Here is a 144179-nt window from a genome sequence, read left to right on the forward strand (position 1 = left end):
CTCCTAGCATGCAAGTCCCTTCTCTGATTCCTCATTGGCTGAGTACTACAGAGGTTACAGCCTTACCCAGAAGTCACCTATGCCCATGTAAGGCAAAAAGTAGTCTGATTGAAACAAGTGTACGTTCCCTGAAGTGACGCAGAGACTTTCAGTAGTTCCTCCCTTTATTCTTTGGCACATGCTCATTGCAAAGCCCCTGAAAATAAGCCCGTGATAAAAATAAGCCCTCGAAAGGGAGAGGGGAAGAAGAAGCAGGAAGTGGAAGTGAACTGTCTATGAGTTTGGGACTCCATTGGTGTCTGTGTGTGTGTGTGGGGGGGGGGGGGGGTTAATACATATTTCCAAAATGTTGTAAACCTATTGTTAATTAGACAGTACAGCTTTTATTTGGTATTTCTGAAAATGAATCATCTCACTTACTTCTTAGATAGTCTTCTCCTGGAGAGCAGAAGAGCTAGTCTCTCTCTTTATTTCAAATCTACAGAATTGACGACTATTAACGTTGTATCGGTGTGTTTTTCATTACACATGACACCTCTGTTAGTTCCCAGTATATAATATTTTTCTATTCCTGTTGCTTAAAAGACTTTTAAGGAATCTTGGGTCTTCTGTCTTTGCTATTTCTTCACAACCTTTGGTATACTACAGTATACACATAATCATAAAAATTTCAAACACTATAGATGTGTAAAACATGGAAGTCTCTGCATGACCCCTCCCACACAGACACACATTTCCCAGAAATAACTATTGTTAATACATTGATATGCATCCCTCTGTATATTTTCATATCATTGTTCTTTCAAAATATGCTCAGTTTTTATTCTGTTGTTAGAGTTTATTCATCTTATAATATCTAGGTTGATTAAGCTGGTTAATTATGCATCTGTGTATGATCTTAATTAAGCTTTTGTTTGGGTTTTTCTTTTATACTAAATACTCCTTTCTCAGCAGCACATCACTCCTTTCACTTTTCTGTAACCTACTCTTCCCTCTCCTCCAACTCTCTGACTCACACAGAAGTTACTACGTTGTTACAAATGCTATTCCTTCCCCAGGCAGAGTTGACCGTCCAAAAGGAGTATATAACTTAAGTCAGGCCAGATATAACATCCCACCCTTGCTGGACTTCATTGATTGGTCTAGATGTAGGTATCTGACTTAGAACTAACTCTTCCTTCCCTGGGATTACTTTAGCATAGGACCATGGGAGTCAGTACCATTCTGGTGGCAAGTCCTATAGTATGACAGTGAGGTGTGGAGTTTTCGGCAGCCATGTTTCCTACAATTTGGAGACACTTCGCAGTGAGAAGAGAAGGCAGACATGCAGAGCACAAATCAGACACAGAGAAAGTTTTGAAGTCATTCAAATTCCCTGTTCCTGAGACTTAGTTTCATTCTAGGCTTCTCTAAGTTCTTCCAACTAAAAGAGATTCTCAAGTAATTTCCCTCTTTTTGCTTATGCTAGGTCCCTAAAAAACAGATTCTCTTTAGTTTAAGGATACTCCCATTTCATCCCTACCATCTCTGAAACATTGTTTCAACAAAACAAAACATTTTGAAGTATGTCATTAAGGTTACACAGGGTGTTCTGAACCTTATCTTCACTAATGGGATCCTCAAAAGTTGTAAATATGGGATGTTATTTCTTCAGGTAACACTCATGAAGCATCGACTGGATCAGACTATCAGTACTTTCTCCTTGTTACCAGTGCATGGATGAAAACATGCAGTGAGCAGAAACACAATCAGGATCACACCATGTTCCTTGAGTTATAAATCACCAAGACTGGAGGCACCTGTGTGGCTCAGTTGGTTGAGCTTCTGATTTCAGCTCAGGTCATGATATCACGGTTTGTGAGTTTGAGCCCCACATTGGGCTTGCTGCTGTTAGTGCAGAGCCTGCTTCCGATCCTCTACCCCTCCCTCTGTTTCCCCCCCCACTTCCCACCCCCCAACTTGTGCTCTCTCAAAAACAAGTAAACATTTTTTTAAAAAAGGAAATCACCAAGACTGGCTGGCTTAGTTGGTGGAGCATGCAACTCTTGATCTTGGGGTTGTAAGTACAAGCCCCACGTTGGGTGTAGAGACTGCTTAAAAATAAAATCTTTAAAAAAGAAAAAAGAAGGGCACCTGAGTGGCTCAGTCAGTTAAGCGTCTGACTCGATTTCGGCTCAGGTTGTGACCTCACAGTTTGTCAGTTCAAGTCCCGCATGGGGCTCTGCACTGACAGTGTGGAGCCTGCTTGGGATCCTCTCTCTCTCTCTCTCTCTCTCTCTCTCTCTCTCTCTCTGTCTCTTCCCCTCTCCTCTCTTTCTCTCTTTCTCAAAATAAATAAAATAAGCATTAAAAAATTTTTTTAAAAAGAAAAAAAATCACCAAGACTGATTTAAGTAAGAGCCATGCAAAGATAGTCCCTCATCTTATACAACTGTAACGTTCATAGTTTAAAGCACATTTTTTATCAATATTATTCACAATCTCTTGATAAATTACTCGTCTATTAATTACTAGTATTAAAGCTAGAAATTCCATTTGGCGGGTTCTGACAAAGTTCCTTAACATTAATTTCTTGAAAATTTTCTTGAAGCTGGCAAACAGCCATCATTTTAAATCAGAAAAGATTACTAACTGTTATTACTTACATATGACCAACAATATATAAAAGGATTTTTAGAGGTTCAGTCTTTAGGAATGATGTTCAAGGACTGTGGGGGAGGGTTGGAGAGAAGTGTGATCTAGGAGGAATACAAAAGGGGTTGTAACAATATCTACAACACTTAAAAGTTTTTTTATTAAGCAATCTCTATGCCCAATGTAGGGCTTGAACTCACGACCTCAAGACCAAGAGTCACACGCTCTACTAACTGAGCCACCAGGTGCCCCTATGACACTTTATTTTAAAAATAAAACATCTGGTTAATGTTGGAAGATGCTGGTTATTAAGAACCCAACTCGAAGTTGGTGAGTCCCAGATATTATTTTTAGCTATTCAAATATCACGGTGCTTGTTAATTTTATGTGTCAACTTGACTGGCCTGAGGGATGCCCCAATAACTGGTAAGTCATTTTTTTCTGTGTGTATCTGTGAGGCTGTTTCTGGAAGAGACTAGTGGTTGACTGGTTGACTGAGTAAGATTGCCCTCGCCAATGTGGTTGGGCATCATCCAATCAACTGAGGATCTGAATAGAACAAAAAGATGGAGGAAGGGTGATTTTTTTCTCTACTTTCTCTATCTTCTGTCCTTGGACCTCAGTGTTCCTGGCTCTGCAGCCTTTGTACTTGCACTAGGGCTTACACCATTGGCTCTCCTGGTTCTCAGACCTTAAGACTCAGAGTAATCATACCACTGGCTTTCCTGATTCTCCAGCCTGCAGACAATAGATTGTGAGTCTTCCTGGCCTCCATAATTGCATAAGCCAATTTCTTTTCCTATAAGTCTTGTATATAGGATATGTATACATACACATATACATATCCCATAGTAGGATATTATTCTGTTTTGTTTTGTTTCTCTGGAGAACCCTAATATAGTCATGTAAGGTCACTTAGTGGGAAGGTCTTGTCCTAGCAGCCAGAGCTAGGATTGAGTCATGGGGTTTGGAGACTATGGGGTCAGTTTGTTTAAATGATGAATTTTTATCTAGTCTCAATCCAAAAAATAGCAGCAACATTATAAGTAATATAAAGTATAATTTCAGGATTTTAGCATTTCCAAATATAGAAATGAGTAAGCCACCTGTATAAGTATAATAAGAAGACACATTATTATCCTAAAAAGCAATAGTAATCCTGTGGTTCAGGAGATATGAATTCTTTATATAGCAATTTAGAAAAAAAATGTGGTCACAGTTTACGTTGCCAGATATATCACATTGTAATTTAATATTTTTCACCCTTTGATTTACATATTTAGCTTAATACATTTCCTCAGGGTTTTATGACAAATTATGCCATTATATATTTTCCAATTTATTCATTAATTATGATTCAATCATGAATTTCTCCGGGCCTATTCAAATGCTGGTACGTATTTGAAAAAAAAAAAAATTTCATTTAAAATGTACTAAATATAGGTGTTCCACTTATATGTCAAATTACACCTGCTCAAAATTTTAAATTATTATCTATGTATATAGATTGTTGCTTGTTGTACATTCTGGGCAGTACATTCTGACACAGAGCTGGGGGCAATGAGCCGTTCATTAAAGGCAAATCTTGGTGGGTCACCATTGTATTGACAGTAGTTTATCCCCTGTGCTGCTTGGATCCACTACTTTTTCTTTTAAGCAACTTTTTTTCTAATTAAAATGTAGTTGACACACAACATTACATTCGTTTCAGGTGTACAGACCTACTTCTTCACATATGTTTTGGAACACCTTCTCCCAGATCCCAGTGGTCCTGTTTTCCAAGGGAAATTTGGAAGTAGAAGGTGAGTGGAAGGAATCACAGATACCACCACAGCAGCTGATGTCAGGGCTGTAGCTGAGCCTCACTGTCTCCCTTCCTCACTATCCACTTAAGATTCTCCTCACCCTCAGAGAGCACCTGTGGTGGTCTCAGTAGTTTGCCCCATGGCTTGGCCCAGGTCCTTATTCAAGGGGTCTGATTCCCAGGGTACCATGCCCTTCTTTGTCCACGTGCCTTCAAAATTAGTCAAGACAGCACTAGGAGGCACCCATGTGGATCTCCTGGGCACCAAGCATCTCCTCCCTGCCTCCACTGCTTAATAGCAGTTCTGCCTCTTCCTGATTGGCAGGGTCAATGACTTCTGACAGAATGATGAGTCCTCTTTTTGTCTGCCAAGTTGCAGCTTGATGGTGGCAGGAGCTAGAACAGCCTCGGTGAGTAAATTCATCTTTTGGTGGCCGTGTACAGCCTCCATTCACTCTCACCTGGGTATTCTGTTCATGCACCCATTGTGCAAGCACTGAGGTGCTGATGACGGAGGCTGGCTAACATCAAGTGGCCAAGCCATTTTGTTTTCTTGGTTGTTTAGAGTCTCTTCCATGGTGAATGTTCTTTGGGGGACATTAACATGTGACACAGGGACCCTAATACTTGTATTCACAAATGCTTATGTACATGTTCCCCAGATCTACTTGGCTCTAATCTTCTAATATTTCTTTTTTCAGGCCCCTATCTATCAGGCTGAGCCATTGACCACTGACATGGGTTTTTAGACATTCTAACCCTGGGCCACTTATCTTTCCACACAAAGTGGAGGATCCAGTACCAGTGTGCTCATTGGAGGAATTTCATTCACCAGTGACTTTTATTTTTAAATTTTTATTTTATAGTTCTTTTAATATTTATTTTTGAGAGAGAGAGGGAATGCTCGAGTAGGGGAGGGGCTGAGAGAGAGGGAGACAGAGGATCCGAAGCTGGCTCTGTGCTAACACCAGAGAGTCTGATGGGAGGCTCAAACTCAGAAACAGTGAGATCATGACCTGAGCTGAAGTGGAATGCTTCATCGATGGACACTTGGGCTGCTTCCATATCTTAGCTATCGTAAATAATGCTGCTATAAACATGGGGATGCATGTATCCCTTTAAACTGGTGTTTTTGTATTCTTTCTTTTTTCTTTTTTTTAAGTGGGCTCCACGCCCAACATGGTGCTTGAACTCACAACCCTGAGATCAAGAGTTATATGCTCTACCAACTGAACTGGTGTTTTTGTACTCTTTAGGTAAATATTCCAGGAGTGTGATTGCTGGATCATAGGATAATTCTATTTTTAACTTTTTTAGTAACCTACATACTGTCTTCCACAGTGGCTGCACCAGTTTGCATTCCCACCAACAGTGCAAGAGGGTTCCTCTTTTTCCACATCCTCACCAACATCTGTTGTTTCCTGTGTTTTTCTATTTTAGCCATTCCAACAGGTGTGAGGTAATATCTCACTGTAATTTTGATGTGCATTTACCTGGTGATAGGTAATGATGAGCATCTTTTCATGTGTCTATTGGCCATCTGTATGTCTTTGGAGAAATGTTTATTCATGTCTTCTTCCCATTGTTTAATTGGATTATTTGTTTTTTAGGTGTTGAATTGTACCAGTTTTTTATATATTTTGGATATTAACCCTTTATCGAATATGTCATTTGCAAATATCTTCTCCCATTCCATAGGTTGCCTTTTAGTTTTGTGGATGGTTTTCCCTGCTGTGCAGAAGCTTTTTATTCTGATGTCGTCCCAAAAGTTTATTTTTGCTTTTGTTCCCCTTGCTTTTGGGGGACCTATTTGGAAAAAAAGTTGCTACAGCTGATGTCAGAGAAATTACTGCCTGTGCTCTCTTCTAGAATTTTTATGGATTCAGGTCTCACATTTAGGCCTTTAATCCATTTTGAATTTATTTTTGTGTTTGGTGTAAGGAAGTAGTACAGTTTCATTCTTTTGCCTGTTGCTGTCCAGTTTTCCCAACATCATTTGTTGGAGAAACTGTCTTTTGCCCATTAGATATTCTCTCCAGCTTTGTTGAAGATTACTTGACCATATAATTGTGGGTTCATTTCTGGATTTTCTATTCTGTTCTATTGACCTATGTGTGTCTATTTTTGTGCCAGTACCCAACTGTTTTGATTACTATAGTTTTATAATACGACTCGAAGTCAGGAATTGTGATACCTCCAGTTTTGTTTTTTCCTCAAGATTGCTTTGTCTATTTAGTTCTTTTGTGGTTCCATACAAATTATAGCATTGTTTATTCTAGTTCTGTGAAAAATGCTGTCAGTATTTTTATTGCATTAAATGTGTAGATTGTTTCGGGTAGGATAGACATTTTAACAGTATTTGTTCTTCCAATCTATGAGCATGGAATGTCTTTTCATTTCTTTGTGTCATCTTCAATTTCTTCCATCAGTGTTTTATAGTTTCCAGAGTACAGGTCTTTCACCTGTTTGGTTAGGTTTATTCCTAGGTATCTTACTATTTTTGGCATTCACCAGTGTTTTCTAAGGCCATACCCATGTGGGGCTGCAGTGAACTTCTATTTTCAGCTTGCACCCACTTATTGAGTGGACCCAGCCATGATTCAAATTTGAGCTTTCCTCCTCCATCAGGTGATCTTGAGTAATTCTCCATATAGCCACAGTGTAAGGTGAAGGAGATGTGCTAATGCAAACTACTTGGGCCCTCTGGTTCTATGTATGCTAGATTCCAGGTGTACAACTTTCATCTCATTATGAATCATTGCTAGGCTACCTAACCTTGTGACTTGGTGGAATAGATCTGACAGAACTCAGCTCATCATGGGTAGTTGCAACCATATGGTCACTTGATGTCCCATGGGCAAGTACTCCCCTTGTATCAGGGATTAATCATGCCAGAAATTGTTTTTCAAAAGGAGTAAAATTCTCTGCTGCAAAAGTCGTGGCCTTTCTCTGAAACCCCAGAAGCTTACATTGTGATTATCCTACTGCAGCTTGCCAAAAATTCCACATGGCATCTTTTACCACCATTGATACCTCTAACATCATAGTTCTTCTGGTTCAGTGGCCCAAAGAGTGGGGCTGTTTGCACCATAATCTGGTCCTGCTCTAGAACTCTCTCCTCTGGGCGCTACTTAAAGGTAGCAGCCTTTATCGCTTCATCCCAGGAGTAGAATATGTTGCTTTCAGAATCTGAAGAAGCATGTATCTGATGTTATGCTTCCTTTTTCATTGGAGATAGTGTGAGATGCAATAATTAGTCCTTTAGTTTGGATGAGATATCCTGGCGTGCCTCTGACCATTAGACCCCTAAAAATTATGTTGATGTGTCAGGCTCCTGAATCTTAGTAGAGTTTATCTTCTACCATCTGGTGCATATATGTCCTATCAAAATCTCCAATGTGCTAACCCATTTGCTCATGCAGTTTGATTAGAATGATGTCACTGATACAGCAGGTAAATGTGAGGTTCTGCAGGATGTCCATTGAAGCTTCATGGAACTACATTATGTCAGAGGCATATAATATACTGTATAATAACATAGCCTGAGGGCAAAATTATAAACATATATGTCCTGTCCATGTAAATGCAGTCTTTCTAATCCACATTTTGGATAAGGATGGAAAAGGAATTTCACCAAATTAGTGGATATATATGATGTGCCGTGGCCATATTAATCTGCTATAACAAAGATATTATGTTTGGTACAGCAGCAGCAATTGGGGCTTCCACTTAGTTGAGTTTAAAAGGTCTAATGTGATTTTGGGGGGAACTATCTAGCTTTTATATGAGCAAGACTTGCAGATTAAATCAAGATATAGTGGGGGGGGTCACCATCCGTGCATCTTTTTGAGTTTTAGGAGTGGTATTATCATTGTTCCCAGAAATATACTGCTTTTGGTTTATTATCTTAACTGGAGTCAGTGGGGAAAGAGGAGCAGTTTCAGAGGTCTTCACTTGGCCTTTACCATTATGAAATCTTTTCTCCCAAGGGCCAAAATTCTAACTACCAAGTATGACTATTCCAGTTACACATTCAGGGAATGGTAAAATAACCACCAGGTGGCTTTCTTGATACAGTGGATTTACTGTGAGCTAGACCCTAACCCGGATTCGACTTATTACTTGAATTCCATATGCTCTGATTCTAAGAAAGGAGCCAAGATGATTTTTCAGGGCTCTGGATATCAATGCAAAGTCAGACATGAGACTAACAACATTAGAAATATTTAGGTATTACCTTTTCCAAGGTGTACAGTTACCCAAGTGGCCATAGATCCATTTGAGGAAGGACTGGGAAAATCATTTCCCCATTACTGGCCATCGTTCCTTTCTCTTGGGCATCCACCTTCTTCAGTCAATGGATTTGGGGTCTGAAAACTGGCACAGGCCCAGGAATTGGGCAAAAGATTGAGATGAGTATATTTATCTTGGTAAGCACTGAGAAATGTACAGAATTCGTTAAATCATATTGTACAACTGAAACTAATATAATACTGTATGTTAATCATAATTGGATTAAAAAATTGTGATGTTTTATTGATACAACTGCCTTTGGCTTTCCTTTTATCCATCATAATTTTTTGACTGTACAAATCAAATAGTGCCCTTGTTGCCTGCCCATCAGTTTTACACCTAGACACTTCATGTCTTATTAACGGTTTCCATAATTCTGAGGGACAGGCCCCATTGGCTGCTATACACTTTTTTTTAAAGAAATTAGGTCTTTTTTTTTTTTTTTTTTGGTTTATTTATTTTGACAGAGACAGAGAGAGAGACAGAGAGACAGAGAGAGCACAAGCAGAGGAGGGGCAGAGAGAAGGGGAGTCAGAATCTCAAGCAGGGTCCACACCATCAGTGCACAGCCCAATGTGGGGCTTGAACTCACAAACCACCAGACCATGACCTGAGTTGAGATCCAGAGTCGGACGCTTAACCGACTGTGCCACCCAGGCACCCCCACACACTCTTCAATTATCACAAATATTCTTGTCAATCCTATTGATTCAAAGATCATCTAGATGAAGAACTTACAGTTGTTTATTACACTGTTTCAACATTTTGTAGATTTAAAGATTTTCTCCCTCTCTGTACCCCTCCCCCACTCGTACTCTCTATCTCTCAAAAAATAAAATAAAACATTAAAAAAAATTTAAAGAGTTTCTAAAATAAAAGGTAGGGTAGAAACCAGTGATAAAAATTATTAACAATATATTCTCTTAATTCTTTTTAGCACTCATTGCTGATGAGTTTGTGTGACCTGTCATGTCAACCTAACACTTTTGGAGAGCAATGTGAATTCCAATATGTATAAAGAGTGAACATTTTGTTTATCTTATATAAATTGTTTAATTCCATTGCTTAAAATTCATCCTGAAAGAATCATCTAAAATATGAAAAAAAATTCTCATGAATGTATGTATTATTCATAATAGTATTATTCATAATAGGAGGAAAGTGGAAATAACCTGAAATATAACTGTGGGGAATTGGGCAAGAGAATTGTAATATACCTACTCAGTGGAATATTCTGAAGCCACTAATGTTACCAGTGTTGTGATGCACTAGGGATGACACAGTATTACTTATGCAGTATTTCTTCCAGAAATGCACAAACCCAAAAATGTTGTATCCACATAATAATAACCTTATCAGCACCGAGTGTCAAACTGTGGTAAGAAAACAATCCAATAAACCAAGGTAAGGGATATTGTTCAAAACTACTGTCCTTTATTTCTCACAGTGTCAATATCTCAAAAGGCAAAGAAAAACTGAGACATTGTTCCAAATTAAAGAAAACTGAAAGGACATCACAACTCATGTGATGCATGATCCTGGACTGGGAAAAAAAACAAAAACAAAAAACAAAACCCAGTTCTATGAAAGTAATTATTGGAACAACTGGCAAAATTCAATATTGATTATATGTTTTAGATAAAAGTATTGAATCAGTATTATATATCTTGATTACATTAATTATATGGCTCTGTAAGAACATGTCTTTATACTTAGGAGGGGTATGCTGAACTATTTAGAGGTCATTATGTCTGCAACTTGCTCTTGAATGGCTCAGGAATAATGAAAGATTGAGAAAAAGAGCAACGTATTAATTACTGGTGAAGTTAGAAAGATTTGTGGGAGTTTACTGTTGCAACGATTCTGTAAATTTGATAATTTTTCAAAATAAAATGTTTAAAAATGTTCTCCAGTCTGTAACCAATGTTCAATTTGCAATGTTTGCAATAAAATATCATGTGAAAAAATGCCCAATTCAAAATTGTATGTGCCCTATAATTGTCAAAGCATAAAATGTTGGCATGTTGGATATACTGGAGTAGTAGAAGAGATTTTCTTAAATTTTTTTTCTTTTATATTGTTTGTTATATTGTACTTAAAATGAAACCACTATGTAAGATTAAATGCATTTCAAAAATCACCAAGGGGAAAAACAATAATAAATAATAAGAATAACAAAATAATTTTTAAAAAGTTCCACTTCTGCTCCAGGGTTCCTTAACTATTTTGAAAAACAGAAGTTTAGTTTATAGATTAAAAGTAATTTAAGCTGTTGTTCCAATCCCAAAGTGAATTTAAAGTCCAGTTCTAAATTAAAAAACAAACAAACAATAATAAAACAAATTTAGCTTTGGTGTGGGTGTGATTTTTTTTTTTTTAATGAGCTAAGCACCAGCCTTTTAAGTAATGTTATCTTCTATCAGGTATCTGATTTAATCTCCCAAAACAGCAGCATAATTCCAAGTTTCTTTGTCAACACTTTAAATACCTTTAGCCCCTAGGCAGGTTCAGAAAATAGCATGAATTTCCTATATTAAACATTCTCTTTTGAGCTTAAAAAACAAAACAAAGAGCTTTATTGTGGTATAGTTGACTTAGAATGTAACATTGCTTCTTAAGATAAAAAAATAAACAAAAGTAATAAGCTAAAATATTTTAAAACTTTCACTCAAATATTTTCAGTCAAGTACTGTTGATTGCTCTGCCTTTCAAGTATTACATTTAGCCATTTCTTTTTGTAATTAACAAAACACAATAATTTCCCCTTGACTTTTTATTTATTTATTTACATTTTTTATTTATTTTTGAGAGAGACAAAGCACAAGTGGGGGAGGGGCAGAGAGAGAGAGAGAGAGACAGAGACAGAGACAGAGACAGAGACAGAATCCAAAGCAGGCTCCAGGCTCTGAGCTGCTAGCACAGAGCCCCATGCGGGGCTCAAACTCACAAACCGTGAGATCATGACCTGAGCCAAAGTTGGGTGCTCAACCGACTAAGCCACCCAGGTGCACCCCGCCCCCCTTGGCTTTTTAATTTTAATAATGGCTATTGACATTTTCCTATATATTTCCAAAAATCTCTTTCAGAATGTAAAAATTAAGCTCTATTAGGATATTAAGACGGTGTTTACCCATCTTGCCATCTTACTTTATTATAAAATGAAATAGTTACCACATTTAACTTTCATCTGAATAAATTCTCTCTACTTATCAGGGGTGGGTAGGAGGAAGCATATAGGCATATAAAGATATAAGAAAGAATATTTAAACAAAGTCAGATTATTTTTTAAGGTGCCATTTCCATAAATTGTCTGGCAATTAAATTAACAGTTTATTTCATAAGTCTGCTCAGAAATGGTATTTTGTCATTTCCCAGAAGTCAGTTTTTACAAGGTAAATATATCCAGTCTGCTAACATGCATATCTGGATTAAATCCTTCCCCCCTTCTTAAAACCTGATAATCTCAGGTACTGATATGATAAAGTACAGACTCTTGTTTCCTAATTTTTCATTTAAGAGCTCTGAATGCTGTTGGTTAATTTGTACTAAATGCATCCATAGAGCTGGTAAAAGTTCTTCCCAAATAGCATGTCCTTAATAGTAATTTCTCATTTTTTTCCAGAGACTAATGGCTCCCTGAGTATTATTAGCATTATATTATAATTTATATTAATAAAACAATAATCATGGTTTTCCATTAGCTACTTGAAACACACAGGATCATATCAGAATTTTTAGTACATCTCATGTTTTTAAGCAACATCCTAACTGAGAACTGGTATCTCTCAAACTTTGAAATTAAAGAGTTTAGATGTAGGTAAATCAAAAATTCCTAATTCGTAGCTGTCTAAAGATGCAGTTGGAATAGAAAGGCACATGGCAAGTCCTGAAGAAGGGTAATTAGCCATCCATACAATTCCTACAGATTGACATTTCCTCAGAGAATCATTACAGTCCAAAGACACAGAGAAAATCCAGCCCACAGGGGTAGTTTTCCACTTGCCAAGCTCAGAGAGCATAAGTATAAAAAACTAAAAAACTAAGTACTGTTTAAAAAAAAAAAAAAAAAGGGACTGTGGGATGCCTGGCTGGCCCCGTTGGTACAGCAAGTGATTCTTGATCTTGGGGTCATGGGTTCAAGTCCCATGTTGGATTTAGAGCTTACTTTAAAAATATTTTTTAAAAACTGGACTCTGAGCTGGAGCACCTGGGTGGCTCAGTCAGTTAAGATTCCAACTCTTATTTCAGCTCAGGTCACGATCTCACAGTTCATGAGTTTGGTTCGGAAGTTCAAGCCCTGAGTTGGGCTCTGCACTGACAGCATGGAGCCTACTTGGGATTCTCTCTCTCTCTCTCTCTCTCTCTCTCTCTTTCTCTTCCCCCTTCCCTGACTCTCTCTCTCTCTCAAAAATAAACATTTTTTTTTTAAATGGACTCTGAGTGATATAGCTATTATGGATCATGTTTCCATATCAGTCCTGCATACATACAAATCAATATGGGAACATATGTTTCATAGGACTATGAACCTGGAATCAAAGCAAGATGAATTTGTTGTATGGTTGGTGTCCTCAAGAAACCATTTCCAATGAGGAACAATGGACCAGAGATCCATGTTTTTGCACCAGAGCACCAGTCCACAGAACAATGCTAGGGACAGATCACCAAATATAGTCATTTTAGATTTCTCTTTTACAGATGGCAAGCAGGCCATCTGCCACCCATTAATACATTTCTGTCTTTAGACAAATTCAGTGCAGGCATTTATTCACAATGAAAATTCAGTCATGCCTCCCTGGGAGTTCCACTTAAATCTCTGAATTTTGAGTGTTTACAATCCTGTAGGTTATTTCTAAATACTATGGATCTTATCCCATATGTTTAATTTTTTTCCCAATTTGTTTTAAAAGGTAAAGTAAATTCATTTGGGAACTACCTTATTTTTGCCCAACATACTGCTTACATGAATTTTTCACATACTCTTTGCAGATGATTTCTTTCTCATTGTTTCAGAAAATGATTTTACTTACTAGGTGGTCCAATCACAATCTAGTCAATATTACACAGTGTTAAGAGTCCTGGAGACCAAACTGTGTTCTTGGAAAAGTTATTTAACCTTAGTTTATCTATCTCAGAACATTGTTTTGAAGATATGAGGTTATTATCATGGCAAGTAAACTGCATAATGTGGTGCTTGGCATATCATAATTTTTCTATTACATTATTAGTTTTCAGGCTAGAATTTTATGTAGTTTTAAAAATTAGATTTGAATTTTCCCAAATATTTGTTAGCAATCTACCTACAAATCACAAGAAGCTACTCTTTTACCAGTGGAGACAACCTGCAATTAATTAAATAACGTTTAATATGATACTGGGTTTAGAGCTAGGGTAATGACGTAGTCTGAAGAAAAAGAAAGAAAGGTAAGGAGATAAAGAGTAATGAGTATGCTAACTTAGGGTGGTCAAGGAAGTGTTTTGTCAGGAAATGGCTTTAAAACATAGACCTGAGTGAAATGAGGGAAGGAACTAGGTGATGGGCTCAATTCATTAGATGAATGAGTGCTTGTTATGATGCTTGTTAGCTGCATCCTTTTGGTTCTTAGTCACGCTTCTTTATACGGGTACTGAACTATTTATATTTCTATGACTTAGCAGGCCACGCAGATTTTACAGTCCAGGAAGGAAGTGCCTGGGCTTCCCATGTGCTTTAAATATCTGCCAGTGATTACACATTTCCCATGACTGACTTAGTACTTCTTGAGTGGTTTGTCAGTTCTGTAAACGAACTTAGTATCAGAAGTCCTTTGAAGAGGAGCAAGCATTTGGAAGAACCTACCAGAGGAGAGCAGCTATGGTATGGAGGAAAGAATGTTGAGTCAAGAGAATTGGGTTTGAATGCCAGCTCACCACTGACTGTGTGGACTTGTATATGTCCCCTAAATTTACTGCATTTGTTTCTTTATCTCTAAAATGGGGTTGATAACGTTTAATTCACCTAATTGTTGTAAAGGTCAAATGAAATAATTGATATGAAAAATACTTGGTTATGCAATAGGAAATCAGTAAATGTTACTTGACTTTGAAAACTCGGAGTATCCTTAAAGATAATGGGCTGTGGTTGTTTCTCTGCATAAAATAATTCTTAAGCATATTACACTAAACTAAAAAGTAGAAATAAGAAATTTATGTAACTATAAAATTGTAGTTAACATTGAATTCTTACCATGTTCTAAGAACTATTCTAAGCATGTTACATGGGTTAATTCAATTATTTCTCACACTGATCAAACAAGATAAGTACTATTATTCTGCACATTTAACTCATGACAAAAATAAGGCACAAAGATGGGGATCCTGGCTAATTCAGTTGGTAGAGCATGCAACTCTCAATCTCAGGTCATGAGTTCAAGCCCCACATTGGGTGTGGAGCCCACTTAAAAAATGAGGCACAAAGAGACTAAATAATCTGCATACTGTCATACAGTAAGTGGTGGAATTGGGATAATAAATTAATAAATGCGATAATTAAAAGATTACTTATCCTGTCCCAAGCCATCACCTAGGTCTTTCCTTTTTAAAAAAAATAAACTTTTTTTATTTTTTAAAGTTTATTTATCTTGAGAGACAGAGAGAGGGAGGGAGAGAGACAGGGGGCGTGCAGAGGGAGAGAGAGAATCCCCATGCTAATGGTGCAGAGCCTAAACCCAGGAACTGGGAGATCATGCCCTGAGCCCAAATACAGGAATTGCGAGATCGTGACCTGAGTTGAAATCAAGAGTCAGACGCTTAACCAACTGAACCACCCAGGCATCCCACCTAGGTCTTTCCTAAAGGAACATACCTGTAGAAAGTGACAGTAACAAAAAAAATAGAACTTAAGGCACGATCAAGTTTAAAGAGGGTGAATAAGGTTAAAAAAAAAAAAAACACCTCACTGTTAATGTTAATTAAAGGTTGCTTTAGATTATATCTAAAGCTAATAAATAGCCAACCCTGTAATATTAAGGATCATTTATTATGCAATTTCATATCTTCTTTCATCTTCTGAAGATCTACTCATTTTAAGAAAAACGGTTGCTTAATATTGATCAGAGACTAAGAAAGACTAAAAAAGGTACCTAATAAGAACAGATTATCTAAAATTCCAAGGCTTTTAGAAAAAAATCCTAGAGAGTGCAGCAATAATATTTTTGAGGGATTGATTGTAACAGATGTGATCAGTTTGAACCATAGTTGAACAATGCCCAGCAAAACAATGACTCTTGTTATCTAGAAACTGAAAATTACAATGACAAAGAGGTAAATAAATGATAAAAACAACCTATGTATTCTATCAAATTATTTAAAATCTTTTACCATGAGTTAAATCTATAAAGGCTAGTAGTAATATGCCAGCTTGAGAAATATATTATGTAGGGAAAAGATCATGACTATACATGCTAAATGATAACCAATCATCCCAGGCTTACAAATAATAATTACCATGATATTATACTGAACCATTAGTTATATATTAACTTATTAACTAACTAAATGAAGTAGAATATATTTCAATACCATATCCCATTTCATATAACTTTTTATTGCCCTTTTCCTTAAGAATAAGCATGAATATGGCAGTAAGATGACAAATGGAATTTTCTGTAGATTAACAGAAAAATAAAGTATAACATTTCTTCTCTGCATATTTCAAGCTGGAAAAAACAAAACCACATAAACACATGGATAAAAACTTAACCACCAAATCAGAATCTAATGGAGATGTATTAGGTGGAGACCCATCAATGTGCCATAAAAACACATGCAACAAAGTGTATACAAAAAGGAGAGAAATTAAGCTACAAAGAATAGAAGCATATACAAGTATTATAGAAGTATTAGGTTGACTGACAAAAGTGGGTAGTTTTTTAATCAAGGGAAAAGTTAATAAAACAGAAGCTATCATTAAAAAAAGTTTTAAGAACATCACTGGATTTCAGTCCCATATGGGGACTGAAATTTCCTTAATTCTTTGTTGTTTTCTAGCAGCACTGTGAAAATACATCTATGTTATCTCCTCAAAGAAGATAACCAGACACTACAAGAAGATACCCTGAGATCAACTGTAATTACTTTGGATAGTTTAACAGTAGATCGTCTTTGTAAGTAGAAATTCATTTACCCTGTTTTTGTTTTGTTTTGTTTGTTTTAGAATTCCATCTACTTTTAAGCCTACTAGAACTAAGCTGACTGGAAAAAAGCTTTCATTAATCACCTCTGACATCCAGGGAAACCAAAACATATGAACAGGCAATGGTTTTGAGTTCTTATACAGTCTCAATTATGTGTTAGTCAACTCAAGCAACCATTATGTACTCAATAATAGGCATGACACAGGTCTGGACATCAGCAACACAATAAGCGGGCAGGCACAGGCAGCCTACTTATACTGATCTTTTAGTATTAACATTCTTAAGAAGTATGGAAGATAGTAATGATATGTCTTCCTAACTAGAACTTTATAGTAGTGCTCTACTAGATTTATCTCTATTTTATTAACATCAAGACTGCAGAATAACACCGTCTTAAGAAATAACAGCGTAGTGTCACAGAGGGAAAGGAAATGTAGGATGCCAATGTGGGGATAAATTTCTAATTGCCAATGATTGTTGTGAATATAGTGATATTTTCCTGAACATTAAAGCTTCTGTTGTAGGTAGCTACAGTAATAAAGAAAAAAGTTGTCTTGAAACTTTAAAATGTCATTGTTGTACACGATAATACGACAAAGTAAACAAAAGAAAAATTTTAAATATTGTTTTAAAAAACATTAAGGGAGAGGCACGAGGTTGCTTATTATTAAGTGCTTACAGAGTCGGATGCATTTTCAAAGCTGGTTACAATCATTACCACAGCACACCCTTGTGAGGTAAGTGTATTATCATCTGTGGTTCATAAATGAAAATGCCAGGCACTGAATCACTTGCCTAAGGAGAATGAGTCAACGTCAAGAGTCATAGTTGACCGACCTAACTTCTGACGGTCAGTCCAGGGCTTAGTCAGCGGGGCCCGGAGTGGCTTCCCTGGCTGGCACCTGGACTTAGGCTATTTCCGTTCACGTTAAAGCAGAATAGTGGAACTGAGAAGACAGAACTTTCCAATAATTTTTTACTTCTACTCAAGATTTAGCCCTGTGCTCTTAATCTCAGGATTTAGGGCAGGAAAAGCTGTCGGGTGCACTCCCCCTCCCCCAACCTGTGGCAACTGGGAACTGTGGACGGTTCTGCCACCCCCTTTCGCAGTGATGGCAATGAGTGACCACCAGCGTTAGCAGAGCCGGGGGACGGGGGAGGGTGGATTGCTTTAAACAACGACTCTCCATCGCCGCCTCTTTCGGAAAGCAAGAGAAAATGGTGGGAAGTCAAACAAAATTTAAATAAACAGACAACTTGTCCTAGGACCTCAACTAAGCAGATGAAACCTCATTGTGCGCGCTGAGCCTGCAGTTCCCAACTTTCGGGGGAAAATGGGAGGACAGGGCAACAAAGGACACGGCAGCAATGTCTGGCAGTAAACGCTACAGCACCTATCCAGGCGGAAGAGCACAGGACTAAAAACCACGCACCGACTCGCTAGGGTCCGCAGCCGAGAACCGCGCACCCAGCTCACCAACCACGTGACAAGTCCTTTTTTTTTTTTTTTTAAACTTCTTTTCCCTTAAAAAAAAGAGAGGGAGGGTGAGTGAGCGAGAGACTCCACTTCCCAGAAGCCTCTTGTTACCCACGCAGCCGCAGTCTTGCGCAGGCGCCGCCAGGGCCAAACGGACACGTCGGTCACGTGAACACTAGCCGGCCAATCCGGTTTGAATCTCATTTTTTTCTTCTCACCCCCCCCTTCAGGAGCGGTTGTGCGATCAGATCGATCTAAGATGGCGACTGTGGAACCGGTGAGTATTGCCTTTGGCCCCCACCCCCACCGGTCCCCGCGCTCCGTCTCCCTTCGGACTAGGGGACCCCGCGGGACGGCGTTCCCGGCGCGCACGCTGCCTCTTGCTGCCCCCTCCCCCTCTTCTTGGGTCTGACCTCTCCGCGGGCAACTGGGGGCGCCCCGGCGGCTGGCCGCGGCGGCGTGTAGCGCACACGTTCTGGTGGGGGCCCAAGAGCTGGGGGAGAGAGGTGGGGGAGGGGCGGCACGGCGCCTCCTGTGAAGCCGCGAGGTGGTCTACAAGGGTGGAGGGTGATCGGGGCCCTGGGCTAGGTGTGTGGGGCTTGTGTCTTCGGGATAGAAGGGTGCAGGACTCGCTCCGAGCGGGCGCCGGGATCCGCAGGGAGGGTGGGCGGCAAGACGGCCTGGAATGAGATGGAGGAGGGAGCCCCGGAGTAGAATTTCCCTCCCTCTTTCCCTCCCGAGCTCCAGCCTGGGGGTTCGGGTGCCAGACGTGCGCGGGTCTTCCTTAGACCGGTGGGCCAGGGAGCCGGTGGGCGCGCGTTGCCGAAGGGTGGGTTGGGCGGGAGTGGTGCCGCCGCACGCGCGGAGAAGCTTCGACCTCGCCGAGGGGAGCCGAGAGGGGCAAGCGCATGTTACTCCAGCGCGCTCAAGAGTTGCCGGGGTTGGCGGCTGGGGAGGCGAGAAAGGTTTGGGGCGGGAAGGAGAACCTCGTGTAGCGCGGTAAAGCTCTCAGAGTAGGATGAAGGGAGGTGGTGGTGAGAAACGGGGATCACATTGTCCTCTCCCCTCCATGCTTGATACTGGGCTGTCATGGAGGAGGGAAGGGGGAGGAGCGAGGCCTACTGATCGCTGCTGCTGGTCTAGTTGCCGGCCGGACCTGCTGCGTTTCACACGCGCCTGTCTTCCATTCATTCATCCTTTTCGCTCTGCGCACGTCTCCAAGAATGCGGATGGGTCTTGATCCGTCTGTCCTAACGAGCCTTTGTCGTCTGAAAGATTTCTAAGGCACAGTTTATTGGAAATAGGAACTTAACTTTAAAAATTGGTTTTCCATACTTTTTTTTTTTTTTTTTTTTTTTTTACCCGTTCTACCGGCTTTCCTTTCAGCTTAGGCACCATCTTAAACTTAGTTGAAGCAAGCCGATCCCAGTACTTTGGTAGTTACCGCCCAAAGAAGAGAGGATATCTTTGTCGTAGTTTGGTTTGCCGGCACTGGCTCATTTACAGGCCTGGGTTGCTGTTTTAGGAATGTCACATCTAAGTGAAATTGTTTTAGAGGCATAATATGGAGTATTTTAACAACTAGAAGACCTGTGACACTCGAACCAGTTCTAGACCTTGGTTGCCAGATATTTGTGTGTATCTTTCATGGTAGTTTGTGATTTTTGATAATGACTTACCAGTTTGCTTTGACTTTTTACAGACTTTCATAGCTAGGTCAAAAATTAGCCATGGAAAGGCTTATAGAATACGAAAAGACTTATTTTTCATTACATTGATGTAAACTATCCTTAGCTTGTTGTCAGAATTTAAGGCAGTTCTTCTGTTTGGTTACTTGTTTTTTATTGGTACCAGTTTTCATTTATGTTTCTGAAAATTAGGTTGGCTGCAAAACTGTCTCTTAATTTTCTGATACAGTTAACTGACTTTGGAACATTCATGTTCCAAATAAAGGTATAGGATGAATATGAAAATACTCCCTTTTAACAAGTTTCCATATTCGCTTTTTACTGGATCTGCTTTCCTACCTACGGTAGTAGCATCATTAAAAAACATTACAGCTGATAATAGAAACAAGGCTAACATATCTGAGCTGTTAAATAATGTATTCTATGAAGTTTATCAGTAACTTTTAAGTCTTTTGGATTTTGCAGAGCTATGCAGTTTTGTTTCAACAGCACAGAACAGAACTACAGAGTGTTGAAGGACTATTTTGAGTCAGTAAATATTTATAGCCTCTGTTATGTTTAGGAGGTTATACCAAATGTTCTTTAGGATACAGAGTTATACAAAATGTGATTCTATACCTTGTTCAGTGTAAACTCTTAAGGAACTTAATTCCCAGTGATGTGGTCAATGATAACAGTATAGTATTCATTCTGGTGCTGACCCAGGGAAATTTAGATACTGCATTTAAATTTGGGGAGTAGGGAACCTAAAAACCTAAAGTGTGTGAAAAGTGGAGAAAGCCAGTAGTAGTTTGAGGATGTTTGTAACGTAGACTGATATATTCATTTTTAGTGAGAATGGCAAATTTTTAGTACTTTATTTTTTGTTAAAAAATTTTTTTAATGTTTATTTTTGAGAAAGAGACCATGGGGCGAGGGGGAGAGGGGCAGAGAGAGGGAGACACAGAATCTGAAGTAGGCTCCAGGCTCTGAGCTGTCAGAACAGAGACCAACGCAGAGCTTGAACCCACAAACCGCGAGATCATGACCTGAGTTGAAGTCAGTTGCTTAACCGACTGAGCTACCCAGGCACCCCAAATTTTTAGTACTTCTAATGCACCCTTTTCACAGGTTAGTCTCTTAGAATTCTTTGACAATTTTGAATAGTGGGTGGTTTTTTTTTTTTAAAGCAGCCTATTAGTATCGATTACGATTGAGGTATTCCTGCTGAAGCCTGCAGAAACCGTATTTGTTCACTGCTACTTTAACTAGCTTGTGAGTTTCGTTATTGCTTTTCATTTGGGCATAATCATAAGCACTTAAAGAGCTATGGGCTTTTCTTGGTTGTCCCACCTTTCATAGGCATTTGGGGAATTTTTATCTGTGGAAATTAACACAAAATATCAGTCATTTTCAGTTTGCTATTACTTGATTTTAATCAAGTGTGTGTAAGAGATCTTTTACATTAAGATGTAGCTTACAAATATTAAATTTGTTGAGAAGGTTGATAGGGCAAATTAATGGAAGCATTTTACCTCTTTACAGGTAATATGGCAAAATTTTGAACATTGGGATCAATAGTGCATTCCTGTTATTCTGTTGGCACTTGAATTGTGACTAGGTCAAAATTAGACTCAATATTAGTCATGAACATGGCAAGCAATTTCCCCGGGCCATTTTGCTTCCAGTGGGTCATGTTTCTTTGTAGCTTTATCTTCATTCTGCATTCTTAATTATTGGGCTGTTTTTTGACTTGTTCTTTTTAAGGTAAGAGGTTGTTTTGTTTTTGTTTTAGTTGAAAGGGTATATAGTTTTACATGGTTTTTACATTTTTTAGATTTTTAAAACTACATTAATTTCATTAGTGGAATTAGCTTGAACAGCTAATCCAATGTTTCCATTTTATCCTTCAGAAACATGTATTGTACTGCGAAGAGTTTATTAAAAATAAATAAGGCTTACACATGTATTGACAAATATGTTGTATATAATTCAGTGTTTTTGGTTAATCAGAGACTGATTGACAAGCAGACCTTGCAAATTAATATACTTTTAAAAAATGTTCATTTTTGAGAGAGTGCTTGATTGTGAGGGAGAGGCCGAGAGAAGAGACAGAAGCAGGTTCCAGGCCCTCAGTGCAGACAGAGCCCCATGTGGGGCTTGAGCTCATGAATTATGACCTCAGCCAAAGTTGGTCACTTAACCAACTGAGCTGCCCAGGTACCCCCCATACATATTTTTGCCTTAATCAAAAAACCCACTACATGTATCAAAGTTCATTCATGAACCAAATAAATTTGGTTCTGTTCATGTTTCAAATTTCACTTTATTTTATACTTTGAATTAATACTGTGCATAATTATTTGACTTAGAGAAATCCAATTTAGAAGGCAGACATAGTCTATATACTGAAGTTGCAGAGAATACAATGTTAAATGAATTAGGTAAGCCTAATCCAATTTGGACAGCAAATTCTAGGCAAAATTTAAAAATATGTAGTTTAACTAAGGTAAAGAATGTACAAGTACCTGGATGTAACAAGGACCTTGTGAAGTGGTTATTCTAGCAATGGTAATTTCTACTTTTCGTTCTCTGCTACTACTACTGGAAATTTCCTAGCCCTTCTGGTACCTGTGAGTTTTTCCATCTTTGTAATAGAGGCTTTCTGGAGAAATGGAAATGAGCATGGGTTATAGTCTAATTTTAATATCTGTGTGACCTTGACTGGGATTTCTAAGTCTAGTTGAAAGAATGGGAATACGAAGATATCTTCCAATGATTTTGATTTTCAAGTGCAGTATTCAGAGGTTATGAAGTTATGTCAAGTTCATAATGTCAGTTATGAAGAACTGGATAAAGTTAATATTCCATGAATGTGTTGCATGCAAGTGTATCCATGCATAATGTATATACTCACCTTTTTCTTTGTGTGCTAAGAAATTCACATAGCTCCCTTTTGATTAGCAATCCTTGGCCAATAGCAAGAAATGCAAAGCTTATGATCTACAACCCTCAGATACTCTTCCTACTCCTATCTCTATCGTAAAAATCACTAGTGTTCCTTCAAAAGTTCTATTTGTCTGGAGAAAAAAGAAAGGATCACTTTTGACTTTCAGGTATGTGGGAATGTGGTTGGAAAATAAGTTTTTTTTCCCAGTTGGAACGTTTGATACATTATTCCATAGAAACAGTGGGAAGCTGTAATTTAGTCACATTGTTCAGTAAATTTCTGTGGAATTAGGACAAACGTGACTAACGTTGAATTTCCAGGGATACGGATTTAGAGTTCTAAGCAACTGACCATAAAAATGACCTATAAACACAACCTATTTGTGTGATTTTTAATGCAGGCAGATTTTTATTTCTTAATAATAGCTAACATACAGCACTAATATATATCAGGCACCACACTATGTGCTTTGCATATATTAATTCATTTAATCCTACAGCAACCCTATGAGCTAGATATTATTCTTAATTCAGATGAGGAAACCAAGGCACAAAGACATTGGGTAACTTTGTGTGACTAACTTGGTGAAGATCACACAGCTAATAAATGGTGGGGTGGAGTTCAAACTAAAGCAGCCGGATTCCAGAGTATGCATTCTTAACCATGACACTGTCTCTCCGTGTTATGTCTTTTCCTTATTTGACCTGGGAAAATTAATTTGAGAAACTTACTAGATATTTTGCTGCAGCTGTAAAAGAAGATGTGCGGATATTTTAGGCCCTTTCCTGCAGTGTTTGGTAACTGATGACCGAAGTACAGAATCATAAGGAAATAGCACTGTGGTTTCTGAATGCAAGGACTAAACAAGTAGTTATACATAAGGTTATATTTTAGTAACTGGTCCAGAACATTTTGGATAGATTTCTGAAGAAAGCAAATGGACATTTCCCTCCTCCCCCTTTTCATTTGATTTCTGGATCTTGTCAATTCAAATGATTTGCCAGTTAAAATATTTTGCTAGTGAAAACAGTATTAGTAAGTTTTTAAAAATTTGTGAATATGGAATTTACTCTTCTTTTGTACTGTTAGTAATTTTGGTGAATGGTCTGGCCAAGAGTTAAGCGGTTGTTATGAAAAACTTTGAGTGTATGTTGCTAGTCTTAAAAGCTAAATTGTTTGAGGAAGGTAGTAGGAAGACCATAAGATTTCTCTGAAACTCATGGCTTTGCAGTAATTGTTAAAGACTTCATTTTATTAAAAAGTTTTTTTTTTTTTAATTTTTTTTTTAACGTTTATTTTTGAGACAGAGAGAGACAGAGCATGAACAGGGGAGGGTCAGAGAGAGGGAGACACAGAATCTGAAACAGGCTCCAGGCTCTGAGCTGTCAGCACAGAGCCCAACGCGGGGCTCGAACTCACGGACCGCGAGATCATGACCTGAGCCGAAGTCGGCCGCTTACCGACTGAGCCACCCAGGCGCCCCAAAAAACTTTTTTTTTTAAATGTTTATTCATTTTTGAGAGAGCATGAATGGGGGGAGGGACAAAGAGAGGGAGACAGAATCCAAAGCAGGCTCCAGGCTCTGAGCTATCAGCGCAGAGCCCGATGTGGGGCTCAAACTCACGGACTGAGAGATCATGATCCAAGCCCAAGTCCGATGCTTAACCTACTGAGCCACCCAGGTGCCCCTATTTTAATTTTTTTTTTTAAGAGAGCAGGGGAGGTATGGGGGGGGGGGGCAGAATCTCAAACAGGCTCCACACTGAATGTGGACTGGGGACTTTATCTCACAACCTTGAGATCAGGACCTGAGCCAAAATCCAGAGTCGGACAGACGGACACTCCATCAATTGAGCCACCCAGGTGCCCCTGCAGTAATTGTTAGAGCTAAAACATGTATTTGCATGTTTTTAGCTATTTTAAACTGGTTACTGTAAAGTGCTATACAGAAATTAAGTATAATCTTTCTGTGCTCTTATTATAGTGACAGTCAATAAGATTTTTATATTTATGTGAATTAATGTTAGTATTGCTGTGAAGAATTTTTGTGAGGTTTTACATGGTCATCTTAGGGCAGCACCTTATGCAGCCACAAAGTCCGATAACTTCCAACTATTAACTAAGGGAAGAAAATTTGATATTTTAATGGAAAGATGAAATGTACATCTTTTTCTTGTAGTTTTTTTCCTAATGCTCTCAATATTTTGGGATAAATAATAGGTGGGAAATTCATATTTCAAGTAATATTTGTTTGTTTTTCTGCCAAGGTCACATAGTTCCTAAGTGAGGGAACTTGAACTCAAACCCAGGTCCTGGCCCCAAGCTGTATTACTTTCCTGTTCAAAAAAAGAAACAAATTCAACCAAGACTAGAAAGTCCCAACTCTTTACCTTCAGTAAAACTCCTACCTTAAGCATAAAATAGCTGCATAGATCATCCTTATGCACAAATAAATGTAAAATCCTGTTTTTGAAACGATGTACCAGATGATTCATGGGCTATGGCATGGAGTAATGTGGTTTTGTTTTGTTTTTCATTTGAATTGGTACATTGTATTTTTAAATAACATTTAGGACTGTAAAATCTCTTTTGGATGTTGGTTTATAGATAATTGCATTTAGTTTTATTTTTTTACAACTTTTTTCTTGAATTAGTAATACATGCTCATGGTCCAAAATTCAGATGGGTCCCTTTAGCAGTGAAGCCTATGACCTCATTGTCAGAATAATGTTTTTAAATGCCTTAAAGAAAATATGTAGAATTATAGGGGAAACTGATTATATTGAATTACAGTAAGGATTAAGTGAGTTAAAATGAAACATTAAGGATGATGCCTGGCACAAGCTAAGTCCTGTCTTTTTTATTGCAGAAAACTTATCTTCTACCTAATTTCTCCAGCCACCTAGTTTCCCTTCCCAAAGCATTCACACTGTTGGTTGGTTTTTATTTTATTTATTTTTTTAACTTAATTTTTTTTTTTTTTACATTTTATTTATTTTTGAGAGAGAGAGAGAGACTGAGCACAAGTGGGGGAGGGGCAGAGAAAGAGAGACACGCACATACACAGAATCCGAAGCAGGCTCCAGGCTCTGAGCTATCAGCACAGAGCCCGACGTAGGGCTCAAACTCACAAACCATGAGATCAAGACCTGAGCTGAAGTCGGACACTTAACCGACTGAGCCCCCCACGGGCCCCAATCAGTTTTTATTTTTTGAGGATTCTTCTAGATATGGGCTGTCCAAGAGAACTTTCCATGATGTTGGAAATGTTCTCTCTCTCTGAGCTGTTCAGTACGGTAGCCACTAGCCCCACATGCCTGTTGAGCACTTGAAATGTGACTAATTCAACCAAGGAAGTGAATTTTATGTTATGTTATTTTTTAAATGTTTATTGAGAGAGAGAGAGATAGCATGAGCCAGGGGAGGTGCAGAGAGAGGGTGGGGAAGAGCATCCCAAGCAGGCTATGCAGTGTCAGCATAGAGCCCGATGTGGGCTAGATTCCATGAACTGTGAGATCATGACCTGAGCCAAAAGCAAGAGTTAGACGCTTGACCTACTGAGCCACCCAGACACCCCTAAACCAAGGAAGTGAATTTTAAACTTCATTCAACTTTAAATGTAATTTTAATTACTTGAAATTTAATTTCATATATAGCTAGTGGCTACCAAATTGGACAGTATAGCTCTAGTCTAGATACACCTGATGTATACATACACATATGCATATTGTAATTGGGTTAACTTTGTAAGGTTCAACTGGATATGACTAGTTTGGTTAAAGAGATTATTTAATTTTATCCTAGGGAAACTTCTGTCTGTATTTAAACTTTCAAAGGCAATTATTTGCTCTTGTATAGATAATTAAAATTGTCCCGTAGCCTTTTTTTGCTGTTTAAAAAAATGTGTGTGAGTAGACAGTACTTTATGTTCAAAATTCACATTTTGTACAAAAGAGTATATGATGAAGTCTGTTTTCTCTAGTTGATCCCATCCAGGTGAATCACCTCTAGAGGCAGCCAGCATTGTCATTTCCTGACTTTCCGTAGAGATTGTGTGTGTGTGTGTGTGTGTGTGTGTGTGTGTGTGTGTGTGTATATATATGTATGTAAGTAAACAGGATGTATATATATATATATATTTTAAATAACAGTAGTCAACTATATACGCTATTCTGGCACATTATGTTTTTCACATAATAACTGGTGTTTTAGAGTGTTGTATATCAGCACATAAAGCTTTCACTTTTTTTTTTCTGATGGTGTGTATTGCATAATTTGGTCTTAAACATAGTTATTTCTTTATTGATCAATATTTGGGTTGTTTCCAGCAATTTGTGAAATTTCCAACAGTCCGTGGTGAATAGCCTTTTATCTGTATCATTTCCATGCATGAGATAGTATAGTTGCAAGGTAAATGTTTTGGCAATAAATTGAAATTTTAAAAACTCTACTGGTTAGGGGTGCCTGGATGGCTCAATCAGTAGAGTGTTTGACTTCTGCTCAGGTCATGATCTCAACGGTTTGTGGGTTCAAGCCCTGTGTCTGTGCTGACAGCTCAGAGCCTGGAGCCTGCTTCGGATTCTGTGTCTCCCTCCCTCTCTGCCCCTCCCCGCCGCTCTTGCTTTGCCTTTCTGTCTCAAAAATAAATGAACATTAAAAAAAACAAAACTGGTTAGATAAAACAGTTTGTGACTATAGTTGGGATATATATATATATATACACACATACATATATATTTAGAGATACCCTCCCTTTCTATTTGTGAACAGTTTATTTGTAGAAAACAAAAGATACACATCTGTATAAGTTTTAGAGTAATAAACTGAAGACCTATATACTCATCACCTAAGGCATCATCATGTCTTTATGATGGCTTCAGCTTCCTGGAATCTCTACAAAAGCCTCTCTTGGGGAAACCAGTGGTCCAGGCAGAGAACTCTCAGTTAGGAGAGTGGTTGTATGTTGTTTTAAAAGTAGATTAAAGGTGAACTCCTGGTGTGAAATTTGTAGCTGTTCTAAGGAGCAGTGCACAAAGGAGGGAAAAGGAGCTTTGTTAACACATGGTTAAGGTGAGTTAAGTATAGATAAAAGTCTGGGCCAGACAAACCATGGCAATCAGTGTTTTGTTTGTTGTTTTTTTTTTTAAGGGTAGAATAATAAGCATTTTTATCATTATAACCATCAAATGAAGAATGTAGCCTGAATTGCATTGCTCCAATCTGGATGTTGCTCTCTATATCTGGTGCACACCTGTTTTTGACTATGCTCGTGACTCCTCTCATCTGACTTCCTTGGTGTGCCTCTCCATTTGCTATGTTCCTTGTTGTCTTATTTGGATTCTTATTCCATTTTGGTAGATCAAATCTCCACTAATTTTTTGAGAAAAGATACATGAGAAAGATTTTTGAGACCTTGCATACTAAGCAATATCATGTCTGTAGTTTTTTTGTTCAGAATTTTAGTCATTCCAGGTCATCTGTTGTGACTGTTAAGTCAGAAATTATTCTGATGACTACTTTTTTTTCTTTTTTCTTTTGTTTTGTACGTGTGTGTCTGTGACCATTTCCCCTACTCTTTTTTTTTGTCCCCATTTCACAATGACATGCTTTATTAGCATGAGTGTTTTCATCCATTGTGCTAGGTACGCATTGTACTTTTTTAATGTGGCAACTCCTGTCCATCACTTCAAATTTATCTGTGATTCTCCTCTTCCCAGTTTCTCTTTGAAACAGTTATTCATTCAGATATTGGATCTCCTAGCCTGGTTCTCTGACTTTTTTTTTTTTTTTTTTTTTTTTTTTTCAGTTTAAATCCTGCTTTCATTTTCTCTTTGTATTTTCTGGGAAGTTTATTTTCCAACATTTTCTGTGTCATAATTTTAATTTCTAGATGTTCTTTCTGGTTTTCTGAATGTTCACTTTTATAGCTTCCTGTAATTGTGATGCAACATTTTAACCTTTTGAGGATATAATAGGTACGTATTTTTAAAGACATTTTCTTTTCTCTGCCTGCTTCCTCCAAGTTGCTTAATTTTCTTTTTTGTTTTTGAACTCATGGCAGCAGTCCTAGTAAGGTAGAGGGAGGGAATTGAGAGATCTAGTTATTTTTCAAATAGCTTTCACCAAATAGTTTTCATCTAGCTGTGTACGTTGATAAGTAATCACTTGTCCATTCTGTGTTCCAGTTCTTTTCTTTTTTTCCTTGCACTTTCTATAGTTGTGGACTTAGAAAAAAATCTGTCATCATTTTAGTGAGATTTTGAAAAGGAACAAAATTCAAATCCTATAGATGGATTACTGAATAGTGACAGATCACTGGAATAGACTGAACAGTCTAGAAGTAGATTCAAGTATATATTTGGTTGTAGTAAATTTGGAAAATTTAGATCTGGGGGGGGGTGGGGAATAAAAGTCATCTGTAATGGCAACTAGGATTTCTTTGGTATTGTTTTGGTTTACTTGTTTGTGGATTCTTTTCTTCTCACTACATCTCTTTGTACCTCTTTCTTCCTTTTTTAAAAAAAAAATGTTGATTTACTTTTGAGAGAGTGCATACATGAGAGGGGCAGAGAGAGGGGTAGCCTGAGGATTCCAAGGGGGCTTTGCACAGACAGCAGCAACCCCAATGCTGGCTTGAACCCACAAACTGCGAGATCATAACCTGAGCTGACGTTGGACACTCAACCGAGCCACCCAGGAGCCCCTTTTCTTTTCCTTTTAAACAGAGTATTTTTAGAGCAGTTTTTAGGTTCACCACAAAATTGAGAAGAAGGTATAGAGAGTTCTGGTGTATCTCCTGCTTCCATATGCACAGCCTCCCCCACTATCAACATCCCACACCAGAGCAGCACATTTGTTACACCAGATGACCTGTGTGGACACATCATTGCCCCCTCAAGTCTTTAGTTTACATTAGGGTTCACTCTTGGTGTTATACAATTGTTGGGTTTAGAAAAATACATAATGACATGTATTTATCATTATAGTGTCACACAGAAGTAGTTTCACTGACTACTCTGTTCTTTGCTTTTTCAACCCTCCCTCCTAATACCTGGCAACCACTAATCTTTTTACTGCCTCCATAGTTTTTTTGCCTTTTCCAGAATGTCCTATAGTTGGAATCATATCTTTTCAGATTGGCTTCTTTCACTTAGTAATGTACATTTATGGTTCCTCCATGTCTTTTCACAGCTTTTGATAGCCCATTTTTTGTGTGTGCAGAACCAATATTGCATTGTCTGGATGTACCACAGTTTATTTAAGACCTCTTAAATTAAAAAGTGTGTCCCCTCCACCAATAAAGTGCTCCTTGTTTATACGCTTCTGTAATCTACCTTTTCCTACATTTACATTAGCATTTTAAAATCATTTTCTCAGCATCACTTTTAGTGCCTACGTCGTAAACACCATGATGTATCTGTTACCTTTCGGTTGTATCTTTTGTTTTATGTTGTCTCTACTTTTTATTTGCTAACATAAGAATATATAAAACTGTTAGTGTTCTGATACTTTGAAGAAATCTTTTAGATGTATAAAGAATATAGCTCTTTTTATATTTGAAAGCTTGATAGTTCACAAGCTCAGTAAGTGGAAGGATATACTCTATAAACCTGGGGACATTTGAAAACTGTCCCTATAGTTTTCTAATTTTTTGAAAGAAATATAAGTTGATTTCTTTTGGAAGATAATTTAAATATTAAGTCTAGTTTTCTTACTAAAATTATAGTTGGTGTGCCTGGATGGCTCAGTTGGTAGAGCATGTGAGTGTTGATCTCAGGGTTATGAGTTCGAGCTCCCTATTGGCAGTAGAGCTTACCTTAAAAAAAAAAGCTATAATTATATTACATATATATGTATATATACGTATATACGTATATATGTATGTGTAATATAATATTAATCTTTAACTTTTAACATTATAGAATTTTTTTTAAGTTTATTTATTCATTTTGACCAACTGAGCCACCCAGGCGCCCCTAACATTAATAGAACTTTTAAAAAACATGTAGAATTTAGAAAGAATTCAGCTGCTGGTTTAACTGTGCCATGTAAAGATTGATTTTTTTAAGTTTATTTATTGTTATTTTTTTAATGTTTATTTTTGAGGGCAGGGGGTGGGATAGAGGTTCCAAGCGGACTCTGTGCTGATAGCTGATAGCTGATAGGTGAGGCTCAGACTTATGAACCATGAGATCATGACCTGAGCCAAAATCAGTGCTCAACTGACTGAGCCACCCAGGCACTCCAAAGTTTATTTATTTATTTTGAGAGAGAATGGAAATCCCAAGCAGGCTTCGTGCTGTCAGTGTGGAGCCTGACATGGGGCTTGAACCCAGGAACCATGAGATCATGACCTGAACTAAAACCAAGAGTTGTGCACTTAACTGATGAAACACACAGGTGCCCCAAGATTGATTTTTAAACTAACATTCAGTGTCATTACGTTTTGTTATAGTTTTAAAAGCAATAAACTTAAAAAGAAGCAGCAGTTAAATTCTTTAAAACGTTTGCCTTTCAGATTGTAATTTTAAGCTTTAAAGAATAATTGAAATAGAAATTATCATGCTACTGGAACCAGTGTAATTTTGTGCAGTGAAAATGCTTGTCCTAACATCATTTTAATGTTATTTGAAGTACTTTTAATTTTGTGTAACGTTTAACTTCTATAAATTTCCTTAGTTATTGTAAAGTAGGAGTCTCTGGTAGCCTTTGGTTTAAATAGCACTGACATTTAAATTTTATCATTAGCCTGTTGTCATTCTAGATCACACATGTTTATTTATGTCTCTATCATCACGCTTTCGTTTCTGAATTTGAGATCTTGTCCTAAGCAACATAAGATGTGCAGAGTAATTTGGGTGTCAGGTTATCTTAAATGAAACAAGGTGCCTACAACTCTTTCTAGTGAAGAGTTAAGACATGTGCATCCCGGGCGCCTGGGTGGCTCAGTCGGTTAAGCGTCCGACTTTGGCTCGGGTCATGATCTCGCGGTTCGTGAGTTCGAGCCCCGCGTCGGGCTCTGTGCTGATAGCTCAGAGCCTGGAGCCTGCTTCCGATTCTGTGTCTCCCTCTCTCTCTGACCCTCCCCTGTTCATGCTCTGTCTCTGTCTCAAAAATAAACGTTTAAAAAAAAAAAAAAAAAAAGACATATGCATCCAAGTTTTGAAATTGTATTCCAGAAGATGAGAAATTCAAGTGTGGCCTGTAGGGATTTTTTTTTTTTTAATATGCGTAAAATGTGATTAAGTATACCTTGCTGTCTATTCAGAGATAGCCTTTTTTTTTTTTTTTTAAGCTGTAGAGCAGCAAACTTAATCAACTCTGTTCACTGAAAAGTTTAGTGCTAGTCATTAATTTTAGTGAGGTAACTAGGTTATTGTTACTCAAATAGATTGAACACCTATTAAATTTTGCAGCACTTTTAGATACGACACAATTTGTACAAATCATTACAGCTCTTCCCGTCTATACCTCTGCTTCAAGTATTTTTTGTTGTGTAGATGTCATTTTACATCAATTGAGAAGAATATTAAAATAAGTAATGTCTTTTGAATTGGAATTGATATATGGGCTTTCACAGTCCTTTACATGGAAAAATTTTCTCCCATTTGAGCAGTGCTTTAAACTTAAAAGGTTTGTATTTTGCTAAATCTGCATATGTTGTTTTTCTGCTTCAGCTTTTTATTTTAGAGCACAAAGATCACTATTTTGATCCTTTATTATGACAAGGAAGAAGATCTGCAAAATCCACAGCCTCCATTTTTGTGATGTGGGATGCTGGATTAGCTGGTATCACTTTAACAACCAAAACAATTGATTTAAACTATTTGTGATACTTTTCAGTGTTTACACCAAGTTATATACCTTACAAGGCAAGTGGTAAAGCCACTTGTTCTTGTGTATTTGTTAATTAATTATAGTAATTTACTTATGGGAGAGTGCTCGGGGAGTTGTATTGTTTGCAAGAGACCTAGGAACTGAATGTTTGGAGACGAGAAGGAAGAGTAGAATATCTTGAAGTCTGTTTACATATCATACTTGTAGGAAATGATTTTCTCCTTCCAGTTATTTATATCCATAAAGAGAGGATTTTATTTATACTTGCCTGTATTTCTGAGGTATTTGACCACATAGGCAATTCGTATGCTGTCTTGTATAACAATATAAACCACTGTGATTAATCATTGGCATTTTCTTGCTTTTTATCCTAGTGGGATTTTGTGTGTGTTGGGAGTGTGAGGTGCACCATTTATGCCTTTTTTTTTCTAGCTTATTGGCAGTGGCATGCGCTTGCAAGATAGTGAAGGTGTTGAGCCTGAGGCTGTGGCACAAAGTATAGTGTGTGTGTGTGTGTGTGTGTGTGTGTGTGTGTGTAGTATATAGTGTATAGTATATATATAGTATATACTATATCTAGTATAGTACATACAGCACAGGGGTATGCTGCCTGGAAGGAGTACCTTAGTACCATATGTAATTTATTCTCCAACTCTGGGGCACTTTTGAGAGTGAACGAAGGTTCTAATAGCTGAAACAACAAACAGGTAAAACCAAGACATACAGTATTCCTATCCATGAACCCTGACAGTCTTGAATTCAATGTAGAGTACAACTAGTCCATAGTAACTTCTCAGCACTTAAATTTGAAAAGCAGAGAGAACAGTAGTTTCACAGTATTGTGAAGATTAAATATATTGACTGAGTTTATATAAATGTTGAAATAACGTATATAAAAATATGTAGCACATTATTTGATAGTAACTGCTTTGTAAGTGTTACCTATGATGAAGTGTGAGGATGGGTGTTACCACTTTAAAAGTCATAAAACACCATCCTTTTCTGTTCTTATTTGCTTACTCTTCTCATTATTTCATATCTTTAATGTATGTAGTGCCTTCAGTTTACTGAAATGTGGAGTAATTTGTAGAGATAATTGCAGTTATCTTTGCCATAATAGCATTTATATTTCTGTTAATTCTGCAACTGGTCTTTTCTAATTCTGCTAAGAAAAGTAGTGAAGCAAGGAAGGGAGAATATGAGAAAGTGGTACTGAAAATGGGTTACCAATAATATCATTATCCATTATTTGTTGTTCTGTTGAATTTGCCTGCAATTATACAACTGTGAATGGCAGAGCTGGGATTCTAATCTGGGTGACATGGCTCAAGAGTATGTGACCTAAACCAGTGCTTCTCATACTCTAGCAGAACATGAGTTTGTTTTCTATTTTGTTTTTAAACAGTTTTAATGTAATGTTTTTGTAAATCATGGAAATAGGATAAAAGTGAAAAAAATGCACAAAAATATAAGCCTGAATTTGCTATTTTTAGTGTGACCAGGTACAAAAATACTGTCAGATTTCTATGAAGTATTCTAAGTGTTTATGTTCCATATTATTTATTTATTTTGAGAGAGCGCACACATGCACGTGCTGGAGGTGGTAGGAGGGGCAGAAAGAAAATTCCAGGCAGGCTCCACACTGTCAGCACAGAGCCCCATGTGGGCTTGGATCTCACAAACTGAGATCATACCTGAGCCAAAACCAAGAGTCCGATACTTAACCGACTGAGCCACCCAGGCGCCCCTACTTTCTATTTCTATACCTAACCTCATTGTAGACTACAACCAGCAGAAGTCTGTGGACCACACTTTGTTTTAAAACCTAACTTATTAGTGCCAAGGGAACTATTGATTTTTGCTTACTTCAAATTAAGGTTTAGGGGATGCCCCAAAGGTGTGGGGGGTTGGGAGACTCTGGAAGTTCTCAGTAGTAATATTTGTTCATTGAAGTAATGGAAGACACTAATTGGGTGTCCTGAGGGTAAGGCTCATTGTTACTTCTAAGGAGAGATAGTTTGTGTGTTTGGGTTGAGTTAATGAAAAATCTTGAATGTTCATAACCATGAAAAAGCACGCCATGGTTTTGGAATTAAAGCAGTGTAGAATTGAACATGGCTAGAAGGAAGAATCTAAACTGTAGTCAGATTAGAGAGATAATACTATATCTATGGAGTAGCTTTATAATATTAGGATTGACCCACAAAGTTAATATTGTGTGTGGTACATGTGCTGGTTTTTGCAGAATGTTACTACGTTCTACCATGCTGTAGCAACATTCAAAAGTTGCTGGAGATTTCTTTGTGGCTAATTATTAGACTTGTCCCACCCTTGCTCTACTCCCCCCCCCCCCCCCCCCCCCCAACTTTCTTCTCTTGCTATGACACCTATTGAGCCCTGGGACCACTGAATTATAAGACAGCTTGTTTATTTGAATCTCATTAACTCAGCAAATCCAAAAACAGTTTTAATATTTTGCACTTAAACTCGTTGTCTTTTCTATTCCCTTACTTGTCATCAGTATTTAATCATTTTGATCTGTCAGTGAATGGCTTCCATTGCTCACAAGATGAAAGGTACACTTTTAGCCTGACCTTTGAGGCCTTTCACAATCTCCCTTCAGCCCACTGTTCTAGTGTGTGTTTGGTTTCATGAACTCTTTAAGTCTCATTGGTTCTTTACCATCTTCTAGTTAAGCACTGCACTATCTCATGGCTTTGTGCTCTCCATTCTCACCACCTGAAATGTCTTATACAATAGTTTTTCAAGTATAGTTTGTCTTTTAAGTTAAAAATGTATTTGATTACTTGAAACAAAATTAACAACACAGGAAACAACAGGTGTTGGCGAGGATGTGGAGTAAGGGGAACCCTCTTACACTGTTGATGGGAATACAAACTGGTGCAGCCGCTCTGGAAAACTGTATGGAAGTTCCTCAGAAAGTTAAAAATAGAACTACCTAGGGGCTCCTGGGTGGCTCAGTCAGCTCAGGTCATGATCTCACAGTTGACGAGTTCGAGTCCTGCAATGGGCTGTGCTGACAGCTCAGAGCCTGGAGCCTGCTTTGGATTCTGTGCCTCCCTCTCTCTCTGCCCCTCCCCAGCTCATACTCTCTCTCAATAATAAATAAAACATTAAAAAAATTTCTTTAAAAAAAAAAATAGAACTACCCTACAATCCAGCAATTGTAGTACTAGGTATTTACCCAAAGGATACAGAAATACTAATTTGAAGGGATACATGCACCCCAATGTTAATAGCAATATCAACAATAGCCAAATTATGGAAACAACCAAGCGTCCATTGGTGAATGGATGAAGCTGTGGTGTGTGTGTGTGTGCGTGTGTGTGTGTGTGTGTGTGTGTGTATACACACACTGGATAATTAGCCATAAAAAATGAAAGAAATCTTGCCGTTTGCAATGGCATGGATGGAGCTAGAGAGTATTATGCTAAGCTGAGTAAGTCAAGTCAGAGAAAAACATGATTTACTCATATGTGGAATTTAAGAAACAAAATAGGGGTTTAAAAAAAGAGGCAGACCAAGAAACAGGCTCTAAACTATAGAGAACAAACTGATCATTACTGGAGGGGAGGTCTGTGGAGGGAAGGGTTTAAGGAGGGCATTGGGCTGTGATGAACACCCAGTGTTGTATGTTAAGTGTTGAATCACTAAATTCTATACCTGAAACTACTGCTACACTGTATGTTAATTGGAATTTAAATAACAACTTGGAAAGAATGTATTTCATTACTTTGAGAGTAGCTATAATCTGTTAAATTAGCCTTTTGTGTTTTTGCATAATTTTAAAATTTAGAAATACTGGTAAAGCATGGGTATTTAAGATGTAATTTCCAATGAAATTTGCTTACAGAGGAGACTATCAAGCTGAGAGAGTAGATATAGGAATGTTGTGGAACTTTGCGGTGAAGAATTTTGTTTTTAAATTGAATGTAAATTTGAAACTATCTTATTATTTGCTCTATATGTAAAGCAACAATAAAAATGACAGGTTATAAAATAATGTTTTTTAGTTCTTCTACAATCATACAATAATTTTGGTTCCTTGCTGATTTGATGATCTTCCACATTTAAAAATAACTGATTGAATCAGTTGTTAAACATACCATGAAAACCCCTGCTATGGAGCTTTCAGAGAGAATTTTGTGAAATTGCTGTTAACAAATACCACATAGCCCTCCTGTACCTATTTCATGGTAATCTTAAGTCTCAGAAACCTTGGTAGTTAATAACTTTACAAATAGTTTTAAGAGGAGATAAAATTTTAAGATAATTTTATTTTCAAATTCAGTTTATATTAGAAGTACTTAGCAAATTAGGACAAATAATGGATAATTTGGAGATTTGTTACAGGCTTATGCTTAAGAGTGGAACGAAAGTGGTTTTTTTGTTTCAGTCCCTTAGAAAAATAAATTGTATTTCTTTGTTCTGGTTTGGCATATGGTGGTAATTATAAATCATTTTTTGATCAAAGAGTTTAATATAGTATGGCCATCATTCTGGACATCGTTTCTCATTGTATATGTTGCCATAGATTCAAGAGGTTGTTTAGAAATTGGACTTTCCCTGTAGAATGGACTACCCCCACTGAATTAGCCTGAAAGTTTTAAATAGCCTACATTGATATTATTTTTCTAATGTTTTATCTCAGTTAAAAAAAATTCCGATTCTGTGAATCAAACTTAAGAGGTTTTATAACAACAAAATAATAAGTTGAAAGAAATTAGCAGGAAATGATTTTAATGAGGCATGCCTCAATAGTCCCAAGTTGTTTTTTTTTTTTTCCTTTGCAGTAATTTACAACATAACTGCAAGAAACTTAGAAGGTGAGTGTTTGATAGTAAGCTTTTTGGTTTAAATTTCTGCTGATTAAGAATGGATTGGTGAGGGGCTCCTGGGTGGCTCAGTCAGTTAAGCCTCTAACTCTTGAATTTGGTTCAGGTCATGATCTCACAGTTCCTGAGACTGAGCCCCGTGTCTGGCTGTGTGCTGGCATCACGGAGCCCTCTGGGATTCTCTTTCCTGCTCTCTCAGCCCCTCTCCTGCTTGTGTGTGCCTGTTCCTCTCTTTCTCTCAAAATAAACATTAAAAAAAAAAAGAATGGACTGCTAAGAAAAGTAGATGGTCATAACAAAATATGACCTAAATGAGAAAATGTATGCCAAGAAAATACGCCTTTTTTTCTTTTTTTTTGAAAATGTGCCCTGTATAATGTTAATGTTTTCATAGGTAATTTCTATCATGAAGTGGTTTCTAAATCTTATTAGATTTGGTTTGTGCCATATGAATATTTTCATAGAGTATTTTGTATTCCATCTTAAATAATTGGCTATTAAAACCATTTTTGCTTTATTAGAAGAGTTTGAGAAATCCTTAAGTTAAAATTTTAAACAGAAGACTATTAAACTGCACACAGTAACTTAAAAGACTAAATAAAAGAAACATCAATACTGCTTACGTTATGAAAAAGAGGTTTTAACTACTGAAAAGATGAATGTCTATGGTTAATATTTTTTTTAGAGTATTTGTCTTAACACCTAGCATATTTCTATATTAAAAGTGAATACTGAAAGATTTTAAATTATACTTATTCATATATCCACAGACACATTTTTTAAAGTTGAGTATTTTGGTTATAAGAAAAATCTAAAATTATATATTCTTAGTATAAAGACTAAAACATCAATTAAGGTAGGACTTTTAAATTTTAAAAGAAACTTTTTTTAAATTCTAGGAACTGAATATACTTTTTCCTGTTATTAACTGCTTTCAATTTCTATGTGTCCAGAGACTTTTTATACCATCTGAGTCTTTCATCATTCCCCTAATTGTGAAAAGAGTTGAGTAACCAAAAAGAAAGGAAAATACTGAGTTAGGTGACATTTTGGACCTCATGAAACTTGTAATTACTCATACTATAATTAATTATTTTTTAGTGTGCTGCTGACATAAACTGTTTAAATAAATGTTCTGAAAGTATGGTTTGTATTGAGGATTTGGAACTTATGAGTAAATTTTACTTGTCTTTTAGATAAGAGAATTTACTGAACTTTTGGAGGAAGAATATACTGCATACCCAACCTCACAAATCCATATATATACTCTGTCCTTTGCTAGGACCAATCACTAATATTTTAAACTCCCTAAAACATCATTATTATTGTTCCTTTAAACTATTTGTAGTTTCTTACATATTTACCCACTGATTTACCTTTTGCAGGGCTTTTCATTCCTTTTTTGCATTTTCATGTTCCTAGTGGGATCTTATTCTTCCTCTAGCCTGAAGACTTTTCCTTTGGTGTTCCCCTTATGTTGGACCTGTGTGTATGTGGGGTGGTGGTGGGGTGGGGTGGGGTGGAGTGGGGTGGGTTGTGAAGGATATTTTTCCTAGGCATTGAATTCTAGGTTGACAGTTTTTCTTTCAGCATGGAGATATTCTGTTGTCTTATGGCTTCCATAGTTGCTGTTGGAAAGTTAGGGGTGTGTGTGTGTGTGTGTGTGTGTGTGTGTGTGTGTGTGTGTTTCCCTCCTAACTGCTTTTATTTTTATTAAAAAAATTTTTTTTAGTATTTATTTTTGAGAGAGAGAGAAGGAGCATGAGTAGAGGAGGGGCAGACACACACACACACACACACACACACACACACACAGAATTCGAAGCAGCCTTCAGGCTCTGAGCTGTCAGCACAGAGCCTAATGTAGGACTTTCGAACTCACGAACTGTGAGATCATGACCTGAGCCGAAGTCAGGTGCTTAACCAACTGAAACACCCATCCGCCCCCAACACCGATTTCCTAACTGCTTTTAATACGGCTTCTTTATATTTAGTTTTCAGTAGTTTGAATCTGATGTCCCCAGATACAGTTTTGTTTGTGTTTTGCTGCTTGGAATTCCTTCAGGTTTTTGAGTCTGTGACTTGAGTTTCAGATGAGATACTATATATTTTGGTCATTATTTATGTATTGCTTCTGTCCCATTTTCTCATCTTGTCTTTGAACTTAATAAACCTCTTCGACAGTGTTTTTTTCTTCAAATTTTTATTTAAATTTTAGTTAACGTACAGTGTAATACTGGTTTCAGCAGTAGTATTCAGGGATTCATCACTTACATACAACTCCCAGTGCTCATCATAACAAATGCCCTCCTTAGTACTCATCCCCCATCTAGCCCATCCTCCATCTACCTCCTTCCAACTCCTCAGTTCTCTATCGTCAAGAGTCTCTTATGGTTTGTTTCCCTCTCTTTTTTCTCCCTCCTCCCATTTGTTCACCTGTTTTGTTTCTTAAATTTCACATATGAATGAAATCATATGGTGTTTGTCTTTCTTTCACTTATTTCTCTTGGTATAATACACTAGCTCCATCCACGTTGTTGCAAATGGCAAGATTTCATTTTTTTTTTTACAGCTGAGTAATATTCCATTTGTGTGTGTGTGTGTGTGTGTGTGTGTGTGTGTGTGTGTGTGTATGTGTATGTATTTACCACATCATCTTTATCCATCGGTTGATGGGCATTTGGGCTCTCTTCATAGTTAGGCTGTCATTGATACCAGTGTTTCTTAGCATCTTTTTTCCCCCTGTCTCTATTTGAATATCTTCTGTTGACTTATCTTTGATTTCACCAGTCTTATTCTGCTGAGTTGAATTTCTTGTTAATCAAATTAAGAGAGCTCTTAATTTCAGACATTGTACTTGGCAGTTCCATAATCTCCATTTGGTTCCTTTAAAATAGATTTGTTCCCTTTTTTTTTAAGTTTATTTATTTTGAGAGAGAGAGCACACACAAGGCGGGGAGGAACAGAGAGAGAGGGAAAGAGAATTCTAAGCAGGTTCCACACTGACAGCACAGAGCCCAGTGTAGAACTCAAAATCAGGAACCATGAGATCATGACCTGAGCCTAAACCGAGTCAGATGCTTAACTGACTAAGCCACCTAGGCACTCTCAGTTTCATTTTCAAATACTCTGTTTTTTTCATCTTTCTATCTTTTCTTCTATTTTACTGTAACAATCTTGATTATTAAGACTTTGCTATTTTCCCATAGAGACACAGGATTATGTTCTCTCCTGAAGAGTGTAGAGTTTGGTTCTTTGAGGCACTTAATTTATAGGTAGATTACCTTGATATTGTCAAAGGTTGGTTTTAGGTTTTGTTAGATATGTTTCACCTGATTCCTAGGGCATGGCCTTTCTAGGATTTCATCAGAAAGCTGAGGATTTCACCCACCCACTCTAGCTTGGTCTGAACCCAGTCTTATGTTATTCGCCTCTGAAGTCTTGGCTCAGCTGTTCCTGTACTCTGAATGTCACAGTTTAAACTAGCCAAGGACCTGTGAGGGCTTTTTACGTAGATTTTTTGAGGCTCACACCTCTGCAGCCCATTTTTCTCTAGTACTTTGTCCCCCAAAGCCCACCTGCCTTGTTAGTCCCTAACTGTTCCCTGTTTATTCATGGAGACTGCCTGTCTGGAGACTGTCATTAATTTTAAGCTAGTGGGGTAAGGAATAGTTTTTGGTAATTATACGAAGATGTAAATTGACTGTGATGGAAAAATGCAGTAAAAAAAGGTGATTTTTAAAGCATTGACTATGTAAATTTTAGGGTCTTAATTGCTTTGTAAACATTTAAATTTATTACTTAAGTGATCACACCAATAAATTCCTATTGAGTATAGCACTTTGCTCATTGGCATTATAATTATGAGCAAAATCAAGACCTAGCTCCTGCTGTGAGCAATTTCTTAGGCCAGTAGAAATTAATTCCTGGACATGTCATGTTATTAAGAAAAATGTGTTTTGTCAGTTGAATATTTACCACCTACCTGCTAGATCTTTTAGATCCTACATAACTGATTTACATAATCTTGTTAATGTGAACATAATATCTCGAGGGTTTTGCTGGTTTAAATTTGACTCCTAGACTCTTGTTGTGGTGCCCTTTTTGAACAAAATCAGCTTTTCTTTTAGCTTCTGGTGCCTTTCCTTGGAATTCTGTTTTGTTGACCATAATTTATAACAGGGTGAAGAGCTACATGGGCTGTGAACACAGATCATCCACAAGCTCCTTTTTTCCCTGACATTTTTAGATGACAATATTAATTATGTCTAACCAAGAAGAAGATTTAGTTCAAGCCAGTGTCGAGCTTTTTTGCCTAGGGCTAGTTGAAAATGACAGAAGTTGCAGAACTTTTAGGTTACTATATAACAGTATGACATGAAGCAAAGACCTATATAGTATTGACTTGGTCACTTTATAAAGCTGTTATACTCTCCAACATTAGTTGTATTCCCCCCATTCTCCAAATCATACATAGTACTTTAATGGTATGTTAAGAAAGACAGCTGATTTCCTTAATTTTGTTGCATGGTGTCTAACAGTCTTTCTGATACTAAAATGCGTAAGTGAAAGATAACTGTATACAATATTGTTACTGTATTTTTAAACTTGAGAAACCCTTTGCTCTTAGTGCAGAGATGGCTAGAATGGGAGAGTCTGGTGCTTTTCTTAGAGCTTGGTCTGTGGTCTATTTTATGAAATGCTTCTGTAATTCTTTCTCCTTAGGGAATATTGGCAATATTAGTTCAAGTTGATTTAGAGTATTGCTATCATAGTTAAGACATTTAAAATAATGTTTTATTATTTTCCATTAGGAAACCACCCCTACTCCTAATCCCCCGCCTTCAGAAGAAGAGAAAACAGAATCTAATCAGGAGGTTGCTAACCCAGAACACTATATTAAACATCCTTTACAGAACAGGTAAGCCTTCTGACATACAAGTTTTTCTGACTTAGGCAGTAAGGTAAATGGTGAATGACTGGGTGAGACTAGTTTTAAATATATTAGGTTGAGGATTCCATTTTCATTTGGATAACCTGTTTCTAGTAAGCAGTGTTATGTGTGAGTCTTGAGCTCAGAAAGAACTGGTTGAGACATTGGGTTTGAAGTTCACCAGTAATTGGTGGTGAGTGAAACTAGTAGTACATGAATTCTCTTTAAAGTGAACTTGACTCAAGACAGAGGCTTGGGATACCAGCATGTAAGGGATTTTTTGGAGGGAGAATGCCTATGAAGGGTTTAGACATATAAACTGTATAAACTAGAGTGGTGGTCAGAGAAGCAAAGAAAATGGTTTGTTTTAAGGACAGGTATGTGGTCAATAGTGTATGTGCCACAAAAAGGTCACATACCCATTGGATTGAGTAATAAACATTTCAAAATGACCATTGGATTGAATGGCAAATTCTTTGCTAATGTAGGAGAAAATTTAGTAGAATGTAGATGATGGAAAAAGATTGGAGTAGTTTGCATAGTGAATAGAAAGTATACAAATGTGTTATAGAGAAGATAAGCAACTTAAAGTTGGGGTGTGAAGGAGAAAAAGCTCTAAGGGATGTGGAGTCTGGTGGGTGGTTTTTTTTTTTTTTTTTTTTTTAAAGTAGGCTCCACAACCATTGTGGAGCCCAATGTGGAGTTGAAACTCACAACCCTGAGATCAAGACCTGAGCTGAGATCAAGAGTCGGACACTTAACTGAGCTACCCAGGCACTCCGGTTAGTTTGTATTTAAGCCAAGTTAGAAGAAAAGAGGAGAGGTTAAGATGAGTTAAGCTTTGGGGCACCTGGGTGGCTCAGTTGGTAGAGCATGTGATTCTTGATCTCAGGGGTTGTGAGCCCCATGTTGGGTGCAGAGCCTACTAAAAAAAAAAAAAAAATGAATTGAGTTTCATAGTTACAGTTGACTATAGCTCATTAACACCATCCCACCACTTACCAGTATGTTTGTATTTTTATGGTTTATATGATGAAAATTAAAATGAATGTACTGAGAGCTGATGGTGAGAAGAAAAAGGCAATGCAGAAACATTGTAAGAATCTGGAGGAAAGTAAATTGGAATTAATTTCTGGGGATATATAAGTGTTCAAGTTCCTTTCATTCTCCTACCCCAAGACTTTTAAAGATCCTATAAGCCTATGTATGTTTCACAGCATACTTTGTTTTATTGGATTTTGCAGATACTGCATTTTTTTTTTTTTTTCAAATTGAAGGTTTGTGGCCATCCTGCATTGAACAAGTCTGTTGGTGCTATTTTTCCAACAGCATTTGCTCATTTTGTGTCTCTCACATTTTGGCAGTTCTCACAATATCTCAAACTTTTTCACTGTGTTAGGGTGATCTGTAATCAGTGATCTTTGATTTGTTACTATTATAGTTGTGTTGGGGCACCATGAACTATGCCCATATAAAATGGCAAACTTAATAAATGTTGTCTGTGTTCTGACTGCTTTCCTGACCAGTTGTTCCCCCATCTCTCTCCCTCTCCTCTGTTCTCCCTATTCCCTGAGGCACAATATTGAAATTAGGTCAATAAGTAACCCTACAGTGGCCTCTAAGTGCTCAGGTGAAAGGAAGAGTCCCACACATCTCACTTTAATTCAAGAGCTAGAAATGATTAAGCTGAGTGAGGAAGGCATGTTGAAAGCCAAGAGAGGCCAAAAACTAAACCTGTTGTTCAACAGCCAAGTTGTGAATGCAAAGGAAAAGTTCTTGAAGGAAATTAGTGCTACTCCAGCAAGCACATGAATGATAAGAAAGTGAAACAGACTTACTGTTGAAATGGAGAAAGTTTGAGTGATCTGGATAGAAGATCAAACCAACCTTAACATTACCCTAAGCCAAAACCTAATCCAGTGCAAGGCCCTAATTCTCTTCAATTCTGTGATGGCTGAAAAAGGTGAGGCAGCTGCAGAAGAAAAGGTTAAAGCTAACACAGGTTTGGTTTGTGAGGCTTAAGGAAAGAAGCCATCTCCATAACATAAAAGGGCAAGATGAAGCAACAAGTGCTGATGTAGATGCTGCAGCAAGTATCCAGAAGATTTAGCTAAGATCATTATGAAGCTGGCTTCGCTAAACAATAGATTTTCAGTGTAGATGAAACAGCCTTTTAGTGGAAGAAGATTTAGTCCATCTAGATGGACTTCCATAGCTAGAGAGGAGAAGTCAGTGCCTGGCTTCAAAGCTTCAAAAGACAGGCTGACTTTCCTGTTAGAGTCTAATACAACTGGTGGCTTTAGGTTGAAGCCAGTGCTCATTTACCATCCTGAAAATCCTAGGGCCCTAAAGAATAATGCTATATCTACTCTCCTGTGCTTTATAAATGGAGCAATAAAGTGGATAACAGCACTTCTGTTTACAACATGGTTTACTGAATATTTTAAGCCCAGTGTTGAAACTTGCTCAGAGCAAAAAGATTCCTTTCAAAATACTACTCATTGAAAATGATTCTGGTCACCCAAGAGTTCTGGTTGGGATGTACAAGGTTCATGTTATTTTCATGCCTGCTAATACAACATCCATTTTGCAGCTTAGGAGTAATTTTGACTTCCAAGTCTTACTATTTAAGAAATACATTTTGTAAGACTATAGCTGCCATAGATAGTCATTCCTCTGGATGATCTGGGCAAAGTACATTGAAAACCTTCTGGAAAGGATTCACTGTTGTTTTTTGTTTTTTAATGTTTATTTTTGAGAGAGGGAGAGAGTGCGTGGGTGGAGGAAAGGCAGGGAGAGAGGGGGACAGAGGATCTAAAGCAGGCTCTGCAGAGAGCCAGATGAGGGGCTCCAACTCAGACTGTGAGATCATGACCTGAACCCAAATCAAAGTCAGATGCTTAATCAACTGGGCCACTCAGGTGCCCCTGGAAAGGATTCACCATTCTGAGATGCCATTACAAACATGGTGATTCATGGGTAGAGCTCAAAATGTCAACATGAACAGGCATTTGGAAGAAGTTGATTCCAGTCCTCCTGGATGACTTTGAAGGGTTCAAGACTTTGGTGGAAGAAGTAACTACAAATGTGGTAGAAATAGCAAGAGAACTAGAATTAGAATTGGAGCCTGAAGGTGTGACTGAATTCCTATAATCTCATCATAAAACTGAATGGGTAAGGAGTTGCTTATTATGGATAAGCACAGAAAATAGTTTCTTGAGATGGTACCTACTCCTGGTGAAGATGGTGTGCAGATTGTTGAAATGACAACAGAAGATGTAGAATATTACATAAACTTAGTTGGATAAAGCAGCAGCAGAGTTTGAGAGGATTGACTCCAATTTTGAAAGAAGCTCTGTGGGTAAAATACCAAACAGCATTGCATGCTGTGGAGAAATCGTTTGTCCAAGGAAGAATCAATCAGTGTTGACAGCAAATTTTCATTGTTGTCTTACTTTAAGAAATTACCACAGCCACCCCATCCTTCAGTAACCACCCACTGGTCAGGCAGCAGCCAGCAACATCAAGGCAAGACCTTCCATGAGCAAAAAGGTGACCCACTAAAAGCTTGGATAATGGTTAGCATTTTAAGTTTATTTATTTTGTGAGAGAAGTCCTCAAGCAGGGCTCAGACTCATGAACTGTGAGATCATGACCTGAGCCAAAATTAAGAGTCGGATGCTTAACTGATTGAGCCATCCAGGCACCCCCAGCAATAAAATATTTTTAAATTGAAACATACACATTTTTAAATACATAATCCTATTGTATCCTTACTATACTACAGTATAGTATAAACATAACTTTTATGTGCAGTGGGAAACCAGAAACTTCAATTGACATTATTGCAATATCTGCTTTATTATGGTGGTCTGTAACTGAATCTGCAGTATCTCTTATCGTTTCTCATTATCTTGGTAGACTCACTGAAATAAAAGTCCAAATGTGTTTTATGTAGTTTTTTCATAGGAGACCTGTAGTTCAGCATATCCTGTAGCGAGGAAGAAATTAATGCTCTGGACAGTGAAGATTGTCAGCTAGTGAGTGAGTTATCAAAGATCAGATAGTCCATAGAGGTATAATCTATCCTCAAGAAAGCATTATACCAAAGTTGAACTATTGATTAGCAGCAATTTCATATAATTCAACCTAACAGCACCAAACCCCTTAAGGTATTTTTTCATCTTTTTAGTATTATCTTATAAAAAAGCCACTCTGTATGCCTTCTGTGCTAAGCCCAGTTTTTAGTGTTGTCATTGGGGAGAGTAATCAAGACATAATCCCTCACAGTTTGAATAAAATCTGAGGAGTCCTGAAAAGTGTCATACGGGGGCCCCTGGGTGGCTCAGTTGGTTAAGCGACTGACTTCGGCTCAGGTCATGCTCTCATGGCTTTGGTTTTGGGGTTCCAGCCCCACATTGGGCTCTGTGCTGACAGCTCAGAGCCTGGAACCTGCTTCAGATTCTGTGCCTCCCTCTCTCTCTGTCCCCCCCCCCCCCCCCCACTCTCTCAAAAAGTAAGTAAACATAAAAAAAAATTTTTTTTTTTTAAAGCATCATCAGTAGGGGTGCCTGGGTGGCTCAGTCAGTTGAGCGTCCAGCTTCGGCTCAGGTCCTGATATCATGGTTTGCGAGTTTGAGCCCTGCGTCGGGCTGTGTGCTGACAGCTCAGAGCCTGGAGCCTGCTTTGGATTCTGTGTCTCCCTTTCTTTCTGCCCCTCCCCCGCTCATGCTCGCTCGCTCGCTCGCTCTCTCTCTCTCTCTCTCTCAAAAATAAATAAACATTAAAAAAAAATTTTTTTTTAAGTGTCATCAGTAGACAAACTAATTAATCCTAAAATGGGCTGTGAGGATTTCAGTTTCTCTATGATTGCACTTCTTGTGTAAAATAGCATCATTTAGAAAAATATTCCAGGATGCTTTATGTTCACATTTTGGTAGTTTCCTCATTATTTACTTAATCTATAATAATTATAAGAAAGCAAATCATCAGAGTACAAGTATATAAAGTAAATGTTCTCTGATTTTCCTCAGATATTCTCTTCTCCATTTTACTTTTCTTCACTCTGTGGAGTAGTCAGTGCTAAATTTGGTTTGTAGTTTTCCAGAGCTTTTCTTTTTTCTTGTTTTAAAATTTTTAATGTTTATTTACTTTTGAGAGACAGGGAGACAGAGCACAAGCAGGGGAGGGACAGGGACAGAGAGAGAGGGAGACACAGAGTCGGAAGCAGGCTCCAGGCTCTGAGCTGTCAGCACAGAGCCTGATGCGGGGCTCGACCTCATGGAGCGCGAGATCATGACCTGAGCCCAAAGTCAGACGCTCAACCGACTGAGCCACCCAGGCACCCCTCCAGAGCTTTTCAATGTACATATCTTTTTTTTTTATACAGGTGACCTTTTTTGTTTGTGCAGATTTGGGCTCATTATTTTAAACTACTGCCTTATAGTAAATGAATATATAGTCATATTAAGCTTATATTAATGAGTATATAGGTTTTTTTTGTTTTCTATTTACAGTGTTGTAGTGTACACATTCCTATATGTTTTTGTGCACTTGTGTGAATATATTTATAGAAGTTTCAGATTTCTTAGGTTAAAGACTAACTTTTGTAGATAATTGCCAAATTATCCTCCTTTTATCAGTTTAGGCTCTTAGCAGTTTGAGAGTTCCTGGTTTCTACATCTTTGCCAATTGGTGCCATCAGTCTTTTCAGGACCAGATGAACTGGTCCTATTCTGATTTATAAAACCAATGTCTTGTCATTTTGTTTGCATTTCTTTTATTGAAGTTCCAAAGCAGTTTCATATTTATTGATCATTTTTGTTTTTATCTGTGGACAGTCTGCTCATTTCTTTTGTCTGTTGAGGTGGAGGGGTGGTATCTTTTAAAGTTTAATTCCAAGCACTATAATTAGGGATGCTAACTCATCCAGGTGGGGCATTAGGTTGAAAATGAATTACCAAATCATTTGTCTTATAGCATTGTCTGTGGAATTATGTTTTTTACACGTCTTTTTTTTTTTGGTGGGGGAGGGAGGGGCAGAGGGAGAGAAAATCTCAAACAGACCTCCATGCCCAATGCTGGGGGGAGCGTTGGCAGGTGGGAGACTTGATCTCATGATTTCATGACTGTGAGCCAAAATCAAGAGTTGGATGATGCTTAACTCAGGCACCCCACAGGTTTTTGATATTTATGTAGTCCAATATCACCTTTCCTCCATGGCTCTGGGTTTCATGTCTGACGTCTTAGGGATAACTTTACCCACATAATTATCCCCCCCCCTTTTTTGAAAGTTTATTTATTTGTTTTGAGAGAGAATGTGCACGCAAGTGGGGGAGGGGTAGAGTGAGAGGGAGAGAGAGAGAGAGAGAGAGAGAGAGAGAGAGAGAGAGAGAGAGAGAATCCCAAGCAGGCTCCATGCTGAACACACAGGGCTCTTCTCACAGCCGAGAAAGATCATGACCTGCACTGAAACCAAGAGTCAGTCTTAACCAACTGAGCCACACAGGCACCCCTACCCACATAATTATTCTATTAAATAACTGCATGGTAGTCTCTTTTATATATGTATATGTTATTTAAGTCAGCAGTTCTCAAACTTTTTGGTCTCATGGACTTTTTATACTCCTAAAAGTTATTGAAAGGGCTCCTGGGTGGGCTCAGTAGGTTAAGCGCCAGACTTCGGCTCAGGTCATGATCTCACGGTTCGTGGGTTTGAGCCCCTTGTCGGGCTCTGTGCTAACAGCTCAGAGCTTGGAGCCTGCTTTGGTTTTGTCTCTCCCTCTCTCTCTCTCTCTCTGCCCCTCCCCTGCTTGCTTTCTGTCTCTGTGTCTCTTTCAAACATAAACATTAAAAAAATTTTTTTTAAGTTATTGAAGACTTCACAAAGCTTTGGTTATATAGATTTTTATCTATTTCCATTTATTATGTTAGAAAAAGCCGAGAATGTGTAAAATTAAATACTCATTTAGAAAATCCATTGTATGTTAACATAAGTATTTATATTTTATTTATTTTGAGAGAGAGAGAGAGAGGGAGAAAGGGGCAGAGACAGAGGAAGAGAGAAAATCTCAAGCAGTCTCCACACTGTCATTGCAGAGCCCTGTGCCGGGCTCAAACTCATGAACTGTGAGATCGTGATCTGAGCTGAAGTTGGATGCTTAACCGACTGAGCTACTCAGGCACCCCAACATAAATATTTTATATGAAAAAATATTTTAAAAATATAATGGGAAGTATAGCATCTTTGCGTTTTTATAAATCCCTTCAAGTGCCTGACTTAATAGAAGTTAGTTGTATTTTTATAGCCGCTTCTGCATTCAGTCTATGGAGGAGATAAGTTGTTTTATATTAAGTATGAGAAAATGTGAAGTCACACAAATTCATGGTTGGAAAATGGAAGAGGGTTTTTAATAGCCTTTTAAGCTAATGATAGCTATTCTTCTTTGATACTAGGTTTCTTATAGGTCACCTGTAATGTAAAATCTGAAACCATATCCAAGAACCTTTCTTTCTTTCTTTCTTTCTTTCTTTCTTTTTTTTTTTCCCCCAGTATTTTATTTGTTTTTGAGAGACAGAGTATGAGTCAGGGAAGTGCAGAGAGAGAGGGAGACAATCTGAAGCAGGCTCTAGGGTCTGAGCTGTCCGCACAGAGCCCAACATGGGCTTGAACTCTTGAGCGGTTAAGATCATGACCTGAGCCAAAGTTGTACGCTTAACTGACTGAGCCACCCAGGTGCCCCTCCAAGAACTTTTCCTACTCTGTTATGTTAAAAAAAATCTATTGGCTTGTCTTGCATTTGGAATGGATCTTTTACTCATGCATGATTTTGCAACATCACTGGTCATTTGGAAAACAGTGAGTTATACAGATCTTCTGGATATTGATACTTTTCATTATATAGTATCAAAACAGTAATATTTGTATCACTAGTACTAAACTTTAGTAAGTTTGTCAAGCTCAACAGGGGCACATGCAGGATATCCAAAATTCTGATTTTTCTCCTGAAAGCCCACAGTAAAGCATCAGGCTCACTACTTCATTTTCGAGAAATAACCATGGTTTATCTGTCAGTCATGGTTAAAGTGGTGTGCCATGAAAAAAGTGGCTAATTCATTTCACAGTTCAGTTTTTTAAGCATTGTTCTTTGGTGTGCAGAAGTGTTTTTTTGTCGTTTTTGATTTTTTTGCAGAGTATGAAAAAGACTGTATACAGATTGAAATTTAATGAAACCAATAATTACTGCTTCACCAGTTGTATTCTTAGCTAAAACGTTGTTACTGTGAGAGGTGGTGATAATAAAGGGTATAGTGACTACTAATACAGTTCGGTCCCACTGTATGAAACTTTGTAAGACACCAGCAGATTCACTGCACCATTGCTTTTGTACCATTAGTATAGATGTTAACACAGTGAAAAGTAAAAGAATGCCTTAGCATTATTATGAAAATAGTTTTTACTTATCACATCTTCTGATAAGGGTCTGGGGGTCCCCTAAGTGTCTTGCAAACCACATTTTGATAACTGTGATTTAAATGATCCCTTGTTGAAGGCACGTAAGATGTTTCCAAATTTTCCAGTATTAAGAACATTCTTGTACAACATTTTTGCCTAGTCATCTAATTATTAGGATAAATTTTTGCATGTTTAATGGCTGAGTGCAGTAAAAAAGACAAAAAGACAATTTTGGTATCATGTTTAATTGAGATATAATTGACCTATTATATTAGTTTCAGGTGTAGCACATAACTCAGTATTTATGCATATTGTGAAATGATCACTATAGAAAGTTTACTTAACATCTGCCATGATAGAGTTACAAAGTTTTTTTCCTTGTGATGAGAACTTTTATTGTTTCTTAGCAACTTTCATACACATAATACATTGTTACTAACTGTAGTCACCATGTTGTATGTTACATAGTTAGGAGTTATTTATTTTATAACTGGAAGTTTGTTACCTTTTGACTGCTTTCACCCTTTTTCACCCTACCCCTACTTCTAGCAACCATTCTGTTCTCTGTGTCTATGAGGTTGGTTTTTTTGTTTTTTAAGATTCCACATATAAATGAGATCATATGGTATTTGTCTTATTTCTTTGTTTCACTTAGTTAGCATAATGCCCTCAAGGTCTATTCAGTGTTGCAAATGACAAGATTTCTTCCTTTTTTTTTTTTTTGGGGGGGGGGGGTGGGCGAATAAATATCCGTTGCGTACATACAACACTTATTTTATCCATTCATTCTTTGATCGACGCTGACGTTGTTTGCACATCTTGACTTTGTAAGTAATGCTGCATGAACATGAGAGTGCATATATTTTTTTTGAGTTAGTGTTTTCATTTTATTCCGATAAATACCCAGAAGTAGAATTGCTAGACGATGTGGTAGTTCAATTTTTAATTTTTTGAGGAAAGATTGAATTAGTTTTGGAAGACCAAAGTATAGTACTTGACCTTACATTTATGTTTAATAATTTTTATGCCTTTCCTTTTTTCTTTTTTATCTTCCTTGATAGTGGGTTGGCAAATTCAGATTATCAAGTGGATGTTGAAATGCATCTCATTTTTATGTCTGATTATCCAAACATTAATCATGGAGTTATGAAATTATATATATATATATATATATATATATATATATATATATATATATATATATATAAATATGTATCAGTTTGGAAACCTATCTTTTGGTAACATTTTTGTCAATGAGAAAATAAAATTCTCCTTTTGAGTTACCTTAGGTATAGTAATTCAGACAACATAATTGTACTAAAGATGTTATCTTGGGATATTTAATTATAACTTTGATATGACAGGAGTTTATCTTCCAGGTATTAGAATAAAACTTTTAACAGGTATATACAGATATGGAGAAACTAGTATACATTATTTCAGAATATATCTATGGTAGCATTACTCAATGAATCTCTTTATTTTGTTATTTTCCTATTGGTGTGTTTGAGTAAACAGAATTTATTAATAGTTTCCCCTCTTTTTTAGAAGTCCCATTATCCCTTCTTGGCTAATACCTTTTCATTTCTCTAAAGATCCAGCCTTCTTGTCCCTACTTTCCTTTCTGGTTAAGTACTTCCACTCTTTTTTCTTGAGTAACTGCTTGATATCTTGGTTATAGCACTTAGCACACTGTAATTGTCTCTCTACTACATTTCTGTGAATTACTCTGCGGGATGAGCCCCAATGGGTCTGTAAAGTATAGCAGAGAATCTGTTATGAAGTAGGTATAAAATACATACTTTAAAAATGAAAGAAAACTCATTTTTTGCCAGTGTAACCTACCATTTAAAATTATTCTTAAAACAAATTTTTAATTGTGTTAGAATACACATACCATAAAATTTACCATCTTAACCGTTTTCATCTTACATAACTAAAACTCTGTACTCATTAAACAGTTGTGCATTCCCTTTCCTTCTAGCCCCTGCCATTCTACTTTCTGCCTCTGTGAGTTTCATTACTTTAGGTACCTAATTCAAGTAGAATCATAATGTTTTGTCTTTTTTGATTGACTTATTTCACTTAATCTCCTCAAGGTTCATTCTCAGAATCTCCTTTTTAAGTCTGATAAGTATTCTACTGTATATTTGTTTATACCACATTTTGTTTATCTGTTCATCTGTTAGTGAACACTTGGGTTGCTTCCGCCCTTTGGCTATTGTGAACAATGCTGCTAGGAATGTGAGTGTAATAAAACTACCATTTTTTTTTTAACACTGACTTTTTACTTGTAGATGGGCACTCTGGTTTTTTAAAAATGATAAAAGCAAAACTTGGCAAGCAAACCTTCGGCTGATCTCTAAGTTTGATACTGTTGAAGACTTTTGGGCGTAAGTAACCATTTTAGAATGTTTATTTTATGAACTGTGTAATTTTTCATTTTAAATCACTCATAAAATGAAGGGACGGTGAATAGTTAATAAATACTCATCTGTAGACCTACCTTTTTGTTTTTCCATCTCCTCACAACTGTTTGATTATTTCTCATCATTTAGAAAGCTTCAGTCTCATCATCCTTTAGCCCTGTGTATATTCTTTATTCCTTGTCCCAAAAGATTCTTCTCTTGAAAGTCCTTTATTGCTTCTAGAACTTTGACAGTTTGTTGGAACATGTCCTTTTCTTGGTTGCCTAGATACATCTGTCCTATACTCCAGAGCTTTGTTAGGTTCCCATTTGTGCAAATTCTTTTTGGTATAACATCTGGGATTTCCTGTAGTAAGGATTCTGAGATTTAAAAAACTGAAGTCCTCAAAATTCAGGTTTGTCCAAGTGTCTTTGATGTTAGTTGATCAACTTCAAGAAGAATAGTTGAAATACCTTTGAGATTTTGTTTCAGATTTAGCAAAAAGTTCAGATTTGGGGGTCAAACCTTTGCTTGACTCAGTATAAAATTGTAAAGTCTTTTCAAGACGTTTTATAATATTGATTCTTTAAAACAAAGTTAATTTAGTATGTAATTTTATTTGGAAAGTAATTTCCATTTCAAAGATAAAACTTGTTTAAAAAGATTTTTAAGAGCTGTAAATTAACTAGCAGTTACCTAAAAATTCTAATTTGTACATCTGGTGCATTTTTAGATCATGTATCTGTATTGAATCAATGAGCAGCTCTTCTGTATTAACACAACCGTATGCCTGAGTATATTTTGCCCACACTAAGAACAGATTGTCAGAAGATTCATATATGTATACTTCCTCCAGGACAGAAACAATATTCTTCTGTATCTTTCCAGTGCTTTGCCCATAATAGACATTTAGTATACGTTTGAATCACTGAGGAAAAAAAGCATAGAATAATTAGAGAAAACTGTAAAATTGTGAAGTAGGCAAGTAGGCACTTTAAGAGTGGTCACTTCATATTGCAATCATTGACTGTTTTTTTTAAGTAATGAAACTATATTTAAATCCCCAGTTATTCATAAATCTGGTTGTCTAGTTAAACTAAGGTTATTTTGCCCTTCATCAAAACATCAGATGATTTTTTTCCCCTTAATTGTATTTGAGTCTTCTAAACCAAGTCTCCTATGGAGGAGGAAGAGCAAGAGTCTTGAACCATTTCCCCCACGGAATCAGAGCTGCGTTTATTTAGTTTGGTTAGCTTTCACCATTGTACATAATGAGGTTTCTAAGTGGGCCTCTAATTTAGAATATGGCTGCACACTTTAGTTATGTGTAAGCAATGTCATTGCATAGTGGACTTTTATAGTGTAATTTAGACATATGAAGGAATCCTTTAGCTTTCTGTGAATATCTAAGCACTTCTTAATTTCTCATTTTTTTCTGGCATATGTAGTGGTAAACAACTGTCGAGCCCTTTGGGATTTATGCAGTTTTGTCTATAGTGTTCTGATTCTGTTTAGATTGTGTCATTACAAATTTTCATTACTGTAAACTTGCTAAGAGACCTTAGAGCATCATGAAGGAGAAAGGAGGCACATAAAGAAGCATTGGTCATATCTACCTTGAATGCCATTGAAGACAGCTACTCCACCCTGTCCATTAATTTTATAAAGTAGTGGTCCTAATTTTGTAGTTACTGCTAGTATCCAGGCCTCTGTTGTTGCCTAGAGGGAGCTGCCAGTGATAATGTAGTTTGGGAAGAGTGACCGTTAAGTAGAGTAACTCGACAGACCTTATTCAGCCTTATGCTCCCTCCTACCAAATTGAATTTATATATTACCCTGTGGAATATGATTCAAAGGATGCCAGAATCTTTCTTAAGACTACTTGAAGTATTTCTAGACTTGTTTAAAATAGCATCAAGAGAATCTGACTAAAGATAACAGCATTGTCCATGGTCTGCAGATGTAGTAAAGATCATATTTCTGCATCTAATATTGGAGACAGGCAAAGCATTCTTACTCTGCTGCCAATTTTATAACAATTTTGCTATAAGAAACTTTAGAAGATCAAATGATTTAGCCTTCTACCTTCAGGCTAGTGAGTATCTAAGTCATCTCAAGTGTTACTCTGTTACATTGATATTTTGAGAGAGAGAGAGAGAGTACATTTATTTATTTATTTATTTTGAGAGAGAGTGCCAATAGGGAAGGGGCAGAGAGAGAAGAAGAGAGAATCCCAAGCAGGCTCTGTGCTGTCAGTGCAGAGTCAGATGCGGGGCTTGAGCTCATGATCCGTGAAATCATAACCTGAGTTGAAACCAAGAGTCAGGCTTAAGCGACTGAGCCACTCAGGTGCCCCTCTACCCTATGTTTAAGGGATTAAAATCACAAGGAGTAGGTCCTGGAACTGTTGTTTTGTTTTGAAAGCTTCCCAAATGATTGCTATGCTGACTGACTAGTAATGATTGTGATATTTGAGACCCATTGGTCTGTTCTACTCTTGGATACCTTCATGGATATTAGTGTTATTTTATTTCAGTCATGCAGTCCTGAGAGTTGGGAAGTGTATCTTGCTTTCTCTTGGTTTGTCTTATGTGCTGAAAAAAAAATTTTTTTACATTTATTTTTGAGAGAGAGAGACAGAACACAACTGGGGGAGGGGCAGAGAGAGAAGGAGACAGAGAATCTGAGCTTTCAGCACAGAGCCGGACACAGGGCTCGAACTCATAAACTGTGAGATCATGACCTGAGCCGACGTTGGACGCTTCACCGACTGAGCCACCCAGGCATCCTCTTATGTGTTTAAAACTACTTGTTAATAGCGCCATAAATTCTTTCACGTACTTAAAGCCACTTCATCCCACCTAGTCTCCGATTCGCATACATACATATGTATGCATTGAGTTAACTAATACATCAAAATATACTTTTGTCAAAATAAAATCATTAAAAATATTGCCTTGAAAATCATCAAATGCTGATTCTTGAACTGACCATTATTAAGGTATCTCTTTGGTCCAGTTCAGAAATTGACTCAATAGAAAAACGAGTAAACATAAACTTTTATCTTTTGATTTTTATCATATTCTCTAAATGTATGTGTGAGCACCTAAACTCTGCATTACATATTTTATGTTTATAATTGTCCTTTTGTTTTACCTAGTCTGTACAACCACATCCAGTTGTCTAGTAATTTAATGCCTGGCTGTGACTACTCACTTTTTAAGGTATGTTTAATTGGTGATTTCATATATTTTAAGACTGGACCATTCAGTTATTCATTAAGAACTCTTGTCAGAAACTTAGGAATAGTTAATGCTCTGAGGTTTGGAGAATAATTAAATTAGTTTTACTAGACTTTAGCATTAACCAATTTTGGCTTATTGCTATAAATAATTGAAATTGAGAGTCTGACTCTGGGTACACACTGTCGTTGATTTTTGCAGAGCGCTTTGATATCCAGTCTAGTCTCTTTATATATTTGAGTAGACCAAAGTAAGTCCAGAGTTTGTCAAGTATTCTTAACTTGGGGTGCATTGGTCCTTGGGATATTTATAAGTGGGTTCTGTCAAGTGGTGGGGGGGTGGAGGGGCATTCATTAACTCTCAAATTGCATAATTTTTACATACATTTTTTAGGCATAGAAATGTATGTAATTTTTCAAAGTTATCTGTTACTCAGTGTTTAAGAACCTCCAAATTAAATGAAATCCAAGGTTTGATAGCTAGAAGTATCTAAGTCAAGTCTCTAATTCTCCAATCTCATGCTTCTGGCTTTAATTCTTGTATGCTTTTCCCCCCACTACATCAATAAGTTTTATGGAGAATAAAGTAAAAAGTTGACAGAATTGTTGCTTGCTCTTTCTAGTGATCTCTTCAGTTAAAGTAACAATTTTGTCTGATATTGTTATCTACTAACCTTTTAGGATGGTATTGAGCCTATGTGGGAAGATGAGAAAAACAAACGAGGAGGACGATGGTTAATTACATTGAACAAACAGCAGAGACGAAGTGATCTGGATCGCTTTTGGCTAGAGACAGTAAGGTTTTAAAATTATAAAGTAGTTTTGGCATATTAAAACTTACTTTGCATTGCATTTTACATTGATTACTTAATTGAAAAGATAAGAATGCCCACCCTATAAAATCTAAGCCGGCAATTAATTTTGTTCTATCATGTGAATACTGTATATTTTACATACTGGCACAGTGAAACCGTGTACCACATTACAGATCAGATAGAAAGTGATAGGCAGTTGACTCTCACCTTCCACAGTAAGCTCATCCTGGTCATTTCATTAACTTCAAAATTATAGAGCCTCACATTTTATATGATGTAAGTTTTTACAACCCTGTTAGAGTATTACTTTGTATACTAAATTTTTTATATCAGTGAAGCAAACAGTGAAATTTTAGCTTGGTATTATTCATCTTCTATGTTATGATATAATCTGGAAATTTGGCTTTATAAGATGTAAATTAAATAAGAAATAATTGACATTTTGTATAGTAGGAAGTCCTAAACCCCAAGCTGTCGGGAATAAGGATGATAGTCTTATTGTATTAGTCTTGTGTATTTTCAGCATTCGGCACAGTGTCTTGATTATAGTTAGCACTTATTAATTAAGCAGTTAGTGAATATTTGAATGAATAGGAGTTTTTTTTTGGTAAATGGAGAGACTTAATTTTGCTTTTGGGGGAGATTATCAGTAAATACCATTTTAGAATTCCACATTAAAGTTTTGTAAGATGACAAAAGTTCTGGAGATGGATGGTTGTGATAGTTGTGAATATACTTACACCACTGAACCGTTCCCTTAAAAATGGTTAAAGCGGTTTAATGTCACGTGTCATCTATACTCAAAAAAATTTTTTTAATGGTTAAAATGGTAAATTTTTAAAAATTCTTTATTAAATGGTAAATTTTATATATATTCGCCACAATAAAAAAAAATTAAAAAATGGCTCTGAAAAACCGCAAGAACAAGAGGCAGTTAATCTAACCATGAGTAACTATTTGGTTATTTTTAATATAATGACAACTCTTCAGTCATTCTATTAATATTTGTTTGCTGGCAAGTATAAGCAGCAGCAGAGCAAATGAATATTAAGATAATTTGCCTTTTATATGTCCCCTGATATCAATTGCCCCATTTGCTGAAAAAGTTAAAACAACTGTTAGTGTTCTTGTTATTAAATAAAGAAACATGTGAATTCTTAAAAAGTCAGGACAAAGAACTATAAACATAAATATAATTTAGACATTCAAGAAGACAACTTGATTTAGAAACTTTCTTAGTTTTGTGTGTATACACATACATAAGGGACATTTGCAGTTTAATAAGCAGTATATAATCTATTTAATTTGGGATTAATTTTTTTTTTAAGCTGCTGTGCCTTATTGGAGAATCTTTTGATGACTACAGTGATGATGTATGTGGAGCTGTTGTTAATGTTAGAGCTAAAGGTGATAAGATAGCAATATGGACTACTGAATGTGAAAACAGAGAGGCTGTTACACATATAGGGTAAGTTTTGCTGTTTGTACACTTCCTTTAAAATATTAAGATAACTAAAAGCAGAAGTACTGTTATTTATAGCTTTAAAAATACTTGGATTCGTAGATCATTATTTTCCTTGTGTTTTCATAAACACTTTAATAATCTTGAACTACTCTAGTGGTTTTTAGTGTCTTGTTCATATTTTTTTTTAATTTCTGTAAAATTCTTTTTCCTAGCAATGGAGTATATAATCACCAGAACCCTGAATTCTGGTGTGTGGCATTTTGTTCATTTATCAAATGAGAATATTAAGTCTTTTTTCTATTTTAAAACCATAACATAACATGAATACGTAACACCCATAATAGTTCAGTGAGCATTGACAAGTGGTATATGTGTATCCTGTGCATGTTTTGTAATCACTGTACATAACATTTTCAGTGAAATTTAAGTGATAGTATCTTAATTTTGTCCATATTTAAAACCCACATGTATATGTTTTGACACTTTTTTTGGTAAATACTATTCCTTGCAAAAATTGCCTGTTGTTTTCCCCCCAAAATGTTGTCAGTGTTAACTGGGAATTTCTTTTCACTACATTTAAATTAGTAAAATTTGACTTTAAATTTTGTATTAAAATTATGTATTGGTCATAGGTCACAGAATGTTCGGTTTACCCTTTGTGATTTCTTTTTTTTTCAAACATTATGAATTCTCCTATGAACATAATTCCTTTCTTTATTAAAAAAAAGCATGGGGATTTTCCAGGTTTCATTTCTACAGAGGTTTTTGGTAAAAGAAGTTGACTGTTAATTTGTCATCATGTTCTTTTTTTTTTTTTTTTTTTAATATTTATTTTGAGAGAAAGCATGAGCAGGGGAGGGGAGAGAGAGGGAGAAAGAGAATCTCAAGCAGGCTTTGCCCTGTCTTGTCAGCACAGAGCCCCACGCATGGCTCGATCCCACGAACTGTGAGATCATGACCTGAGCCGAAATCAAGAGTCAGATGCTTAACTGACTGAGCCACCCAGTGCCCCAATTTGTCATCATATTCTTAATCTTTCTGTCAGCATCAAAACTTAATAGTTGTGGGGATTTCATGTTGGAAATCAATTAAAAAAATGAGCATGAATTTCTTTCCTGTGAAAATCTTGTATTTGTGTCAATATTAAAAATTATTGAAATCTTTGTAAAACATTTGACTTCAGTTTTTCAAGGGAAGATTATTAATTTATTTATTTTGAGTGAGACCAAGAACACGAGCAGGGAAGGGTCAGGGAGAGAGGGAGAATCCCAAGCAGGCTCCACGTGGTCAGTGTGCAGAGTGAGACTGGGGGCTCAAACTCAGGAGCTGTGAGATCATGATGACCTGAGCCGAAATCAAGTCAGTCCTTCACTTAACCTCGTGAGCCACTCAGCTGCCCTGGGAAGATTTTTTTTTTTTTTTTTTTTTAATTCTTCCAAGTTATATGGCTCAGTGCAGTGCTCTGGCTTTCTGGCATTTTTAATGATTATGTATAATGGAAAAGAATACATTGTTTCGTAATATACCTCTGATAATATTTATAATTTTAGTTATCATGAAATTATTTTTCGAACCTTTATTTGAAGGAAGGTAGAATCTTCTGGAAGGTGGAGTATGAATAAAACTGCCCTAGTATCCTATTGGAGAATTTAGCTCCATGAAAATATATATCCCTTTTATTTTATTTTGATGCTTATTTTTGAAGTTTTGCTATTTTTTTCTTTAGAATAAATATCTATATTCCTAAATTTACCTGTCATGCTCTCTATGATCTGTCCCCAATTTTACCTTGTCAGCCTTTTTGCTCGTATTTTCTTCCTTAAGGACTGTCACCACACAGCCTTATTTTTGTTCCCCAGCCTTCAGATGTGTTTCATTTTCTCAGCATTTTACTTTTTACCTCGTGACTTTTAAAGGGGAACTTTCTCTAATTTCAAAGATAAGATTAGATCATCTTTGTTAGTATCACAACCCCTATACTTACTCACTTTTGGCACTCATCATAGTTTATTCTTAAAATAGAGTCACATGTTACTTGGAAAGTAGGTTGCAGAGTTAGTATATAAGGCAGAAATCATGTATGTAAATTACCCTCAAAATGCCATAAAGTAATAAGTATGATAAATGTAATTTGCAGTATCATACAATATTTATTATGTGTTATATGAAAAATATAATTGTAGCATTTTAGAGAGAATTAAAGTAGACCTATGTAGGCATTAATTTTATATAAATTATGCATGTGATACAGCTCTACCCTATGTATGTGGGATTATTTGTTTATAAATAATCAAATACTATAAACACCCAGGAACTGTCCATACTTTGCTTATTATTGATTAATAATTACAATGCCTGATAACATAATAGAATCTCAAATATTGTTTAAGTGATTAGCCAAGATTGTTGTGGAAATGAAGAGTATATTTTGTTGAAAGGAAAAGTGTATGCAATGTCCTGTTTCACTCTCTAGATATTTTTTATATATAAAGAATAATCTGAATTTGGTGTGTGTGAATAAAAATTAACAGCTCCTTTTTTCTTTTGCTTCTTCTAGGAGGGTATACAAGGAAAGGTTAGGACTTCCTCCAAAGATAGTGATTGGTTATCAGTCCCATGCAGACACAGCTACTAAGAGCGGCTCCACCACTAAAAATAGGTTTGTTGTTTAAGAAGACACCTTCTGAGTATTCTCATAGGAGACTGCGTCAAGCAATCGAGATTTGGGAGCTGAACCAAAGCCTCTTCCAAAGCAGAGTGGACTGCATTTAAATTTGATTTCCATCTAAATGTTGCTAAGATATAAGAGAAGTCTCATTCGCCTTTGTCTTGTACTTCTGTGTTCACTTTTTTTTTTTTTTTGGCTAGAGTGTCCATTATCCCAATCAAAGAATTACAGTACACATCATCCCCAGAATCCATGAATGTGTTCCTGGCCCACTCTGTAATAGCTTAGTAGAATTACCATTATAAACACATTTTACCCATCCACAATATTCAAAAAAGAACTTGCATTTCTATACCTTAAAGGAAAAAATTCTGTTTATGTTCCATTGTATGCAGGAGCATATTTTGCTGGTTTGAAAGAGTATGATGCATACAGTTTTCTAGCAATTTTCTTTGTTTCTTTTTACAGCATTGTCTTTGCTGTACTCTTGCTGATGGCTGCTAGATTTTAATTTATTTGTTTCCCTACTTGATAACATTAGTGATTCTGATTTCAGTTTTTCATTTGTTTTGCTTTTGTTTTTTTCCTCATGTAACATTGGTGAAGGATCCAGGAATATGACACAAAGGTGGAATAAACATTAATTTTGTGCATTCTTTGGTAATTTTTTTGTTTTTTTGTAACTACAAAGCTTTGCTACAAATTTATGCATTTCATTCAAATCAGTGATCTATGTTTGTGTGATTTCCTAAACATAATTGTGGATTATAAAAAAAAAATGTAACATCATAATTACATTCCTAATTAGAATTAGTATGTCTGTTTTTGTATCTTTATGCTGTATTTTAACACTTTGTATTACTTAGGTTGTTTTGCTTTGGTTAAAAAATGGCTCAAGTAGAAAAGCGGTCCCATTCATATTAAGACAGTGTACAAAACTGTAAATAAAATGTGTACAGTGAATTGTCTTTTAGACAACTAGATTTGTCCTTTTATTTCTCCATCTCTATAGAAGGAATTTGTATTTCTTATTGCCAGGCAGTCTCTATTGTGTCTTATAGTGTCTTCCACGTGAACAGCATAAGTTTGGAGCACTAGTTTATTATGTTTATTATAATTTTTAATAAATTGAATAGGTAGCATCATATATATGGAATTAAATTGATGTGACTATCTTTGTTTTTTTATAAAGGAAGGCATAGTCCTTCAGTCATAGGTAAATAATGTACTCTTAATGTATTAAAACACAAGAGAATTGTTATCTTGGTGCATTACCATTTGATTGGTAGGAATGGTAGTTGTAAAACTTGGTTGCTGAATTGAGATGTTCTTTTGTAAGTGTCAAAATGATAGCATAGGGAAAGAGTACAGGTGGTGGGGGCATATACATTAAGAATTTTGTTAGTGTTGCTGTCTAAATAGAATGGAATAAACAGGTACGAAGACTTATATTTATATTGGTAAATTGGTGTAGTATGGTTTTATGTAAATTTGAAACATGATCTACTCTTTGTAGGCATTTGAAAGCACATTTGAAAAATTTTGTATATGGTTGTGTATTTCAGATGCAGTAAAATGAAATGGCTATTGTAGACAAAAGAATAAGCTAAACTTCGAGATAGAATGAAAATGATTAGATGAGAGGAAAATTTGTGTTTAAATAGTCATTATGATTAATCATTTAAGAACTGAAAAGTTTGACAAAACTCATAAAGTAAACATGAAATTAATAGTATTGACTTCATTGAAGAATTTTAAAACTTCAGTTTAAAGGGTGCCACAGGCTACCATCTGAGTACTCTCAATACCACAGACACCTCTTGTTCAGTATTCTAGAAACACTGAATCTCTTGTGTTTATAATCTCATTAGACTATAGCTAATATCTGCTGCTTAAGCTTGGGTGCTTGGTTAAGTGATTTATTGTCTGTGTTGATACGTGAAGTTGTGAGCACTTCAAGAGCTTGCTTATAAGTGATGGTGGTGTGTTGGCAATGGGTGGGATTGGAGTAGTATATTTATTAGAAATTAATGCTCTAGTTCCTTAATTCTAAGATGCAGTCCATTTGAAGAAGCATCAGCTTTCAGGAGTGGAGGAGGAATAATGCATTAAATGTACACATTTCTGAATTTAAAAAAAAACCTGGTTTATAACAAGCGTTTGATTATCCTTATCATTACCATTTTAGAATCATAATCAGTTTTATTTTAAGTCTTTTCCCAGTGGGTGGGGAGGATGATAAATTACTGAGTCACTTTTGGCAGATGCCACATAAGTATTACAGTGACTTGCAACTTTTCATAATTTCATTAGCGTCTTTTCTAAATACAAGATTAGACTGTATGATTTTTCTAACTTTTTGTCCCTGTCCAACAGGATATTATAAATATATATATTTTCATAATAGAGAATTAAAATCTTTTAACAGAAGAATTGTAATTAATTGTAGGGTGTGACATATTTAACCAATTTAATTGTTAATCCAATTCTACAGAAGGATTTGAGACATACTGTATAAGAATTAAGTAATTACAATACTTATGTAATACTTACTTTGTGCCAGACAGTGTTCTAAGCACTTTACATGCACTTTAACCTGCACGGTAATTATTTGATGTAGGTGCTGTTATCCCTATTTTATAGATGAAACAGAAGCAGTGAGGATGTAAGTCACTGTACAGCTTGTAAATTGCAAAGTGTGGATTTCATTCCAGAGACCCTGTAAATCACATCATGCTCTTAATAGTGTAGAGCCTATCTTAAAGTCTATGGTAAATCACATCAGATTGTAGTCATTTTATAGGCCAGGCATTTTACTTACATTTTATTTCCTTTGGTAATGAAAACGTAAAATAGTCCCCCTAGGCTCACTCTGTTAGCAATCAACTAAATTAATCATCTGCAGGAGTTTTGAGAATGTGGAGAAAAAGATACAGGAGTTCACAGATAGTGTTCAGTTGTATCAGTTAAGTGGATATTTTCGTATACAACTTTTAAGTGTCTATATCCTGTTATCTTCTAAAATAAATGGTAAAATAAAGCAAAATTTTCAAGTTGATAGGAGTAAAGGTTCTTAAATACCATAGTTTGCATTTAAAAGGATAATTTTCTAAGGCAGTGTGATAATGCGATGTTTTACATTTTAAAATTAAAACAAGTTAATGACGAGTCTCTGTGCTACTTTTTATCTCTAATTGTTATGGAGTGTCTTCATTATTTAGGAGGGGGAAAAACAACTGAGTTTTCTCACTCAAGAGTCAGATTCTAGACAAATGCAAGATTTTAGATCAGATTGACATTAAAAAACAAAACACTGGGTCATTGCAATCCAGTGTCTCTCTGGACCAGTTAGAAATTGAGATGTATAGAAATTTCTACAGCAATTTGATATTGCTGTTGCATTAAAGTTTGTCATTTTTCTAGTAATTTTTGAAAACGTGTTTTACAAAAATGTTTTTGACAGCAATTTAGGCGTTAAAACTGGTCCTTCACATATAATTTGAGAAACACTACTCTTAGGTGGTTTTCCTCAGGAGCCAAGGCCAGCTCATTTGCCCATCCTTCACTAAAACAACTAGGTTTGTTATTCATCTCCTCACAACTATTGGACTTGGTGTCAAAATTTCATTTCTAAACTGTAGCATCTTTAAATAATACTGTGTGGTATCCTGCTTACTATGAATTCCAAAGTAGACATTAGGCAGCCTACCTAGCTACCTTGGGTAGTTTATACTTCAGTGTTCCTGTTGCTATTCCATTGCCAGAAGCAAGAAATGAAATTGCAGGCATGCAATCACATGTGGTACTAGGTTTTTATTTTTAATTGAGAGGAACCAATTTTCACATTTTAATCTTGTCCTGTTTCTTTTAATTCAGAACTTGTAATTCCTCAAAGTTTTGCACAGAGGTTCTGTTCCTACGTTTTCCTATCCACCCCCCCCACCCCCCCCCCAGATATGTATTGAGTCGTTACATTTGTTGTGTTCTAGGTGAGGGGCCTAACAGAAAACAGAATGAACTAGACTCTGCTTCAAACTTTTAAAAGCAGACATGTCTTAAAAATAAACAGATCTCTCCATAAGGTTCTACAGTTTTTGTTATTGAAATAGAACTCCTAGGGTCTCTGTTACTAGGGATTAGTAGTCTGGAGGTACATAGAAGGTGAGGTGGTTTAACCATGAGCGAACATCACACTAGGTAGGACTAAACCCTCGTAGGCAAAGAACAGCTTTTGCAAGACTTAATTTTTATATTACTGAAATCTATATGATTGTCCAAGAAAAATTTGGTTCTTTTTTGGTTATGTGATTGTACTTTTTAATAATTACAACTTTCATTTAACATACTGAGTATTGTGAAACATTTTAAATGTGATTGTGTCTACATTGGCATGGTTGTATAGATCCTCTAGCCACCTCCCCAAAATACCTAAAGTGTTTTTTCCTTTCACATTTGACCAAACATAATGCATCCTTATTGTATTTTGACTACAGAAAGGTAGAAAGTGAAAATTTCCTTTCTTGTTCAAACCCACTCTTTTTTCAAGGTACCTCTCAAATTTCTAGTAAATGTCTAAATTTCTGTGCACACACCAGATACATGTGTGTGCACATGTGTGTAACTTTGGACACATTTTGGTAGCATTTTCTCATTTAATAATTTTGGACATTTTTACCTTGAATTGCACATATAGAACATTGTTTTTATTCTTTGTCTAGTGATCCATTGTGTGAATGTATGCCTTATTGGAGGACTGCCTGCCTGCTTTCCTTCCTTGTAATTTTTGCCTTTATAGTCCCCACTGTAAATTGTCTTATCTTTGTATACTGTGTTTTTTTGCTGTGTGTAAAGAAAACAGTTTTCTGTTCTTTAGCTAAGTGGCACTTACTCTTCTTTCCCTCTTCCACACCAGACTGTTTGAAACTACATACATGAATTATCATCAGTTTTGTAATTGTGTCCTGTAGTGCTTCTTTGCAAGTTTTCAGTTGTGGTCCTCATGATATCTTTCTGATTCGTTTTTAATTGCATTACTTTCTTCTAATGAGCCAACATTCTTATAATTACAAGTAGTTTTTCCCAAAGACAAGCAATAAGCTAGTAATTCTATTTTAGACCTGTAAACGTTGAAAGAGCTTGAATCAAATACATTGATATTGGACCCTGTTTTATTTTTAAGCAGTGTAATGAATTTAACTCCATAGTTTTTAAAATGAGAGCATTTCCCAAACACATCTATATATTTTTATAACCTTTTTCCCTTGGCATTTGGTTTTGTTTTTAAGGGCTTTTTTTTTTTTTTTCCTTTATATTTGTTTTCAATCTTTGACTCTGTTTTAAGTAAATGGTTTCCGTGAAATGCCTGTGTGTTTTGTTTTGGTACAGGATACACTATAAAATACATGAGGCATAAGATATTGTTCCAACTTGACCCTGTTCTGCGTTGTCTCATGTCAAGGCATTAAGTGTATTACATACACATTTGGGGCTTTTTCTGTGTTCTGGCACTGCCTTTCAGATAATGACTATGGTTAAATACTGCAGTGCCCTGCGCTTTTTCAAGCATAAGGAATTTGTAATTGAGCCAGAATGACCTTTAAGGGAATCACGAGTTTTCATTTCACATGCTTTTTCTTCTTTCAGGAAACCACTAATTATTGACCTCCTCCTCATGCTTTTTTTAAAGTGCTGCTCTTTATAAAGTTTCTGTCTATAAATATTAATACGTTCCATTTCTTCTTAGGTTATCCATTCTGTCACTTTATTTGTGACCGTGACTTCCAAGTATTTGTCCTTAGGCATAACCTTCCTCTTGTGCTTCAGATCTGTGTCTCCCTGCCTACTGGACCTCTTATGTTGGGGTCAGCAAACTACAACTCATAGGCTATATTTGGTCTGCATTCTGTTTTGTAAATAAAGTTTTATTAAAACATAGCCTCATCCATTTGTTGATGTATGTCTGTGGCTGTTTTTGTGCTACAATGGCGGAGTTGGCTAGTTGTGACAGACTGTAGCCTGCGAAGTCTAAGATATTTACTGAATTAGAGATTTCTAATCTTAATTGAAAAAGATTTTTTTTTTTTAAGTTTGATCCTTACCCTTACCCTAAATGTTTTGTGGTGATGATGTTACTGGCAGAAACCAAATATCTTATCCTCTTTCAATTTCCTTTTCACCTCTAGCAAACCTCTAGCTCCATCCCCACTTGATCAAAGCTTTATTATCAACACAATTAAATGTGATTTGCGTTGCTACTTACTTTCTTTCACCTTCCACTCACACAATTTCTGAGTCTACTGCTGTTTTCTCCTAATTGTCCCTTTGGGTTTTTATACTAAAAGACATCCCAACTGACCTCCCTACTTTTTGTCCATGGCTTCAAACACTTACTGTTTTATCTGCATATTAAGACTTACTGCTCTTTTGAAAGCAAAGTAACCAGAGTTTTCTCCAACTGGAAAATGCTGGAGCTTATGTACTCACTATCAAAGTGATAGTTGGTGTTTTTAATTGTAAAAATGATTGCAAAGTGGTTTTGAATTATCTAAGAAAGCTTGTACTCTGTGGGACTATCTTACTAATATACTTACTGTATTATCTAAAGCAGCACGTGTGTGCATTTGTTTGTTCCTTGTTTTATTACAGGAAGTAGAAGAATGAAGAAAGGAGGGAAATGGAAGAAAAAATTAAGCCAAAAGTAAAGTTAGCAATGTAAAGTGCATTCATCCCATAAAGTCAATCTAGTGACCAAATAAAGGGGAGAAGCAAGTAACTCGGAGGTGCTAATATGCTTGGGCAACTCCCATATGTGGCCACAAATTGTGCTGTAAGTAATTTAACAGGCTATGCCAAAGGAAGACAGGAGCCAGTACATACTCCATAAAATGATTAAAGGAAAAAAACAGCTACCTGCTCCAGAAAAGCACACACATGCTTTGGAGTCTGACAGCCTGAGTTCAGATTCTAGTTCTGCCATCTATTAGATACCTAAAACTAGTCAAGTTTGTTGAGCTCTTGAAGTCCATTTTCTCAAATCTGTGATACAAGTGATCCCTGTATCAGAGGGCGGTTGTAAGACAGTTGTGTGATCAGTGTATAGTGCAGTGCCTGGTTCGTTGTGAATGTGGAAGGAATGAATAGTAACCTTCCGTGGGTCTTCATAAAAGAATACCTGTAGTGTACATAATGTAGCGACTGACATACCATAGTAATTCTTTTATGGGATTTGTTTGTCAATGTAAGCTGATGAAGTGATGCAAATTGTAGTTCCATAAATGTAATTGGGTAGGGGCCTCAACCACATTTGAGAGCCAAGTTTATATAACCCAGCCCAAGACATAAGAGTCTCAGGGTGTAAAGTAATGGTTCTTAATGTAACGGTTTTTGATGGAGCAAAGTTATGTGTTACCATCCCAGAGTAGCTATACGTACATATCAAATCGTATGTAGTATTTGGGAGTCCTGTTGACCTGAAGCCACTCCATGGATTAATTAGCCTGAGTGTCCTTGTATCTCCAAATTAAGGGCTCTTGATTTAGGAAGATGGTATTGGGTGCATAAATCATTAAGTCAGTGGTTCTTAATTTTTTTTTTTTTAAGTTTTATTTATTTGAGAGCGCAAGCAGGAAAGGGGCAGATGGGGAGAGCATCTCAAGCAGGCTCCTTACTGCCGGTGTAGACCCGATGTGGGGCTCCAACCCATGAAACTGTGAGATCATAATCTGAGTTGAAATTAAGAGTCTGACACTTAACTGACTGAGCCACCCAGGCACCCCAAGTCAGTGGTTCATAAATCTGTCAGACATAGCACCCCATGTGTAAAAGAAAATGTATCCTTGTACGTTCTAATCCTGAAGTGAAATTGCTGGGTAACATAACTTGCTTATCTAACCCTTTTAAAAAAAAATTAATAAATACCCTAACCAGAGAATAAAAAAAGTAATAATAGAATAATTAGGGAAATTAGAGGGAAGTAATTTAAAAAAAAATTATTTTAGTCCAAATGGAACTACATAATGAAGTCTGATAATTGAACTTCTACCTAGTATCAGTGGGAATGTAACAATTCTAAATGTAAGCTATTAAGTTACTCTGAAATGAACAATGGTTAGGACAGTTTTGGACTAAAACTATCTTTTTTCAATTTACATGTAGTTTTGGAAAATTCAGAGTATATAAAAATTGTGCAAAAATTGGTTAAATGTCAATGTCTGGCAGGATATTTGAATGTTGTTTGGGATACTAGCTCTTAGGTTTGTAGATCTGTTCCGTGTATTGCTTATCCGTAAAGCCAGCCTTACTCTACCTGTAATTGCTATAACCAAAGTATCTCATAAACTTCCACTAGGATGCTAGTGCTCAGTGGTAATGTGCCCATTGATAGCTAGTCCTTTAGATTGTTTGCATTGTACACATGAATTGGCAGGTCATTCTGATTCATTATGCCTGGAGTCAGACCTATGATTCTGCATTTCTAAGAAATCCCCACATGATTCAGACAATTATTGCGATCCATGGGCCACACTTTAAGGCATAATGCTCTATATCTGTATTGTCCAAAAGGGTAGCTTGGACATTTCTATTATTGAAGAAAGTTCTGTTAGGGAGTTGTGGTGAATACTGTTTCTCAAGTCATCTTTTAATAGGTTTTAAATACCAATGAGTTTTACTTCTGGACATTTATCTGAAGAACTAGTTAATGTGTGTGATCATATGCTTTAGGAGCCGTGTTTGGAATAAGATTGTCATTCTTTTTGTGAAAGTTGAACTTGGTAAAGACATGTACCACAATGGAATGTCCCCAAATCTGCAGAGATGGATCTAGATTCTACGGAATTTGTATATTTGGGATATACAAATATCCCAAAACAAAAGTTTCACTAAGCTGTACTCAACTTTACCATAGGGATCCATTCTGAGATTTTTCTGTGCTAGTCTGTTTCTTTTTTTATGCTGGTATCGATCTTCATCTAGTTAGTCAAAATCTGCAGTTTGAAAAAATACCATAGGAAATATCCCTGGTAATGTGAGCCTATTAAGATCATAAAGCAGTTTATACCATTTGGCCATATCAGCCATGAAAAAGTATCTGTAAAGCCTTCATTGTTTACACTTGGTTAGTTTAACTTTTTTTTTTTTTTAATTTCGTGTAAGTAATCTCTACACCCTGTGTGGGGCTTGACTTCACAACCCTGAGATCAAGAGTCTTTTCGACTGAGCCAGCCAGGCGCCACTAGTTTAACATTTTTTTTTTAATTGAAGTAAAGTTGGTATATAACAATTCGAAGTGTATGACATAATTTGATATTTGTATACACTACAAAGTGATCAGTCAGCAGAATTCAGTCTAGTTACCATCCGTCACCATACAGTTGGCTCCCTTCACTTATTTTGCCCACCCCCCAATCCCCTTCATTTCTGATAACTATCAATCCGTTCTCTGTACCTATGAGTTTTGTTTGTTCATTTGTTTCACATTCTACATATAAACAAAATCATACATTATTTGTTTTTCTCTGTCTGGCTTATTTCACTTAGCATAATATGTTTAAGGCTCATCCATGCCACAAATGGCAAGATGACTTTTTTTTTTTTTATGCCTGAGTAGTATTCCATTGTGTATATATACACCACATCTTGATTCATTCATGCATTGATGGACATTTAGGTTGTTTTCATATCTTGAAATATCTTGACTATTGTAAATAATGCTGCAATGAACATAATGGGGTACATGTGTCTTTTTGAATTAATGGTTTTTATTTCTTTGGATAAATATACCCAGAAATGGAACAGGTGGATCATATGGTACTTCTGTTTTTAATTTATTGAGGAACCTGCATACTGTTTCTGTGCCAATTTATATTCCCACCAACAGCACATGAGGGATCTTTTCTCTACATCCTCACCAATACTTGTTATTTCTTGTCCTTTTGATACTAGCCATTCTGGCTGATGTGAGGTGACATCTCATTCTGGTTTTGATTTACATTTCCCTGATAATGATGTTGAACATCTTTTCGTGTGTCTGTTGGCTATCTATATGTCTTCCTTGGAAAAATGTCTGTTTAGGTTCTCTGCCCATTTTTTACTGGGATTCTTTTTTTTCCTATTGAGTTGTTTGATTTTTTAAAATTTTATTTTAATGTTTATTTATTTTTGAGGGAGAAAGAGCATGAGCGGGATAGGGGCAGAGAGAGAGAGGCAGACACAGAATCTGAAGCAGGCTCCAGGCTCTCAGCTGTCAGCACAGATCCCAACTTGGGGCCTGAACTCACGAACCGTGAGATCATGACCTGAGCTGAAGTTGGACACTTAACCAACTGAAGGCACCCAGGCGCCCCAGTTTGAGTTCTTTTAATTAGACTTTAACATAAATACAAAATATATTCCTAGGTAACTAAATGAGTGGGCACTCAAAAGTCTTAATCAGTTAAATAGTTACCACATTGTAAGAAGTGATAGTGCTGGTTTTAGATAGGTATTCTGTAGATTTTGGGGGGGGGAGGGGAGGAAGTGGGGAAAGCAATAATTACATTGCAAACTACTTGCCTATTTAAGGTCACAGTGACAGTAAACCCATGTGATCTGCATTAACATGAATACTTATCTTTGTATAGCAAAATAACCTATATTCATCTTATCCAAGTATGGTATTAATATGCGAAGTTAAAAAGTATAGGAAATATACACATTAATTGTTTCTCCCATTGGAATTCTGATCTATTAAAGATGTTTCTTACTACTCAGTTTCCCACAAGTATTAATGAGCAGGCTTAGTATTTAGCCATTCAACAAATATTGAGTACCTATTATATACTAGCCATTGCTAAGTGTTGAATAGACAGTGGAGAATAAGTGAGACATAGTAACCCTTGATGATGAATATAGTCTGTAAGTTTATATAATGTAAATGAAAATACATTTATTCAATGGTTACTGTATGCCAAGGTAGTTTATACTAACAACAAAGCAGAACAAAAATCTCTCAGCTAATAAATCTTGTTTTAGATTTGTAGATGTGTTCATTTTCCCTTTGTGTTTGTAACAGTTTTTGCCTTACACAGTTCAGTGCAGTTATTTGATGTTAACAGATGACATTTTGTTGTTAATTGTACGCTTTATCATACAAACAAATGGCTAATATTTCTCCTTTGCAGTAGATAGCACTGAACCCTGAACCTCTCCTCTAACTCCCTGAAGTCCATGTGGTTTTACTGTAGGTTAGAATCTTAAATAGGTAGTTTTATTCTTGGGCAATAATTAGTTATCTGTGTGTGAACTCCAGAAAATATTTTTTTAACTTTTAATTTTGGTATAGTTTCAAAGTTACAGAAAAATTGGAACAATACAAAATTTCTATATACCCTTCACCCAGATTTATCAAATGTTAGCATTTTATAACATTTACTTTATTCTAAATTTTTTTTCTGGACCATTTGAGAATAAGCTGATAACCTCTTTTGCCCTAGATACTTCAGTATGTTTCTTAAAATATATGCTGCATATTTTCTAGAAGCCAAGACATTCTCTTACATAAGCATAATACAGTGATCAAAATCAGGAAATTAGCATTAATACAGTGGTAAAATTGATAGATTTTATTCGATTATCATCTGTCCCAATAATTTCCTTGATAACAAATCAAAAGTTCCATTTCTGTGTTGCGTTCAGTTGTGCTATCCCTTTAGTCTCCTTTAATCTGCAACAGGTCCTCAGCCCTTTGGTTTAATGACATTAACATTTTTGAAGAGAACATGGCAGCTACTTTGTAGTATATTTCTCAGTTTTGGTTTGAATATGTTTCCTCATGATTAGAATCAGGCTATGAACTTTTGGCAAATATATAACCTAAGTTATGTGGTTTTCTCAGGGCATCCTGCGAGGAACACATGATGACAATTTGTTCCATTACTGATGTTAATTTTGATCACTTGATTAAGATGATATCTATGGTTTTGTCCACTGTAAACTTACTGATTTTCTCTTTGTAGTTAATAATAGTATCTTGTAGGGGAACTTCCTGTTTCTCCACAAATTTTGCCTGCAAAATTTTAGTACTCAGTGATGTTGTTGCCTTCAGTTAGGACTGACAAATGGTGACTTTTCTACTTCCATCAGTCTTCTGTATTTATTACTTGGCTTCCCATTGTTAGAGCTTTCCCTTATTATTTAAGTGCAGACTCATGGTTTCTATTCAATTGATAATAATCTTTTACCATCATTAGTTTGGTGTTCATATTGTCCCAGATTTGGCCAGTGGGTGCTCCTCCAAGCCGGCTCCTTGTCATTTTGACACATTCATATTATTCTTTGAGTGGAATTTACTTTTGGGTACAAAGAATGTCCCAGGTTTATCTTGATTCATCTTGTACTTTCTTTGCTTCAGTTCTGAAATTGGTGATTTCTCCATGGAGCCCTGATCCCTTTAATGGAGAATGTCATTTATAGCCAATAGATTGGCTATAGATTTATAGCCAAGATCTAGCAGCTGGTATACTCATTGCTACCAAGGTGTCATTGCTTAAAAGTTCTCACGGTTGACAGAGCTAGGAAATAGAAGTATGTATGTGTTTATACACATATCTTTTTTTTTTTTGCATTTTATTTTATTTTTTTATTTTATTTTTTTTTTAGTATGTGAAATTTATTGTCAAATTGGTTTCCATACAACCCCCAGTGCTCATACCAAAAGATGCCCTCCTCAATGCCCATCACCTACCCTTCCCTCCCTCCCACCCCCCCCCCCCCCTCCCCCATCAACCCTCAGTTCTCAGTTTTCAAGAGTCTCTTATGCTTTGGCTCTCTCCCACTCTAACCTCATTTTTTTTTTCCTTCCCCTCCCCATGGGTTTCTGTCAAGTTTCTCAGGATCCACATAAGAGTGAAAACATATGGTATCTGTCTTTCTCTGTATGGCTTATTTCACTTAGCATCACACTCTCTAGTTCCATCCATATTGCTACAAAGGGCCATATTTCATTCTTTCTCATTGCCACATAGTACTCCATTGTGTATATAAACCACAATTTCTTTATCCATTCATCAGTTGATGGACATTTAGGCTTTTTCCACAATTTGGCTATTGTTGAGAGTGCTGCTATAAACATTGGGGTACAAGTGCCCCTATACATCAGTACTCCTGTATCCCTTGGGTAAATTCCTAGCAGTGCTACTGCTGGGTCATAGGGTAGGTTTATTTTTAATTTTTTGAGGAACCTCCACACTGTTTTCCAGAGTGGCTGCACCAGTTTGCATTCCCACCAACAGTGCAAGAGGGTTCCCGTTTCTCCACATCCTCTCCAGCATCTATAGTCTCCTGATTTGTTCATTTTGGCCACTCTGACTGGCGTGAGATGATATCTGAGTATGGTTTTGATTTGTATTTCCCTGATGAGGAGTGATGTTGAGCATCTTTTCATGTGCCTGTTGGCCATCTGGATGTCTTCTTTAGAGAAGTGTCTATTCATGTTTTCTGCCCATTTCTTCACTGGATTGTTTGTTTTTTGGGTGTGGAGTTTGGTGAGTTCTTTATAGATTTTGGATAGCCCTTTGTCTGATATGTCATTTGCAAATATCTTTTCCCATTCCATTAGTTGCCTTTTAGTTTTGTTGATTGTTTCCTTTGCTGTGCAGAAGCTTTTTATCTTGATAAGGTCCCAATAGTTCATTTTTGCTTTTAATTCCCTTGCCTTTGGGGATGTATACACATATCTTTCTATAATCTTTTGTAAAATCCCTGAGTTTATCCAATACCTCTAATTCCAACCCAATATAACACAGGAGTTTTTGTGTCCTCTCTTTTCATCCATGTAGCTTTGTCTGAGTACAGTGAGAAAGCAGTTTATCATCCCCAATATATTTACTTACTTGTTCAATCCTAGAATAGAAAATAGTTGCATAATTGCTAGCCTTTTGTCTTTACAAGAAAGAACTCTAATAATTCAAGATATGTTTAGAGTTCATTTGATCTTTAGATGTAGGACATTTAGTTCAAATACTGTGTTCAAACTTCAGTTCTCCCTCCTACCCATCTTTCCTTCGTTGTGGCCATGTTATTATTTGAAATGTCACTTTGTTCTTTGGTTTCTGTTGTATTCCATTTTAGGTTCCCCTGCCCCATCATTTCTGGTTTCTCTCCTTTCTTACCCTTTCTTTTTCCTTTCCTTTTTTTTCTCTTTCCCTTCCCTCCTTTTCTTCCCTTCCCTTTCTTTTTCTTTCCCTCCTTATTTTCTTCCTCCTCTCTCCCCTTTACCTTCTTCCCTTTTGTCTTTCCTGAATGTGTAAAACATAAATGTGATTCCAAAAGGCAGGATGATTTATGAAGCTGTACTCAGAAAAATGACCTCTTCCTCTTCCCCCTAATTTATTTTGTTCTTTCTACCCTAGTCCAACTCGCCTCCTGTAGGTAACTGAATTCATGAATCTCTGGGTTATCTGTCCTTTATTTCTCTTTGCACAAAGGAGTAGATCCATGTATATTTTACTTCCTCTTATTTCTTACGCAAAGGGTAAGATACTACAGATATCTTTTGTACTTTGCTTATTTCACCTGACAGTGTATCCTGGAAATTATTTCACATCTATTCATAGAGATCTTATTTAAGCTACATTGTCTGTCTCATAGTTTATTTAACCATGCTCCTATGTATGACTATGTGTTCCAAAATATGCAGTTACAAACCATCCTGCAGTGGATAATCTTGTGCAGTTAAATTTTCATGTATATCCAGGTTAAACTCCTTGAAACAGGATTGTTTAGTTAAAAGATAAATATTTATGTAGTTTCTGTTAGTCTCTTGAAGTTGCATCAGTGTGCATTGCCACCTGTAGTATGAGACTGCCTGTTTTCCCATGACTTCAACCAACAGTATGTTGTTCATAATTTTACGTTTGCCAGTGGAACGTGGAGAAATTGTATTTTGGTAGAGTTTTAATATTCTCTTGTTTTGGGTGATGTTGAATATATTTTGAAGGCTGAGTGTGTATGTGTTTAAAAATTGTTTTTGCCTTTTACTCATAATTATTCTGGTGTTTTTAACAGCTCCTCAGGTAGTCACCAGGTAATCAGATGTATAGCCAAGATTGAAAATTGCTGCTCTGTTCTTAAAAAACTTTTCCACATTGGCCAAGTTTATACTCCTTTCTCAAGATGGTGTGTGTGTGTGTGTGTGTGTGTGTGTGTGTGTGTGTGCACGCGCATGTGTGTGCATACCCTAGAATAAATAAGGGTAGTGTGAGAACTGGTGGTTTTGGGTTGCTAGTTCCAGTTGTTCCTGAAGCGCATATATTTCCCTATTCTATTTCTGTTGAGTAATTTCTGCATTCAGTGTGCAAATAAATACCCCCTGCCTTTTACTTAAGTTAATTATATTTCAGTTGTTATCAGAATTGCCTGGAGAAAACCATTTTGTTGTCCTTCCACAATAATTTTTCATATTCTCTGGAGGAATACTCATTTTTCGTCAGTTTTGTTGTTATTTCATTTTATTACTGACCATATCTTTGATGTGTCCATTTAGGAAAGTTATTTCAGGGCACCTGGGTGGCTCAGTTGGTTAAGTGTCTCACTTCAGCTCAGGTCACGGTCTCATGGTTAGTGAGTTCAAGCCTCACATCAGGCTCTCTGCTGTCAGCACAGAGCCTGCTTTGGATCCTCTGTCCCCTTCTCTGTCTGCTTGCTCTGTCTCTCTCAAAATAAATAAACTTAAAAAAGTTTAAAAAGTTATTTAGTGAATTGCAATTGAAGTGTACTTTTTTATTTTTTTAAGTTTTTAAAAAAATATTCTTTAAATGTTTGTATTTATTTTTGAAAGAGAGAGAGAGCGTGTGAGCAGGCGAGGCAGAGAGAGAGAGAGAGAGAGACACAGAATCCTGAGTAGGCTCCAGGCTTTGAGCTGTCAGCACAGACTTTACTGGCATTTCTCACATTTTCTGTTGCTTGGCCTTTTTGATACCATCTAAGCTTTCCACTCCCCTTTGTCTGTGACAACCTGCACTTTAGTTCTTGTGCTGGTTATAAAGAAGGCCATGCATTTTAGGATGAAAGTATATTTTTGCTAGTGCTCTCTGAAATCTGCCACCACTGGGCTGTCTCTGTTTACTTCTATGTAATGTCAGGTGCTTTTGGCAGTAGTTATCTATGTTTTGGTGTCTGAGGATTATACTTTTCCTATGTTTCATTGGGAAAGGTCACAGGGTTTCCCTCCTCCCTGTATTCTGGTTTTTGTAGTTTCCAAGAGGAAAAGGAAAAGATGCTGATTTCTAGCTCTTTTGCATTAGAAGTCCTTATTTCTTTCCATTGTTACTTCATTATGATTATGGGAAGGAAGGGAGGTAAATGTATCCGGAGTCTATTATTTTTCAATTAGAAACCAGATTTTGGTCATTTTTAACCCTTTCTGAGATTATCTGTCATTATTTTTATTTTTTAAGTAATTTCTACACCCAATGTGGGGCTCAAACTTGCAATCCAAGATCAAGAGTCATATGCTGTGCTGACTGAGCCAGCCAGGCGCCCCTCATCTGTCTTTAATACAGATGATTAATTTATTCTTATAATTAATGTGTTTGATGATAGTCATCTTTTTCATTTTTTAAAAATGCTTGATTGCTGTTTCTTTTTTCAGTGTTTTGGTTTAAACTATTTTCTTTGCTTTTATCTTCCTAAAATGTATTTTATTTTTGATTCTTGTGGTTGGTATTTTAAGTTTTCAAAGGATTCTTTAACTTGTGTTCTTTGTTAGAATTAATGATTCTATGACATGCAATATTTTTAGCCCCTTTTGTTTAAGAAAATGCTTCAATTCTTACAATTCTGAGTCTTTTTGTATTGTGTTTTATGACAACATTTACAGCATTAAAAGTTATCTCTGTTTTATCTTATTTACTACCTGACCCTGAAGTCATGATTTTTTAGAATAATGAAATCTGCTTAATTATTTTGATATCTAAATGATATTTGCTCATCAAAAATTCAAATAATTTTTTATGAAAGTCTGAGGACTACTGTTAATATTTTGGTGGTCAAATTTTCATGCATCCATAATACCCAGATACACCCAGGGCTAGTTAAGATGTTGAGTTACAATTGACCCAAATATTTGACTGAAAGCAATACCAACAATAGAGATTTGTTAATTAAATGTATAACATAAAATAAGGCTACAGGTTGATAGCAGCTTAGCAAAGTTAGGGGCTTTGGATTGGCTTCTCTTGATTTTCTTGGCCTTCCTCTCTTAATCACAAGACGGCTCTCACAATTCCAGCCATAACATACTCAGATAACTGTTCAAAATCAGGAAGCAAGGAAATAAACTGCTTCTCCTTGTGTCTTTTTAAAGAAAAAATAAATCTTTCCTAGGAGATGCTAGCAAATGTTTACTATCCTTTGGTCAGGTTACATGGTTGCACCTCAGCTGCAAGGGAGGCTGGGAAAGAGTGCCTCAGGCATTTTCTGCTTCTATATTGACAGGTTAGACTTTGATAGCAAGAAAGAATGGTAGGGAATGGCTACGTTTGTCGCACGTGAAATTGTACACAATGGGGCCATATATTGTGTTTATTTTGGTGTGGATTTTTTCAAAAGAGAGTTCTTTTTTACCACACCCAAGCCCCATATAGCCGTTATTAAAAATCTGTTTGCTCACATTTCACTATGCTTTTACATGCACATAAGTACAGAGTGGAGGTTTAGTCACTGGTTTATAAAGTGGGCTCATGTTCTATACATTTATCTGAATCTTCTTTTTCTTGCCTACTATATGGTACAAAGTCAATACTATATGGTATAAGTACTATACCATATAAGTACTATATGGTACTAAGTCAATAGGCAGAGATCTAATTTCAGTTATTTTAGAGGCTGCATGACCTGTGCTGTGTATCTACCACATTTTATTCACCCATATCCTGCTTGGTGAACATTCATTCATGTTGCTAGTTTTTTCCCTCTACAAGTATTGTCATTATGGATATCTTTCCTATGCTTGTTTCTGCAGATTTTGGAGCTAGCTTATTTGGATTATGAGGATGGTAACCCATTGCTGGGTTAAAGGGAATGTTGTCATACACAGGCATAATTTTACATAAATTCAAAAATGCTGTTACAAATTCACATATCCCCCACAAGTGTAGAAGACTTTCATTTTATTAGTACTCTTACTAGTGGTAGGTGTTTGCTCATTGTACGTTTGTTCAGTCAGCAAACATTTATTATCTTGGCCATGTGTCTGGCATTATTCCAGGCATGAGGGTGAAAAAGTTCCTGCCCTCATGGAGTTTACAGCCTATTGAGGAAGACAGGTAATAAACAAGTAATGAATGCAATCTAATAAAATAAATATTGTACACATATAGTATACAATAAAACAATCAGTTACTCTAGGCAACTGAAAAGTGCTGTAAAGGGAAATAAAGTAGGATAGGTATTATGGGAAGGAGATTCTCTATTAGGGAGATCAGAACAAATTTCTGAGCAGTTGGTTTTTGGGCAAAGACTTGATTTAAGTGAAGGAGCCAGGAGGAAATATTTCAGGCAGAAGGGACACTGTTTTTTATTTGAGGATCACTAGCTGGACAGCGTAGCCAGGTGGAGTGATAGGGGAAGAGTAGAAAGAAATGAAGTCAGAAGCGGTGGTCTAGGGCTAGATTACAACAGACCTTGTCAGCCATAGTAAGAATGTTGGTAAGGTGCTGAGGGTCTTAATTCTTGATAATCTGATGGGTGCAAAGTGATATGTCCTTGGTACTTCATTTTTCTCTGTGTAGTAATGTGAAAATATTTTATATGTGTATTTGGATTTACTCTCCTGCTTATTAATATTCACTCTTCTGCATATGTATATCCTTAGTCCATGTTTCTGTCCAGTTACTTTTGCTGTTGTTTTCTAAGAGTTACTGTTCTCACATTATAAATACTTTCATAAGGATATTATTTAATGACTTGAGTTGTTTTCTTATCCACAAATTAAAATTTTTTGACGTCAAACCTATATGTATGTTGTTAGTACTTATAAATTTATGACCATTTTATCTGCATGAATTGCTACTTTCTATATAATGTTTCTCTTTATTCTGCTCTAAGCTTTTAATATTATATTGCACCCTGGCTGATATTAGCAAAGAGAAAAGTTTTGCCACTTAACCATCCTGTGGCTTTAGGCAAGGTTTTTAATCTCTCTGTACTTTTATTACTCATCTGTAAACTAGGGATTATAAGAGCATCTACCTTTGGGGGAATGGGATGGGGAACGGAAATGATTGCTTTTCCCTTTTTTTCCCTTTCAGTCTAGAAGGCTATATGATTTTATTTTTGAAAAAGAGAGTTTTATAAAACTAATGAGGTGTGTATATTTTCTCAATCCTAACTGGGCTCCTAACCTCTTTAATCTGCAGACTTCAGTTTTATTAATTAGTTTAATTATTACTTTTCCTTCATCTGTATTTTGTTAACTTGGCACTCCTGTGATTTTTTTTTTTCAACTTTTTTTTTTTAATTTATTTTTGCGACAGAGAGAGACAGAGCATGAACGGGGGAGGGGCAGAGAGAGAGGGAGACACAGAATCGGAAACAGGCTCCAGGCTCCGAGCCATCAGCCCAGAGCCTGACGCGGGGCTCGAACTCACGGACCGCGAGATCGTGACCTGGCTGAAGTCGGACGCTTAACCGACTGCGCCACCCAGGCGCCCCTCCTGTGATTTTTTTATGAGAGATGCCCTTGGATCTGTCCAGGTCAGTTATCATCTTTTCTCGCAAGTCACACTCTTTTGCATGCCTGCTGACTGTTTTGAGATAGGCCTCCTTACTTTTAATTTATCAAGGTCTAAACAGCAAATTTACTGTTTTGATTTATCTACTTAATTTAAGAATTTTCAGTCCATGCTTTGTGATGTGTAATTAGATTTCCTTAAACATTTTGATTTTGTGCATTTTAAGGTGGCTGTGTCTTTCAGTAGCTCTGTTTCAGGAGGTGATCTCAGTTCTGGGGGTATTGGGTGTTCTTCCTCATTCTGGCTACTGAGTTGGGGGCTGTGTCATTTGCCTTTGCCTTCACAGGGCTCCCTCCACCCTTGCTCAGGGCTCAAGTGCTACTACTGATATACCTCCAGTGTGTACCTCTAGTTCTGAGAGGCACTGGCATTTTCTGTCTTGCAGCCTGCTGGTACTCCTGCCAGAAGGTTGTTTATCCCCTGCTGAGAATGATCTGCTCCCTTGACTCCTCAGATTTGGAAGCAGGAAAGATTCAGTCAGTTTATCAGTTCCCCACTTATCCCCAAGGGCCAGAGATGTGAGAAGGAGTAAGTCATGAGATCTAGTATGATCAGATATCAGTGATTTTCAACCCTCATCCCAGGACTCCTGCTCTTTCTATAGGATCCAATCATTTCATCTGGCCTGGAAGGGAAAGTCCTGAGCTCACTCTCTGAAGAGATCTAAGCACACTTGAAGTTTAGCTCATACATGCCGTCTGCCCAGTTGGGGATGAATGTGGTATTTGGGCTGGAGTTGAGAAAGCCGAGCAGTAGGAATGCATTCACATTGCCATCTTCCCAGAAATCTTCCAATGTTGAGCTTTTAATTTGGGGTCATTTGGTAGGCATCTTTATGTAACTTGTACAAGAAGGATTTGTGGATGGTGTATTTTCTCAGACTTTGTCTATCTGAAAATGATCTTCTTGTTTCTTTTTACATTTAAAGGAAGCTTGAAGGGGTATATATGGTTTATCATTTTAGGGAGGCAGGATTTTCTCTTTGAAAACTTTATAGATATTGCATAATTATTCTTGACATTTAAAATTGCAGTCAGGCCCACCTGCAATGTTCACAGGGCCCGAGGCAAGAGTTCAAATGGAGATCCACATACAATGTATCTAAATATTTAAAATGTTTGAATTAAGCTAACAAACTTAAATATATACCATTCTCTCACCTTGGCAAATAAACTTTCATTACAATAAAGTCGAAAAAGATATGTAACATTATGGTTTTTCTCTGATGAAAGACAAAATATGAGTTTAATTATTGAATGTTTCTGGGATTTCAGCAGCAGTGTTTGGGTGAATGACATAGACCTATGTTTTTGATTAATGCTTCTGTTTCTTTTGTTCAGTCTTCTTCAGGAGCACTGTTTATTTTGATTCTATTTTTTATATTTTTGGCTAGTCTTCTGTTGTTTTGATCTCTTCTTGTCTTTTTCGAATCTTTATTCTGAAGAGCTCATTAGTCTTGGCTTCGTTTTAGCAAAATCATTAATTACATTCTTATAAGAAGAATTTTCTTATAATTTCTGTTGGCAGTAATATAAAGTTTAAAAACATATTCCAAGTGTGTAATATTTAAATATATTTCATCAAAAATGAAAATTAAAGGAGCTCCTGGGTGACTCAGTCTAAGTGTCTGCCTTTGGCTCAGGTCATGATCTTGCTGTTCGTGAGTTCGAGCCCCACGTTGGGCTCTGTGCTGAAAGCTCAGAGCCTGGAGCCTGCTTCGGATTCTGTGTCTCCCTCTCTCTCTGCCCCTCCCTGACTCATGCTGTCTCTGTCTCTCAAAAAGAAATTTTTTTAATGAAAATTAAAATAAATGCTAGAAATTATTTTTATGTTTTCAAAAAGTTATCTTAAAATATTCATTTATTCCTTAATTTATTAAAACTAAAAGGTAAAATACAAATATAGTATCTCAATTTTAGATAAAAATTAAATTAAAAACTTAATTTTTTGGAAATTTAATGAAATGTTATTAAATGGTTTATATAAATAAAACTCTTTGCAATTCTAATGGTCAATGTCCATCTTGTTGCCAATGTAAAGAGAGACAGTAACACACTTCACGCATTATCTCTGTAACTATTTATACACAAATGTAAGAGTAATAATGAATTGCTTAATAGCCTGAAGTGTTGTACTTTGTGTACCTGATGTGAATACATTTCTATTTGTGTCATTGTGACTTTTTACAATCTAGTTTCATTTAGTCTCTTTTCACCTAGAATCAGCTTCTCCCCCTGGATGTTCATTGACTATTAGAAGAAATCGGATCTTGTAGGATGGCCCACAATCTAGGTTTGTCTGATCGTTTAATGTGTTCTTCTGTCTTCGATATTCCCATGAATTGGAAGTTTAGCCCTACGGTTTGGCTAGAATGATGTTAAACCTTTTTTGGCGAGAGTGCTTCATGGTTAATGCTCTGTATTTCATACTGGATCTCATCAGTGAGCACATAATGTCAGGTTTGATCACTTGGCTAGGATAGTAATGCCCAGGCTCTTGGTTGTACAATATGTTTCTCCTTTGCAGTAAAAAAGTTATCTGTGGGTGATACTTTGGTTCTGTGCCAATATCATCATCTTCAACAAGCTTTTACCCAATGGCTTTAACATCCTTGTCTGAATTAATTACTTCATTAAGATTTGCAGAAAAGTTTTCCAATTAAATAATTCCTTCTACATTTATTATCTGACATTTTTCTATAAAGAAGAAATTTCTCTCATCAACAGGAGTTAAGTTCCAGTTCTTCCCCAAAGGCAGGATAAATGTTTAATTCTTTCCTTTCCAAACTAAAGAATGGTTGCCTATAAGGGATGAAGAGGGCATGGGGAGAGAAGGATGGAACCATGACTTTTATATGACTTTGATTTTCTTTTGCCAATGAGTTTTACCAATTGGAAGAAAAATTTAGATGGAGTGTAAAATGTAAACTCCAATTTAACTCCAATAATTAGAAAGCCTATTAAAAAAATTTTTTAATGTTTATTTATTTTTGAGAGAGCAATAAACAGCATGAGCGGGGTAGGGGCAGAGAGAGAGGGAGACACAGAAGCTGAAGCAGGCTCCAGGCTCTGAGCTGACAGCATGGAGCCTGACATGGAGCTCAAACCCACAGACCATGAGATCATGACCTGAACTGAAGTCAGATGCTTAACCAACTGAGCCACCCAGGCACCCCTAGAAAGCATAATTTTACTTCATGTTGGTAGAATCCATACAGAGAAAATAATGATTCCAAATGAATGTTGAATATCATACTCCATGTGTACATTCAAAATGGGATATATTGTAAGAACAAAAAGAACTGCAAAGAAATCTTTAAACTACATAGTTTTATTGCCAATAGTAATATGGTAGTAGAATTATCGGGCCCCAAGATTTTCACTGCCAGAGAAAAGAGAAACAAATGTAAAATCAGAAGTTCAGAAATATCTTTATGATAGTAAGTATGAATTATAAATAGTAATATGAAGTTATTTAAAAATATTTAAGAATACTTCCTAATTTTGCCCATGGAAAGAGCCTAGAGCGAATGATGCCCCAACTGGTAAAAATAAGATTCTATGATCTCTCTCACAAAATCTGCACTAACACTTACTCTAAAACTGCAAAGCTGGTTAAATCCAACCCTCCACCTCTCAGGTAACTGGAGAAAAACACAACCACACTAACTTAATTCATCACCCTAGCCCTAAGTAATTCTCAGTGCTACCTCATGGTTGTGGTATAGCAACATGGTCCATTTTACTGTGCTACTCTCTTGGTTATTTCACTCTACTCTTTTCTTCCACTTCCAAGTCACTTGCTCTGTCCTGTGATGGTTTTTGCTTCGTAATTCCCTGAGAAAATGGAAACAATCTGAAAATGACTTTTTAGGTTCCCATCACTGTATCTACCCACGTATACAATTTCATGTATTTTGGCTCACTTGCTGCTATAGAACCCCCTCTCCACATAGGCAGAATATTTCATGCTCAGGGACATTACTCCATCATTCTCTCTCCTCCTCCTCATATGTCTCACTACTTAATTCTTCTTATCAGTATATAAATATGTTATATATTCTCTAAAAAACTTTTCCCACTTCTCTGCCAGCTACTGCCCCAATTCTCTCCTCAAGAGTTACTTGTCTATAGGATCCATGAAACCACCATCCATATAAATTTGTAGAACATTCTGTCTAGAAATTTTCCTCATGTCCCTTCCTGGAAATACCCATCCTCAAAAGGTAATCACGATTCTAACTTCTTTTACTATTCATTAGTTTTGTCTGATATTAAACTTCATATAAACACATCATCATTGTGTACTGTTGTGACTGCTTTCACTTGATATGATGTCTGTAATATGCATTTATTTTGTTGCAAGTATCAATAGTTTTAAAACAATTACCATATAGCATTCCATTGTGAAAGTATACCTTAACTGAATCATCCTTCTATTGAACATTTGGGTGGATCCCAGTTTTTTACTTTTATGGGTAATGCTGCTGTGACCATTTTAAAAACATGTTTTGGAAAACGCATGCACATATTTCTCTTGGGTATGTATGTAGCAGTAGAATTGCTCGATCAGAGGTAGGTATGTTTCATTTTAATGCATACTGTCATCAGTTTTTGTGTTGTCAAACAATTTTCCAAAGTGGTTGAACTAACTTACCTTCCAGTAAGTAACATATGAGAGTTCCAATGGTTGCTTCATATCCTCAGTAATATTTGATATTGACAATCCTTTAATTTTTTAGTCATTCTGGTAGGAGTTTTATTATATTTCAATTATTATTTCTGTGACAAATAGTTATTTAAATACCTTTTCATATGCTTATTGTCCATTTGAATAGTCTCTTTTGTGACAGACCTGCTCAGGTCTTTTGCCCATTAAAAAAACTGAGTTATTTGTCATTTTCTTACAAATTTAGATATGAGTCTTTTGTTGGATATGTGTATCATGAAAATCTCCCATTCTGTGATTTGCCTTTCTTACCTGTTTAATTGTGTTTTTTGATGAATATAGTTCTTAATTTTAATGAAGTCAGTCTTTTATGATTAGTGTCTTTTGTGTTCTGTGTAAGACTGCCTTGACATTTTTCTGTTTTGTTTAAAAAGCTTTATTGTTTTACACATTTAGAACTATGGTTTTTCTCAAGTTAAATTTTGTATACCAGTTTGATAGAGGTCAAGTTTCATTACGCTCCATAAAATATCCAAATGTGCCAATACAAATTATTGAAAAACCCCTCATTCCCTTATAGACTTGCATTGGTATCTGTCACAAAGTGGGTCTTTTCTTCTGATTATTCTGTTCCATTGGTCCATTTGTACATCCTTGTGCCAATCCCACACCGTCATACTGCTATAACTTGGCACTAAATCTTGAATTCAATTGTTTTTAATCTGTTTGTGTTTGTTTATTTATTTTGAGAGAGAGGGAGGAGAAAGTGCATGTGCCAGTGAGCAGGGGCACTGAGGTACCAACTGAGCTACCCAGGTGCCCCTCTTTTTCAAGCTCGATGGGACTCCTCTGGTCTTATTTCTTGATACCTCAAAGCCAAAGTAGTACATATTTATGGACCCAATGCCAATAAGACCAATTTTAGGTTACTAGTAATCAATTGATAGAGAAAAATATATGATACTTGAAAAGTTTCAGGTGGCAAAATCTCACCAACAGTATTTTAAATGTCCATAGTCCACCTACTCTCATTCCTTCGTTCTCTCCAGTCCAATCATGTGCAGAAATGTACCAGTTTTTATTTTTTTAATTATTTTTTTAAAGTTTATTTATTTTGAGAGAGAGAGGGCGATCATGTGAGCAGGGGAGGGGAAGCGAGAGAAAGAGAGAGAGAATCCTAAGCAGGCCGAGCGCAGTCAGCATAGAGCCTGATGTAGGGCTCGAACTCACAAACTGTGAGATTGTGACCTGAGCTGAAACCAAGAGTTGGATGCTTAACCGACTAAGTCACCCAGGTGCCCCTATTTTATTTTTTATAAAGAGAAAGAGAGGGAGACGCTTGGGTGGCTCAGTCGGTTGAGTGTCTGACTTCAGCTCCGGTGACTATCTCACGGTTCGTGAGTTCAAGCCCCACATCAGGCTTACTGCTGTCAGCACAGAGCCTGCTTCAGATCTTCTGTCCCAGTCTTTCTCAGTCTCTCCCCCGCTCACACTTTGTCAAAAACGGATAAACATATATATATATATATATATATATATATATATATATATATATATATATAAATATAAATATAGATAGATAGAGCACAAGCACCTGAGTGGGGGAGGGGCAGAAGGAGAGAGAGAATCTTAAGCAGGTTCCACATTCAGCACAGAGCCTGACACGGGGCACGATGTCACGACCTGAGCCGAAATCAACAGTTGGGTCCTCAGCCAACTGAGCCACTCAGGTGCCCCAAGGAACCAGTTTTTATTTATTTTTTATTTAAAAAAATTTTTTTTTAACATTTATTTATTTTTGAGACAGAGAGAGAGCATGAACAGGGGAGGGTCAGAGAAAGAGGGAGACACAGAATCCGAAACAGGCTCCAGGCTCTGAGCTGTCAGCACAGAGCCCGACGCGGGGCTTGAACCCACAGACGGTGAGATCATGACCTGAGCCGAAGTCGGACGCTTAACCAACTGAGCCACCCAGGCGCCCCAGGAGCCAGTTTTTAAAATGAGGGTTACTGCTTTATACTAGATCCAAAATTTCATTATGAGAATAGTGGTAAGAAGTGGAGGGTTAACAATATCTATTTAAAAAGCATGCAATAAAGATATAGGTAATAAATCCTCAGTTTTATCCCCTGTATAATCATTGGCCATACCAGGATCTATTAATAATGTATTGGGGGCACCTTGGTGGCTCAGTCAGTTAAGCCTCTGACCTCAGCTTAGGTCATGATCTTGGGGTTCATGAGTTCAAGCCCCACATCTGGCTCTGTGCTGACAGCTCAGAGCCTGGAGTCTGCTTCATATTCTGTGTCTCCCTCTCTCTCTACCTCTCCCCTGCTTGTGCTCTGTCTCTGTCTCTCTCTCTCTCTCAAAAATAAACATTAAAATTTTTTAAAAAAATAAAAAATATTAATAACATATTGAAGAATTTTGCATTTTTTCCCCCTGTGGTCACAACTGGGGCAGGAGACTGTAGGAAGAGGACAGTGCTACTGACTTCTAGTGGGTAAAGGCCAAGAATGTTGCTCAACACCTTACCATGCACCAGATAACACTGAACCACAACAAAGAATTATCCAACCCCAGATGTCATACTGCAGAGGTTAAGAAACCCTGATCTAGATGATTACATTTTCTCTCACAGAAAGATCAGATCATCAGGCAAATAACCCACCCATTTAATTCTGCTATGGTACTTGCAAAATAAAAGAGAACAGCCAGTGTGTGCCTGGCTGAGTGAATATGAAGTGGGAGGTGGGAGAGGTAGGATTTAAATGTTGGATAAACTGCATCCAGTTTACCAGAGATTAAAATCAAGAACTGAAAGGAATGGTGGTAATGTAGGCTAGGGGTCAAGAGCACCTCTCCCGTGGAGAGTAGAGAAAAGGTTCACAAACCGCCACTCTCTTCTGTGGGACACCGTTCTCTCCAGACACGTAATTGTAGCATTTACTATGTGGAAGAGGATGAAAACATGCTACCCCACTCGCCAACTTTCCACAGGGAAATGGTTTTTTGGTGGCTCCAGTTTGATGCTAGTGTCTACATAAAAGTCTTCTCAGTGACTCTTTCTTCAATACCTCCTTATTTTGTTTCTGATCTTCCCCTCCCTCTCTTTCACTGGTTTCTTGTCTCTTCTAGCGTTTAGGCTCCAAGTTTTGGGAACCATCCATGCTTTTCTTTGTATTGTGTCATTTCTTTTAGCATACAGATACACCGCTACGTGTGCCGTCTTAAAAAATAAAACCTTTGCTTGAATAATTTGTTTCCCTTTTCAGCAAAGCTCAGAAAGTTTTGTTTTCTCATTATATCCAACTTGTTTCAATGCTGCTTAAAGTTACTTCAATAAGGCTTAGCTTACCTTCTAACTTGTTTCCCTCCTTCTACCATTGCTCCACAAACAGCCAGAACGATCCCTTAAAAAATGCAATGCCTCTCTTTAAAACACTGCAATAGCTCTTCATTTCTTTTTGAGGGCAGACCCTCATTCAGGCTCTTCCACGTGGCTGTTGGCAGGAGGCCTTAGTTCTTCACTGTGTAAGCCTCTCTTTAGGGCTGCTTGCATGACCTTACAACATGTCAGCTGGCTTCCCAGAGAACAAGTGGTCCAAGGTGAGCCTGGGTGGCTCAGTCGGTTCGATGTCTGACTTTGGCTCAGGTCATGATCTCACAGTTTGTGGGTTTGAGCCCTGCGTTGGATTCTGTGCTGACAGCTTGGAGCCTGGAGCTTGCTTCAGATTCCCTGTCTCCCTCTCTCTCTGCCCCTCCCCTGTGTGCTCTGTCAGTCTGTCTCTCTCTCAAAAATAAATAAACATTAAAAAAAAAAAAAAAAAAAAAAAGAACAAGTGGTCCAAGAGCAAAAAGGATAGAAGTTGCAATGTCTTTTATGAATTAGGCTCAGAAATCACGCCCTTGTTAATTTTGCAATATCTTATGGCTATTCAGTATGGGAGGGGCTACCCAAGGTCATGAATACCAGGAGGCAGGGACCATTAGGGGCCATCTTGGAGACTGGCTATCATACTTGGGATATTCTTAATGAGTGTCTAATTTCTTCTTAGCTTTTTATATCCATATCAATTTAAATCAGTTTGTCAGTTTCACACCCAATTCTGTTAACCATCTTAATTATGACCACACTGAATATATGGATATACAGACCAATTTGGGTGAATTGATAGCATTACAGTATTTGATCTTCCATTCTATGAACATAATATATCTCCACACTTATTTAGATCTGTTATAATTTCTCTCAATAGTGTTTTTAGGTTTCTGCATAATACTCTTACATTTTAAAAAGTAGATCTATTTTATTAGACATTTTGATGCTAATGCTAGTAGGGTGTTAAATGTTCTAAGATTTGGGTTTCTAGATGATTTTTTTTCTGGGCCAGACTTTTTCTGCTGTGTGGGCATCGATTGGGAGAATAGTCATCAGGCAAATAGTGAGGGCAGACCCTCATTCAGACTCTGAGAATCTGGGTGAGAGGCAACAATGTTATGGTTAAAGTAATGAGAAAAGATCCATTATGGAGAGTGGTTTTGGAGAGGGACCTCTCAGCAATTCTGTTGGAAGAAAAGTATAAGAAACTTGGTGTATTATCTATTGAGTTAAAAACAACCCCAAAACTTAGTGACTTAAAAAAACAAACATTGTATAGTTTCTGTAGATCAGGAATAAAGGAGTAGCTTGGTTGGATGGCTTAGCTTGGGATGTCTCATGAGGCTGCAGGCAAAATATTGGCTGGGGCTGTAGTCATCTGAAAATTTCAGAGATTGGAGAATCCACTGCCAAGATGGATATTGTCATTATGGCCTGTCCTTGCTGGTTGAATAGGTTACTCTTCCATGTCTGTAATCAGGTATTATAACTTATTCTGCAGCAGAAAACACAGAAGGATGTTAAAATAACCTTAGCAACCTGCCTGTGCCCTAAGAGCTTTTCTACAGGAGACTGAAGTGAAGTTAGCCTTCTTTTCTCTTTAGAGTTTTATGCAAGTTGTCCTGTATGGGGTCTAGAAAAATTAAGAGATTAGTCAAACAGGAGTATAACCAATTCTATAAAACTAAGCCAAATTCATATTCTAGATACTGTTTTCTTGATGCTTGAAATAAAAAAAATAGAGTGAAATACACACTGAGAGTATTCTATTATGACCTTTACAAGAATGGAAGTCTATAAACAGAAAATAGGTAGGTGGGGTGTTTTGTTTTTGTTCTTAAACAGAGAGAGAGAGCAAGCAGGAGAGAGGGACAGAGGGAGAGTGAGAGAGAATCCTAAGCCCCAACGTGGGGCTCGATCCCATGACCCTTGGATCATGACCTGAGCTGAAATCAAGAGTAAGATGCTCAAATGACTGAACTTCCCAGGTGCCCGTTGGTGGTTTGTTTTTTTTTTCTCCTTCTAACATCTTATTTAAATTTAAGATAGTTAACATATAGTGTAGTATTGGTTTCAGAAATAGAATTTAATGATTCATTACTTACATATTAACACCCAGTGCTCATCACAACAAGTATCCTCCTTAATGCCCATCACCCATTTAGCCCACCCCCCCACCCACCTCCCCTCCAGCAACCTCAGTTTGTTTTCTATAGTTAAGAGTCTCTTATGATTTACCTCCCTGTCTGTTTTTATTTTATTTTTCTTTCCCTTCCTCTATGTTCATCTGTTTTGTTTCTTAAATTCTGCATATGTGAAATAATATGATATTTATCTTTCTTTGATGAACTTATTTTGCTTACCAAAATACACTCTAGTTCCATCCATGTCATTGCAAATGTCAAGATTTCATTCTTTTTGGTGGCTGGGTAATATTCCATTGTATATATATACCACCTCTTTATTCATTCATCACTTGATGGACATTAGGGCTCTTTCTATAATTTGGCTATTGTTGGTAGTGCTGCTATAAACATTGGGGTGCGTGTGTCCGTTTAAATCAGTATTTTTGTATCTTTTGGATAAATACCTAGCAGTGAAATTGCTGGGTCGTAGGGTAGGTCTATTTTTAACTTTTTGAGGAACCTCCATACTGTTTTCCAGAAGGGCTGCACCAATTTGCATTCCCACCAACAGTATAAGATGGTTCCCCTTTCTCTGCATCCTCACTCGCGTTTGTTGTTTCCTGAATTGTTACCTTTAGCCATTCTGACAGGTGTGTGTGAAGTGCTATCTCATTGTGGTTTTGATATGTATTTCCTTCGTAATGAGTGATGTTGAGCATTTTTTTTTCATGTGTCTATAGGTGCATCTGTATTTCTTCATATCTTCTGCCCATTTCTTAACTGGATTATTTTTGCGCATTGAGTTTGATAAATTCTTTATAGATTTTGGATACTCACCCTTTATCCAGTATTTCCTTTGCAAATATCTTCTCCCATTCCGTAGGTTTCCCTTTAGTTTTGTTGATTGTTTCCTTCACTGTGCAGAAGCTTTTTATCTTAATGAGGTCCCAATAGTTCATTTTTGCTTTTGTTTCCCTTCCCTCTGGAGACATGTCAAGTAAGAAGTTGCTGTGGCTGAAGTCAAAGAGGTTGTTCCCTGTTTTCTCTTCTAGGATTTTGATGGCTTCCTGTCTTATGTTTAGGTCTTTCATCTATTCTGAATTTATTTTTGTGTATGGTGTAAGAAAGCGGTCCAGGTACATTCTTCTGCATGTCACTGTCCAGTTTTTCCAGCACTATTTGCTGAAGAGACCGTCTTTTTTCCATTGGATATTCTTTTCTGCTTTGTTGAAAATCAGTTGGCCATACATTGGTGAGTCCATTTCTGGATTCTCTGTTCTGTTCCATTTATCTATATGTCTGTTTTTGTGCCAGTACAACACTGTCTTGATGATTACGGCTTTGTAATACATCTTGAAGTCTGGAATTGAGATGCCTCCAGCTTTGGTTTTCTTTTTCAACATTACTTTGGCTATTTGGGCACTTTTCGTTCCATACAAATTTTAAAATTGTTTGTTCTATCTCTGTGAGGAATGCTGGTGTTATTTTGATAGGGATTGAATTGAAAGTGTAGATTGCTTTGAGTAGTATAGACATTTCAACAATATTTGTTCTTCCAATCCATGAGCATGGGATGTTTTTCTATTTCTTTGTGTCTTCTTCATGGTGAATGACTCTTTTAATGTACTGTTGGATTGATTTCCTAGTATCTTGTTGAGAATTTTTGCATCCATGTTCATCAAGGATGTTGGCCTGTAATTCTCCTTTTTAGTGGGGTTTTTGTCTGGTTTTGGAATCAAGGTAATGTTGGCCTCATAGAATGAGTTTGGAAGTTTTCCTCTTATTTCTATTTTTTGGAAGAGTTTGAGAAGAATAGGTAGTAAATCTTCTTTAAGTGTTTGGTAGAATTTGCCTGGGAAGTCATCTGGTCCTGGACTTTTGTTTGTTGGGAGTTTTTTTGATTACCAATTCAATTTCGTTGCTAGTAATTGGTCTGTTCAAATTTTCTATTTCTTTTTGACTTAGTTTTGGAAGGTTATGTGTTTCTAGGGTTTTAATTGTTTCTTCTAGGTTGTCCAATTTGCTGGCATGTAGTTTTTAATAATATTCTAATAATTCTTTGTATTTTTGTGGTGGTGGTTGTTATTTCTCCTCCATTTCTGATTTTGTTTATTTTAGATTTGAGTCCTCTGTCTTTCTCTCACTTTTTTTTTTTTTAATAAATCTGGCTAAAGGTTTATCAATTTTCTTGATCTTTTCAAAGGACCAGCTCCTGGTTTTATTGATCTGTTCTATTAGTTTTTAGTAATAATATTTCATTTTTTACATTTCATTTTTTCTCTGCTCTATTTATTATTTCCTTACTTCTACTGGAATTCAGGTTTGTTCTTTTTTCCAGCTCCATTAGGTGTAGAGTTAGATTGCTTATTTGAGCTTTTTCTTGCTTCTTGAGGTAGACCTATATTACTATAATCTTCCCTCTGAGAATAGCTTTTGCTGCATTCCAAAGATTTTGGACCATTGTGTTTTTGTTTTCATTTTATCTCCATACATTTTTTTTGCGGGGGGGATTCCTTTTTAGTATCTTGGTTGACCCATTCATTGTTTAGTAGTATGCTATTTAGCTGCCATGTGTTTGTGTCCTTTCCAGATTTTTTTTTCCTGTAATTGATTTCTAGTTTCATACCATTGTGGTTGGAAAAGATATATGATATAATTTCAATCTTTTTGAACTTATTGAGACTTGTTTTGTGGCCCAGCATGTGATCTATTCTGGAGAATGTTACATGTGCGCTTGAAAAGAATGTGTGTTTTGCTGTTTTTGGATGGAATATTCTTTTTTTTTAAATTTTTTATTTTTTTTAATGTTTATTTATTTTTGATAGACAGAGAGAGACAGAACACAAGCGGGGGAGGGGCAGAGAGACACGGAGACACACAATCCGAAGCAGGCTCCAGGCTCTGAACTGACAGCACTGAGCCCGATGTGGGGCTCGAACCCACAAACCGCGAGATCATGACCCCAGCCGAAGCTGGACGCTCAACTGACCGAGCCACCCAGGTGCCCCTAGATGGAATATTCTGAATATATCTGTTAAGTCCACCTGGTCCAATGTTTCATGTAAAGCAACTGTTCCCTTGCTGATTTTCTGTGTGGATGATCTACCCATTTATGTAAGTGGAGTGTTAAAGTCCCCTACTATTATTGCATTACTGTCAATTTCTTCCTTTATGTCGGTTAATAGTTGCTTTATATATTTATGTACTCCTATATTGGGTGTGTAAATATTTATAATTGTTTTATCCCCTTGTTGGATTGTTTCCTTTATCATTATGTTGTGTGCGTCTTTGTCTCATGTTACAGTCTTTGTTTTAAAGTCTATTTTGTCTGATACAGGTATTGTTATCCCATCTTTCTTTTCACTGTCATTTGCATGATACATGTTTTTCCTTCCCTTCACTTTCAATTTGTATGTGTCTTTAGGTCTGAAGTGAGTCTCTCATAGGCAGTTTATAAGTAAGTCTCACTTTTTATTTATTTTTAATTCATTTATTCATTAAAGTAATTAATTAATTAAAAGTAATTAATTAATTAATTAAAATAAGCTTCATACCCAGCATGGAGCCCAATGTGGGGCTTGAACTCACGACCCTGAGATCAAGACCTGAGCTAAGATCAAGAGTTGGATGCTTAACCAACTGAGCCACCCAGGCGCCCTGGGTTTTGCTTTTGTATCCATTTAGTCACCCTATGTCTTTTGATTTGAGCATTTAGTCCATTTACATTCAAAGTAATTATTGATAGGTATGTACTTATTGCCATTTTGTAACTTGTTTTATAGTTTTTGTAGTTCTTCTGTTTCTTCTCTTGTTCTATTCCCTTGTGGTTTGCTGGCTTTCTTTAGTGATATGCTTGGATTCCTTTCTCTTTATTTTTTGCATATCTAATACAGGTTTTTGATTTGTGATTACCATCAGGTTTACATATAACTTCTTATGCACATAGCCGTCTATATTAAGTTGACAGTTGCTCAAGTTTGAATCCATTCTAAAAGCACTAAATTTTTACTCCCCCCATGTTTTATGTATATGATGTCATACTTTTCATTCTTTTATTTTTTAACCCCTTGACTGATTTTTATAAATATAATTGATCTTGCTGCTTTTGTGCTTTAACTTCCACACTGATTTTATAAGTGATTAATCTACTGCTTTTATTATGTTTGCATTTACCTGCAAATTTTTTCCTTTCATAAGTTTCTTACTCCTAATTATGGCCATTCTTTCCACTCAAAGAGTTCCCTTTAACATTTCTTGTAAGGCTGGTTCAGTAGTAATGAACTCCTTTCTTTTTGTTTGTCCAGTAGACTATTCTTATTTGTAGATTGTTTTCCTCTTAGCACTTTGAATATATCATGCTACTGCCTTCTGGACTTCTGCTGAAAAATCAGCTAATATACTTATGGAATTTCTTTTGTATATAGATTATCTTTTCTCTGCTGCATTTAAAATTCTCTCTTTATCACTACGTCTTGCCATTTTAGTTATTATGTGTCTTGGTGTGGAAATCCTTGGGTTGATTTTGTTGGGGGCTTTCTGTGCTTCTGGGATTTGTTTCCTTCCCCAGATTAGGAAAGTTTTCAGCTATTATTTCTTCAAATAAATTTTCTACCCTCTTTTCTCTCTCTTCTCCTTTTGGGCTCCTTATAATGTGAGTGTTATTATGTTTGATGATGTTGCTAAGTTTCCTTAACTTATTCCCATTTTTTATTATTTTATTTTCTTTTTCCTGTTCAGCTTGGTTGCTTTCCATTTGACCATTACTCTGAATTCCTTATCAGGAATTCTGCTTATCTCCATTTCACGGAGCTCTCTTGCTATGATTTTGTCTTGTTCTTTTATTTTGGACATATTCTTCTGTCTCTCATTTTGTGTAACTCTCTGTGTGCCTATTTATTAAGGAAGTCAATTACATCTCCTGATCTTGAAAGTAGTGGCCTTATGAAGATGAGGCCCTGTGATGCCTTCTAGCTCACTGTCCCCTGTTCACCAGAACCAGGCACTTCAGGGCTGTCTCCTATGTGGGTTGCATGTGCTCTCCTATTGTGACTGAGCAGCATTTGCCTTCTGTTCAGTTGGTTGCAATGGCCCACTTTGCATGTTGTGAGCATACTGGGGAGGGTTTGTTCTCTGAGCTGGTAAGAGGTCAGTCTGGGGCTTGTAGTTGGATATGGCCTATAGTCATACCAGATGCCTGCCCCCAGTCCATCTGTTGGACCTTCAGGGTTCTCTCCCTGCTTTATCATGAGACACTTTTGTTGGTGTGTAGGGTGGGCAGTCAGACCAGATGTCTGCCCCCGTCCACTGCTGAGGCCACAGTCGAACAGGTGTGTGTGGTTATCTTCCCCTCTCCCTGGGGCTTGAGTCACTTTGAAGGGACTCCTGCTGATGGGATGGTTTGGATGGGGTGGATCTGCAGGAGAACATGGGCATAGGGTACATAGTGTTAGCAAAGTAGGTTGTAGGATGTTTGGGCCAGTTCCTACAATTGTCTGGCTATCTAGTTTGGGCAAGGGAGAGAAATGTCACCTGCCAGCTCTTTTGTTCTTAGAGAAGTATTCTAAACATCCTTGCCCCTCCAGTGCATGTTCTGAGATTAATAAATAAATCTTCTTCATGCATACCCCAGGCACTTTTTAAGTTGCTGCTTCTTAGCTGTAGCTCAGTGGGGTTATTTGTTTTGCTGGCTTTTTAGAGGCTGGGACTCAGTTTCCCTATCAGTCTCCAGTTCTCTTAGAGCTAAGTCCATGATTTTCAATGTACCTGGAGTTAAGCTTTGCTGACTGTAAATACAAAGTTAAGTGCCACTGGTTTTCAACGCCAAATGTTATGGGGACTAATTTTCCCCTGCAAGGCTTCCATGCCTGGTGTGCCTGGTGTGGAGTCTGCTCCTCTCCTCCATGCCTGTAATGTTCCTCTCGTTTGTGGTTAATCTGGTTCTTGACTGCATCTCCAGACCTCCACTCTTTCTATATGACCTCCACTCTACTATTAATTGTGGAAAGTCGGTTCTGTCATTTCCTGGATTGCTTTCTGGGTTGGCTGCACTGATGTGGCTATTATCTAGGTGTGTCCATGAGATGGGATGAGTTTGTGATCCAACTGCTCCTCATCTTCCCAGGTTGGGTCCAAAATACATATTTAAAAATAGTTTTGGGGCTAAAGAAGAAATCAAAATCCAAGTTAAAAAGTACTTAAATTTGACTGTGGAAATACTATATTTTTAAATTTGTGGGATGTAGCTAAAATACTACTTAGAGGGAACCCTATATTAGAAGAGAAACAGGCTGAAAATTAATAAGCTAAATAGCCATCTTAAGATGTTAGAAAAGAAGTAAAAAAAAGTGTTATACATGAAAGCAGAAATTAATGAAACAGAAAGCAAACATATGAAAGATAAGACTGACAAAGCTAAAAGTTGGTTCTTTATAAAGATTAGTAAAATTGATTAATCTCAGTCTGATTAAGAAAGAAAACACTAATATTCAAGATCAGGAATTCAAAGGAGGATATCATTTTAGATCTTACAAACACTAAAAAGATAAGTAGATATTTTTGACAACTTTGTACCAATAAAATGGAAAATTTGATTGACACGGACAAATTCCAGTAAAAATGCAACTTGATAAACCTGTAGTAGGAAAGGAAATCTGAAGAGTCATATTACTATAAAGGACTGAATTTATCATTAAAAACCTATCACACATACACACACAGAGAAATATCCAGGCCCAAATGTAATAAAATATGAATTTTGCCCAATATTTAGGTAGAAAAATTCCAAATCTTGTAAACTCTTCCAGAAAATAGAAAATGGGGGGGGGGGGGGCGCCTGGGTGGCTCAGTCGGTTATGCGGCCGACTTCGGCTCAGGTCATGATCTCACGGTCAGTGAGTTCAAGCCCCGCGTCGGGCTCTGTGCTGACAGCTCAGAGCCTGGAGCCTGTTTCAGATTCTGTGTCTCCCTCTTTCTGACCGTCCCCCGTTCATGCTCTGTCTCTCTCTGTCTCAAAAATAAATAAATGTTAAAAAAAAATTAAAAAAAAAAAAAAGAAAATGGGGAGAAACTTTCAAACTTGTTTTATAAGTCTAGCAAAATCTTGAAAAAGTTGAAAATTTAGAAAACTCCAACAAGAACAAGATGGGAAAAGAAAATTAAGGTCAGCTTCAATTATGAACATGGATGCAAATATCCTAAACAAAATAATTTAAAAACAATTCAGGAAAATGTAAAAAGATAATATATCATGGTCAAATTGGATGTATGTGAGGATTTCAAGGTTGGTTTAACATCAGAAAATGTGTTAACATAACTTACCAATTAGTAGATAGAAGGAGAAAAATCATAAGATTGTCACAAAAGATGCAGAAAAAGAATTTGATTAAATTCAATATCCATGATTTAAAAAGTCCTCTTAGTAAATTAGGAAGCAGTCAGCTGCCCCAATCTATCAAAATCTATCAAAATTTACAACAGGTTTAAGTTTAACTGGAAAAAGTGAAAAGATTTTCCTTTTCAAGCGGGAGAAAGAAAAGGGTGTCCACTTCTATTCAACATTATATTGGACATCCTAGAAAGAGCAGTAAGTCTAGAAATAGAAATGTGTAGGAGTGTGGGGGAAATGTCATTATTCACTAATATTAATATTATGAACTTAGAGTTTGGCAAAGCTCCTGGGTTCATAAGCAGTTTATGAAGATCAGATTATATTTCCATATATCATTAACAAGCAGTTAGAAAATGGAATCTAAAATGGGCAATACTAGCATTAGCATGAAAAATATCTAATAAAACAGATCTTATAAAAAAATGTGTAAGACCTTTATGCAGAAGCCTAAAAACACTATTGAGAGAAATTTTAACAGACCTAAATAAGTAAAGAGATGTATTATATTTATGGAATGGAAGATCCAATACTGTAAAGCTACTAATTTACCCAAACTGGCTTATAGATCTATAAATTTAATGCAGTCTTAGTCAAAATAATAACAAAAATTGTGTGTGTAAATTGACAAGGTAATTTAAATTGATACAGAGATAAAAAGTTAAGAATAGATGAGACACTCATAAAGAAGAATTTGTTGAGAGAACAATCAAAGCATCTTTAAGTATTAGAAAATTTTAAAATATGGTATTTTGGGACAAGGATCAGAGAATAAACCAATGGAATAGAATAAAAAACCCAGAATAGACTCATGCATATGTGAGCACTTTATTCATGACAAAAGTGACACTGTATATCAGTGGGGGAAAGATGGTCTTTCAATAAATGTGTACGAAAAATTGATTATTGTTATGGAAAAAAAGAAATTTAGGCCCAAACTCATATCCACACACAAATATAACTCCAGATGGAATAAAGAGCTAAATGAAAAGCCAAATAATGAAGTTTTGAAAATAATATCTTCATGGTCTCTGGCAATGGAGAAAGTTTTCTTAAAACACAAAAGCACTGCAGTTAAGAAAAGGATTAATTTGACCACATTAAAATTAAGAGTCTGTGTTGATAAGAAAAAACCTTTAAGATAGTAAAAAGGCAGTATTGAGTGGAAGAAGAAAGCAGCAACATATTTAACTAAGGACTCATAACCAGAATATGTAAAGAACCCTACAAAATCAATAAGGAAAAGGAAGGATAACCCAACAGAAAAGTGGGCAAAAGACCTGACCAAATCCACAGAAGGGATATCTGCATAGTTAAACCTATACAAAAGTGGAGAATCTCATGAATAATTAGGAAAATGCTGAGTAAAACAATGAGATAACACCAAATGAGATAACACTCATTATCCAAAAATGAGATAATCTTTGTCACTAGATTGACAAAGAGAATCCTGAAAAATTAAAAAGTTCAAGAAAGAATGGAAGAGTAAAACAAAAAAAAATACTACATTGATAGAGCTAAATCCTACCACATTAATAATTACATTAAATATCAATGGACTGAACACTGCAGGTAAAGGATAGAGATTATCAGACTGGATTAATAAAGCAAGATTTACTCAGTTATATACCATTTGTAAGAGATTAACTTTAAATATAAAGACAGATAGGTTGAAAAGAAATGGATAGGAGACATACCATACAAACAATAATTATAAGCAGGTTGGAATGGGTATATTAATATCAGTTAATATACCTGACAAAACTAGCATCACAAAGGAAGGCTACAGGGTAATTTCACACATCATTGCACAGACCTTAAAGAGAATAATGACAGTTAGAATCTAGTAGCACATTAATGCAGTAATAGTTCATACCCTCTTGGATTCATACCAAGAACACAAGTACAGATTAATAGATGAAGGGAGAGAAATGATAGGAGTATTTCTAGGTGCATATGGGTATTTTACAAATTTTAACATCTATTCTTTATTTAAAGAAAAAAAATACCTTGTCTGGGAGAAGAATCCATTTCCAAGCTTCTTCAGGCTGTTAGCATTCAGTTCCTTGTGATTGTAGGGCTGTGGTTCCCATTTCCTTGCTGGCTATCAGCTGGGAGCAGCTCTCAACTCCCAGAGGCTGTTCATATTCCTCAACATATGGCCCACTCCATCTTCAAAGGCAAAAATGGCATGCCAGATCCCCCATAATACTTGAAATCTCACTGACTTGCATTTCTGCTATCAACTGGAAAAAACTGTATGCTTTTATACGGCTCATGTGGTTAGGTTGGGTCCATCTAGATAGTCTCTCTTAAGGTCACTGATTTGTATCCTTAATTACATCTGAAAAATCCTTTTGCCATGTAGCCAATATGATCACAGGAATAACATTATGGGACAGAGTAATGAGGCTATTAGGATTCTTCCTGGAACTGAAGTTCAGACGATCAAGGACAAGACTGGAAGATGGCATATGTAAAAATCAGCAGAGAGGTACCATGAAGCTGTGAAGAAATGTTAACAACACATGATTCTTTCTCTGTAATCAATCTGAGTAGAAAAAAATTGTTCTCACAAAGAAAAAGAGTTAAATGATGAAAAAAATGGGGGATGGCTGTGAGTTACAAATACTAAACTGCACATTTTTTGAACAAATCAATAATTATATGAATTATATGAAGACTATTCCAAAATTCTAGTCTCTCACCAAGATTTTTATGTGGGATAATTTGGAGATGTATATCTTAAAAACCTATAAAGCTTTCTTAAGTATCTCTCAAAAGTGGTTTCTACACACTAAGAAAACCCATCAAATTGGCAGTATGTTTGTTTTTCTTTTTCATAACCCATTGGTACAAAATGGGTCACTAAGGTTTTTTTCAAGGGACCAATGGAAGTCATTCTGCTACTCTGTAATTAACCATTTCACAATATTAAACTAATAGGAAGTACTTGACTAATTTTATTCTGATACAGGACAATAATGCTACACAACACTTATTTTAAAATGTTAAAGCGTATTTTTTTAAAGTAAGGTTTAATAAATTAAGGCTTAGATAAGTTTCTATGTGAAAAAATTCCATTTTATAGTATTAGGATTTACTAAGTAAGCACAGACATGTTTTGTGGAGAGACTACATTGTATAGTGTATTATTTTGCATTTTAAGAATCAGTTGTCAGACACACGCCCAAAATAATCTCTGACACATAGTACCTAGTTCACAGTAGTCCAATCCATTATAATTTGATCCTTAGACACTGAGGGTGTCAGTTTGTTACTTAGAAGCTATCATCTTTTTTTTCAACTTTTCATCATATAAACATAATCTGAATAACAATAGCCTGAGGAAAAGGCAATTTTCCCACTCCATCTATCAATTACAAGCCTCCCTTCCTTATTTATACACCTCCAAGATTTTAAAAAATGTTTTGATAATATCAGCTGGAAAGGCATGGAAATTAATAAGAACATACTCGTATCTACTTGGGTTTTCTCGGTTTCATTTTCATAACAGACTTTCCGTTAATAATTTCCAAGGTTTCTATGAGGTGGAAGAAAGGCAGAGTGTGATCATAGAAAGCACCCTATATTGGACCCAGGGGGTCTGCATTCTGGGACTGACTGCTACTACCTATTTGGGTAATCTTGAACAAGTCTCTTAAATTTTTTCTGGCCCTAGTTTTTCAATACATAAAATAGGTTGTCTTAGATCATTGTTTCCCAAAGTGTGTTTCATTCATGAATGGTTAAGTGCTAAAGAAAGTTTGGGAAAATTGGATTAAACTGAGTTAAAGAGATTTCTGTAGTTCAAGACTTTGCAGAACTTTTAATATGCCAATGTGTATTGTGAATTTCCAGGGGGAAATAGATTATTTAGGATCTTTAAACTTGCCTAACTATATAACTCTTTTATTGAAAAGCATGTAATAGAAACACTGTTGAGAAATGGTGAACCAAGTTATTTCTGGATTACTTTCCAATACCCTGGTTCTATAATGATATCCAGCCCATTGTTGTAAGCCTTTAGGGACACTCACATCTCAGTATTAGACTTTAGGTCTGTTTTCTTAGAAATTTGTCCAGGAAGCAAGAGTTGCAGGTAATTGGGTTTGCAATTAGTAACATAGAATTGAATCCTAAAATACATTAGAAGGAAAGTATAGAGATGTATGCCATTACTGACATTACTAACACTTGTGGGTAAAGTAGCTTTTTGACTACAAGAATGAAGAGTTTTAAACTTGGTATTAATATTTTGCTCTGACTTTTTATTGAAGTTGTTGAAATAAAAGAAAATTGCTATTTTAGCTTTTTAAAGGGTGATTATTACAAATATTAAAGGAAGAAAAAGATTTATGAAGCCAGCAATCCTTAATAGCAAATAGACTTTTCTCAGCCATAAAAAAGAATGAAATCTTGCCATTTGCAACAATGTGGACGGAACTAGAGAGTATTATGCTAAGTGAAATAAGTCCGTCAGAGAAAGATAAGTACCATATGATTTCATTCGTATATGGAATTTAAGAAACAAAGAGATGAACAAAGGTTAAAAAAAAGAGAGAGAGAGAGGGAAACCAGAAAACAGACTCTTTTAACTATGGAGAGCAAACCGATGGTTACTGGAGGGGAGGTAGGTGGGGGGATGGGTTAAATGGGTGATGGAGATTGAGAAAGCACTTGTGGTAAGCACTGGGTGTTATATATAAGTGATGAATCACTAAATGCTACACCCGAAACTAATATTAAACTGTATGTTAACTAACTGGAATTTATTTATTTATTTATTTATTTATTTATTTATTTTAAATGTTTATTTACTTTTGAGAGAGAGAGAGAGAGCACTAGCAGGGGAGGGGCAGGGAGAGAAGAAGACACAGAATGTGAAGCAGGCTTCAGGCTCTGAACTGTCAGCACCGATCTTGATGCGGGGCTTGAACGCACGAACCACGAGATCTTGACCTGTGCTGAGGTTGGACACTTAACCACTTGAGCCACCCAGGCGCCCCAACTAACTGGAATTTAAATAAAAACTTGAAAAAAGAAAAAAAATTCAGCATATAAAAATAACAAATCGACTTTAAGTAACAAATAGATTTTTCATTAACTATTCTTATCTAATTTTTCAAGGAGTGACATGTTTGCACATTATTTGCAATTGAAAATGATTATTTTTACACCTGTTAAGTGGCTCCACTGTTATTTTTGAGATATCTGTTTTTTTTTTCTTTTTGTATCATGGAAACTTGTAGTCATTAAAAAATTTTTTGACAGTGATACCTGTTTTGAACACATTTTACTGACATTGGATTTGACTTCTTGTGGTACCCCTTTGGCAGACATTTTAGACAAATGTCCCCCGGGGTTATCATTGTATTTCACAGGTCAGTAAGATATATATTTCTAAAATTGGGCAAGGGAGTTTCCCAACTTATAAATTTTGTCAAGTGAGCAAAATAAAAGCAAATAGCAAAAACTGTTAACAGAAAAATAGAAAAATGTTAATAGAAAAATAGTTTTTATTAAGTGCTTTTCAATAAAAGAGTTGTATATTCAGGCAAGTTTTGAAAATCTTGAATATTGTAGTTCGCATTTGGAAATTTAAAAGGACCTAGCAAAAAACCTCAAAAGACAAACAAACAAACAAAAAGCAACCAGCATCTACTATCTCCAAAAGATAAAAAAACAAACAAAAAAAAAAAAAAAAGAGAGAGAGAGAGAGAGAACATTCTAACACCATGATTTTGGAAAGGATATAACATCAGAATAAATGGGTTATTTCCATTTTACTTTCATAAAATATTAACTGTGTTGCTCCCCTTTTCCTCAGTCTCACATGGAGAAGGGAAAACCCTACTACAAAATTTCTTTGGTCCAGGGAACAGCTATTGTTTCCAACTGAGCGTGAGGAGCTTCCTGCCTGGAGCTGGCTGAGATCCTGGTCTGTACATGACAGGCCCAAGTCAGTACTCTGCCTCCACTAGTTCAGAAGCCACTTCTATGCTATGGTGTTTGAGAGAGGAGGTAGCTTTTGTTTGTTTGCTTGTTTTAACATCCCTCTTTATTTCTTTTACACTTTCTTTTTCTTTTATCACCACTTTTCTTCTCCTTTTGCTCCCTTCATTGACACACAGTTTATTCCCCTGGTTCCTTTATCCTAACTGGAAAACTCAGAATCAGAATTACATAACACTCCTTCAACTACAGCAAAGCAATTCAGATGCTGATTTCTCCATGGGAGGAAGTCAAAGGACTGGTGGTTGGGCAGGGATTGATGGTTGTCCTAAATGCCCGTTTTGAATTGGGTACCTTAAACTACTTTCACTGTTGCCTCAGCCTTTGCATTCCCAGCAAGGAAGCACTTTGAGTCAATTATTCTTTGAAACATTACTTTTAGTGCCACTGAGAGTTGGTGACATTTTCCTTGGTTGCCTCTCATGACCTATTTATAATAACTGCTTTAAAAATATGCCTAGTTTGACACTTCAGAGTCTATCAGAAATGTGGGAGCATGAGTAGAAAAGAGTATGGGCACTAACAAAAAAATAAATAATCCCAAGGTATATTTGTTAGCATACAGGAATAATCTTGAAATCTAGACTTCTAAATAGCAGTCAAGGTGAGAACAATTGAACTGTATCTCCATTTCACCATATGGTTAGTGTCCAAAAGGCCAAGAAGAGGTCAGTCTGAAGGGGCACAAAATGGGGAACAGCACAAGTCCATTCGTGTTTGGATTGGCTGACACAGCTATCTGGGACCAATCCCAGTCCGTAAGGTGAGGATAAGTGCCCCTGAGAGCATGCAAAAAACATTCCTTAAACATTATACTATTGATCCACATGATCTCTTCACCCAGGACATCCACAAGTCTATTTGTTCATCCTGTGTGAGTCCCAGGTGCTGGAAAGTTGTTCCCTGCATTACTCTCTAGATCCATGATTCTTCACACGTCAAGTCTGCAATGGCCCTCTGGAAGATCATGTATGATCCCTTCATGGAAAAACAGCGTGTTTCATGCACAAGGTCCAAAAATGGCTGGAGAGGTAATCCTTTCTGAATAGCTTAACTGTTATGAGGAAAAATTTTCTAACTATACCAAATTAGGCAAAATTCCATTCATTGTATTATACATGATTGTACATGAGAATTCTGTATGTTCAAGGGTCTTTATGTTTGTGTTCACTGTATTGTGTTCTGTCCTAATTCAACAAAACAGTTTTGAGCATCTACAATATGGCAGGCACATTGTCCTATAATTTAAGAGGAATTACTGGTGCCTACCAACCCCTTCCTCCTAAAAATTCTGAGAACTGTGCCTGAACTTGGACTTCATGGTCTCTGGCTCCATACATTATGATCATTCTCTGAACCTATATGGAATGAATCTTTCTAAATAAAAACCTTTAAAAAACCTTTCCAGTAAAGAGAATGTTTAAAACTGTCAGATGGTAATTTTGAGGGGGGGGGGGCGGTAAGTAGAGGTGGGTTAGTTTATTTCAACATTTGAGTTACTTCTTATGGAAACACTGTGGGTTTTAGCATTCATTAATATTGTTATAGTGTTGCCTACTTGTACATCTGCATAAAAGAGATTCAGTATAGAAGAGAATCATCTATCTATACCTATCTATCTATCTATCTATCTATCTATCTATCATCTATAATCTATCATTTTTTAAAGCTTATAAACTCTGCTACCAATTATATGGCTTAATAAGATGATAAAATTATAGCAACTGGTGGTACCTTAGAAATGCTCCAGTCCAGTGCTTCTAAATCATTGTTGGGGGACCCAAGGCTCTGAGCCACTGGGATTTGCTGCGGGCTACTGCCCTTTGTGTGTGTGGGGTCCATTGTGCCTACTCACCTTTCTTTTTAGGATTGCAACAACATGGCATTATAAAGGCATTTGTGGGGGTGCCTGGGTGCCTTAGTCGGTTAAGCGTCCAACTCTTGATTTCAGCTCAGGTCTTGATCTCAAGGTCTTGATCTCAGGGTGGTGAGGTCAAGCCTCTCACTGGGCTCTACAGGAGCCTACTTAAAAATAAATAAAAAGACAAAGAAAGAAAGAAAGAAAGAAAGAAAGAAAGAAAGAAAGAAAGAAAGAAAGAAAGAAGGAAAAGGAAGAAATATATTTGTGATGAGTGCTTCCAGGTTTTCTACCAGGAGAAGCTTTGGTGAGGAAACAGGATAGACATGGGGGATTGCAGTTACATTTTTTGTTGTTGTTGTTCACCTTAGAAGATACATGAATATACTTGGAAATACAGGGTGTTTTAAATTTTTGTGGTGTTTTAAAGATGAATAGTTACACTGTTTTAGAAGCTGAGCCCTTCCCTTACAGAGAGCTCACAAAGGGCTACTGGTCCATGTTTCTGCTTGGCTCAAAGGCATTCCTGTCCTGCTCTTGCAGCTTTGGTCATTTCTAATTTTCCCTCTGAATCTAGTCTCTTTTCTCTCAACACTATACCTTTGAGTTAAGAAAAAACTTAAAAGAACTTACCTTGTATGCTGACCACACTGAGAGGGCAGGAGTGTTGCAGTGTCCTCAGCAGGCCGGGGCGCTCATACCTTTGAGAGCCTTGGCTCCCTGGAGGCGCTGAGAGGACACAGAGCCGGAGAGCTTCACAGTCATGTGCAATGCTGTGCTCCCAAGTTCACACTGTCACTTTTTGAAAAGCATAGGTAACTTTTCTTTGTGAAAATAAGCATATATAGTACATTCATTTGTTGTTCTTTCTTTATGTTTTATCAGAGATTTTATTTAATCAGAGATTCAATCATCTATGAATCTTTTAAAAAATCATCCTCCCCCCAAAAAAATCAGTTTACTTATGGCAAATACAGAGTAACTAACCTCTAGTCACAGGGAATAACTCGGCCTTGAACCATAATCTAGAGAAAGGAGATTTTCCTTTTCTAGTACAGAATACTTCTGTAACTCTTTGCATGTCTTTTCTTGTTTACCCAAACACTTCTGCCTGATTTTAAGAAGAGGGGACTAATATTTAAGGGACATTTGTAGCTCCTGTTGTTCTTAGCCAAGCAGAGAGGCACATAGACTAACTTACTTCTGCTTTTCTTTTTACACACACACACACACACACACACACACACACGGACATAAAACATCAACATTTTGAGATGAGCAGAGGAAGAAGAGCTTAGAGAAGGAGGTGGAAATGGAGAAGAGGAGAAGAGTCCATGAAGTCTCAGTATGTCTGAACATGAAAAAGAGAGTAAAGGAGAGGGTAGAGTGGGAGAGATGGTCACGGCAAAAGAGGAGAGATTGCAGAGATAGGAAAAGAGCAGGAGAGAAGAAAAAAACATACAGGAAAACAAATTAGACAAGTCCTTGATTTGATTTGGAGTCATTGACACAATGGCTGTTTCCTCTGGCTCTCTCCCCTCCCTTGAGAATGCAGGTCAGACACGTGATGGTCTCTCCCTGCACTGTGAGGGAAGCTTCATGCTGTCGTCATGTGCATTTTCTTCATTGCTTTAATGACTGCTCATGGGGATAGGGTTTCTTTTGGGGGCAATGAAAATTTCCTGGAATTAGATAGTGGCACAACTTTGTGAATAAATAAAATCTACTGAGTCATACACTTAAAAATCAATAAAGAAGAAAAATGAGATTCAAGCCATACGTTTTTTTAAATTTTTTTTTTACATTTATTTTATTTTTGAGAGGCAGAGAGAGATAGAGCACAAGTGAGGGAGGGGCAGAGAGAGAGGGAGACACAGAATCCGAAACAGTCTCCAGGCTCTGAGCTGTCATCACAGAGCCTGACGCGGGGCTCGAACTCACAGACCGTGAGATCATGACCCGAGCTGAGGTTGGATGCTCAACCGACTGAGCCACCCAGATGCTCCTACTTCTTTTCTAATGTTGTTTTCCTCAGAAATGGGAGACCAGGTAGCCTCCCTTCTCTCCCCAGTTAAAAAATACTCATGCTGAAGCATTGATTCTTTGACCTTGACAAACAAACAAACAAACAAACAAACAAACAAACAAACAAACAAAAAAGCATCATTTGTTGTAGGTGTTTGTTGCTCAAGCCTGACTTCTGGGATTTTATTCCATTTGCCCATAGAAGTGGGGACTACTCTATGCAGCTATATAAATGGTGAGTGCAGAGTAAATCTAATGTTTTCAGCTGCATTAACAGACAATTCTGATATGAGAAATCACAATGAGCTTGCAGTTTTTTAAATAAGTGGTCAAAGTCAACCGAGCTTCCATTAGTTGTTTATTTTAATAGAAATGACCTCTGTGTTAATCCTAGAACCCCCAACTGATGAAGGGAAAGAATGTCTTTTCCTGCGTTACTTTCTGTAAGAACATGGTTCATCCATGTCCTACCTAAAGCAGAAGCCCAGTAATTTCTGATCGAGCTGATGACAGCACAGCTGTCCACTTGGTGCCTTCATTTCTCTGTAAATAACATATGTATCACGTGTCTTCCTCCTTTCTTTGGAGGAAAATGGTCAGGACAATTCATAGTACAGTTTGAAACTTATCTTTCTTAGTTTATCAATTTTAAGTGTGTAACTCTTTAGATTTCAGTGTATTTTAGTATGTTCACAAAATTTTGCCACTACTGAATTCCAGAAAATTTTCATCACCCCCCCCCCCAAAAAGCTCTGTATCCACTAATAATTATTCCTCATTTCCCACTCCTCCAGCCTCTGGAAACTATTAATCTGCTTTCTGTCTCTATGGATTTGTTTGCTCTGGACATTTCATAACAGTGGAATCATACAGTATATAGCTTTTTTATCTCTGGCTTCTTTCACTTAGCATAATGTTTTCAAGATTCATTAATGTATTAGCATATATTAATATTTTATTCCTTTTAAATGCAAATCAAATCCACAATGAGATATCACCTCATTCCTGTTTAAATGGCTAAAATCAAAACCACAAGAAATAACAAGTGTTGGCGAGGATGCAGAGAAAATGAAACCTTTGTGCACTGTTGCTGGGAATGCAAACTGGTGCAGCCACTGGGGGAAACAGTATGGAGGTTCCTCAAAAAATTTAAAAATAGAATTACCATATAATCCAGTAATTCCACTACTGAATATTTGCCCAAAGAATATGAAAATCCTAACTCAAAAGTATATATTTACTCCTATGTTTATTACAGCATTATTTACAATAACCAAAATTATGGAAGCATCCCAAGTGTCCATTAATAGATGAATGGAAAGAGAAAAAGCGGTATATGGATACAATTGAATATTACTCAGCCATAAAAAAGAATGAAATCTTGCCATTTGCAACAACATGGATGGACCTAGAAGGTATAATGCTAAGTGAAATAAGTCAGATAAAGACAAATATCATGTGATTTCACCCATGTGTGGAATTTAAGAAACAAAACAAACAAAGAAAAAAAGAGGCAAACCAAAAAATAGACTCTTACCTCTAGAGAGCAAACTGATGATTACCATAAGGGATGGTAGGGATGGATGAAAGACACGGTAGAGAGAGAGGGAGACACAGAATCTGAAGCAGGCTCCAGGCTGTCAGCACAGAGCCTGACACAGGGCTTGAACCCACAAACTGTAAGATCATGACCTGAACCGACTGAACCACGCAGGCGCCCCTATGTTGCAGGATTTTAATTTTTACCAGAAATGTATGAGAGTTCCGTTTCCTCTGCATCCTTTTCAACACTTGATATTGTCTACCTTTTTGATTATATAGTCATCCTAGTGGGAGTGATGTGATATCTCATTGTGGTTTTATTTTTATTTATTTATTTATTTTTTAAACTTTTTTTTTTTTAACGTTTATTTATTTTTGAGACAGAGAGAGACAGAGCATGAACGGGGGAGGGTCAGAGAGAGGGAGACACAGAATCTGAAACAGGCTCCAGGCTCTGAGCTGTCAGCACAGAGCCCGACACGGGGCTCGAACTCACGGACCGCGAGATCATGACCTGAGCCGAAGTCGGCCGCTTAACCGACTGAGCCACCCAGGTGCCCCCTCATTGTGGTTTTAATTAGCATTTCCCTATACACAAATGGTGTTGAACATCTTTTCATGTGCTTATTGGTCATTTGTGTATCTCTCTCTGCCAAATGTCTTTTCAGATCTTTGCCCGTTTTTAAACTGCGTTGTTTCTAAACTTTGTATATTGTGTCTTTTTAAAATAAACTTTTAAAGGACAGTTTTAGATTTACAGAAAAATTGTGAAGATTGTACAGAGAGTCCTGTATACCCTCTACCTAGTTTTCCCTTTTATTAACATCTTATGATACATTTGTTACAATCAGGGAACTAATACTGATGCATTATTATTGACTAAATCTGTATTTTATTCAGATTTCCTTAGCTTTTACCTAATGTCCTTTTTCTATTCCAGGATCCCATCCAGGACGCCACACTGTATTTAGTTGTCATGTCTCAGACTCCTCTTGTCTGTGGCAGTTTCTGAGATGTTCCTTGGTTTTGATGACCTCAACACTGTGGAGAAATACTGGTCAAGTGTTTCAGGGGATGTTCTTTTATTGGGATTTTCTGATGTTTTTCTCATGATTAGACTGGGATAATGTGTTTTGCAGAGTAAGTTCACAGAGGTGAGGTGCTATTTTCATCATATTCTATGACATGGCTTATCATTGTTGATACTAATTAACGTTAGACCTGCCTGAGATAGTGTTTGTACAGCTTCTTTCCTCTCTGTTTCCATACTATACTCTTTGCAAGGAAGTCACTATGCACAACCCACATCTAAGGAGTAGGGAGATATGCATCAACTCTTGAGGGAAGAATATCTACATAAATTATTTGGTATTCCTCTGTGCATGAGATTTGTCTCTTCTTATCATCTATCTAGCTATCTAGCTATCATCTATTTATAGTTATATGAACTCATAGATATTTACTTTATATTTTGGTTTATAATGCAATACTACTTTATCTCTCGTATTGCTCAACTGTTCCAACTTAAGCCATTGAGAGCCTTTTCAGTTGGTTCCTGGGTCCCTTTGACATATCCCCATCATTGTGTGTGTGTGTGTGTGTGTGTGTGAGCACTTCCTTACTTTCTGGCACTATAATATGCTCCAGGGCCATTTTGTGTACAGTATTTCTTGCAACAGTTGTAGAAGCAACCGTTTCTCCAAGGAGTCCTGTTCCTTTTATTGATGCCACCGAAGAATGGTATTAAAAACCAAGATTTGGGTTCAAGAATGTTTTTCTTTAAGTTTATTTATTTATTTTTGAGAAGGGGGTGCTGGAGGGGCAGAGAGAGAGGGAGAAAATCCCAAACAGGCTGCATTGTCAGCACAGAGCCAGATATGGAGCTTGAATTCACGAACCATGAGATCATGACCTGAGCCAAAATCAAGAATCAGACACTTAACTGACTGAGCCACCCAGGTGGCCTGCAAGGATTATTTTTATTTTGTTGCTGAATTATAAGACTTCTTTATGCATTCATTATGCAATTCCTTAATTATATATGTATGATTTATAAATATATATCTTTTTCCACTCCTTGTGTTTTATTGTTCTTTATTTTTCTTTATTTATTTTTAATGCTTATTTGTTTAAGAGAGAGAGAGAGAGAGAGAGCACGTGGGGGAGGGGGAGAGAGGGAAACACAGAATCCAAAGCAGGCTCCAGGCTCTGAGCTGTTAGCACAGAGACAGATGTGGGTCTCGAAGTCACGGACCATGAGATCATGACGTCAACCAAAGTCAAAAGCTTAACAACTGGGTCACCCTGGCTCCCCTCTTTTTATTTTCTTGATTGTATCCTTTGAAACATACAAGTTTTGATTTTTTTCTAATGTTTATTTATTTTTGAGAGAGAGGGAGAGACAGAGCACAAGTGGGGGAGGGGCAGAGAGAGAGGGAGACACAGAATCTGAAACAGGCTCCGGGCTCTGAGCTGTTAGCCCAGGGCCCAAGGTGGGGGTGGGGCTCAAACTCACAAACTGTGAGATCATGACCTGAGCCTAAGTCAGACACTTAACCAACTGAGCCCTTCGGCGCCCCTACAAGTTTCAATTTTTGATAAAGTCTATTATTCTTTTGTCACTTGTGCTTTTGGTGTTGTATCTAAGAAATGACTGCCTAATCCAAGGTGATGAAGATTTATGCCTAGGTTTTCTTCTAAGAGTTTTACAGCTTTAGATTTTACATTTAAGTCTTTAATGTTGTGTTAATTTTGTGTTAATTTTTTATTTTGTATTTTGTGAAATAATGGCCCAACTTTATTCTTTTGCATCTGAACATCCAGTTGTCCCAGCATTATTTGTTGAAAAGACTATTCTTTCCCCACTGAATTGTCTTGACATCCTTATGGAAACATAAGGGTTTATTTGTGGATTCTTAGTTCTATTCCATTGATCTATATGTCTTTCCTTAAGCCAGTACCTCACTGTCTGGATTACTGTTGTTTTGTTGTGGCTTGAATCTTGCAGTAATATAATTAGCACAATGCACTTAGTTGTCCTATTGGTGAGTGGTGAGAGGCTGTTCAGTCAACTTCACTCAGAGCTGTCCTGATTCTTACTGCGCTCTCTAAACTGGACTGGAATCTTTCTTCACTTGCTGCAGTCAGAAGGTAGGAGGTATACACAGGAACTGTGAAATTCTTTTATGGCATAATGACATGGTGTGACATTGGCTAGATCTGTGAACTGAGTAGCTTGAAATAGATACAGACAAAGCCACAAGCAGGAAAAAGGGAGGGTGCTTTGGTATAAGAAATAAAATTCATGCTTAGTTTGCTGTTTTTTGAGAAGCTCTTAGAGCTAGCTGCTCTCCCCAGATGCATAGCTCAAGCAGCTGCAGGAAAGGCCACTCTGCTTTGCAAATCCCTTCTGCTTGGCTCTCTGCTCCCAGGACTTGGCTCTGTGAGGCCTTCTGTAAGTGTAAAGTGGAGGCAAAGTGTTTCTTAGTGTCCATAGAAACAAATCTATTTTATAGGGATGCTTCGTAGAGACTTGTTAGACGCAATGCTTATACCACAGTTCTGTATCTGAAAACAAATGATCTTTCTGGTGTTGAGTCATTATCTCCTTGTCTAAATTTCCATTGACATTGGTCAATTATGAGTTGTATATTTAGGGTACCTGGGTGGCTCAGTCGGTTAAGCGTCTAACTTCAACTCAGGTCATGATCTCATGGTTTGTGAGTTTGAACCCCACGTTGGGCTCTGTGCTGACAGCTCAGAGCCCTGGAGCCTCTTCGAATTCTGTACCTCCCTCTCTCTCAGCCCCTCCCCCTACTTGTGCTCTGTCTCTCTCTGTCAAAAATAAACTTAAAAAAAAATTATACAGTTAAATGGTAATTTTGAATGAGTTTCCAGAGGCTGAATTGTGGACTAATATGAGTGAGAAAATCCTGGGGACCACAGTTTGGGGGGGAAGCCCCCACATTTTGGTGGTCTTTATCTCCAGGAACCCTACTACGCTTTTACTTTGGAAGTCTGAATATTAATTCACCAATTTAATTCACCAATTAAAGACAGAGATGGTCAATGTGGCTTAAAAAAATAAGACCTAACTATAAGAAACCTATTTTATGTGTAAACACACAGATAGATTATAAGTGAAGGATGAAGAAAGACATACCATGCTAACATTAATCAAAGAAAACTGGAGTATCTCTATTAATTTCAGGCAAAGCCAACTTATGACCAGGGAAGGTTATCAGGAATAAAATGGGGCCTTATATACATGATATTATATACATGATAAAGGGTTTAATTCTCCAAGAAGACAGTACAACCCTAAACATACATATACCTAACAATGAGCATCAAAACACAGGAGTCAAAAACTGATAGAACTGAGAAGAGCAATAGACAAATCCACGATTAGAGCTGGACACTTCAATGCCCCTCTGCTAGTAACTCATGTATCAAGCAGGCAGTGGATCAGTAAGGATACAGATAACCTAAGCAGGGCTATCAATCAACCAGATCTAATTGACATGTACAGAATACTCCATCCAACACCAACAGAATGCGCATTCTTCTCAAGCTTACAGGGATCGTTCACCAATATGAACCATATTTTTGGTCATAAAACACACCTTCATAAATTTAGAATCACAGAAATCATACAAAGAATATGCCCGGATAACAATTAAATTAAACTAGAAATCAATAACATAAAGATAGCTGGATAATCCCCCAAATATTTGGATATCAAAAAACACTCGCATAATTAATCCATGAGTTAAAGAAGAAGTCTCAAAGAAATTCAAAAATATTTTGAATTCTACTTTAAAGAAACCACAAAGGAAAAGATTGAAAAAGTTGACCACACAAACAATAGAAACAATAAAAGCTTTGGTTGTCAAAAATTGTAACAGAGAAAATGGAAAAAAAAACAAAAACAGCCAGCTGAGAAAAATATCTACAGCAAATATAAATAGAATATACAGTTTTTTAAAAATCACTCAGACCTCAATAGATAAATGGCATGGGCCACCAGTTCACAAAAGAGTCTAATAAGCATAACAAAACATTTAACTTTACTAGAAATAAAAGCAATACAATTTTTCTTATTAAATTATCAAATATTTAAAAGATGATACTATTCTAGTAAGCTATACCTTTGAGATTAGAGCACTGTACTGAATGTATGCTGAAATCCATCAAAATTCTATGCAATGTTGATAGGCATTTTGTTATAAAGACACTTTTATACCATGCTAGTGATAATTTAAATTATTGCAACCTTTCTAGAAGATATGGCTAGTTGTTAAGAGCATTAATAATGTTCATATACTTTAAAAAATGTTTATTTACTTATTTTTAGGGAGAGAGAGTGCCTGCATGCATGAGAAGGGGAGGGGCAGAGAGAGAGGGAGAAAGAATCCCAAGCAGGATCCCCACTGTCAGCTCCCCACTGTCAGCCCCAACCCAGTTTGGGGCTCAAACCCATGAAATGTGAGATCATGACCTGAGCCAAAACCAAGAGTCGGTCACTCAACTGACAGAGCCACCCAGGCGCCCCCATCTGTTTTGTTTCTTTAAATGGATTTCAGCATACATTCAGTAAAGTGCCTAATCTCAAATGTATAGCTTACTAGAATAGTATCATTTTAAAAATATTTGATAATTTAATAGGAAAAATTGTATTTCTTTTATTTCTAGTAAAGTTAAATGTTTTATTATGCTCTTTTGTGAACTGGTGGTTCATGCCATTTATCTATTGAGGTCTGAGTGATTTTTAAATATCTGTGTGTTTTATTTATATTTGCTATACTTATTTTTTGTTTCTTAAATTCCACATGTGAGTGACATCATATGATATTTGTCTTTCTCTGACTTATTTCACCTAGCATAATACACTCTAGTTCCATGCACATTGTGGCAAATGGCAAGATTTCATTCTTTCTGATTGCCAAGTGATATTCCATAGTATATATATACCACATCTTCTTTATCCTTCATCAGTCAAGGACATGTGGGCTCTTTCCATAATTTGGCTATTGTTGATAGTGCTGCTATAAGCATTGTGGTACATGTGCCCCTTCAAATCAGTATTTTTGTATCCTTTAATGTTCATATACTTTAATCCAGGATTTCCACTTCTAAAATGTGAAAAAATTGACACACAATAACATGCTTTATATAAATGAAAATTTGGAGCACAAAAATCCATAATAGATTAATGCTTACACAATTATGGTAAATCCAGTGAGATTTTAAGAAGCTATCAAATATTGGTATAACAAGTTTTTTAGTGATAGTATATGTTTTTAAGAATGAACAGGGGTGCCTGGGTGGTTCAGTCAGTTAGGCGGTTAAGCGTCTGACTTCAGTTCAGGTATGATCTCATGGTTTGTGAGTTAGAGCCCACATTGAGCTCTGTGCTGACAGCATGGAACCTGGAGCCTACTTCAGATTCTGTGTCTCCCTCTCTCTCTGCCCCTCTTCCACGCACGGTCTGTTTCTCTCTCTCTCTCTCTCTCAAAAGTAAATAAACATTTTTTAAAAAAGAATGAACAATATACAAAGTTATAAATATAGTGTAAACACAATTTTATATTAAAATGCATAGAAAAAGAAAATAAGGAATTATGGCAAAGTAATTACTGCTATAGTATTGCCTCTAGATATCAGAGTTATAGGTCATTTTTTTGAGTCATTGTTTTTGGCTTCTTTAAAATTTTTTGACACATTGCATATTTTCTAAGTGAATATTCAGTACTTCAATAATCAATAATAAAATGAGTAAATAAAAAATAAACTCCAAGTTTCTGGAATCCTCTCTTTCCTCTTTTTTTTTTTTTTTTTTTTGATGTTTATTTATTTTTGAGAAAGAAAGAGAAAGAGGGACAGAGGATCCAAAGCAGGCTCTGCACTGATAACAGAGAGCCCAATGTGGGACTTGAACTCATAAACTGTGAGATCATGACCTAAGCCAAAGTCAGGTGCTTAACCAACTGAGCCACCCAGACATGCTTAAAATCCTGTTTCCTGTTACTCCTCTTGCTGGGCTTTAAAGCATCTTCCAAGGTGAAGGTCAAAGGCCACCTCCTCTGTGAAACCCTTCTAGACCCTCAGACAGTCATATATCCCTTTGTGTTTGTTAACTCTTTCCATGTAGTTCTCTCACTCATTGCTCTCACTAGACTGAGGAGCAAGGGCCATGTTTTGTCATCTTGTCTTCCTGGTACTCAGAATGGCATCTAGTACAAAACATCTAGTACAAAACAGATATTTAATTAATCATCATTATGATTATCAAATGGCTCAGTTCACTATTTTCCTGATTGTTTTGCTGGAGATTCATATCCTTTCCCAGCTGATATTCCTGAGAAACCAGAGAACTGGAAAGCCATGAGGGCAAAGACATCTATCAGCCCCATGAAAGACTGGCTTTCATTTTCCTGCTCACGGCTTCATGATTAGAAGTTGGATCCAAGATATGAGTGTCATTTCTGTCCCTGGAAGAAGAAACAGCATCATGTTCTGACACGGAACGAGTAGCTTGTGGTTATTTCTGCCACGGCTGAACTCTGATCTTTCTTTTCTATTGTGAATGGACTAGACTGTTCGAGGTAAAATCAGCTGAAAACCTTTAGGCAAAGATGTCTTCACATCTTAGTTCTCTTCGTTAGCTCCCTTAAGACCTGGTCCTGAGAGTAGCCTTTCTTGATTCAGGTCTGTAAAAGAAGATGGGCCTACATTTTCTTCCTCCATGAATGCCTAGGAAAAAACCTTTCCTACACACCTTTATGCTAATGAGGTAATTACAAAATGCATTAGTCACTGTGGCAAAAAGAGCCCAAACTTTGATGATGCTCAAGGCTGTTTTTCCTCCCAAAAATGAAAACGAGTTTAAAAAAAAAAAACAACCACCATGAGATAAAAGTATATACATCACTGCATATACTTTTCATGCCTAGTACAGTTGTGGCTCATGGTCCCAAGCAGCATCTGAAGCGCATAGCACCTCCAAAGCATTAGGCGTTGGATAAACTGACTGGTGTATTTGTGCCTCATCCATCTACTGGTCTCCATTAAGATGAGAGAATATCTCCCTCTTATCATTTTCCTAAGGAACAAACTTAAGTATGTGCTAACAGGAGATGAAGTAAAGAAGATCTGCATACAGTGTTTTATTAAGATTGATGGCAAGTCCAAACTGATATAACCTATCCTGCTGGTTTTATGGATGTCATCAGCATTGACAAGACTGGGGAGAGTTTTCATATGATCTGTGACACCAAGGGTCACTTTGCTGTTTGTTGGATTACACCTCAGGAGGCCAAGTGTAAGTTTTGCAAAGTGAGAAAGATCTTTGTGGGGACAAAAGGAATCCCTCATCCAGTGACCCATGATGCTCTCACCATCCTTTAAACTGACCCCCTCATCAAGGAGAATGACACCATTCAGATTGATTTGGAGACTGAAGAAATTACAGATTTCATCAAGTTTGACACTGGTAATCTGTATATGGTGACCAGAGGTGCTGACCTGGGAAGAATTGGTGTGATCACCAACAGAGAGAGACTACATTTGTTGATGTAGTTCATGTGAAAGATGCCAATGGCAACAGCTTTGCCACCTGGCTCTCCAACATTTTTGTTATTGGTAAAGGGGAAAAAAACATGGATTTCTCTTCCCCATGGAAAGGGTATCTGCCTCACCATTGCTGAAAAGAGAGACAAGAGACTGGTGGCTACACAGAGCAGTGGGTGAAACAGTCTCTAGGTGACATAATTGGAAGTCTTTATACTTAATTATAGATAATACAGCATGAAAAAAAAAAAGTATATGTATCACTGAATGACATGAGACCAAAGTGAATGACCTTGAATCCAAAGTGATGCGGTCTTATTCTACACATATGTCCAGAACAATAACAGTGGTTCTTTTTTCCCTGGGTGATAGTTAATGTGTCAATTTGGCTAGGCATTGGGACTCAGATATTTGATAAAACATTTTTCTAGATGTTTCTGTGAAGGTATCTTTTAGTGAGATTAACATTTAAGTCAGTAGAGTTTAAATTAAGCAGATTAACTCTATAGTGTGGGTGGGCCTCATCTGATCAGATGAAGGTTTTAATAGAAAAAGACCAACCTCCCCAAGCAAGAAAGAATTCTGCCAGCGACTGCCTTTGGACTCAAATTGCAATTTCTTCCAGAGTTTCAAGACTACAGGCTTACTCTGAAGATTTTGGACTTGCCAAGCCTCCAAATCATGTGAGTCAATTCCTTAAAATAAATCTCTTTCTCTCTAACTCCCTCTCTCTCTCTCATCTCCATCTCCACATCCTGTTGCTTTTGTTTTTCTGGAGAACCCTATTACCTCCTTCTATAGTTGAATTATTAGATCAAGTGATACCCCTATGGCATGCTACCCTTGGGAAATAAATGTAATAAAGCTGTATAAAACCACTTAGAACTGCGGATGAAAAGAGAGTATAATCCTTAATTAACAAGGAAATCTACCTCTTCATGAATATGAAGTATTTTATTGTTAACCTTCTTTTTGAAGATGAAGCCACTTTAATAGTGATTTTGTTTGGAACTTCAAGCGTGACAGATGGGTCATTTTATAGAATATCCTTCAGTTTGGTTTGTCTGATGCCTCCCCATGAGTAGATCTGGATTACGTTTCTTTGGCAGGGATATCATGGAAGTGGTCCTGTGGCTCATGGTGGTCTGTCAGCAGACACATTTTGCTTTGTTTCATTACTGGTGATGTTAGCTTAGATCACTTGATCCTGAAGGTGTTTGCTGGACTTCTCCAGTGTAAATTTAGTGTGTTTTCCTTAGTAATTAGTGAATATTTTGAGGGGATGTACTTTAAGATTATGTAAATGTTCTGTTCCTCATCGAACCTTCAATTTCTCCATTTATCTATCTAAATATTTATGTATTTATATAATGGATTTCTCTGTTGTTTCATAGGTTTTAATTCATTCCTCTATTTTAGTACTCTAATTGTCTCAGATTTAGCCAGTGGGAACCTCTTCAAACTGGCTTCCTTTTGACAGGTGACTTTTTTTTTTTTTTTTTTGGAGCCCTTCCTTAGTTATGACTGAACAACATGTTCCAGGCTCATCATTTACTTTTTCCGTCTGAGCTCTGGCATCAGCTGTTTTCCCAAGGATCTCTGATTTCTTCAGTGGGGAATGGTACTGAGAAGGAAGACCTGGGTGTTGGGTGTGGTCATTTCTATTAGGGAGTTGCTATCCCTTTCCAGGGACAGAGTTAAGAAATTTGTATACACACACACACGCACTTGCAATTGTATTTGTTGATCTATTTACATATATTAAAAACCATGTGTTCACATTAATATTTTCCATTCTAATCCAACAATATAGGGTTCATTATAATTTTCTCCCTTTCCCTATTTGTAACTCCCTTCTCCGGTAAGGGGAAATTTGACTCCCATTATCCATAGTATATTTTCTTATTTGATCTTCTCACCCTGTTCAGTCTCTGGCACCCTGCTCTGGGCCACTGCGTCTGTTCACATTTCAACCAAACACCTACCTTCCATGGCCCCTCATAATGGCTTCTGGACTAAATTGTTCAGAAAGGAAAGAGAGACGAAAGAGAACAATTCTTTTCAGCCAATTTTTATTGAATGTGTACTACACAAAAATACTAATCAAAAGATTATTCTGGGTGCTGTTTGGGACATAGAGGGAAATAAGATGCTTTGGAGTTTATAGACTTAGCAGGCAGCTGGGCTAGGTTGTATAGAGCAGTAACAAATGACTCCCAAATCTCAGGGGCTTAAGACCACAACAGTTTATTTTTCACTCATGTTTTATGTTCCTTGTCTCTCTGTTCTGTGTCATTTTTATTCCAGGACCCAGGCTGAAGGAACAAGCCATTTTTAGGATGTACTGATCTGGGGATGATCTTGCAGCAGAGGAAAAAATGAGAGGAAGGAATTAGATCGTGATGTGTGAGCAGTATGTGAATGAATGGATGTGCTGTCCTATCTTGGGTATGATGGGTCTTGAGGTTTCTGAGTGGAAGTAGCCTATGTCACTTGTGCTTGTATGTCACTGACCAATGCAAGTTACAAAACCAAGCTTGACATGATCGGAATGAAAAGGTGTGATCCTTCTAAGAGACAGGAAGTGAATATCTGGGGGAGAAATGCAATAAGCCACTTGGATCTGTGAGAAAACAGACATGTATGTATCTAACTAGCAGGCACAGTGTGAGAGAGGAAAATACATAGTCCGTTTAATTCCACTTTGCAGTAAGACAGGTAGAAAAAAATATGACCATCTGAAGGGCATGGTCCATTTTGTGGCATTAAAGAGAGAAAGACTTCAGGCGAAAGTGGGAAATTGAAGGAAAAGGAAAACAGCAGGTTCTTTAAGACCTGGAGAAGGAACATGATATAACATGTAATGTTTCTGACGAGGTAGATGCTCAGGTTAATAATTAAGGTTTGCAGTCTCCTTTCACCCACAGCCCTACAGGGTTTTGTAGAGCTTTATCAGTTTCATTTCCCAACAGGGGAACTCTGCAGAGCTATTTCTTGGACTAACACTTCATTTGTAACAGCATACAAAGAACCCACTATCACTGGACTGGATATATGGACAGAACGAAAACTTTTATTTTGAACGTTTCCCAGTGTAATGGTTTAAAAATAGTATCTCATTGTAGTTTTAACTCATATTTCACTTATTATGAGTGAGGACAAGCATCTGTTAAGTTTCATGTCTCTATCTCCATTTTATTGGGTGGTTTTTATTAATACTCTATGCCTAGTTTTCTATTGGGTTGTGGCTCTTTTTCTAATGATTTCTAGAAAAGGTTGAGGAGGATTTTGTTGGTCAGAGTTGAGATGAGGAATTCCACGAGAACTGTGCCAGGTGCTAGGGATGGATGGGATGCAGTCTGGACTGAGTATCTCTCTCTAGATTACTGCAAGTGAAAAGACTCACCTGTTTCAAGTATTCAGGAAATAGCAATGAGTTCAAGTGGTAGGGCTTAGGGCTCATGATGTGCTTTGGCAGGAGCACAGTCCCATTCTGGGCAAAGAGAAGTTCTTAGTGTCTTAGGTTGCACTTCCTAAAAGCAGCCTCTGAGATGGAGGTTTTTTTCAAGTGATTTTTTTTTCTGGAGTCCTCTCAGGAGAAGATGAGTGAGAGAACTAGGACAAGTTAAAGGAGGAAAACTAAGCAAGGAGGTGGTCTCCTCGGGAGACTAGCTTCAGCCTGGCCCCCTGGGGAAGCTCTGGAGCATGAACCACATCACAGAGATGGCCATCTCTCCCTTGACAGAAGTGACTTGCCATTTGTGCTTCATGTCAGTAAGTCATTGGCGGAGGTCTGGGGAGGGAAGGGAGGGGAGAGCATAGCTTCCAGGTCAAGATGGTTCCAGCTGGGTGGAGGGCAGTTCTCTAGAGAAGGGAGCAGCTGCAAGTTGTTAGTAGTCACCACTTACAGCAGCTGAGGGACAGGTGCACCTGCCTTTAAAAGGAATCTGGGCGGGGCACTAACAGCTTCCATCGCATTTAGTAGGATCCAGAGTTCCCCCAGGAATCCTGCAGCATCTGCCAATGTATGGTTCCAACTGTACTTGAATGTCCCCTAAAAATGTCCGCAAATAGCAAGTGAAAAAGCTTTCAACAAAAGCTAATGGATATAGCCTAGAAACATAATTGTGAAACTCATGAATCAGAGTTTGACTTGTAGTTGCATTGCCTAGGATAATCATTTGTCATCTTGAGCAAGACACTCTCCTGGGACCCAAGTGTTAGTTTATGAATATTTTGATTATTCTTGAGTCCCAGCTGCAAAATGCCAGAAGCTCGACTCTTCAAATATATCACTTAGTTACAGGTGGTAATGGCTCCAATGATGGTGGCAGAGGTTATCCCAAGCAAATATTTATAATTGACAATGAATGTGTGAGCAGGATGCTAACGAATGGATGTGCTGATTACTTTCCCCTGCCACAAACATTAGCTCTTGTTTGGTTTAACTGGCAAACTGACACCAGATTAGAGATGACAGAATGCTGGCAAAGATCCACAGTAGGGAAGAATATTAAGAAAATTAGCAAATTGTGTAACTTTCGATTCTTCTATTTCCAAATCTAAATCGTTTCTGGGTGTTAGGAGGTTATAGCTTAATTATAGGCCTAAAAGAGAAGCAATTAGATTTACAAGTATGTTTGGATTTTTGAAGTCTTTTCATTTTAGCACAGGAAGTCAAGCTGATGACATCTGGTTGGATTCAGGTGGATATATTCGAGATTAGATGTATACATAAAACAAACATTTTGTTCTTTCCAGTTGTTCTTTCCTGTTATATACATTAGTATTGAGTTTTTGATTATAATGTATAATGTAGTTTTGTATATCCATGAATATATTTGCTTGGCTTGTCAGTAACATTGTTCTATGTTTTCATGGTGGTCTTGGCTGGTGATATTATCATTCATAAAGGTGACCACTCTTTCCAGCAGAGTGTTGGTGGCTTTATGTTTTGATATTTTTTGCATCTGAACCTCTCAGCTGCTGAATATGCCTTTCAATGTCATACATTAGCTCTTACTGACAAGGCTCCACATGCGGGGGCATGGGGGTGTGCCTTCCAGGCAGGAGTGTCTTGTATTTATGGCATGACAGGTTCTGAGCTTAGCCTATACCTTGGGGGTGCCTTGATGGGCACTTTGTCTTCTGGTGATCCACCAACATTTTGACCTGCTCATTCTGTGGGATGTCTATTGTATATCAGTGAGTCACAAAGTAGAAGTGAATGCCAGGGGAGCAGATGTGGTGACCCAGTGTGCATGAAGTGTCTTGGAAAGAGTGACTCTGTAGAGTATTGTTTTTCCAATGAATCTGCCATGTCCCCATTTGGGCCTCCTTCATCTAGCAGTTGGACTTTTCTTTAAGGCATTTTAAAAGCTCCCAGATCAAGAGTGAGAAGAGGGGAGAGGGAATCAGCAGGTGTGTCCACTGATGGGGTAAAGTGGGCTTTTGATCACAGCCTTTCCTAGAAGCATAGCCATATAGGGATGTGTGTACCCTGCTGTTTTAAATTTCTGACACAGCAGTGCAGAAGGAGGGCACTGCCTCCTCCTTCAGTTACTGTGTGAGTTTCTCCAGGAGTCAGAATAGCAATGACGGGTGACAGTTCACATGTGGCAGCTCAAGGCTCGTTTACTGAGAACTTACTATATTCCAGGCACTGTGCTAAGGAAAACACACAGGCTATCTTATCAAGGTCCTTCTAACCACCCACTGTTATACTAAAGGTACTAAGAGTAATTACCCTTATTATCCTAACTTTGCAGTCAAGAAAACTGAAGTCCGAGGAATTTAAATAAGTTTGTAGATTACACAGTTAGCAACAGAGGAGCTAGGCTTCCTACCCCAACCCTCCCGGCATCAAGACACATGGTCTGAACCATCAGGTTAAATTGCCTCCAGGGCCAGTGCTTGCAAGGTCAGGCAACAGCTTGATTCTGAGAACTGGGTGTCTACAGCACAGGTGAGTTCCTGTTTTTGCAGTTACCTGGTGACCTGTCCTGGATAGGCGAGCATTTAAGAGTGTGGTTTTTTAGTAATTTTTTAAAAGTTTATTTATTTATTGTGTGTGTGTGAGAGAGAGAGCAAACACAGAGGGAGGGCCAGAGAGAGAGAGGGAGAGAGAGAATCCCAAGCAGGGTCTGTGCTGTTAGCGCAGAGCCTGATGCAGGACTCGATCTCACTAACGATGAGATCATGACCTGAGCCAAAATCACGAGTTGGATGCTTAACTGACTGAGCCACCGAGGAGCCCCAGTTTTTTAGTAATTTTTAATCCTAACCACTTGGACTAACATTTATTCATGTGAGTTTCTCTGATCACTTTAAGCAAACAAAGGTGTTCTTGACTTGTCACCATTGTCGTTTGCTCTGCAAATTCAGGCTGATGCCACATCCTGTCACCTTCACTTTTCTGGCTCCTTAAATCAGCTTGTAACCCCTGCCATGCAGTCCTAGATAAGGCTCAGGTCAGGCCATTTCCTTAGACTTCTTGTACCCATAACTTCCCATAGGAGTCAGTGTCAAAATCCTTCTAGAACTGTCCTTTCCATCTGTCACTGCAAACATGCTGTTCCACTGGGAAGCTTGATGGTTGTTGTCCACTGAGTGCAAATCAGGGACTTGGCTTTTGCTTTCCTTCTCCAGGTCACAAAGAGCATGTTCCTTTCCTTATTTCTGTTGTCCGTCCTGCCCAGGCCCACTTACTTTTTTTTTTAAATTTTTTTAATGTTTATTTATTTTTGACAGAGAGAGAGACAGAGCACGAGCAGGGGAAGGGCAGAGAGAGAGGGAAATACAGAATCTGAAGCAGGATCCAGGCTCTGAGCTGTCAGCACAGAGCCCGACGTGGGGGTCAGACTCACAAACTGTGAGATCATGACCTGAGCCAAAGTCGAGTCAGGCATTTAACAGACTGAACCACCCAGGTGCCCCAGGAAACCCAGAGCAGTTTAGTTGGGTGCCTCTGGCTCAAAGATCCTTGTGAAGTAATAGTCCACTTGTTGATCAGGGCTGCAGTCATCTGAAGATTTGGCTAGGGCATGAGGATCTACTTCCAAGATCAGTCATGTGGCTGTCACAGGCTTCGGCTCCTCACGGGCTTTGGACTGCAGGTCCTCATTCCTTGTCAGAGCCTGTGGACCTCTTCATAAGGTGGCTCACAATATGGCAGCTGGCTTCCCCAAGAGTGAGTGACCTAAGAGAGAGCGAGAGAGGAAATGTAAGAGAGAATGTTCAAGATGGAAGCCATAATCTTGTTGTATTCTAATCTCAAAAGTGACACCCTGTTACTTCTGTCATATTCTATTCATTATAAGTGAGTCAGTGAGTGCGGCCTGTACTCAAGGGAAATATAGAGGGGCAGGAACACCAGAAGGTGAGAATCAGTGGGGGCCATCTTAGAGTTGGCCTATTATATCCCCAATAGTCTACTCTCCACCCAGTAACCAGAGATATAATTTTTAAAAACTTTTTATTTTGAGATAGAGATTCCAAAGATGTGAGTTTAACATATATATCAAATCATGTCACCTGCTCAAAACCTTTCAATGGCTTCCCCATGTCCAAAGTCCTTATCATGACCTACAGTCTCCTTCAGGAATCTTAGCTATTTTTCTGACCCCTTTTCTTTCCTTCCACTCTTCCTTTGCCTCCTTCATCCTTCCTACGTAGACCTCCACTATTTCTGCCAAACCCACTCCTGTCTTGGGACCTTGAACTTGCTGTTCCCTCCGCATTGGACTCTCTTCTCAGGATAGCTACAGGCTTCATTCAGGTGTCTTTGGAAGTGGCCCCTCCTCAGAGACACCTCCCGTGGCCCCCCTAACCAGAATGTACCCCTCGTTAGTTTCTACTCCCTTATTTGGTTTAATTTTTGTCTGTGTCACGTATCACTTACCTGAAAAATTATTTGTAATTACTTGTATATTTCTGTATCATCCAGTAGAATATTAAACTCCTTGGAGGCGGGGACTTGGTTTTGTGTTTGCCTGTATCCTTGAGGGCTAAGATGATGCCTTGCTGTAAATAGGTGATTTATACCATGTCTCATTGGATTGAATCACGTGGAAACAATAAACCAAACCCAAAGGGAAAATAAAATGTTTTCTGTGACGTCCCTATCCTGTGCTCCACACCCCACCTCCTGCCCTCAGAGTGGCACCAATAGCAGCTAGGAGTTTTTATCCTCAAGAAGTTTGAATTCGAACGCAATCCTCATAGCACACTGGAAACCCACCGAGAGCCCTAATGGCAACTTGATGGGACGTCTCTTTGCAGTCTCCTTTGCCTTTGAATGTGAACACAGCAGCCCTTCTCCTGGGAGCCTGTAGTGAGGTGTGATGCAATTCATGGCTAAGAGTGAGGAGGCTGGAGAGCGTAGGCTGACTGAGGTAGCAGCCAGGGCAACAGGGAATTGGAGAACCAATTTGTAAGCGCTTCTCGCCAACGTGGTAACTTCAGTTCAAGCCTCCTCTGCAGTGATGGGGGACAAGCCCAAGGCTGAATGATTGATTCTGTTGTCTTTACTTCAATAACAAACTATCAAGGATATTGTGGTGGAAAGTTTCTGAAGTACCTTTTAACATGTCAGACTTTTATCTTGAACTCCACAACTTGCGAGGAGATGCTCGAGGCTAGTGTGAGGGATGGGGAAGGGGATATGCGGGGAGATTTTTATCATCGTGTGGTGAGAGCAGAATCTGGTGCTTTTTGTGTTAAAAGAGGAGCACTTGCTTTTTGTGTTAAAAGAGTACACGGCAGCTGGGGAATCACTGGGACTGTGAACAGAGTCTCTGGCTGCTGGAGTTTTATGGGATTTTTCCTGCTTTAAAACATTAGAATCTCTTGTATAATCCACAGACTATTTTTACTGAGTAGCACTTGAATGTGAGAAGAGGCCTTTCGAATAATTTCTGGGCAACAAATTCGGTGGCATAATCTTTATTTCTGTGTGGCATGGTGGATCCTAAAAGGCCTTTCAAAGAAAATTCTTTTGCCTCTCAAAGTCATACGTATTGGGAAACAGTTGCTTCATACTATCTAGAAATCAATTAAAAGAGACAGTGCTCATTTATCCAAGTCTGTATTTTCTCCCCTCTAAAATGGTGCTGGGGTGCTTGATTTCGGCTCAGGTCATCATCCCAGGGTTGTGGCATAGAGCCTGCTTAAGATTCTGTCTCTGGGGCACCTGGGTGGCTCAGTCCATTAAGTGTCTGACTTCAGCTCAGGTCACCATCTTGTACCATCTTGTTTCTGAGTTCAAATCCCACAATGGGCTCTGTGTTATCAGTGCAGAGCCCTCTTCCGATCCTTTGTCTCTCTCTCTGCCCCTCCCCTGCTTGCAGTCTCTCTCTGTCTCTCTCAAAATAAATAAATAAACTTAAAAAAATTAATCTTTCGGAATCTCTCTCTCCCTCCCTCTCTCCCAGACCCTTCCCTACTGGTGTGTACACACACATGCTCGCTCTCTCTCTCTCTCTCTCTCAAAAACAAAAATTAAAAAAGAAAATGGGGCTGATAGTCCTGCCGTATAGGGTTATCAGGAAGATTAAATGAAACGATAAAACCACAGCTCTCAACTCTGAGTTTTACAGAGAGCAGCCCTTCCATAAATTGTTGTCATCCTTGTTATAACATTATTATTTCAAGAAAGAAAGAAAGTAAAGCATCCAACTCATAGCCTTAACAGCAGTTTAAGGAAGTAGTCCCCAAGACGTGACCAGCCAGAGAGCAAGCTCAATGCTGGTGACTTTATATCAACTTGCACATCTTTCAGGTTTAAACTGGTTTAGCACCAGCGCCTTGCTTCTATCATTCAGAGTTAAACATGGTGTTCTTGATGACAACTAATTTGTATCCTTTTTAATTTGTAATTTTTACTTTAAAAAATAGGTTACACACTTGTTTCAAAATTCGAACGGCACAAATCTGCCATTCTTCCCTGCCACCAGCTCCCTCTTGGAGGCATCCATGGCTAATAATGTCTTAATAGTCTAGTTAAATACAAAGACTTGCATATATTTCCCCCTTCACACAAATGGAAGCACGTGGTACTTGTTCTGCACCTTCCTTCTCACTTAGTAACTTACATCAACAAGAATCCTCATTTTTTTAATGGTTGTATAGAATTCTTTGTGTGAATGACTGTAATTTATAAGTCTCCTATTAGTGAAAATCAGGCTGTTTCAGTCCTTTGCTATTCCAGTTGCAGTGAATAATCTTGTGCATACGTTATTTTTCACAAATGCAAGTATACCTGAAGGGTAAAATGGAAGAAGAGTCATTTGGTGGAAATTGCCAAGGGGCCCTTGGAACGGTGCCCATCATCTGCACTGTCACCCACAGTGCACGAGCAAGCCTGTTTCCCCACAGCTCACCGCCACAGGGTGACGTCGAATATTTTGCCGCTCTGATACATTGATAAGTGAAGTTTTAATTTGCATTTGTCTTGTGAGTATAAATGAACACCTAGAAAAATACGCTTAAGAGCCTTTTCTGCAAACTGGTGGTTGGTTCTTTGCACATTCCTCTCTTGGGCTCTTGGTAAATTGGGATGTTAAAGATTGGAGTCTATTGGATGGTTGAAAGAAACAGGTCTTAACGTTGATAGATCAGTTCATGTTCTGGTTCAGTCTTTTATTCGTTATGCAAATACATTTGTGCTTCAGTGTCGTCATCTTTAAAACAATAATAACAGTGCTTACTTCACAGGGCTCCAGGGAGTATAGTTGGGGAGTGAGGGTATAAGAGCGCCTGGCTTTGGGGGTCCCAAACAGACCAGGTTCAGCCGCTCGCTGCTGACCAATCCAAAGGCAGTGAAATGAGTGGAGGTGAAACAAGAAAGGAATTTAGTTCAGTGAGGCCCACACCAGGAAGATAGCTGACTAGTGTCTCAAAGACTGTCTCCAAAGTGCCAAAAATTCTGCAGGGTTTATGTTAGGGAAAAAGTGGGGCAAAGTTTGGTGGGTATGCATAGGTGGGCAGTGAGGGTCAAGTCAATCACTTTCTTGCAGTCAATCACGGGTAGGGGCTTGCTGACTCAGGGCTGTCCTTATTGTTTGAGGGGTAGTTTCCTTTCCTATCAGGGGATGCTTTGCCTGAAGGCTCTTTTGCCTGAGTTCAGAGATAAGCTGGAAAGGAGATCTTAATCAATTAGAAAGTTTGAGGTCTATATGGAGGTCGTTGAAAGTCCTCTTTCAGGAGGATTAAAAGAGATAACTTATGTAACAGTAAAATATCTAGCCCTTTGTAGGGAGGGGCTCAATAAGTTAAAAAGTGGTTTTTTTTTCCTCCTCCGTGATTTTCTAAAGATCGCAACAAAACTTTTCCATATTCCTAAGGAGCCACATATAATTTATAGGAAAAAGAAAAAAAAAAAAAAGAATGAAAGAAAAAAGGTCCTGGAGAGGAAGAAATAGAGGGTGGGACAGAGAAGCCTTGTTGGCTTAGGTATCTTGACTCCTTTTTTATCTTGCTGCCCAGCATGCTTCTAAAGCCCCTTCTTCCTCTGAAGGTGGTCAGGGAATACAGGCTAATTTTAATATTAGCATAAGCGAAACATAATTAGGGAAGTAAATCTGCTGCGTCTGGATGCACATTATGAATTACAAAGTCAATAATGTAATATGGCTTTAAAAAGCCCTTTGCTGCTCAGCATTATTGGGGGGTTATCAGGGCTTTGCCCAAGACCTTAACATGAGCTCTCCAGAATGTTTACTGAACTGACTTGGTGCAATGTTTCTTTCTGCTAGCAAAATAGCAAAAATGTCATCTTCCAGTCCTTTCTCTGGGCAGATGTGTGTTATTATTCTCTGTATCACTGGTGCCTAGCCCAGTGCCAAGCACATAGAAGAGGCTGAATCTTACTGAATCGTGGTCTGAGACATGAGCTTTTGAAATTCAACATGAATCACTGTTAAAACCCCAAAGAATGAAAACATCTCTGACTTTCAAAAAGGACATTGATGCGTTTTTCTGCTCTACATCCGTTTAATAAGCCAGAGTTATCTACAGAGCCATGCTTTTCAACCTTTTTTTTTTTTTAGTTCACAAGATCCTATTTTTATTTTATGTCAAATTTCCTCTCTGACTCACCAAATGTGATATGCTATATATTCATAAGAAATAAAAATAATTGTAAATCTGTTTTGTGAATTACTTAATATCTCGTGGGAGAGATGGAAAGATGGTAAAGTGCTGTAAAGCCATGATGGAAAATTCATGCTCTGGAGATTCCAGGATGTGATATTTTAATAGCCTCTTAGAAGGGTGAATGCTGGGGATGACTTTCTCATATTTTTTCTCTTTCTAACTATTTAAAACTCTGCTCTCTATAGGCCCAGGTTGCAATTTATTATGCATAAACGTGGCTCTTGCTTTAGCGTGGATTTCACCGAGCTAAGAATGAGAGTTTCTCACAAGCCCCACCTTTATCTGCTGATATTGGAGGGTCTGGTCTCTGTAGTTCCCTTCAGAGAAGGTGTGCAGATTACTGCAACCATCTGCATGTTTCCTTCTGGCAACTTGCGGCCTTTACCTAGATTAATAAATTCTTCTCTGCATGTGCTTGAAAAGCCATTTAAACACTCCTCCTCCTTCACAGTGTCTGCACCCATACCCTGGGGTGGGGACCCGGAGGCTCTTAGTGGCCAGTGCACTCAGCAATCTGACATCTAGGAAGACTGCAGGAATGAACACCCCAATACCTTTCTACGTTTTAACACACTTTAGCCTTAGGATTATTTTTTGGATGTGGCACGAAGGTCAAGTGTTTCTAAAACATTTCTGCAAGGGCTTGGAGTCTGGAGGTGGACCCTAAAGTGCCAGGTGAGATCATAGACAGTTCAAGCTGCTCTGGAGATTTGTGTTTCACTTGTTGGACACTTTCCCTCTCTCTATTCCCTTCACCATGTGTATCCGTCTTCCTTATCACTGACGTCTTCTTCAGAGAATGTGCACAGAATGAGCAAATGCAGCACATCTTGATTAAGTCTATCAGTTGATCTGGTAAGGGAGGGTCAGTCTCATAGGCAGACTCTCGTTTGTGGTTCAGCATCAAGATCCCCCTGTTCCTGAGACCTGTGACCACGGATAGTTGAAAGTTGCCAACATGCAATCTTGTAAGTGAAGGCTTCAGGAAGAGACCCAGTTAGGCTTCTAGGTTTGAACATACGCTCCGGGGTAGGAACCCGATAAATTAGCAGGAACTCTCACAAGTAAGGGCTTGCCAAGAATGGGAGAGTGACTCAGCAGGGACTCAGGGGGCAAGATAGGAACAGTGAAGACCTGCCTGGTTAGTCTCAGAGAAGATCATCTGAAGGGTATGAGGAGCTACAGGAATTGAGGTAAAGAATGAGGAAGTTCAGGCTGACAAACTGCTTCAGTCACCACGCGCTCCCTTATTTCCCTCCTGCTAATTGTAGTTTGAAAATCAGCAACAACTATCCCTCACAGTAATCAGCGTTTATAAGTGCATGGGCACACATTTGAGAGTTATACATGTAATACTTAGGCGCTCTACAGCTAAAATTATTGTATGTGTTCGTGTAATTTGTTTCTTGAAAGATGACCTCACTAGGATATAATCGAGAAGCAGCTCTATTTTTCTCCTGCCACTGCCTATAAACACACTGGGTCAGACCTCTGTTCAAAGCTTCTTGAACGCAACCGGGGGTACAGACAGTTCTTTGGACTTTTGTCACCTTACTGAATTCTCTTATCATTCACAATGGTTTTCAATAGTTTCTCTTGTGTTTTTCGAAATATTCATTATATCAAATGAACATAGTGGAGATTTAAATTGTTCTTCTCATTTACACCTAAAAAAATTTGTTTTAATGATTATTTATTTTTGAGAGACAGTGAAAGATAGAGCATGAGCAGGAGAGGGGCAGAGAGGGGGAGAGGGAGACACAGAATCTGAAGCAGGATCCATCCAAGCTCTGAGCTGTCAGCACAGAGCCCGACTCGGGGCTCAAACTCATGGAGCGTGAGATCATGACCTGAGCGGAAGTCGGATGCTCAACCGGCTGAGCCACCCAGGCGCCCCATAATGTTTATTTATTCTTGAGAGAGAGACAGAGTGTGAGGAGGGGAGGGGCAGAAAGAGAGGGAGACATAGAAGCTGAAGCAGGCTCCAGGATCCAAGCTGTCAGCACAGAGCCCGATGCGGGGCTCAAACCCATGGAGTGTGAGATCACGGCCTGAACCAAAGTGGGACTTTGAGCCACCCAGGTACCCCTCATTTACACTTTTAATTTCATTTTCTTTTCTAAGTATGTTTACTCCAGTAAATAAGAATAGTGATAGTGGGTATTTCTTATCTTTTGATTCTTAAAAGCATAGCTGAGCCTACAAAAAAAATACATACTTTTGTATAATGCAGCTGGGAACATACATGGTTCATACCTAGTGATGCCACTTCTAAGCAGTTAGAAGCATTCTAAGAGATTAATAAATAACAATGTACTATTATTTTTTATTTTTTTAATGTTTATTTATTTTTGAGAGAGAGAGAGAGAGAGAGAGAGTGAGCAGGGGAGGGGCAGAGAGAGAAGGAGACACAGAATCCGAAGCAGGCTTCAGGCTCTGAGCTGTCAGCACAGAGCCAGACGCGGGGCTTGAACCCATGAGCTGTGAGATCATGACCTGAGCCAAAGTCAGACGCTTAATCGACTGAGTCACTCAGGCACCCCAATAACAATGTATTATTTATCAATGTTATTTCATAGTAGTATTATTTGTAATGATGAAAAATTAGAAGCAATCTAAATGTTCAACACAGAGAATGGTTAAATACATTATGTTATATCTACCCATATAAAAATCAGGCTGTGTTATTTATTAATACATAACGAAGCACCCCAAAACTTAGTGGTTTAAAACAATAAACATTTATTAATTTTGAAATTTATTTTGAGAGAGAGAGAGAGAAAGAGAGAGCACACACATGAATGAGTGCCCGAGGAGAGGAGGGGCCGAAAGAGAGAGGGAGGAGAATCCCAAGCAGGCTCCTTGCTGTCAGCATGGCCCGATGCAGGGCTTGATCTCACCAACTGTAAGATCGTGACCCAAATTGAAATCAAGAGTCAGATGCTTAAACAACTGAGCCACCCAGGTGCCCCAACAATGAACATCATCTCACCCAATTTCTGTGGGAACCCAGGAGAAGCTTAACTGGATAGTCGTGCCTCAGGATATATCTTGAGGTTTCTGTCAGGAAGTCGGCCAGGGCTGTGGTCATCTGCTGCTTGATTGGGGCTGCGGGTTCTGCTTCCAAGGTAGCTCACACACATTCCAGGTAAGATAGTGCTGGTTTCTGGCAGGAGGTCTCGAGTCCTCACGACACGGACCTCCCCATAGGACTGGAGTGTCTTCTCATGACATGGTAGCCGGTTTCTCCCATAGTGAATGATCCAAGAGAAAGCAAAGCGGAAACTGCAATGTCTTCTGTGAAGTCACACTCTGTTATTTTCATAGTATCCTATGAGTCATACAGCTCAGTTGTGTTGTGGGAGGGGCCTAAATGGGGTCATGAACACCAGGAGGTAAGAACTATTGGGGGTCATCAGGGAGGCTGGTTACTGCAGTCTGTGCCTCGACCCCAGTGATTCATCTCCTTCACACATGCAAAATGCACTTAACCTTTCACAAGGCCCCCGAAGTTTTATCCTCTTACAGCATCTATTCCGAGGCCAGAATCTCACCATCTAAAATCAGGTCTAGGTGGGTGCCCGAGTGGCCTAGTTGGTTAAGCATCTGACTTGGGCTCAGGTCATGATCTTGCGGTCCGTGAGTTCAAGTCCCTTGCAGGGCTGTGTGTTGAGACCTCAGAGCCTGGAGCCTGCTTTCGATTCTGTGTCCCCCCCACTCCCTGCCCCTCCGTTGCTCATGCTCTGTCTCCCTCTGTTGCAAAAATAAATAAGTGTAAAAAAAATTTTTTTTAAATCAGGTCTAGGGGCAGATGAAAGTCTTCAGATACAGTCCCTTCGGTATAGAGTTCCAAATACAGTTCAAGTGAAGCTCCTCTTGAACTCAAGGTTATGAATTAAAGAGACAAGTTTCCTGCCCCCTCATGTATCTGGCATACTGGTGGGACAGACACAGGATACTGCAGTAGATAATCATGTTCAAAACAAGGAGAACAGAGGCCACTGCTTCACAGCAATTCTAAGACGCTGTCAGGCAGATGTTGGACTCAGGTGGGCTCTCTCCTGGGAGTGATTCTCCATGGCTCTTGGCTCTACACTCTGATCGGTCCTTCCTGTTCCACTGAAGGTAACCAATGTTTTGCAGCTGAGAGATTGTCTCAGCCGTTTTCTGTGTATCAAAGTATGGGAGTCTAAATGCCTCTTTTCATTTTGTATGTTTTCCATCCACTCAGTCCAATCTGGTAGTGTTTCTGTTGATATTAATAAAAAAAAAAAACCCAACTTTGTAGGTCACTTGCAAAAGAGTTGTAGGGGGCATTCATTCCATTAGACAAAAACTACACCATTACATCTCTTCAAGATAAGCCATTTTCTATCTTGGGCTTTTGTTGAAGTTGCTGAGGGCCAATACCCTTAAGTTTCTTAGAGGTCATGAAGTTCTCTGAATGTTCCCTTAGCTTTTTCTTCATCATTAAAACGGGATTTTATAAGTTATGATGACTCAGCTTCATCTTTAGACAATGTTTTCTTGAAGAGCTCTGGATCTGATCTTTGCCTGGAAGCCATTTTATAATTTTAGCATTTTCTGTCATCTGGAAAATTTCAGAAGCAGAAAGTCTTAATTCCTTTTTGTTTGATAGTCCTTCCTTCAGCTTATCTCCTCTCTCAGATGGTGTTTATAAAGCATCAAGAAGAAATCAAGCACACTTTCAACACTTTGCATGGAAATCTCCTTAGCTAGATCACTTAGTTCATTAGATATATTTTCTTTCTTTTTTTTTTTTTTTGATATTTGTTTGTATGTGACAGTGTTACTTCATTTCCTGTCATATCAAACAGGAATCTCTTATCTTCTAGTTTCCAATATTATTTTCCAGATTTCCCTCCAAGCTGTCACCAGTAGCATCCTTGAAGGTCACCAGGCTTCTACTAACAATGCATTTCATGCTTTCACTCCTCAGAGTCTCGTCCTCATGCTGTTGGGAAGCCACTCCCATGTTTTAGGTTTTTAGTTATGGCTGTGCTCCATTTCTGGCACCAAAATCATCATTATTATGAATCCATGTGAAAGTTACTTCAAAGTTTAGATATTTAAAACAGTAAATATTTATTAACACACAATTTCTGTGGGTCAGGAAACCAGGAGCAGATTAGTTTGGTAGTTCTGTTTCAGAGTCTCTCATGAGATTACACTGAAAGTGTCAGTCAGGATTGCAGTCATCAGAGAACTTGAATGAATGGGAGGGTCTACTTCTGTGGTGACAAACTCAGATACCTGGCCAATTAGTGCTGATTATTGGCAGAGGACCTCAATTCCTTACCTTGTGGACCTCTCTATAGGAATGCTGGAGTCCTCAGGACTACATGGCTTTTCCTGCAGTGAATAATCCCCAAACAAGCAAGATGGAAGTTATAATGTCTTTTATTCCCTATCTTTGGAAGTCACACTCTATGTCTGGAGTATCTTATTTGTTATTAAGGTCAGCTCTATTCATCGTGGGTACTGTGCAGGGTCATAAATACCAAAAGGCGACAATCATTGGGGGCCATCTTGGAGGCTGGCCACCACAATGGCAGATAAATAATTATGGCAGGTACCAAAAATAATGTGTTTGGAAGGTCTTTAATAATAGATGAGAGAAAAGACTCAAAACTTTTACTTAAATTAGTATAATCCAAAAGTTAAAAATAACTTTCTTTGCTATAGTCTGCGTGTGTCTATTGATGCAGAAAAGATAGACCAGATGGAAAACAAAAATGTTAACATTGCTTATTTCCAGGTGAGAGGACTGTGAATTTTAAAGTTTTCTTAAAAAATTTTTTTTTTGTTTCCAGAATACAACAATACAGTACAGGTGAATAATTTTATAATTAACAAACATTATTTTTGAGGGCACAATTATAAAAATTAATTTAGATTTGTATTTATTTTCTTTAAGATACAAACAATATTTCCCCTTAGTTTAAAAATTAAAAATTCTGCACCCTTCAAAAAAACTAGTGATAGTTTTAAACGGCAGGAACTGTTAACTCCCAATTTGGCAACTGATGACTTATCTCATTAAAAGATAATCATGCTGCCAAATTTTAAATTAATATTTGTACTAGCACAGATGGAATATGTGTGCATGCATACATGAGTGTGTTCAATGGGAGAAGGGGGAAAGAGTCCTTTAAAGATCATTCCTTTGAGTTACTGCTTAGAAAAATATTCTTTGGGTTATTTAATATTGAATACTAATTAACAAATACAAACTTTTATATTTTCTCTTTTATTTGAACACCTGCCTCCACAATTTCTCCTAAAAAGATGAAATTTAAAGATGAAATATGAAACATTCCCATGAGATTGTTTGAAATAGAAAGACAAAGCAAAGTTTAATCAAACTGGATATGAAACTTCCAAAAATATACCAGGCTTGAGATCCCTTGACATTCTTCCTGAAAATTAAGGCAGGAGTTCTTTTCTCTCCTTTGTATGTGAGGACAGTCCATGTTCCTAAACTCCTTTAATACATAGCTCAGGATCTTGGAAGTTGTTCCTAACTACCTCTCTATCTACTCAGATCAGAACCACTGGGGATGTTCAATTATGCAGTTTCATTGCACAAAGTTGCCCACTGAGGGCTCCTGGGGTTGAAATTCCAGCTCACACATACATGTCCAAGCATCCACCCTGAGGGGAAACCTGGTTTCCCCCACCTTCCTATTTCACAAAATGTTTGTAGATGGGCTAGAGTGAATTGTATCACTCCTTTGTATTATGAACCCTAAGAAAACAGACATTTTGTCTGTTCTTGTGAATTTCCACTTGTTACTTTGTAATTATTGCAAAGGCATGTCTCTGTTGTGCATTTTGCTTCCCCTTGTAAGTTGAGGTCAATGACCACGTTGTCTATTTCTTTTATTCCTCTGGTTGGCTACTAACATAACAAACGGCAAACTTTAAGCATGATAAATAGGCATTTAAATAAAACAAATGTTAGACACCAGAAATTAAAGCCTTTAAAATGTTTATACTCTTGTACTTTATGTTATTGTTGTTTTATATTTTACATTACACAGATAAACCTCAAATGCAAATGCTTTTATTTTTTTTATTTTAAAGAGTCACTTAGGGGCACCTGGGTGGCTCAGTCGGTTAAGCGTCTGACTTCAGCTCAGGTCATGATCTCACAGTATGTGAGTTGGAGCCCTGTGTTGGGCTCTGTGATGACAGCTCACAGCCTGGAGCCCGCTTTGGATTCTGCGACTCCCTTTCTCTCTGCTCCTCCCCTGCTCATGCTCTGTCTCTCTCTCCTTCAAAAATAAATAAACATTCAAAACAAATTTTTTTTACAAATAAATAAAAACATAGTCATTTATGTTTTAATGTAATAAAATGGAAAAAATCATAGCCTTTTATATATACTAGCTTATATACATTTCTGGTGCTCCTCATTACTTCCTATAGATCTGAGTTTCTATCTAATATTATTTCTTTTTTTTTTTTAAGTTTATTCATTTATTTTGAGAGAGAGCAAGAGAGAGCAAGCATGAGTGAGAGGAAGGACAGAGAGAGAAAAAGACAATCCCAAGCAGGTTCCGTGCTGTCAGAGTAGAGCCCGATGTGAGGCTGGAACTCAGGAATCATGAGATCATGACCTGAGCAGAAACCAACAGTCAGACACCTAACCGATTGCCTCTATCTGATATCATTTCTATTTAGCCTGAAGAATTCCCCCTGGCATATCATGTAGTGGTTTTCTTGGTAGTTTTACTCAACTTTCATATACTTGACAATATCTATTTCACGTTTATTTTGGGGGTGTATTTTAGCTCTCTATATAATTTAAGATTGACACCCCTCCCCCCATCTCCCTTGGCCAGCACTTTAAAGATGTCTGTTATCTTCTGGCCTCCATTGTTTCTGATGAAAAGTCAGATAGCATTCTTTTTTTTTTTTTTTTTAATTTTTAAATGTTTTATTATTTTTGAGAGAGGGGGAGAGACAGAGTGTGAGCAGGGCAGGGACAGAGAGACAAGAAGAAGACACAGAATGTGAAGCAGGTTCCAGGGTCCGAGCTGTCAGCACAGAGCCCAAGGCAAGGCTTGAACCCATGAACCATGAGATCGTGACTTGAGTGGAAGTCAGACACTTAACTGACTGAGCTACCCAGGCACCTCAAGAAGTCACATGTCATTCTTACAGTTGTTCCTCTCTAACTTCATTTTTTTTTAATGTTTAATTTTCAGGGAGTTTAATTATAGTGTACTTACAAGTGGATTTCTTTGTATTTATTGTACTTTTGATTTGCTGATCTTCTTGTTTTGTAAGTTGACTTTTTTATAAAATGAGAGAACTATTTGGCTATTATTTCTTGTAATATTTTTTCTACTGTAAGCTCCTTGTCCTCTTCATTTGAGACTTCAACCACATGTATGTTAGACCACTTGACATTGTTTTATCAATCATTGAGGTGCCCTTTATTCTTTATAATTCCCGCCCCCCCCCCCCTTTTTGTTATTTAGTTGGGATCATCTCTATTGAATTGTCTTCAAATTCACTGACCCTTTTTTTTTTCTGTAACATCTATCACTGTTAAACACGTCCAGTGAAATTTTCATTTCAGAGGTTTTATTTTTAAGTTTTAGAATTTCCATTTGTTTTCTTTTTTGTATTTTCATTGCTCTGCTGAGACTCCCATCTGTTTATTCATTACGTATAACTCTTCATTTAATTCTTAAACATATTGATTGTTTTAAAGTTCTCTGATGAGTCCAACATTTGGGTCCTCTTGAGATCTGTTTTTATTGGCTATCTTTTCTCTTTATCATAGGTCATATTTTCTTACTTTTTGGTATGTCTAAAATTTTTATATTGTACACTAAACATTATGGATGTTGCTTTGTAGGGAGTTTAAATTATTTGCTTTTGAAATGATTTGAGTTTTGTTGTGGCAGGTAGGTTAATTATTGGAAGATCCTCTAATTCCTTTTGAACTTGATTTTAGGCTTTATTAAGGTGTGTCTGCTTTGATATTTCCTTATTCCCAAGGCATAGACTTTTCTCTAGCACATACAGTAATTATTCCTAAAATGTGGCCTTTTTGGGGTCTCATTGAAATTCCCAAGGTGCTAGTATGTTTCCCTCCTCTTGGGCTGGACTAGGATTCCAATGTCTTCCAGCACATTGGTATGCCCATGGTATACCACACAGGGTATGCCCATGGTAACCCTCTTCAGCTTAGTCCCCGGGAGCCACTCAAGTCTCATGCTGCCCATGCACAATTAAGAACCTAAGGAGATTGCCCGTGTAGACTTTCATGCCCCAACTTCTGTGCAGCTCCCTCCTCTCTGGTACCTTGCCTGATGAATTCCAGCCACATTGGCAGATCTGTACTCTTACTTCTGCCTCCTCAGCACCACAAACCCACTTCTTTTCTCTTGGTCGCCATCATTCTTTCACTTGGGTTTGAAATACCTATAGGCAAAAACAGAGGTGAAAATAATGCTAACTTTTAATGTGTTCCCTTACTTCATGGATCTCAGTTCTTTGCTGCCTCTTTCTCCCTGCCTGATAAGAGTTGCATCATATATTTTGTCCAGTTTTATGGTTATTTACAGTGGGAAGATAAGTTTAATATCAGTTATTCCACCATGGCCAAAAGCAGAAGTCATCCAAGTGTAGAATAAAAGCTATAAGAATGCTATTGTATTATTTATTGAATGAATAGGTTATGTAGACCTGAAGTTCATATTTAAAAAAAAACAATATATATAGTTCTCTGGAAGGAACAAGAAATTATGTGGCAAGAATAGATGATTCCATTAAGTGTGTCAAGCCTCTTTCTGCCATATTTTGAACAAAGTGGAGGAAGAAGGCAGCAGTAATTTTCCAGTCATCTCTGTCAAGGTGAGCTGTACTGTAAAAAAACCCTTCACAAAGAAAAAAAATCATGCATCCTGTGATCCTTATATTTCTTCTGTCATAAATAACCTCCTCCAAACTCATTCTACTCTGAAAAGTAGAATGTGTGGTACAAGTAGAGTTTATATCAGAAGATCCTGGTTCAAGTCACTGTTTTGCCACTTACTGTGACCTTCAGCTATCCTCTGAGTCTTAGTTTGTATGACTGGAGAAAGATGTACGATGGAGAAAATAATATCTTCCCTATTGATGACACAGGGTATTTCTGATGCTTAAAGGTATGTGAAAAAATCATTCTGAAGATTTATATTTCAGACTCTCTATGCTAAATTTCAAAATTGAGTTTGTGATAATACTTATCAGGTTTGTTACAAGGATCAAATGACTTATAAAAGAAGCATAAAAGAGGGCCTGGCATATAGTGAATACTGAATAAATTATTATTTGTATCAGGTTAGCTATTACTTTGTAACAAGTCATACCACATACTTCAAACAATTGTTTCTCAGAAGGCTACAGGCAATCTGGCAGTTCTTCTGATCAGAGACGGGGTCATCTAGGCTCCCTCACATGTGTGGGGGGGTCACCTGGTTTTCATCTAATTGATGATGGCCTCAGCTATCATGATGGGTCATTGTTGGGTCTACTACGTGAGTTTTACCCATCAGCAGACTAGTTTTCATGACGATGATGGAGCAAGAGATGAGGTGGAAATGTGAGAATTTTCTGAATCCCCTGCTTGCATCCACGTTGCTACAACTCTGTCGACCAAAGCAAGTCACATAACGAAGCAGAAAGTCAGGGTTTGGAAGGTACTACCAAAAAAGCATAGATATAGGAAGGCATGAAAGATTGATCTATTAGTGCAACATGACCCTTGATTATCATTCTTATTTTCATTTAATCCTGCAAACAACTCACCATAAGTTACAGTAATAACCTTCTTCCACATCTACTTACTTTTAGGATATGTCAGTCATCTTAGAGCCAAACAATCTAGGAATGGCAGACTGTTCATTCTATTTTTTTCAAATTGGGTCTCATAATAAGGGATACACATCGTAGCTCATCAAGGAGTGAAGCAAGTGCGTTTTATTTTCTCTCCACCACCTCCATTCTCCACCTGACTCTCATTAGCAAGAGACAACTGCAGAATAATTTAGTATTACTGGAATATTTTGGATATTTTCCTTCATTGTGTATCTAGAGCATTCCCTTAACTACTCTGCTACATAGTTGTGTTTTTGTTTTGTTTTGTTTTGTTTTGCAGGCAGTGGAGATTGAGAAAATTTCAAGAACAAGAGCATGATAGGGGAATTACAAGAAATGTATACCAGAATATAGGGAGTAAGTAGAGATTAGCAAGAGATAAAAATGTAAAGAAGGACTTGGTAGCCCATTATAACATGTTTGTGAACTCATATGGAATATGATAAAAAAATTGGGTTCAAATTTTTCAGTATTGTTTTATTTTTCCCCATTGCTCTCCTTTTGAGTAAAATGTACCAGCAGAATAGGAGGGACATTTCTTTTTATTTCAGCTACCGTTTGCCTTTACATCTTCTGTTACTAAAGTTGAGCTCATTGCTACAGAAACAGATGGAAGGAAAGTTTCTAAAGAGATGAGATTTAAAAACCACGAACCTGTTAGGAAGTAGCCTTATTTCCTCATTCCCATGGAAACAAAAATTTGTTGGGAAATGCAGACACGATAGAAATCCGCGACTCTTCTGTTTCTGCTGCCCTCTGTCTGTATCCAAGGAAATGGACTTCAGGTCCTGCTTCCATTCGATAAAGGGGACATACCTCACCACTTAGTTTCCATGCCTTTCTTCCCCGCCATTCATTTACTGATCTTGATATTACACCACACCATGTGAATTCCTTTTCACCTTGGAATCTTTGATTGTCCTTAGAATCAGAGAATGTTGTACCTGGAAAGTCCACAGAAATCATCTCGCCCAAACCAATTACATAATGCATGAGAAAACAGAAGCCTGGAGAAGGGATGTCGAGGTAAAGATAGGATAGAGTTCAGGCTTGCGGCTCCTAGCCCATGATGTGTCATGTCAACTTTGCTTTCTTCCTGTAGTATGTCCATTTCACTGAAAACAGATGTCTCACCAGCTCTCTAGGGCACTGACATCATGCTGGCCCTCCAATCCTAGTCTGCACTCCCAGGCTCAGTGTGCCACAACCCCTGTTTACTCCTTCAGCCACAAACAACCCTTCTAGCATAAACTATTAATGCCAAGACCTGCCTACCATCCCACAGTTAAATTTAGATCATCTGACTCTTATTTGGGCCCTAAGTCAGACACGAGCTATAGCACTCTGTAATAGTACATAATATTTTACCTGTCTGAAAATCCCATTACAAGAGTATTGGGCCTTCCTCTCGACAACCTTTTCTCTCATTTTGACTGAACGTTAGTGTGTTTCCATTTATATGAAAATCTCCCAAGTCACATTCAGCAAAGATGTTTTCTCCTCCAGTTAAAAGTGTGACATAAAGTATTATAATTTTCTTGATACTTTTGGAGTTATCCAAAGGTTGTGATTAGTTTTTTAGTGTTTTTTCTTTTTTAAATTTATTTATTTATTTTGAGAGAGACAGAGACAGTGCATTTGGGGGAGGGGCAGAGAGGGAGGGAGAGAGAGAGGATCCCAAGCAGGTTCGACACTGCCGGTGCAGAGCCTGATGTGGGGCTCGAACCCACAAAGGCATGAGGTCATGACCCAAGCCAAAACCAAGAGTTGACAGTTAACTGAACCACCCAGGTGCTCCTGATTAGTTTTTAGCTTTTTGTGATCAGTTTTTAGGGTGGCCTTAAAATTTTTAAACTTATTTTTTAGGATGTTTCCTGTCACTCTCAGGGAAAGAAACCGCACCAAATACCTGATTTATTAATGACATTGTGCCAAGTAACTTGGAGTTTCTCTCTAGATTAAGGGTTTAGAAGCTTGGCAGGCTTCCAACCCTGTTTTGTTTAGGAAGAAACAAATTTCATCATAGAATTAACTGAGAAACTCAGGGGATAGACTAAAAGTGAATTTTTCATTTAGACTCTTTGTTTATGAAAATATAAGCCCATATTCC

General features: G+C 37.4%; 1 protein-coding gene, 2 long non-coding RNA genes and 1 pseudogene across 5 annotated transcripts; 2 read left to right on the top strand and 2 right to left on the bottom strand.

The window, feature by feature from the left end:
* The first annotated feature begins 14554 nt into the window (after window positions 1–14554).
* Window positions 14555–64843, top strand: EIF4E (eukaryotic translation initiation factor 4E). Of its 3 annotated transcripts, none has more exons than XM_053901390.1 (8): window positions 14555–14588; window positions 18613–18659; window positions 42507–42613; window positions 53378–53473; window positions 56649–56712; window positions 57411–57524; window positions 58873–59012; window positions 61567–64843. In XM_053901390.1, exons 2-8 carry the CDS (start codon window positions 18642–18644, stop codon window positions 61679–61681), a joined length of 654 nt encoding a protein of 217 aa, XP_053757365.1. In that variant the 5' UTR covers window positions 14555–14588; window positions 18613–18641; the 3' UTR covers window positions 61682–64843. The 3 variants fall into 3 exon arrangements, with proteins under 3 accessions (XP_053757365.1, XP_019271120.1, XP_019271108.1); XM_019415575.2 differs by lacking the exon at window positions 14555–14588 and adding an exon at window positions 17624–17642; XM_019415563.2 differs by lacking the exons at window positions 14555–14588; window positions 18613–18659 and adding an exon at window positions 19266–19347.
* Window positions 18154–53754, bottom strand: LOC109247138 (uncharacterized). Its single transcript, XR_002071598.2, has 2 exons — window positions 53587–53754; window positions 18154–19661 (listed from the first exon to the last, which is right to left on the bottom strand). It is a non-coding gene; the product is annotated as an uncharacterized LOC109247138 (long non-coding RNA).
* A 53550-nt stretch (window positions 64844–118393) lies between the features above and the next one.
* Window positions 118394–119197, top strand: LOC109246591 (40S ribosomal protein S4, X isoform-like; annotated as a pseudogene).
* Window positions 119198–141505: 22308 nt separating this feature from the next.
* Window positions 141506–142918, bottom strand: LOC109246843 (uncharacterized). Its single transcript, XR_002071473.2, has 2 exons — window positions 142724–142918; window positions 141506–141894 (listed from the first exon to the last, which is right to left on the bottom strand). It is a non-coding gene; the product is annotated as an uncharacterized LOC109246843 (long non-coding RNA).
* Between the last annotated feature and the right edge of the window lie 1261 nt (window positions 142919–144179).

Source organism: Panthera pardus, unplaced genomic scaffold (genome assembly GCF_024362965.1).
Source record: "Panthera pardus isolate Hobbes unplaced genomic scaffold, ASM2436296v1 HiC_scaffold_13, whole genome shotgun sequence".
Taxonomy (NCBI): Eukaryota; Metazoa; Chordata; class Mammalia; order Carnivora; family Felidae; genus Panthera; species Panthera pardus.

Bases quoted from the DNA above. Each gene is read 5' to 3' on its own strand.
- EIF4E (XM_019415563.2), top strand. From the start codon at position 19,291: ATGTTACTCCAGCGCGCTCAAGAGTTGCCGGGGTTGGCGGCTGGGGAG. The intron at 53,474-56,648 runs GTAAGTAACCAT...TGTTTTACCTAG, and splicing joins ACTGTTGAAGACTTTTGGGC to TCTGTACAACCACATCCAGT. The intron at 56,713-57,410 runs GTATGTTTAATT...CTAACCTTTTAG, and splicing joins GTGACTACTCACTTTTTAAG to GATGGTATTGAGCCTATGTG.